Source organism: Vidua chalybeata, chromosome 2 (genome assembly GCF_026979565.1).
Source record: "Vidua chalybeata isolate OUT-0048 chromosome 2, bVidCha1 merged haplotype, whole genome shotgun sequence".
Classification (NCBI taxonomy): Eukaryota; Metazoa; Chordata; class Aves; order Passeriformes; family Viduidae; genus Vidua; species Vidua chalybeata.
The window spans coordinates 3,441,846-3,582,344 of record NC_071531.1 but is presented as its reverse complement, the minus strand read 5'-3'; the positions used below and the strand labels follow the sequence as shown (position 1 = coordinate 3,582,344).

The following is a 140,499-nucleotide window of genomic DNA, read 5'->3' as shown; positions in this document are numbered from 1 at the left end:
TTAACATCCAGTGGAGATACTCTGATGGCAACCTGGCAGTCTTTGAGTGTATTTACTTTCATCAAACCCTGCTCAGGTAAGGAAATGGTATTTTTACTTTCTTTTATAAGCAAAAAAATGAGATACAGAGACAAAAGGTGGAATTCATCTCACTGTAGCTGCCTCAGAGTTGCTCTTCTCATCTGACCCTGTCCTCTGTGTGCTGTCTGTAGTGAGTGAGAATAGCAGAATTCCTACAGAATGATTCATGCCATCCCTACAGAAGTGATAATTGGGATGGACTATAGCAAGGCAGGCAGATGCCACAGCACTGAAGTGATTTGTCCGGGGTGACACGGGAAGTGGGTGGTGGAACAGGGCAAAAAGTGTTTTCTGTGCTCTCTCCTCTGCCTCTCCTCTCTCTGAAAAACAGCAAAGAAATCTATTTTCCACTTTTAACTTCAATCCTTTCTGTGAGAAGAGGAGCAAGGTGCTGGCTGTATAGGAGTGGTGCTGCATGATGTCAGTGCAAAACTGCTCCTACACAGCTGCCTGACACATTTGCAGACAAATTCCAGCATTCTGCTCTCATCTGAAAAACATTAAAGCAGAATGCCAGCCAGAAGGGCAAGGCACCCAAGCCAGGCAGCAGTTTTGGCTCCTCATATGAGCCAAAAAAAATAAAAAGGAGTTTGATGGCACTCACCTGCCAGATGAAATTCATAGCAACATGAAAAGTGCTTGGATATAATTTTCCTTAAGGAGGAATTCAGTTCCCACTGAGGACTGTCTCTCCTCATCACTGTTTTGAAATTGTGAGTGGGACTTCCCAGTGGCTGAGATGTGCCTGAGGCTGTGTAAAAGGGGCTTTTCCAGCCCAACAGTGACCAGATCAGTCACTATTAAAAGGGCAGTGGGGAAAGGCCTACAGAGAGGTGTTTCCCCTGGAGAAACATTGCAGCTAGACAAAAAAAAAAACCAAAAAAAAACACCCAAACTCCATTTGTTCTGATCCTTGATGTAAGAGATGATGCATTTGAGCCAGATATTCCCCTGGGACCATCTGATCTCCAAAACCAGAAGAACCTGACAAGCAGGCCTGACTCCCTGGGAAGAGTCAGCATCCAAATAAACCCATCCTTAAAGGACAACCTGAGCTGCAGTTTGAGATCTGTAGTACCAGAGCAGGAGCAGACAGGAAGGAAAACATTGGCCTCCCTTTCTGCACTGCCCAGGGGATTCTGCAAGGCCTGGAGAACTCAAATCTGTCAGATCTGCAGCAAACATTTACAGGCAGATTTATGAGCACTGCACAGGCTGGCCATTGAGAGCAGAAATTTGTTTTTTCACCCAGGCAGGACTCAGATGTCTAGTCCTAAATTACCCTCCATAACTAGACTCTGGTTCCCAATGACCATCAAGATAAAATAAAAAGCTTGGGTAAAAAGGGGCAAAAGGCAGCTGCTGTTATTCAAGAATCAGAACAAAGTTCCCTGGAGTTTTATCCAGGTTTGATATCATCCTGATATCAAAGAAAACCATCCAAAAGACACTCTGCAATCAGTCACTCTGGGGCACACCAGGAGGGCTTGTGGGTTTATGTTCCATGTGCTTAGCACAGGGAAAACCTTCAGATCACAAAGAGAAAGGAACAATTACCTGTTGACCTTCTGGTGGTGTCTGGCCAGACTGAGCCTCTTCAGGAGCCCCTTCATCTGCCTTGTCTTCTGTGTGTGCCTCAGTTTCATTCGTGGCATCAGATTTTTCATCCTTGGAATCAGATTTATCTTCTGCAGCTTCTGGTTTCTCCTCTGTGGCATCAGACTTCTCCTCCGTGGCATCAGACTTCTCCCCTGTGGCATCAGACTTTTCAGTCTCCTGGAAGTAAAAGGGAAGTCATGGTAAGCTTCGGGACACATGATCAACAACTCATTTCTATAAAATTCTTGCATTTCTTATTTTGGGAAAGTGCTTTTCTATTTTTGCTTCAGCTCTCAAATGAAAATACCCCCTTTTAGGGTGTATTTCTCCTGTGAAAAGAGCACTTGCTGGCATGTTGACCAGGTGGGATTTGTGTGGGGAAAACATGAATTCAAGCACTTCTCAGCATAGCAGATTCCCTAACCTTCCTCTGAAAGTTCAGTAGAAACCAAAGTTCACTGTGACGGCACATTTGAGTTTCAGGGGAAAAAAACCAAAAAACCTTTTTCCACCAGCATGAATTCCAATTAAACATCATCCAGAAGCTCCAGGAAAACAGAAATAATAAAGGATTTCACATTTAAACTCTTAACTTTCTTGCTTAAAACCATCAGAAAACTCTTCCCACATCAGTCACTCAAGTCCATTTATTCCAGCACCATAACCAAGCACCTCCTGGGAAGTTCTTTATTTGACAAATATCCTGGTGTCCTTTCAGCCAGGTGGCTCTGAAAGGTCACAGTGGCTCCCACACTGTGTCAGATAAAAGGAGGCTTCGAGTGGCACAGCAGAAATATGATGAAATGCAAGAGCATGAAGTGCAAAGTCACCTTATTTGGGACAAGCAGTTCTGGGTCAGACATTAAAAGTGATTTTTCTATTGCACTTTAGGAGCTTGTTAGTTAATGATCATGAAGGAAGAAAAAGATGGATGTATTTAAATTAGCATGGGGTAACTGAGCCATGAGGGTGATGTGAGAGTGAAAGAGGTAAAAAATGTGATCCTCGGATGCATGAGGTGAGGCAAAGCCTCCTGTGGATTGCTCTGTGCCATCCCAGTCACTCAGGCTCAAGGAGGAGAAACTCAGACTGGAGCAGGTGCAGAGAGGGCTCCAGGAACATCTGAGGGAGTGGAGAGCCTGTCTTATGAAAGGGGGACAAAAAAAGCTTCATTGCTTTAATCTACTGAAAGTGATGCTGAGAGGGGATATGATGGCACTCCCAAAATAGATCAGAGTAAACATCAGACAGGGATAGGACAAGGAGGAGTGCTGAGGGAGATGCAAGATGAGTACAAATTGGCTGTGAAGAAAAATTCTAATCATCATCAGTGGGAGATTTCGGAAGTGATCTGTAGTAGAGAAGTTGAGGTAAAGGACCTTATTCATTAAAAGGAAATTTGACCACCTCTGAGAGGTGTTATGTGGGGTGGGTTCCTCTGGCACTCAGGGGAGGTCCTGTCCTGTGTCATCCTGAGCCCCACACGCTTTGGGAAGAGCAGCACATCCCTGAGAGGAGACAAACTGCTTCCCCATCCCTGGGACCAAGCCCTTACAACTCAGCCACCTGGTTGCTTTGGGGTTTGCTGCTTTTCCATCATTTCATTTGTCTCTACAGTTAAACAGAAGCCCTCAGTCATGTTCCCCTGTCCTTTTAACTTGACAAGTCCTCCTCCAGTGTCCCCATGATGATTTCCTCAGCCAGTGCTCTTATTCTGCAGAACAGGGCATGTCTGGCTGGCTTTTATCCCCAGAGCTGACTGGCTGAGTGCTGGCTTAGGGATCTTTGTCCCAGGATGTGCTGTGGGACATAAGAGATGTCCTCCTGCTGACAAGCTCTGCTGGATGGGGACAGAAATGATAGAAAGGAGCTTAGGAATGTTAGGAAGCAGATATCACAGCAGTTTGATGTTTTTGCTGAAACTTGACTGCCTGTGAGGCTTGGTGCTCTTTTGGCAATTTTCTTCTGAGTTGTACAAAGTCAGTTTTACATCCAAGTTACTTGCAGTGAAAAGAGAGTGGGCACAAAGGTCCCCAGGTTCTCCTTCCTCTGGAAGGCGAGCAGGAGCCGATCAAGATGAAAGCTTTAAAAAGCAAAACGTTCCCACCTCACAGCACTTTCACACTCTGTCACACAGCTGCACAAGTGTTTGTGCCAGCACGTGGGGGATGCTCAGGGAGAGGAATGAGCAGCTGGGAGGGAGCAGAAGGAGCCAGAGGAAAGAGGAGGGAGAAAAGACAATTTCTTTTTCTGGCAATATCATCTCATTTCAAGTGCACATAAAACTGTGGGCTCACTGCACTCTGATGCTGGTGGCATTGTTATTAAAAACAGATCTACAGAGACATTTCTTTGGCTTGGTTTATGGTTTACTTTTCTCCCAGAAGCCAAAAAATATTTAAAGATTGAAATATGTAGTAACACAAACATACACTGAAATTCTCTTGTGCAACATTGTGTTAATACATTATTTTCTTAAGGAAATGGCAACTTCTTACAGACACTTTCTTTGCAGAAGTTCCTCAAATGAAAAGGACAGTGTTAATGAAAATTAAATTAATAGAATCACTGACCATGATTTGGGTTGGAAGGGACCTTAAAAATTATCTCATTCCAACATCCTTGCCATGGGCAGGGACACCCTCCAATAGACCTGGTTGCTCAGAGCCCCATCCAACCTGGTCTTGAAATTGGTTAAATATTTGTTTTCAGCACAAATATTAACATTTCATTAAAATCCATACACTCAGTATTTTTGGCTGGGACATAAAATGCATAAGAACCACAGAGAGCATCTTAAATAAAACGACCCAACTGTGTGAATCCATCTCAGATGAATCACATACTTAGATCATAAGGCACAAAAAAGAGTTGTAGCTGAAAGAACTAAACTCTAGAAGCAGCATATCAGCCAGAAAACACACACACACTCACAGAGTTCTTGTTAATTATATGGAGAACTCTGACATTCAGAATATCATTGCCACACTGGCTCTCCATAGAAACACAGAATTCAATTTTCAACGAATTCAAAATGAAGTACCATTTCTAAAGATTGGCTGACAGGTCATTTTCTCTTTAAATAAAGTGCACATAGCACAAATTTGTAATTCAAAGCAGATTTAGGAGAAGCCTTCTTCCACTAATTTAAGCTTGAGTATCTACAGATTTGGGGATATCAAGATTCTGGATATTATGATCAAGAATAGTGGGATCAAGGCTTCAAGTATGCACAATATTTGAAAACAGACCCTCAAATCACATACATCACTGAGTTCACTGAGTCAGACTAAGCATAAAAGTGGTGCCAGCTTTAAAAAAATGTACCCAACTTTTGAGGCTGAGACTGACACACCTGACCCCAAACGTATTATACACCAATTATAGCTCAGATCTACACATGTATCCTATTGGGACATCACCACTCAGGCCACTAATCCAAGATTAAACAGGACCTCTCAGAAATCTGTCACAAATTTGAGTGATCTTTGGTCAGGCACAGCTGTGCTTAAATCCCAGCCTGCCCTGAACAGTGTTTGGGACTAATCTAGACCAGGTATTCCTTCAGGTAAGGAGGAATTTGGTATTAATAGATTAAATTACTTATTTAATTTCTCTCAGGCACAGAAAACTGTTCTGCTCAGCCCTGATAAATGATGCTTTAGAAACCACAAAAACCATTGTGGTCAGGAGGGAATGGGAGAGAGGATGATGGGAGCTAACAGACCCTTGCTGAAGCACCACAAATATAGATTTGTTTCCTGTAAAGTCACTGAATTTTATGGGTATGTTGCACCCTTTAAGGCAATAGATGTATTTAGTATGATAAAATCACAGAATCAGAGAATCATTTAATTATTTGGGTTGAAAGGGACCATAAAGATCATTATGTTCCAGCATGGGCAGGAACACCTTCCACTACTCCAGGTGGTCAGAGATCCATCCAACCTGACCATGGACATTTCCAGGGATCCAGGGGCAGCCACAGAATCTCTGGGAGACCTTTTCTAGTGCATCACTACCCTCACAGGAAGGAATTCCTTCCTAATATCTAATCTAATCTTCCTCTCTTCAGTTTGAAGCCATTCCTGTGTCCTGTCCCTGCATCCCCTGGAAATTGTCTCTCTCCAGCTTTCCTGGGGCTCCTCCAGGCCCTGCAAGGCCACCCTGAGCTCAGCCCAAAGCTTCTCCTGTGCAGGTGAACAATCCCAGCTGTGCCAGCCTTTCCTCCCAGCAGAGCTGCTCCAGCCCTCTGCTCATCCTGGAGCCTCCTCTGGGCTCTCTGCAGCAGCTCCAGCTCCTCCCTGGGCTGGGACAGGGCTGGGTGAAGCACTCTAATATACAGAATATACTGATATATAGAAACAAGAGAATCTGGAGAACTGAATGTGCATTTTGCACATAGCAATGAATTGGCAATAAATTTAACTACAAGTATTTTGTTGGGAAGTTATAATTTGTTGAGGGAGCCCCAAAAGGTTCATCTGCTTCTTCAGATGGAAGGAAATAAGCTCAAAACAGTCCTGGTCAGGATGCTGTGAAACAGGATCATGGCCAGTAAAGAACTTCTCTAGTCTTGGTGCAGTATGAAACAAAAGATGGATGGAAAAAGAAATAAAATGTTTTAAGACAAGAGTATCAAACAGGTATCAGCTTCATATTAATCTTTGTCATGTCTCAGCATGGTAAAAATCTCTAGAAAGAAAATACTTGCTGCCTTGTGGTGATTCCATGCTTTATCGTTTGCTTCTTCATTCCAGGAAAGAAAAGACTCAAAACCCACACAATTTTTTAAGAAGGGATTAATAGGAAACCTTGTCATATGTGTCACCATCACCATCTCTTCCACACCTGACTTAGAATTCCAGATTTATGCTGCTGGGAATCAGCATCACGAGCATCCATTGTGCTCATCTAAGGAGGAGTTGGCAGAGAATGAGGGGGAAGCAGAGGCAGAGCAGGAGAGTTCTTTGCTTGACAAAGCACAGGCAGTGAAGATGCTGAGAAACACCTCTGCAAGAAGTGTGTCTGTCTCTCACAAACAGGAATAGACTCTGAAAGGGAGACTGTCAGAATTCCACATTTAACAGGGACTTTACAAGCACTCTCACTTATTTGCACTCTCTGGCCTGAAGCCACTACCAAGGCAGCAGTTAATCACTGTAAACAAGATTTGCCTGCTACCAATGGCACTGACAAACAAATCTGCCCAGCAGAATTTACCAAACATATTATTTTCAACATTTCCAAGGTTGTCATGAAGCAGAAAGTGTAATAGCCTCTGCTGACAGCTGGGAACGAATGAATTCTAAAAAATTGTTACTTTGCTTCACAGATATGGAATCTACCAGGACCTTGCATGAAGAAGCAGATAATCTGTGGAGTGGGAAGGTGAAAAAATGCAATTTTCTTTCTCTCACTGATTCTCCACATATCTTTTATAATGACTATAATATGTAATACCTGCAGTCCTTTAAGCCTTTCATGGCTTTGTGGATGTTAATTAAATGAATTCTCACAAGACCCTTGTGAGGTAGGCAAGTCATTTTTATTTCCCTGGGTGGGAGATGGCACAGCTAAAGCAGAAAGTTTAAATCACTCTCCTTATCATGCAGGGACTCAGTGGCAAAGGCATTTTTAACAACTGGGACATTTAAAACACACCCCTGAGTGTGTTTTCAGCTGTGGCTCTCAAAGCACTTAGCAAAGGCTCCTTTTTTTCCCCCTCTGCTTTTACAGAAGAGGATAAAGAAATATTTCCAATAGTGTTTCACTCGAAGCTGCTGCAGAGATGGACCAAAAGCAGATCTCCTGCTCCAAGGCACTTCCTCAGCCAGGTCACCACAATGCAGCAGAGCTCTCCTGTCGCTCTGGCTCATCACTCTCTTGATTAATTTCTTTTGTTGGCTCACCCACGTTAAAGATGGCAGCATTTTATGAGCTCAGGATAGCAGAGCTGTAGCAGTCTCAGTTAGAAAACTTCTAATTAGAAGAAGATTCTAATAAAGAAAAACCACACTGGTTTCTGTAAAAACAACACGAGGTAAAAACGGGGGGGAAAACCCAAAATAAAGTGTTTTTCTTTTGCCAGAAATTTATTAGAGCATTGTCAAAATATGATGGAGAACCACAGGCAGGCTTGCCAAAGGGACTTGGTGAAGGGCTGGGTGAGCCTTTTTCTCCTCCAGGCAGAGGGAGAGTGTTCCATGGTGCCAGTGAAGGATGGGTGTGATCCCAGCCCCGTGCTGGAGGCCAGGACTAGCCCTGTCCAATGTGGTCAGGAGCAAGAGAAGGCTTCTTGTGACCAACACCACCCAGAAACTGTGCGAGGGAGTCTGCATGGTTTAAAAGCTGAACATAATAAAACACTGCTTTGTGTCAACAACAACAAACCCATCAGCTGGAGCCATGGTAACAAGCCTGCAGTAAAAGAAGGCAAGAAAGAAATGTTTTCTAGTATTTATTGAACCAGACACTTTTCTCCTACCTAAGAACACTTTGCTGCTCCAACATCTAACATACTGCTTGCCACTGCCTCTTATGTGATATGCTGAGTCACTGCCTATGTTCATCTTTCATGAAAATCAAATAAATGATCCCCATGGAAGGACAGAAGTGCATACCTTTGTGCCTGGAGGAGGAGCAAGGCCCAGGAACGAATAAATAATATTTTCTTCCTTAGCAGAGAAAAAGGATTCAAAATCCTAAGAAAGGAACAAACAAACAACAGAGAATTGGTAACAAAAATCAAACAAAAAACACAGGAGGAAGAAATCAGCCCGAGCAAATCCTACATAGGTGAGAATGACTATGCATTTGCACAATTGTCTGCATTATCTGAGCCCCAGGAAGAAAACACAGATAAAGGGAGTTTCACACAGGGTGGCAAAATGACTAAATGAGCAAATCTCTCCAGAGACTTACATTTTAATTATATCCCATCCATGGCAGAATCAGATAAAATTGTCTCATTTTAACATGCCTCAGCTGTACACTCCGAGGCAAAGCTATTCCCTTTAAATGTTAAAATAAAACTTGCTGTGAGTAAGGGCACAAAATAGACCCTCAAAAACCTGGAACTTCTTTATGGTAAATAAAAGACAACAGTCAATATGATAGCTCGAGTGAAATGGTAACAAGGAAACTTCATTTTAGAGAAAGGCAGTCTGGTTAGAAAATGATGTTTTTTTCAGACTAACTTAGGAAAGGGTTGTGCTGTTCTGTCTGATATCCATGTACCAGCCAAAGTGTCTTGTGCACTGCTGAAATGAAATTATAAATCATTCCACTAAATGCCTGTTTTCAGTGGAAATGGACCTGAGAAGACCAGGAATGCCTCCTATCCTGCCAGCTACAGCTTACATGCCCTTTACTGCTTTCACCTGTACCACACTCCTATCAACTAAGGAAGTTTTGCAATCACTATTGTTGTCACTGGGAACTTCACAGCACAGGTAAAAAGCAACAAATATTTAAGTTCCAGCAGAATCTCCAGTCAGAAGTGACTGGCCCAGAATCACAGCCAGCTCTGCGACAGGGGACTGAACATGTCCTGCTGAGTCCTACACTACTGCCTTGATCATGTTATCATCCTTCCTCTAATCCCAAATAACTCCAGGAATAGAAGCCTGTAAATAATAAGGTGCTGAATCATCCTTGAGGCTTGTTTGTAGAGCTGGGTTAGGACCTGAGTTGTTTTATTGAACTGTTTTAGTATTTCCAGAGCACAAATTATCAGAAAGGCTGGAGTGGATGGTTTTGAAGTCACCTTAATGACAACAAGAGTGGAATTGATGACATTTCAGTGGAGTTTGGAAGAACTTTAGAGACAGGACAAATGACAGCCCATTTCTCTGATTTATCTGAGGGACAGATTGGCTTTCACACAGTCACACCCTGTGGGAACTGCTCTGTCTGAGAGAAGCCCTGGAGCACATTTTGCTGCTGCTCCAGGCCATTTCTCAGACCATCATCACATCCAAGCCAGGCAGTGTCTGCATCTGGCTCATGGATTTAGGATTTAGGATTTTAAGATGATGGATTTTTTTTTCAGCAAACTAGAAAATGAGGATTTTCTGCAATTGGAAGGGCTGGAATTTGACATGGCAATGCAAACACGGGAAACTTGTGCCCTCCTGCACACCACATACTCAAAGCAGCCTGAGCAAACCATGGCATGACATGGCAAGAGCTGGGGAACAAAGAGAAGACAACAACAAGGAAAGGCCATGAAGTGGACTTGGTATTTGATATGTCTTTTTGAGGAAAAATAGCCCATGGCAAGTGCACTAAAATTCTCCAGAAACGCAAAGCCTTGTAGGTAACCAGACCTGAGGACACAAATAAAATGTGTGAATGACCAGACAACTCTTATCAGAAGTGGGTATAATCTTCTATGATATCAGGGGCTCCTTGGCAGCAGAGAGTGTGCAATCCTACAGTAAATGGAAGGTCTCTTATTTCTTCACACTGAGGGGGAAGCTATCATGTATTAAATAAATAAAGGAATGCCTACAGTGATCATGGAATAGTTTTTTAAGGTGTATTTGTACCCATGCTTTACTAACGGTGACTTGTTCACATCTTCATTTGCTGAATGATTAAAGATAACTGTTCCCAGGGCAGGCAGTAAGAAAAATAAGCAGGAACAATTTACTTCAGGTAAGCAATCATATTTTATCTGTATGAAAAGACATAAATGGTCTAAGTGGTGCAATTTGTCAACTGGACATCAGCAGAAAATTCTTCCCCCAGTGCTAGGTACAGCACCAGGTCAGAGCACATAGAGAGAGCATGGAAACACCATCCTTGGAGTCTTTTGGAATTCAGATGGTCAAAGCCCCAGGCAGCATAAGCTAACTTTAAAGCTACCCTGCTCTGAGTAGCAGGCTGGACTACAAACCTCCAGAGAGCCCTATATGTCCATAAATTTGACTTTAGCTGTTACATAAATTATTGAATCATAAAATGGCCTGAGTTGGAACAGGATCATAAAGATAATCTCATTCCAGCCTGGGCAGGGACACCTTCCACTGTCCCACGTTTCTCCAAGCCCCAGTGTCCAACCTGGCCTTGGATACTTCCAGGGATGGGGCACCCAAAACTTCTCTGGACAACCTCTGCCAGGGTGTCAGCATCCTCACAGGGAAGAATTTCTTCCTAATATCTAATCTAACCATACTCTCTGGCAGTTGGAAGCCATTCCCTGTGTCCTGTCCCTGCATCCCCTGGAAATTGTCTCTCTCCAGCTTTCCTGGGGCTCCTTCAGGCCCTGCAAGGCCACCCTGAGCTCAGCCCAAAGCTTCTCCTGTGCAGGTGAACAATGCCAGCTGTGCCAGCCTTTCCTCCCAGCAGAGCTGCTCCAGCCCTCTGCTCATCCTGGAGCCTCCTCTGGGCTCTCTGCAGCAGCTCCAGCTCCTCCCTGGGCTGGGACAGGGCTGGGGCAGCTCTGCAGGTGGGCTCTCACCTTATACAAGGACAAAATCTCTCACCTCTGCCCACGCTGCTTTGGATGCAGATCAGGACACAGTTGGTTTCTGGGCTGCAAACACACATTCCAGCATCAAACAAAAGTCTTACCTAATAATTCAGAGACTTTTTTAAAGTACATACAAGGGTACTTTATTCTACGGATTTCAGTTTACAGAAGAAAGCAGAGATTTCCGCTTGCGAAGAAAAACAGAAGTTTAGATTTCCTTTCTTTCCTAGTTTTCTAAGGGTTTTCGTCAAGCAAAAGAAAAGACAAGAGCAACAGAGTGCTCAATATATTTAGCAAGTGACACAGATGCAGACGTCGGTCTAGACATGAACAAAGAAGCAGCTTAAGCAAAAGATCAAATAAGGACGTAATTGCCAGCACTGATGGATTAGAATGGATACTTAAAATTGGTGCTGTAGCCAGGCATACAAAATGAATCAATTTCTAATCTATTTCTTCAAGTGGCAATACCAAAAATCTGGGAGAAAAATAAGATCTGAGCTGTTTTATCAGCTATTTTGTAGTTTTAAGCTTCTCTGACCTCGTGGAAGCGCTGCTCCCAGGCAGTGTATCTTTATAAAAATCCATCTATAAGAAACCTCCACTTTACAGTACAAGCTGTGGAGTAGAGCAGCTCTTCATGGTCACCCAGAAAATGAGAATACAAAAATGTATCAGCAGAAAAGCAGATGTGCAGAGGGACTGGCTTAGCTTTTTTATTATGTCATTCTATTCTAGCACAAACAGAAGACTCCTCACCTGTCCCCCTTTCCACCACTCCAGAAATTTCACTGAACTGCAGAAGAGGACACTGGACAAGGTCCCAAAGGACCATTCCTCCAAGGCAGGAATCATTGCATCACTGTGATCCAGTGGTTCTGACCCACCTTTAGTGAGATAATGAGGTGAGCTCCTGAAAACTACGTATTTTCTCATGGCTGACTTGAACTTTCTTTGCTGCATTTTCTTCTCATACAGCTCATCCCACCTCCAGTGGATGTAGAGCAGAACCTATTTTACAAAATCCTAGATAATTCAGGTGGGAAGAATCCTCAGGAGAGGTTTCTTCACAGGAAGACCAACCTCCAGCTCAAAGCAGGGTCAGTACTGAATTCAGACCTATAATTCACTTTTTGCCACAGCCCTTAAAATAGTTGAAGGTTGTCATGTCTCTCTCCAAACCCCTCTTTCTCAGATTAAAAAAGGAAATATTTAATCTTGATTTAATATTTATCTCCCAAGGCCAGATCTCCCAGGCCATCATGATGTAATGTGTACACACGTGCACATGTGTGAATTATGGGAACCAAACATTGATAAAAACAAGTGATAAGACCATTGATAAAAAGGGAAATGTGGCAAAAGAGTGATCCCAGAAAGAAGAATGGGGGAAAATGAAATGTAACAGATTTGATATTAAAAAAAAATAAAAATTACTAATTGTGAACGAAGAAAATAAAAATTAGCAGGAAGGAGAAAGGGAAAATATCTTACAAAAAAATGAAAGAGGTGTAAAGAGCTTGACTTGTTTAGGTCAGCAAAATGAAGATTAATAGAGGAGACAATTCCTATTTATAAATATACTGGGTTGGGTCTGTTGAAGCTAAAGGGTGATTTGGGCATAGCAGGAAATGGGTATGAACTGCCTGCATTTAGCCAGGCTACAAATTCAAAGATTTTTAGGTGCCACATGAGCGAGGCCCTTAAAAACTGATGAGAGGAAAATATTTTAAAAGGACTTTCATGAATTCAGGATACTGCACTGGAGTCACACAGGCCCTTGCAATCCTCAGGGATATTTTTAATAAAATGGCTGAGGCCAAAGGAGTGGGACACAGGGGAAGATGTATCAGATAAACATTTACCAGCCTAAAACAAGTCTGGATTTCAAAGCAATGGCTATGCAGAGAAGCAGAATGCAAATCCCCAGGGTTTTATTGTAGAATATGTCACTTGGGAGCATTTTGCAGCAGTCTGGCAGCCCCTGGCCATGTTCTCAGCCCACATCACACTCCCTGTGCAGCTCCCTGGAGGCACCTTCCCCTGGGGAGAAGGGTAAGGCTCATGCACTGATATGAATCTCATTACCTTATTTATTTGGAAATAATGATGCCATAAATTAGTCTTTGTTATGCACCTACTGGGATCATTAGCTCTGAGCTTTGAGAGCTGGGTACATTAGAATTCTGGAGACTTTTAGACTAATTGTAAATTTGATTCAGTTTTTAAATCAGTAGCTGCAACTCCTTTCCCCATGGAGGTGTTTTTGGAAAGGACTACTTCTTCACTTGAATTTATGTCAAGATGTAGATTATTTGGCTTCCTGGAATAGCTTCAGACATGCAGTAATAACTGTGTATTTATCACTTACTGTCAAGACTGACCAGTTGCAACACTTTATAAGGCAATTATTCTTTAATTCCTTATATAACTTCTCCAAGGAACATTAGAAATATTTATTGCAGCACTGGCTGCCACAAACCCAGAGTAAGATATATCAAATTATGTTTTTTATTGGTGCAGATTGGATGCTGAAATGCACATGAACTCCAACACACCAACTTCTCTTTTAGGAATTCTATGAGAAAATGAGGAAACAGCTGCACTCCAATATTCACATTATGAACTTTTGCTCTGAGAGCACTGAAGTTAATTCTGAAAACTCAGTGGCATGAAAAATATCTGTTCCCCCAGTACAGCCTTGCAGGTGTTCACACTGGATTTGTGCAGTAACTCCAAACCAGGCTCACTGTGTGCCCTGTGTTCCAGAGCACTTTGCAGGTTCATTCCAGCCATCAGATCCCAGCACTTTCCAGACTGGGCATTTCCACCCAGACTATGAGAAAATAAAAGGTCTCAGATTATCTTTTTTGATTCACAGTCCTAATATTCGTGCTGGCACGTTATTATCTTTCTCTGCTTTGAACAAACTATCTCAAGAGAAAGAACCTGTTATAAGCACATATGAAAATATAAAAGCATCTGATGAATGCTACAGTTGCTGTTATGAAGAGTTGGATATTTATTGAATAAGGAATATAAAGCCAATAATTCAAACCACATTCTAGAACTATTCCAGTAAACAAACATTCCTATTTATTTGTATAATATAATGGAAAAAGAAGATTCCTATTCCCAGCCTCTGGTACCTCAGATATCTACTTGATGTCCTTGAAGCCCAGATAAGTCCAAACAAACAAAATATCAACACTCTCCATCAAAATTAACTGAAACTTCAAGAACTTTCTCTAGCCAGTTTTCCCTCCATGCTTATCTTGCTCTCAAAAAGAAATAAACTTCTTTTTCGTTGCTTTTCTGTGCTTCAAAACTGTTTCCTGAGAATTGTTCTTTCACAGTGAATCTCAAATGGTTTTAAGGAGTTCGTTTGATGCTTCCTATTAATGGAAAAGAGTCCCTTTCTGTGAGAAACCACTCCCTGAAGATATTTAAATCTCCAAACAGCTTCTTACCCCGCAGTACCGCTCCTCGTTGAAGATCTGTGGAGGGAGGGGAATTCCATTCTGAGGTTTTTTTTCACCTGGGACATTCTCTCTCATCCATTTCCTGTTGTCCTCATCTCCTGCTATGTCCATCTGCTGGAAGTCAATCTTGTTGGCCTCTAAAAAGCCCACGACTTCTTGCTGTTTCTTTTTTATCTGGGTAGGAAAGAGGGAGAACAACATTCCTTCTTTGAAATGGAAATGGTTTTCTAAAAGCAACTGCTATTACAAGAGCTCAGGCAAGTTTGTCAAGTTTACAGAATCTTTTAGGTTGAAAAGGACTCCAAGATCATCGAGTCTAACCTTAGGCCAATCCCCACCTTATCACCCAGCCCAGAGCGCTGAGTGCCAGTTATTCCTTGGACACCTCCAGGGATGGAGACTCCAAACCTCCCTGGCAGCCTGTTCCAATTCTTTTTCCATGAAAAAATTCTTCCTGAAAGTTGGAAGTTCCTTGTGAAAAATGCATATTTTATGATTGGCTTTTCGCAAATGTTACAATGAATATTATATGTGTAATGTTGGAAAGTTATGCTGTATTAACATTTTAATAATAGAGTAAATGTAGTTTTGTAATTAAAATTAAGTTTTAGTAGTTAAAATAGAAACTATGTGTGTGAGATAAGATAATCAAGAAATTTTTCGCACAGTGATAACAATTACAGAAACCCCTAAATTTTCCAGAGGAGAGGAATTTATGGCTTTCCCTGTCAACAGAAACGAACTTCCTCAAGCCTGACTTAGACTCGAAGGCGCCTGGGGATTAACAGAAACTTTTTGACAAGTACCAGACAAATTTCTTGTTTTAAATAAAATATATGTGTAATCATGAAGTGTTTTGTATATGCAACAGGTTACTCCTCTTAAGGGGTAAATTCTCTTTTAATGGGGTCCTTTTTCCTGGCCCATTTTGTCCAGAAAGAGGTACCCAGCCCGGACTGTAACTCTTTGCTGTTATTGTCTCATTAATTGTCCTGACTCTAATTGTCTAACCTTTATTACTATACTTGTATTACTATTTTTATAACCATTTTATTTTTATTAAACTTTTATAAATTTTTAAAACAAGTGATTGGCGTTTTTCACATTCCTGAAGTGGGATTCACTTCTCCAGTAGCCCTCAAACTTTTTGAAGGTGAGATTCAACACTTTCTGTCAGCACCCAGAGTGCTGCCACTACATCCTTCCCACCACACACCCACCCCCAGCTTCTTTCTTTCCTCCCTGGATGCAGTGACAACTCCAGCTAAGAAATGAGGCTCAGCAGGAAGCCTCCTCCTGTGTTCCCAGATCTGGGAATGTGGTGTACAGATACCTATGGTGATCCTGCCTGAAGTGAGTAAAGGTCAGAAAATGTACAAATTTTCCTCAGCATGTTACAGCCTCCTTCTTCCTCCCGATCACAAGTGGCAATTCAGCTTTCTGTGAGTCACGTTTCTCTTGTCTCTGTTCTTTAATGTTAGGCATAAATAAATTTCACAGAATCAGAATTACACAGTAGTTGGGATTGGAAGGGATCTTCCAGTCCAGTCTCCCTAGTAAGGCAGGGTCACCTGCAGCAGGTGACACAGGAAAGTGTCCAGGTGGGTTTGGAATGTCTCCAGAGAAGGAGACTCCACAGCTGTTCCAGGGCTCTGCCACCCTCAGTGTAAAAAAGTTCTTCCTTTCATGTGGAAGTGGAACTTCTTGTGTTTTAATTTATGGCCACTGCTCCCTGAGATATAATATATAAATATGAGTTAAGGCTCAAGAAAATCCAGCACAGCTGAGCTCCTGTACTTAAATAAATCCCCAATTACAGAATGACATTCCAGCTAGACTATGAAGAACATGTTATGTACCAATAAAGCTTGTTGCACACAGCTTCTGTGACACCTAAAATTCACTCATGGCCCTTTTATTCCCTATTATGCTGGTTCTGTGCAGGCATTGAGCTTATAACCCATCCCTTTATTCTGAAAATGTAACACTCACTGTATTTCCCTGCTAAAGGAATGCTGCTCCTGAGCAGCTTTTAAAGAACTTGCCACCAGACATAGCTGGAATGAGGCATCAAGGTAATTTTTATATCTTGTGATTTGAAACCATGTACTCCATTTGTAAGACATCTGAACACCTGAAATTAAAGTGACACCACGCTAGTGTCACAAATCAGAGGGACAGGCAATGAGATGAGAAGTAAATCAGGGATGATGTATTTCCATAATCTAATAAAACAGAAGAGCTGAAGTAGAGTGATAGCCTATTATCCTGGAAATATGAGTTCTCTTGAGCAGGGATAAAATTTCTTTTCCTTGTACAAACAAAGAAGCATCTATCTACACATATGCTTGCTTATAAAAAATAGCAAACATAAAATTCTGTACATTTTTGTGACAAAAACAGAGGTATGCAGTGAGCTAAAGAAAGTGCATCACTTCGAATGAAAACACTAATCCAAAGTGGTCAAGAGCCATGCAGTTGACAGAGTTCAAAGCTGCTTATTTCTATTCATATTTTCTCGTTTTAAACAGAAATAATCTCATTATTGCCTATTTAGCTGCAGAGTTATTTGCACGACACATTCAGGCAGCAGAAAGGAATGCTCAAGGGACATTTCACTGAAGAAAGTGGCAGGATAATGTTTGTATAAATGGTTAATAAAATCTGCACGAGCCAGCAGCAGGAGTAACATCACATGCTCTGAGAGGCAGGGCACTCAAGTGCTGTCAGCTGCAATTCCAGGGTCAGCCTGTCCCTTTGGACACAGGCACTGCAGGAGATAGGGCTCCAGGAATAACTGCTGCTCCAGACAGACACTGCCTCTGAGGAGATAATGGAAATGGAGCCAGAGATTCTGTGCTCTCCTGCTTATGAAAGTTGTCACTTTTAAACCTGCATTAATAATTCTTCTTCAGCTTGAGGTTCATAATGCACAGGAGGCTCCGGCAGCACCAGGCCCAAAAGCAAAAATTGTGTGAAAAAATTAGTGCTGATGTAAAGCAGTAAAGTTTCATGGAATTGTGCTGCTTAAGGAAAAGGCAAGGAGCTTCTGACTATGACAATGGGATAAACAGAGCAGAAGATGTGCTGTGTCTTATGATGTAAAGCAGTAAAGTTTCATGGAATTATGCTGCTTAAGGAAAAGGCAAGGAGCTTCTGACTATGGCAATGAGATAAACAGAGCAGAAGATGTGCTGTGTCTTAGGGTTCACCATTACTGGGGTTTAGGCAGAGCAAAAGACTTGGGACACAACCAAGTGTGAAACCACAAAGCAAACCTTTGCTGTGGGTGGCACTAAGTGGGCAAGCAAAAAAATCTCTCCAGGAAACAGCACTCACAGAGGGAAATTTAGGGTGTAACAACAGAGAGAACATGCAAAGGCTTTCTCAGAGTGTATAAGACTGCAAGAGTTTGTGCCCTCCATTGTCTGGTGGCATGGGATGAATTCAAATTGCTTGGGCATAGATTAATTGGAAAGTGGTGATGAGCAGGATATTATTTCAGCAATGCCAGTTTTTCTTTCAGAAAAGCTTGAGTTGCACCATCCCTAGCTACTAATTCCTTAAAATGATAATAAAAAAAAAAATGTTTTAAATAAATGCTATCTAGCTAGTGCGTAAGAATTGCCAGAGAGGTTGTGGACTTCACATCCCTGGAAGTGTTCAGGGCCAGGCTGGATGATAGAATCACAGACTGGTTTGGGTTGGAAGGGTCCTTAAAGATCACCTCACTGCAATGCCCTGCATGGGCAGGCACACCTTCCACTATCCCAGGCTGCTCCAAGCCCCATCCAGCCTTCCACTTCTAGGGATCCAGGGGCAGCCACAGATTCCCTGGGAAACCTGTGCCAGGGCCTTATCAGACTCAAAAGGAAGAACTTCATCTTAATATCTAATCTAACCCTTTATTCCTTCATTTTAAAGCCATTCCCTCTTGTCCTGTCCCTGCATCCCCTGGAAATTGTCTCTCTCCAGCTTTCCTGGGGCTCCTCCAGGCCCTGCAAGGCCACCCTGAGCTCAGCCCAAAGCTTCTCCTGTGCAGGTGAACAATCCCAGCTGTGCCAGCCTTTCCTCCCAGCAGAGCTGCTCCAGCCCTCTGCTCATCCTGGAGCCTCCTCTGGGCTCTCTGCAGCAGCTCCAGCTCCTCCCTGTGCTGGGACAGGGCTGGGGCAGCTCTGCAGGTGGGCTCTCACCTGAGCAGGGCACAGGGGCAGAATCACCTCTCTTGCCCTGCTGCTTTTGATGCCGATTTGAAGGGGGGCAAGTTCATAAAATGTCACCAAAACCACAGGAAATAGAAGTATTTTAGAGGTGTCATAACCATAAGCAGCAGTCCTCTGTGAGACATGAATCCTCTTTCTCCCACAATTTAGAATCTTGCAGGATATTATCAAATTCTAAAAAAACCTGTGACTAGCAACAGCATTATTTTATTTTTTTTATTGTTTGCTCCAAGCAAGCATTTAGTGCTTTTTAGTGCTATAAATAAGTGTCTCCACTTCTGCCTGCCTTAATGAACAGTTCAATATCAGCGATGTCTGGAGCAGAAAGATAATAAAGCTGGAGATATTTAAAATAAATTTCTGAAGCATCGAGAGGAAAAATATTTCGAGGGGACTGCAGATTTGCTCTAGAGCCACAGTGAATTATAACATTCCAGCATCTGATCTAGAGCACCAGAATGTCACTGGGTTCACTGGATTCACTTGCAAAGTATTTATTAACATGAAAACCACTTGCAGTGACAAGGGTGACCATGTAGTATATAAAATAGAGACTTTTTCTTTCTTTGCCAATGATCCTCTACTGATTTATGCCAGAGGCTGGCCCCATCTTATACTAAATTCAAAATCAACACCCAGTATTTGATGGGACCAGCCACCAAATTTGAAGAGCTCACCAGTGCTAACAGGACAATTTAAACTTGCAATTTAAAGTGTCTAGGGATTAAATTAATTCCTCTCAGGAAAAGCTGTGCATGCTTGATACAAAATTTCTGTTTAATAGGATTTTAGTGACATATTGAGTTTTGTGCTAACTCCCTGCATGAGTGAATTTTATTTTCTATATAGCAGAACTCATTAAAGGTTCATTGAAAGGATACCTTCCATCCATGTTCATCAGAAAATGTGGAAAACTACTCCAGGTGTACTTGGCATTGCAATTCAGAATCAGGGATCTGAAGACATGCTGAGATTGCTACAGATATACACACACCCAGCATGCCAGAAAGGAGCAAATACAGAGGAATACTGCCCTGTGAAGATTCCAGAATTTTCTTTTGGAGTCTCCAGATCAAAACAGGTCAAACAGGAGCAAGAAGAGTGCACATGGCAATTTATAAAGCTACTTGAGCAGTGAATGTTTTATTACAAATTGCGAACTACCAAACCTGAAGTTCCCAACTTCCTCTTCTTTTTTTCCCCCTTATATCTCAGGTTTACTATTATATTTAAAAAAAAAAAAAAAGCTAAATATCAATAACCATTTTAGAATGTAAGGCTTAGGAGGAGGCTGGTGAGAGAACTGCAAACTTCCTCAGCAGCATTCCAACTGGAACTTTAGTGAAGGACCCTTGGCTCATTTCCCACAGATGATGGTCCCATAAATAGGGGGTGTTTTTTGGAGCTTTTCCACTCTGGAATCTTCTTAAAGAAATGCAGCTGCTGTCAGGGAGATAGAGATGTAGTTAGAGCTCTGTGCAAGCACCAGCCAGTTTGTTTAGCCGTGCCACTGAGAGGGAGGGAGTGCCAAAGGAAAACTGCAATCTGAGATCATCTGGGAACTGGATATAAAAGGAAACAGTCCTTTCCCGGTTCCCACCTCCCACGGACTTCCAACCTCCCTACTATTCACATGCCCTTCCCTTCAGCTGATACTCTCTGCTGACAGCTACAGCAGTAGATCTCAATGCTAAAAATCATCAGTGTAGCATTTCAACAGACACACACACCAAAAAAAAAAAAAAAAAAAAAGCCAACAAAAAACCCAACCAAACACCAACAAACAAACAAACCCCAAAACCCCAAACAAACAAAACAAAACAAAAAAAAACCAAACCAAAAAGAAAATACCAAATAAACAAAAAACCTCCCAAAACCCAGGAAAATGAAGGGGCTTGGGAAAGAAGATTTTCTGTCTAACTTTATCCAGCCCCAGGTGCTTTCTTAGACAGAGTTCCCCCTTTGCAGGAGCAGTGTCCTAAAGTCTCTTTTAAAAATAAACACTTTATTTTCTCCTGTAAATAGTCCAGCATCGCTTTTGCACAAATACAATACCCACTGTTTCCTTCTTCAGTGAATATATATATTGGAAATACTTTCCCAAACAGCAGTAAATCTATGCAATGACAGGTCATTTAGATGTAAATGTAACTGTGGTAAAAGCTTGCAGGCAAGCCAGCCTTCACTGACAGGAATTCTCTACAACTTGAGCAACTTTCAAGAATAAGGTGGTCAGGTCAGAATAAAACTAAGTGTTTTTCCTACTAAGAATTCCAGTGGGTTTTTTGTACATGCAAGCTCTTTCCTGGCATCTCCTGGGCTAATTCCCCACCCTGACCCCAGCGGTAAGAGGAGGATGTTAAAGGAGTCACCTACCGCTGTAGACCCCGAAGATGTGGCGACAAAGACTTTGATCACCATGCTGGAAGTGAATCAGCAGAGCAGCCCTGCTATCCACGAGCCACCACGATCCCCGGAGGAATCCAAATGTTCCGCAGCTCCTGGGCTAAGCTGGGTGCTAAATGGATGCCCCCTCCCCCCCGCAATCCGGCAGCTTTGCCCTCTCTCCCTCTCCCGGGGTCCCGGGTTTTCCCACTCCATTGGCTCTTGGGTATTTTGGGACGAGGATTGGTCAGTAAGAGGAGCCAGAGCAAGGGGTTTGCACCTGCCCCTGGCCTTATTGCATTAGATTGACAGGGTGGCAGCCCAAAAAAGGCAAGGGAGACTAGTGCACCAATGAGACAGGGCTGGAGAAATATTTGGGAGAGGGGGAAGGGACGACTGAGAAGGGAGAAGGGACGGGGAGCTGGCAGCTTCGAGCTGGGGGCAATCCCAAAGCTGTCGGGTTGCATGGGAAAGAGCTTCCCCGGACCGGTACGAGGCTCTGGAGTTGTAGCTGGAGATTTGAGGGGAAGGGGAAAGCAAGGGGAGCAAAGGTGCAGCAGTAATTATAGAAGAGATCATATTGAAATAAGCCTTGGTTACAAACGCTCTCAGCTTTAAAGAATTCAGATCATCATCTACACTGCAGGGCTCAGGGACTTTCCTGACATAAATGTGTGTCTGGTACAGCCTGATACTGATTTGCCTGACTCGATATACCCAGAACCAATTTCTCCTCCTTTTTGCATCAAAAAAAGATGTAAAAAGAGGTCCAGAATACTCAGAAAAAATATTCCTGTTCTCCTATATTATCCAGGATGCTCTTTATTTTCCATCTGGTTGTCACCTTCTACCCCAGAAATGACCACAATTCAGTGCTTGCCTGCACATCCTTGCTAAAGGAGGTCTCTGGGCATGAGCGGTATTTGAAGAATGTTAAATGGTCACAGATTATTTTCAAATTTTAAGGGCCAAGTCTGTTTGTGCTGTGAGCAACATGAGCTTAGTAAAGCTGACCCTGTGCCAGAGGTGAAACTGGACTAGGATTTAGAAAAACATGTTTCACGTGTTAAGATTGAATATAGTAATGTCTGATCCTGAAAACACTTAAAATGGATGATAATACTTTATTTCCAGAATTTATTAGACAGGACTTAATACACTGTTACACAGCTATAAAGAGTAAAAATGCTGTTGAGTTTTTAAAAGAGTAAAAATTTTACTCTTTATAGTTATAAAGAGTAAAAATGCTGTTGAAAATAAGTTTTTTGTCTGTTAACCAGTATGCAAAGCTGGAAATGCAGTACTCCATGTATGGAACCAGAATCCTGAAAAACTGCACTGAAAACTAAAAATAACAGTATGGGTAGTTTACTGTGGCTCACCATCTGTCATTTCTTTTTACTTTTGAGGGGTAACAGGAGGTCCAGCAACAAGCCTATTAGAAGTAGGTATTTTCAGAGTATTTTCCTGAAAAAGAACAACAACCATGAGAAAAAAAGCCCAGTGAGAAAACACTAATTGTTGCCTCAAGTTATTACACAAGCTTGTTTCCCAGGAGATTTTACATGTGAGTATAGGCTGGAAATGACTGGCCATTTGGAATAGAATGTTTCCAAATTATTTGGTTTTCTGTGCCCTGAAGAAGTACAACCAAAGGATGAAATGGCCCTGGGCTTCACAGCATACCGATCAGCCTTGTGATAATGATGTTAATAATTTATCAGAAAATCACGGAATAAGCTGAGTTGGAAGGGATCTACAAGGATCTTCAAGTCCAACTGCTGGCCCTGCACAGCACCATCTACAAGAGTCACAAAAGTCAAAGTCAAAGCAGTAAATCTTTGTACCACCAAACATCCACGGTCAAATCTGGGACAGAATTGCCAATGAACTCTCATTCCTGCTTGGCTTCATACCCGAAACCCTCACTGAGCTGCACATGGAAATGCCATTCCCGAAGGCTTTGGGTCATGATTCCCATTGTGTGCAGCCTCCAAGGAAAACATTACTTCATTCTGAAGGGATTTTTCCCCTTTTTCAACTTAAGAATGTTGAGTTTAACCCTGAATTTGGAGCCCACTGGGTCCGGCCTGTGCGCTCTGAGGGCGCGTCCAGGCCCTGAGGCACCTCCATGGCCAGGGCACAGCAGGACCCACATTGCCAAATTCCCATTAAAACCCTGGAATGGTACTGAAATAGGAGGGTGGAAATACACACACGGGCTCCTCTGCCAGGTCTGGAGTGAGGGAAGAGGGAGGAAAAGGGTGAGACCCCGCTGCCAGGGTGCTGCCGCCATTTCCCACAGCAACAGGGATGGAGGCTGGTGACGGCGGCTGGTGAGGCCCTGAGGGGACAGCACACACCGGGGTGGAAGCAGGGACAGATCCCCAGGGAGGACACGGGACAAGGTGGGATCCTTCACCTGTGGGTGCCTGGGGGACAGGGAGAACAGAGAGGAGTGGGGGGAGGACATGGGGCTGGGTGTGGGATTGTGTATCCAGGTGGGACATTGGAGGGGTGCCAGGACAAGGGGTTGGATGTGGGGTTTTGGGACACTGAGGGGACTGCCAGGACATGGAGCTCAGTGTGGGATTTTGGGACACTGAGGGGACTGCCAGGACATGGTGCTGGGTGTGGGATTGAGTGTCCAGGTGGACACTGAGGGGATTGCCAGGACATGGCGCTGGGTGTGGGATTTTGGGACACTGAGGGGACTGCCAGGACTTGGGGCTGGGTGTGGGGTTTTGGGACACTGAGGAGACTGCCAGGACATGGAGCTCAGTGTGGGATTTTGGGACACTGAGGGGACTGCCAGGACATGGAGCTCAGTGTGGGATTTTGGGACACTGAGGGGACTGCCAGGACATGGAGCTCAGTGTGGGATTTTGGGACACTGAGGGCACTGCCAGGACATGGCACTGGGTATGGGGTTTTGGGACACTGAGGGGATTGCCAGGACATGGCACTGGGTTTAGGGTTGTGTGCCTAGGTGGGACATTGAAGGGGTGCCAGCACATGGGGCTGGGTGTGAAGTTTTGGGACACTGAGGGGACTGCCAGGACATGGAGCTCAGTGTGGGGTTGTGGGACACTGAGGGGATCGCCAGGACATGGCACTGGGTTTGGGGTTGTGTGTCCAGGTGGTACACTGAGGGAGCTGCCAGGACATGGGGTTGGATGTGGGATTTTGGGACATTGAGGGGGTGCCAGGACATGGAGCTCAGTGTGGGATTTTGGGACACTGAGGGGGTGCCAGGACATGGAGCTCAGTGTGGGATTTTGGGACACTGAGGGGACTGCCAGGACATGGAGCTCAGTGTGGGGTTTTGGGACACTGAGGGGACTGCCAGGACATGGAGCTCAGTGTGGGGTTGTGTGTCCAGGTGGGACATTGAGGGGGCTGCCAGGACATGGGGTTGGATGTGGGATTTTGGGACACTGAGGGGACTGCCAGGACATGGAGCTCAGTGTGGGGTTTTGGGACACTGAGGGGACTGCCAGGACATGGCACTGGGTTTGGGGTTGTGTGTCCAGGTGGGACATTGAGGGAGCTGCCAGGACATGGCGCTGGGTTTGTGGCTGCGTGTCCAGGTGGACACTGACAGGGTGCCAGGACATTTTCATCTTCAACACAGGAATTTGGCCCTAATTATTTTACTCCTGTACTTTTTCAACATAAATTCTCCTGGAGTTTGTCCATTCCAGCCCCTGCCTCTTTAATTCTATTGCAGTATCTTTCATTTCATATCTCTGTTTCTTCTTCACCTTTGGTTTTCCTGTCTTCTCCTTTTCTATTTTATTTACTTCTCAACAGCTGCTCTGGATGAGCAGGTTCAGGCCACACTTCTCATCAAAAAAAAAATTAAAGCAGTAGTTTTAAGTTTCATTTTAGGTAATTTGCTTTAAAGACAATTTGCCTAGAAAGTGTTGGCAGTGCCAAATCAAATTTTAACACAAATACAGATCTGTGGATCTACCTGGGCTTTGCCTAATGCTCAAAATATGATTTCTCATCTCTTGTGGGTTATTGCACTGCCTCAGATTTAGCAGGACTGTGGCATTCCTCAGTATTCCACAAGGAAAAACTGTTCATGCAAAGGAATTAAGAGTAATGAAACTGTTTTGATTCAGCCTAAAATGGTCTGTGCAATCCTGAATTACGTTCTTTAATTTTCTTTGGGAGCTATGCGATTCCCCTCTCCCATTTAAGAAATTTAATTTAAAATGGAATGCCAGCACGAAGCAAAAAAGCCAACAAAGGAGTTAGAAGGTTCTAAGAAAATAGTTTCATATTTTGTTAGTGAAGGGGACGTGTTAAAACCCATATGAACTAAAACATCATTTTAACCCCCCTCAAATTCCTTTCCACAGTTGCCATGCTCCTTTTAGGCCCCAAAGTGCACAACTTACCCTTCTACTGTGTAAGATTCTTTGTTTATAAATGAATTTCAAGGGAGCAAAGATAATTTCTTTGTGGCCCTGTTGTTGCTATGAGATGAATGTGACATTGCCACTCTCAAGACCTCCTATTAACAAATATTTTCCTACTTTTCTATTTTTCTTCCTCTTTTATGCAAAATATAAAATTTGAATTATCACTTTGGGTCCCAACATTTAACCTCTTTTGTGTTTTAATCTCACTTTCAGGTATGTCTAGAATCTAATGCCTTTCCACAATTGTGGCTCAAGGTAAAACTTGCCTCTCCTCACCTGAAGTGAATTGGAACATGATAATAAGAAAATGGAATGGGTATCAAGCCATATCCCAAGAAATAATTTTTTACCACAACTACAGTGTTTAAATCATTCTGTCAGGAGAATAAACTGAATAAAATGATCTGTTCTTGCACTTCCCAGTAGTCTTGGCAAGGAAAAAAAAAAAAGAAAAAAATGGGGAGGAAAAGGAAAAAATAAAAAAAGCATAACAGTTGTTCAGAAGTACCTAGAAAATTACTTAGAATTATTTATTTAATGCACATACATGCTTTTTAAAAACATATTAAAATAGTTTTAGGTTCTTCTCTGTCCTCTGCTTAGAGTGTTCATCTGGCAGCTAAGGTGATTTTTATGCTGTTTTAAGGGATTAGTTAATTTTGTGATCTGATTTGCTGTCCAATTCTTGAACAATGTGGTTAATTATATTTTTATGACATGAAATACTATTGAAATCCCAGGTGAGGTGGAGGAGACACAAGTGAACATTCTCCCGGTGATGATTCCAAGAGCTTTCTCAGTGACTGACTCTGAAAGAGTCAGAGGAGGCAAACCTTTAGAAACAGCAGGAACTGAAAAGAAGGAAACACAGAAAAAGGCCAAGACAAGGAAGGAAAGAAAGAAATGTGGACAGTGTCTCTATACCCAGGGTGATAAAAAAGGTAAATTTGTTCTCTGGTAGTATGAGGTATTTCTGGTAGCATGAGACTCTCTTAAGAAATATCATTGTTCCCTTTCTTTGGCTTTTTTTTTGATAATTAGCAAGAGAAGGACAACAGTTTCTCAGTGAATGGAGGATTGGTATAATATAATATAATGGAATAGAATATATATTATATATTATTAATTATTATTATATTATATTTATATTATTTTACTATATATTATATTTTTATTATTTATTAATATAATATAATATATATATAATATAATATAATATAATATAATATAATATATTATATATCGTCTGTAATAAATATATATGTTACATTAGGTATAATATTATTTATAATATTATATAAAATATAGAATACATAATACATTTTAATATATATATATTAATATATATATATTATAATATACAATAATAATATATATTATAAATTCTATTTCAAACACGAGTAAGGGGAGGGAAGACAAAGAGAGAGAGATTCCCTGCTCTGTTATCCCACAAAGCTCAGTGATCCAAAGGGAGAATCACCTGGGGTGTGGGAGCCCCTTGGCAATCCTCATTCCTCAGCTTTAACCCAAGGACCTGAAAACGGCTCTGCCACATCTTGGTGTCTGACCATGCATCACCTGGCAAGTCTGAAAAAGCCTTTCTTAAGGAAAATGGGTAAAAATCATGCACAAAAGTGTCTGTTTTGACCAGAAAATTACCATTTTGTGGCCAGTTGGGTCATGGTGTATCCCGTGGAATGAATTTGTGCCTCAGTGGAATGAGCATAGAGAAGGAAGATGTAAATGTACATGGAATTTATGCCACTGTTAACAGTGAGGAATCTCTCCATGTCTGCATCTTTTCCCATCTAGACCCATTCCTTTCTTAAATCCTTAAATCCTACCAGGCCACATCACAAAAATGCGTGGAAAACCAGCAAGCCTTTTCCTGCTGAGCTTCAAAATTTCATCTTGATTTACCAAAGCTACAAAATGGAAATCAATCAAAAAAACCCAAACAAACAAACAAACAAACAAACAAAAAACAAACAGAAGACCACTAATTGTCTCTGTTATAATCTATGTTATTATTTGCTGCTGTCAAGAAGTTATACTGACATAAAAGTAGCAGGCCAGAAAAAGTAATGACTTTTTTATATCTAGTTAGCAAAAAATCATTATTGACCTCTACCTGTGGTGGATGATTTATTGTATATATTTGTAGATGTTATATGTCATTTGGATAAAGTGTTTATTTTTGCTTGTCCATGACTACTGGAAATGGAATACATTTTACAGAAATTCTGACAGCTTTTTGCCCCTTTTTTCCATCCTCTCAGTCCTTTCTGGCAAAATAAAATAGTAAAATAATGTAATTTTGCAAATACTTGTGTGACAATATTTGTGGCCTTATTGTAGTTTTCCTGCAGTGGAATTGTGCTGCAGAAAATATTGGATTCAACAGAAATTCTTGTAAAGATCTGTCCTTTTATTCTGGTGTTTTTTTAAGTCAGGACCTTGCCTGTTTTACCCATAAAATATGAGGTGACCTATAAATTCTAATAAACTTTTTAGCAAAATACTTCTTGAAATGTCATGAGAGCTGTAGTAAAAATGAATATGTGCCTGAAAAAAAGGGGAACACACTCAGATTTATAGTCTTTAATAGTTTTAAATTCTAATCCTGCTTCAGGAAAAGCAAATGAGAGTAATTCAGCCCTGGCCATAAGGAGAGGCAAATAGCAGCAACACACTGAGAAGTTGCCCATTCATTTATTTTTAATTGCTGTTTAGAAACCACATAGACAACTGCACACCTGTTGTAGGCAATGAGCATTTAAGGTTTATTTAACAATGTAAATTAATTCAAATCTGACTGGAAAACTGTAGAAAACTGGTTAGAAATCCCAGCTGCAGGGATTTTGACCATGTGCTGTTGGGAGCATGTTGGCTTTTTGAGTCCTTGCAGACCTGTAAATTACTCTACTGTTTTTTGTTGGTTTTTGGTTTTGTTTTTTTTTTTTTTTTTTTAATCATGCACCTATTCAAGGTGTAGATTCTGATGGGTTGAATTGGGTTCATCAGATTGTGGTTATGTTAGTGAAGTGCATGATTTACAGGAAGAAAACTGATTTCCACAGATTGAAAATTGATTTCCATTGATATTTTTCCATTTATTTCCATTGGCTGCTAGCTGTGGTCTGCTGCAGCCACAGAAAGACACAGAGATAAAAAAATATTTAATGCATTTATCTGTGAATCATTTGAATCATACAATCCTAGAATGGATTGGGTTGGAAGGACCTTAAAGATCATCTTGTCCTACCCCCTGCCATGGGCAGGGAACCTTCCCCTAGACCAGGCTGCTTAATGAACTTCAGAGTTTTGGGGCATTTTGTGAAGAAACCACAGTTCTGTAGTTGGATGAGCAGTTTAGGAGTAGTAATTAATTAGTAGTAGGACTTTATGTGAGCAGAAAAAGCACACAGTGTTTGATTTGTCTCAAATAATTTCTGTCTCTGAATGCCAACTCACTCTGCTCTCAATGCAGGAGGGAAGAAATGGCCAGCTGCAAAAACCTCCAATCTGAACAACTCCTTTTTGACCCTGCAGAGCGGGGTGGTTTACCAGGACAAAAACGCCACGGCCCAGCGAATATCCTCAGCCAGGATCCACAAAATCAAAGAGCTGAAGAACGAAATATTCGACCTGCAAAGGAAAATCGAGACCTCGAGCTTCGAGAACCTGGCTTTGAAAGAGCTGAACCGGCGGCACGCCAGGGCCATCAACAGGTACAGCAACGCAGAGAGCCACCTGCAGGAGCTGCTGGCAGGGCATCGGAACGAGCTGACAGACCTCAGGAACCTCCTGAAAACGTCCCAGGAGGCCGAGAAAAACACAGCCCGGGAGCTGAAAAAAGTTGAAGCGGAGCTGAGGAGAACTAAAGGTGATCTGAAGACTTTGCTCGCGCTGTCAGAAGACAAAGCTCTGGCAGAGAGGGAGGAACTTAATCGCAGGTTGTCAGTCCTCAACAAAACATTGGAAGCAAAGGATGAGAGGATACAGGTAATGCCTGCAAATTATTGTATTTGTGGAATGTAGGGTCATAGAATATCCTAAGTTGGGAAGGAATCACAAGGATTGTCCAGCAGGAGAGATTTCAGTGCAGGAATAGTGGAAAATTTTAGGCTGCTTCTTATCAGATGAATGATTCTGATATAATCCTGTAACACTGGATGCTGCTTAATGCAGTGCCCTCCTGAGTCTAAGGAAGTTCAAGAGGAGATAATTCATCTCCTTTTAATACCTCATGTTTCTTTACTCTCACTGACCCCAGCACAAAAAAAGATAGGAACACAATTTTTACTACAAAAACTGGAAGAGTGAAATTTCCATGGTCCTCCAGGAATTCATTTCTATTTCCTATGGGGTTTATTATGCATAGAATTAAATAAAGAACCAGGAAATCTTAAGAGAAACTGTAAATATAAACAGCTGAATTCAGAGTCTCTTTTAAAAACTTTCTGTTTCCAGGAGTGAGGAGCTATAAAATCACACAGGTTTTGGTGTCCACCCAATACTTTTAGGAACTGGAATTTCAGTGCATGGCCCTGGGTTCTGAAGATAAAAACCCAATAAATCACCCAATTTTCATTTACATTAAGCCTCCTTATTCTGCTACAGTTCATAGGTCTCTGTGAATAGAAAGCCTTAATATTTCTCAAAGCTGGTTGTATTAATTAATCCATCAGAAAGGTAATGTACAGCCTTATTTTTATGATTGAATGCCAAAACCTTTTCTTTTGTTCAGTGGAAATAGGTTTAAAATATTTTTTTTCTTACTTTGAAATTATTTTTTACAATTCTTCAGTATAGTTTCATGTATTGTTTACAATATACTTTATAATACTATTTATATTACTACAATTAGAAGATAATAACTATAATTAGAATATGATAATAATTATTATATATAATTATGAGCTTATATTTCCTTATATTAGCACACTTATATTTTCAATCAGTCAAGAACTGAAGTTTTCCAACTGTCACACTGAGAATGGTAAAATCTGTCACTTTTTTAAGAGTCTGGAAATGCAGCTGAAGCTGAACAGCAGCACCTTTAGTCGTCAGCTGGCAAGTGAGAGTAAAAAACTCCTGGAAGCTACAATGACCACAAAGAACTTGCTAATGGAAATTAACATCATTCACCAAAAAATTAAGGTATTTCAGATTTTATCCAGGTTTCTATCTCTACAGGAAAATTCAAGTATTTAATGCTACCTACTCCTTTTGCTTCTTTTATAGTATTTACTAACGGAATTTGGATTCCTTCTTGTGTCTATAATCTACTACAAAAGCCAGAAATGTCAAATTCTGGCATTATTGGGGAGTTTATTTTTCAGAAGCAGTCCTGTAATGAATTGAAACAGAGATTAATGCATCAGAAATTTAAAAATCCACCCCAGTGTGTTACCATTTTGCCAGATTGGGAACAGATATATTCATCTACTCACTTCAAATGAACTCCCTCACAGAAACAAGTAAAAATGAGCCAAATATCACAACCTGCAAAACTAGAGTTTAAGAAAAAAACCTGTGGAAATGTTCCAAGAGTTTGCTTAAATTCCAGTTTCATTTTTAGACAAATGGTTTGGGGATAAATAGGTCCAGTTCAGCACTTTTTGTAATGCTTGTAAATCAAACATACAGGAAAACGAAATGGATTTAAAGCTGAAACTGCCAGCAATGGGATGCCATATGAGTTGTAATGAAGAAAACCTTTACACATTCCAGAAAACCTGGAATCCCTTGTGGCTTTTTCATAACTCTGTTTGTAACACAGTTAAAATACTCTTATTTCTATATTTCTGTGTCAAGGTGATCCCACTGGGGAGCTTTCTCTTCCTAAATGGAACCAAATATCTGTGGAAGATGTTGTTAAGGGGAGTTTTCCCAGACATTGTGAAAGGCAGGACAGGCATTTCCTGAGGGTTCCTGGAGGTTGGGATTTCTGCACAGGGGTGTTGTTTATCCCTCTTCCCTGTGTAGCAGGTGCAGAAGTTTCCTCCTGGTACTTGGCAGAGTTTTTTTCCCTGTCAGAGTTTGATCTCCTCCTGGACATGCAGATCTGGGAGATAGGAACAATTATAATCTCAGGAAGACTAATGTAAAACTGTCCCAAAATGCAAATTATTTCAAATTATTCTCACCTTAACTCTTCTCTAAAATAGTTCTGTTTCATTTCTTTTCCACACAGTTTTTTGTGTGTTCAGGTCTCTGAATTTTCTATTTAGATCCACAAAATCTTCTATTGATTTACCACAAAGAAGACCAGACATACTTATCAACCTTATTTCTGTGCCAGAACAGAGTTTATCCTTACAAATTCATCGTTTTAGGCACCTGCCTTATTTCAGGCCATTCTACTTCCAGGATAACTTGTAATTTTCCCAAATAAATGAAGCTCCTGGTTTTTTTCCCCACTGTAAGCTGGAGTGGTGAGAGTGTAGCTGAGATCTGTCCTCTGTGTTTAAGAAAGATTTCTTTAAAGAAAGAGGAATCTTGCTAAATAAATGTCAAAATGCACCTCTGATTTTCATGTCACCACCAGAGCAACAGGTTGTGAACCAACTGAGCATATGACAAAGGCACTTGAGTAAATGATTTTTTAAAAAAATCAACAAAAAAGAGGAAGCAAAGGCCAAAAAATATTTATTCTGGAAAAATATAAATGACAAAGACCATGTGGGTCTGGCAAAAGGTGAAATCCTTGATGGATTTCAACCAGCATGGGAAAATTAAGCAGGTAAAAAGTAATTTTTGATGTATATTAGAAGCTTAACAGTGTTTATTTCTTCTTAGGAAAAGGATCGACAACTTTACGTACAGAATATTTATGCAAATCGGATGCCAAAAGCCCTGAGGGACAGAAGTGATTGGGATCCTCATGACCAAAGTATGTCTGTAACCATCTTCTTCTCTTGTTTAGTTAAGTGACACTTCCACTGTTTTAGAACTGGGAGGTTTATTCCAAATTAAATGCCAAAGTAGTGCTTTTGTGTGGGCTGAAAAGGTGAAAAGGTTCAGGGATAGGCTTGAATGGTAGAAAAGAACAACATAAATTAAGTTCTACCCAGGAAGAAAGAGCTTTTTAGTAAAGAATATTTCTCTCACATGGATGCTCATAGATACTGGGGAGAAATATCTGTTCCATGCAGTCTTGGCTATGCAACATTCCAAGGGCAGCTGCCTGGAGTGGGATTCAGCTGATTAAAATGAAGCAGCACTGTTTGAGATGCCCCAGTTTGCCTCCACTACACCCAGAATTTGGGATGGAATGATCTAAACATGGACTTCCCTGCCTGAGGCACCTCTTGAAAACACTGATCAGATATTGCTGCTCCTAAAGTGAAGCAGCAATCAGGACCTTCTTCATGTGGGTACCAAAGAGTCCTTAGCAAACCTGTCTGCTGCAAATGCTTCCCGCAGAATTCCTGAAATCATGGCAGCAATACAAAATCTTACCACATTCAGTTGCTTATTTCTTTCCTCTTCATTGCCTTTGTAAACCCATTAACTCTGCCCAAATCCCCAGTGAACTACAGGGAAAAGATTGGTAATTCAAGGTGTAAAGTTAAGAAATACACATATTCCTGGTTCTCATCCCAAGTCAGACACATTTTTTATGAAACTCTGAATTCCTGTTTAACTTACACCACAGAACTACCATTCTTTAGAATTTTTTCTCACATATGGTCTTATATTCAATAGAATATTGAATATTGCTATTAAATTATGGCACTTGAAACACTGTTATTATTTAAATTCTTCTTTCCTTTAAGTGAGATAAGGGAGCTTAGTTGGAGAGAGACATGATATTTTGTAATGAAAAGCTTCCAAGCAAAGTTGCCCGATCCTCTGGAATTTTTAGAAAAATGTTTCATTCTCTGCCAGTTAATGGATTTGGAAACCCAGAGCTGGAATTGCTGACAATTTGTTTTCCTTTTCATTACTGACTTGAATTTTCCTATAGCAGATTTTCGAAGAGTTGCCTCTTCAGGTCATTATTTTCTAGTGGACGTTCACAAAATATTTTTTTAGCCAGCAGGAAATTTGGAGCTGGGTTTTTTAGCGATGCTGATAAAAGGCTGGAGGGAGGCTTCCTTAGGTGTCCCGAAAGCTCTGTGCACGTAACTGGAATGGATTTTTTGGCTGGAGCCGTGGATTGCACAGCTCCACGTGGCCGGGAGCGGAGCGCGGGCAGGTGGCAGCGGCTCACCTGGGGCGGCAGCGCCCCCTAGTCCCGGTCCCGGGGAACGCCCCGCTGAGCCCGGCTGGAAAAGCTCCCGGAGCCATGGGAACACAATTCCTCCCGCATCTCCAAAGTCATTCCAGGCCGGTCACCAGCATCCCTTTCACCGCCCAGCTGCCAACACCCCGAGGGCACCATTTTTGTGCGTTTTATCCTTTTATTTCTGAGCCCAAAACTGGGGAAAATGGTGAATGTGCACGTGGGTAAGATCCCGGGTTTGCTGCTCTGGTGGTAGCAGCTTTCTAAGCTGCTGTACTTGTGTCAAAATTATTCCAAAAATATACTCATCTTCTCCATCTCATATCCAGATTTCTCTTAACATCTCATTCAGTCACTCCCTTGGAATCTCTTCCAAAGACCACTGATATTTCAAACAGTGTTAAACATTTTCCATGAACTGGGTTCCACAAAGATCCAAATTTAGGAAACTGAACTCTGAGGTTTCATAGCAGATCTCTCAAATTTACACTAGAATGGAACCAAGAATTAAGCCCATGTGGGATCTGGGGCATGGACACACTTGTCTGATTTTACATGTTCTATCTGAAAAAATACTTAGTAGTTTACTTTATATAGATATTTATGTATATACTTATGTTTGGGATGCACTGATGTACAGATAAAAAGGCTCAGAAATCCAGGTTTGTGTCCAGTTTCAGCATTTATGGATTCAGCAGAACAAATTACTTCTTTTTTAAAGGGCATTAAGATATGCATTAAAAAAAGAAAAGTTAAAATTCTTGGTCACATACCAGTATTGTCAGTTGTCAGAGATATCTTTTATTTATATCAACAACCTAATTCCAGAAATTACTGTATTGCTAATGCTTGTCCTATTCAACAGGTCTGAGAGTAGACAGATCAGTACAAGTAGATAAAGAGAGTTTCAGAGAACTGCTGCTGTCCCAGCACCAGGAAACAATAAAAAACCCAATCCAGCTAAAAAAGGTGGGAAAGATCTGGATCCAAATCCAGTTCCCTCTTTAAACTCTCAGCTAAGGTGTGTCTTATTCCCTAAGTTGCAGAAATATGCCTGGATAGCCTGATCCATCATCTAGGATGTGGATTTTGCATGAGTGTGATTACAGTACAGAAATAATGCTGTGATGCAAAATGTAATGTAACAGCAATAGAAATTACTAATGTTTTTTTAAGTATTGCACTGATTGTGTTATTTTAAAAGTCACTAAACAAACATTCCCTCATTATTTTTACCTTTAATTGCCAATTGTAGGAGAAAAGAAGAGATAAGGATGGAGAAGGTAAAGCAAAGGAAGTGTGCTCAGATGGCCAGGGTAGAAAAGAAAAGCAAGCAACCAAGAAAGTGCCAGAAACTTCAAACAGGACACACAGAGGTAGGTTTAATGTTTCTCTCAGAAATTCACCTGATATTTGCAAATTACCAGAAAATTTTTGTGGTTGTGACAGCCCTTCACTGGCACCTGGCTGACAGGAATAAGTTCCAAATGATGAATGAGGTGTCACTGAAATCACAGAATCACAGAAAGGGTTGGAAAATGCAGCTGCTGGTGGTGCTGCACCGAGAGCAGAGCTGTTCTGCAGGATGTGGCATCTCCACCCTGATGTTCTTTCCCAAAGCTCAGGGTGGTAAAAATTCAGTGTTCTGTCTGTAACAGGTTAATTAACAGTTGTTAGTCCACACTAATCAAACACTGATCTCAAAGTGGTAGCTGGGAATCTTCATCACTGATGTGAACATATTTCCATGGCTGGAAAAGGACTGTGAGGGCTGGGGGCAGTTCCTCATTAGTGATCCCTGGAAAGAGATTTTATGGAAATCTCAGCCACTGCGTTCTCATGGAAAAGTTACATGCAAGGGACTCATCTGTAATCATCTTTATTCTGAACCAGTTCCATAGAACAGAGGAAAGAAAAAGCTACTGCTGTTCCTTCATTCACGTTTTTCTTTCTAGAAACATTCCTCTTATTTCCTTTAAGGCTTTTAGGAGAAGAAAATGTCTAAGTGCCACCATTCTAGACATGTCACAAAATGTAGGAGACCTCCAGGTCACACATTTGCCCAGGTGGAACAGGTGATGCCAGGTCACATCCCTGTAACCTGGCATGTGTTAACTCCTGAGGTTTGTACTCTGCCTTTTCAGTCTTCCAGAGCCCCCCAGACAACCAAAGTCAGCATTTGTCTTTAAAATGCCCTTTTAAAACTGATTGAAAACACAGGTCTTACAATGCTCCCTGTGAAAAATCTGCGAAATCTGAGTTTCTCTCACTGATAGCAGACTTTTATTGAAGACTTACACGGCTTTTTTAGTTCCTGCAACTTCTTATTTCTCCTTTAAGCTTGGATTATGCCTCATTTTGGGGGTACTCTGTGAGTCTCTGCAGAGCACAGGACCCATTAGAAGTTGTCCTCTGCACAGATCAGTGGCATTTCTGCACACATGTTCCTTTTCCTGCTGAAAAGTGGATCCCCCTCATTCCCAGATGAGAGAGTTGCTGTATATTCTGCTAGACACAAACAACTCTGTTGTGAATTTAGAGAAAGAAAATCCAATTAAGAATTCAGATCTCACCTGGTATCTCTGTAGCATTGTAGATGACTTTTCTGGCACTCTATTTAGCCATTGCTGTACATAATGGCTGCTAAATCCATTTAACTAAATTCAACGCCATGAAAAAAAAGTAAAAATAAAGATATGAACCTGGATTCAGTGGCAGAATTATGTTGTTTAAATCTTGCCCCATGCTGTGGTATTTATTAGAGATGGTATTTGAAATACCATCAATAATAAGAACTGAAGCAGTGAAATGAGGATGTGATACTTGCTCTTTTTAAAGCTTCATAACTCTTCATGTTCTTAAACCTTACAATATTTCAGAGGGCAAACTACTGATGGAAGAACGCAAATTTTCAGAATTTATTAAAGAAATGGAAAAAGAGACAGAAGTTCTTAAAAATGAGTTGAAAACTCTGATGAAATCTGAAAAAAATCCTCAAAGAGTAAAAGAGAACAATCACGAGGGAGAGGCAGTGGAAGAAGTTGAAAAAGAAGAGAAAAACCACTATGAGCAGCAAAAAAAGAAAGCCAGGAGTGAAAGTGCAAGTCCAAGCAAAGACCCCACCAGGCTGAAAAAAAAATACATCTTCTCAGAAGCTGTTGAGAATCTGCATCAGGGCCTCCACACTTCAGGTGCCAAATGCAAAGCAGGCAGCCAGAGACAGAGCTGCAGTGACACTGCTGTGCCCAGGGGGAAAATCTCCTTTGGGGCTTATGAACCCTCTTTTGGGCAAACCCCCCTGGGCTGGCAGGACAGCCCCTCTGGAGTGGAAGAAACACCTGATGAAGGAGCTCTCTGGGGAGGAATGTTTGCAAGGAGACAACTCCTGCAGTGCCAGCAGCACAAGGGTGAAGGCAGACAAGTGAGGGGGGCAAGGCAAATCCCAAACTCCATGCCAGGGTCCAACTCTCCTCGTTAAAACCAGCTCCTGAGGATACACAATTGTTCCTGATAGCTTAGTACATCAGCTTACCTTTGGAAAGTTCAAACATTCAGATTGTTACAAACCAAATGTTTTACTTTCATTAAATGTTTATTAAATCTTACAAGCACTTGGCAATTGCTTTCCTTGATTTTTTTCCACAACAATCCAATCGGTTGTCACAAAAACCCCATTCTGTGCTTGGTGTGTTTCCACAAAAATGTGTTGTATTAAGAATTCCTTATCATTTTTACCTGTTACCAGGCAAAAGTTAGTCCTTGCTTAGGAACTTCCAGGTTTTTTGCATTCCCAAGGAGCTGGAATTTGGAAGTTGGGTGGTTGCCAGCTTGCTGAGATGAGCACCCAGCTTTCATAAGGTTCACTGCTGGGTGAGGACCAACAATGCAATAAAAGAAAACACTTTTTTAGTTCCTTCACTCCCCAAACAGCTTCCAGAATTCACAGATAATAAAAATAATTTGCTCCTACATTGTTTTCACGAGCATTAGAAACCTCTAAAGCCTCATTCTTTCCCACTGTTAGAACTTATCAAAGCAGTTTGCCTGGTAACTTCCCCAGCTGACATCCAGAGATGAATGTGCAAGAGGAAAGCATTGTTTTGGACAAGTCAGGCATAGCCAGTCCCCAAAAAGCCTCTAAAAATCCTTGTTTAAGGTTATGTAAGCAAGAGGAGGAGGACTGGGCTTTGTTCCTCACACTAATTTATTAAATACTTGTTAAATTCATGTGAAGTTTGGAAAAATTAAGGGCATTCTGTTAATTTTTAAAGGCAACAGCACTTTAAAAAATGTCCAAAATAACACTACAAAAGTTTTTAAAGATGACAAAGACAGTCAGAGCTGAACCTGTTGCAGCAACATTTCAAAGGTTTAGAAAAAAAATTTTAAACATAAATTAGTTGAGTTGATTCAAACAGCACTTTAAAAAATGTCCAAAATAACACTACAAAAGTTTTTAAAGATGACAAAGACAGTCAGAGCTGAACCTGTTGCAGCAACATTTCAAAAGTTTAGAAAAAAAAATTTAAACATAAATTAGTTGAGTTGATTCAAACAGCATTTCCTTATGCACAAACATGGGGGTGAGGGTGTTGTTTTGGTGAGTTTGGGTTTGTTTGTTTGGGGTTTTTGTGGGTTGTTTAGGAAAACTGCAGTTAACATCAAAAAAGAGATGAAAAAACCTAAGATGGGTTGAAAAGCTTTATTTCCTTAATAAAATCACAATTACACATAACATTCAATCACAGTATTTTTTCCTTGATATTTATTTTCACGTTGGCTAAATGCAATTCCTAATATAAAATCCCAATTTTTAAATTAACAATAAAAAAAAAACCACAAAAATATTTAATCCATATATATACACACAACATAACCTGCCTTTTAGAATTGTTTTTTAAAGGCAGTGCCAATTTTGGAGGGGTCCTGGCCCCAACCTTCCTGCAGGGAGGAAAAGGCCCTGGAATAGCAGAAGAATCATTCCTCTGGGAATTCCAGAGTGGGAAGCTAAATCAGCATCCCCTCTGCAGCAACAGCAATGTCTTCTGCTTCATTGACAGCAGCCTGTGCTTGGCAGCTGAAGAAACCTCCTAAGAGAGAAAATCTTCATTAAACTCACCTATTTTTTTTAGGAGAGCTCAAGAATATTCTAATTTTAGGGTAAAAAACCACAAGGAAACTTTCTTTTGCCCCAAGCCAAGCAAACAACCTCCCTCTGCCCTCTGCACCACTCAAAATGGTCCCACCTCAGGGTGAAGCTACCACATTTTGCAGCAAAAAACCAGCCAAGCTCCCAAATGAATTCCTAAAGCCAGCACATTTCCAATTTAAAACCACAAATCCAGCACTTTCAGATGTTGGTGACAACAGGCCATGACAAAGCCTTATGGTTCTGCCATGACTAAACCCAAATTGAGGTTTTACAACCAGCAATGCTGTTCTTTCCAAAATGAAAGACAAACTCTGGGAAGCAAAATCAAAAGGACTGACAGATATCCAAATGGAACAACAGGGATTGTCTCAGACCTTGTCTCATGGAAGAGAACTGTCCCTTTTTTTAATTTTAATTAATTTAAAACAGTGATTATGTAAATGCAGCTGGGGAGTCCATGGATTGCTTAGATTCCTTCAGCTGAAGGGGTGCAGCATGATGGCTACAACTTTATTGCAGACCACGAGCCAGCAGGTAATTCCCACACCTCCTGGAAAAGAGGGAGAAACCACGATTGAAGTTGTTGGATCAATAACCCTGAGGAACCTGTGCAGCTGCAAACAAGCTTGGAAGTGTAAAAAATGAAACTCAGAACTCATGAGGCCAACAGGAACTAAACTCTTTCTATACAAAAGGGAGATACAAGAGATGGGAGATAAATCAGTGCTGGTCCCCAAAAAAATCTGGATTGTCTTGGGAAAAGAGCACCAAATACACAAATATGAGCTAAAGTGTGGTGAGTGCATCCCAGAGTTAAAACCATCTGCTACAGACCCAAGAGAAAATATCTAAGTTTAAGGCCTGGCAGAATGCTTTGCTTGAAATTAAACTCAGGATTTGAGAGATGTAAAAAGTACATTTCCTTTGAAGTTGAAATCAGTTGTTTTGTAAGTACATAGCTATTCACAGCACACCTGTGAAGAAAACTCCCTTTTGGGTGATTTTCTAATTTAAATCTTCCCCAGGGTCTATTCAATACAGAGAAGGGCAATGCTCTGTTTGGGTGGAAATAAAAATGACAAAATTCCGTGATCGCTTCAAGAAACCAGAACTGAGCACACACGGAAGAGCTGCTCAAACACCTGAACCCTGTGCTCTGGGAGTCAGAGAAGCAGCTGCTGATAATCCCTGGATGCTCTGGGGCTTGGGAATGTCCTTTTCCTCACCTGCCACTCCTGTAGGGAAGGCCACCAGGCGCTCCAGGGGAGCCAACCATTTGCTTGGAAGCACGGTGACAGGCTCAGAGTAGTACTTCCAGATCAGAGAGATCATCAGGGCAGCCTGGAATGGGGATTTTTATTAGTTTGGATAATAACACACATCAAAGTACATTCCCAGTGCTATCTGGAAACAGCAAATAGTAAATGCTAATGGAAGGGAATTGTTTCTTTGTTATTTTATCTTCTTCAAAATACTTTTAGATTTGGTATGAGCTTAAATTTATACCAAATATTACAAGGGTTGCAGGGAGAACTTGTTTTCTTTCACGACCTTCTTTCCAATCCAGCAGAGTCAAAGAAACTCACAGCATTTGTTAAAATTCTGATGACCCTTTTTAGCCTGAATTTTTGCCTACAAGACATCCAACTCACTTTAACAGGCCCCTAAGGAAATCTTCAGGCTGACCACTGCCATCCTCGTTAGCAAATTCTCGTTAGCAAATTCTTTGGCATCACGTCAGAACTACTCAGACAATCTGATGAGGCACCGTGGGGAAATGTGTGGCAGCTGTAGGTGGAGATTTGCATCCTCAGCAGAAGTGTATTTTGGTTTCAAAGCCAGAATTTGATTTACATGTAGCAGAACTTTCCTGGATTTGGGGTCATATATAAAAAAACCTCAGTGATTAAAGGGCTAAGACAAACTCCAAACTCTTGTCCCCCCAAAAAAAGAAACACAGAGTGGAGATGAAAGTTAAACACCTTCCATCCTCAACTACCAGATTTTATCAGCAGCATTTCCCTTCCGGTTCCAGAAACTCTTTCTGTTTGACAAAGTCTGTGTCCTTGGAATCCCAGAATGGTTTGGGCTGGAAGGAATTTAAACACCTCCAGTGCCACCCCTGCCATGGCAGGGACACCTTCCACTGTCCCAGGCTGCTCCAGCCCCAGTGTCCAACCTGGCCTTGGGCACTGCCAGGGATCCAGGGGCAGCCCCAGCTGCTCTGGGCACCCTGTGCCAGGGCCTGCCCGCCCTCACAGGGAGGAATTTCTTCCTAATATTTGATCTGAACCTGTATTTTTCAGTTTGAAGCCATTCCCTGGGTCGTGTCCCTGCATCCCCTGGAAATTGTCTCTCTCCAGCTTTCCTGGGGCTCCTCCAGGCCCTGCAAGGCCACCCTGAGCTCAGCCCAAAGCTTCTCCTGTGCAGGTGAACAATGCCAGCTGTGCCAGCCTTTCCTCCCAGCAGAGCTGCTCCAGCCCTCTGCTCATCCTGGAGCCTCCTCTGGGCTCTCTGCAGCAGCTCCAGCTCCTCCCTGGGCTGGGGGAGCCCTGAGTGACCAGCTATGGGCCAATAAACCAGGAGAGAATTGTAACACTACTGAGGATTTGGGTTAAGTTGTATCCATAAAAAAATATTTACTTACCTGCAATATGTAGAATACAATATTTATGACCCACTTTATTTTGGCTAATTGGGCAGTTCGTGCTTTCACTGTTAAAGAAAAAAAAATTAATTTCCATTGCTTATAATAATGAATTATAATTGCATTAAATTAGTAGTTTTTTAATATTTTACTCTTTAAGGCTGAACATTACCCTGTTTAAAAATCTCTTTCTAAAAGATTTATAGCCATATTAAAAACACCCTTCTACAACAAACTGCCAGTTCTGTATCACACTGTAATTTCTGTCTTGACTTACTCAAAACAGGATTCAGTGATGGGCATCACTGAGAAAGAATAAATAATTACACAGAGAAGCCCAGGAAATTGCTGGAAAGACACAAGTAAGCTCTTAAAATAGTTTAAAGAGGAAAAAAAATGAGGAGAGAGAGAGAAGAAGGGGAGAGAGGAAGGAAAGGAAGGAGGGAGGAAGGGAGGGAGGGGAGGGAGGAAGGGAGGGAGGGAAGGGAGGGAAGGGAGGGAAGGGAGGGAAGGGAGGGAAGGGAGGGAGGAAGGGAAGGAAGGAAGGAAGGAAGGAAGGAAGGAAGGAAGGAAGGAAGGAAGGAAGGAAGGAAGGAAGGAAGGAAGGAAGGAAGGAAGGAAGGAAGGAAGGAAGGAAGGAAGGAAGGAAGGAAGGAAGGAAGGAAGGAAGGAAGGAAGGAAGGAAGGAAGGAAGGAAGGAAGGAAGGAAGGAAGGAAGGAAGGAAGGAAGGAAGGAAGGAAGGAAGGAAGGAAGGAAGGAAGGAAGGAAGGAAGGAAGGAAGGAAGGAAGGAAGGAAGGAAGGAAGGAAGGAAGGAAGGAAGGAAGGCACTGAAAATGGGTGAGATGGGAAAGGCAAGTTTGAAGGATAAATACTGAAAACACTCCTGACAGCTTTTCAGAAACAGAAAATGTTTTTCCTTTTGGAACAGGGAGCAGACATGGAACTGTACCGTGGGTTTTGAGCTTGTCAGTCATTTTGTTAATCTTCCTCTCCAGCCGGGCATATCTGGCAAACTCATCCATCATACTGATGGTGGCAAGCTCCTGCTTCATGGTCTGGATCTCAGCTCTCATCTGGGATTCCTGCTCTGCATCCTTCTGTAACAGCCTGGATATCTAAGAAGTGAAGGAAATGATCAATTGCTGATCCAGAATTCCACTGATTTGCTTTAGTGTGTATAAAGCATGATCTAAAAATCCTCCCATAAAAAAAGCCCTTTCACTGAGATGCAGCAAATCCTTGGGTAACAAGAGAACAAGTGACAAGATGAGAGGAAACAGCCTCAAGCTGGACTCGATGATCTTGAAGGTTTTTTCCAATTTAAATTATTCTGTGATCATTCCCATTTCCAGCTCCAGCAGCCAAGTATTCCAACATTTTCTCCCTTCCTTTTACTTTCCTAATTTCTTTTCTTGAGGCACCACCTGCTTGTCGGCTGGTGAACTCTGTTTGCCATAGAAATGCAGGCACAAAGGACACGGAATCTTTTTCTTGCTGTTTCTTAGCAAATCTTTCAGGTTCCCCAAGACACGTGTAATTTATTTCCACATGGATGCTGTTCTCAGGCCTACAGACAGTGAGAGCATTAACACCATCTTCAGCCTCAAACCACAGCAGAAAGCTGAGCAGAGATCTTCAGAGAATCTTAGAATATCCTGAGTGGGAATGGACCCACAAGGAATTGAGTCCCACCCCTGCCCTGCCCAGACCCCCAACAACCGCACCCTGGCATCCCTGGCAGTGTCCAAAGGCTCCTGGAGCTCTGGCAGCCTCGGGGCCGTGCCCATTCCCTGGGGAGCCTGGGCAGTGCCAGCACCCTCTGGGGGAAGGACCTGTAGGAATGTGCCCCCTGTAGAAGGACTAAGCAAGTTACCCTTTGTCTCCTTAAAAAGGACAAAAGCCCCGAAGTTTCTCTCCTCAATTTGGTTAAAAGACACCTCATAGGACCTTGGAGACTTCACCTCAAACTTAAGGATAGCTAATTAGACAAGAGCCAAAAAGTCCCGCCTAAGCAATTCACTAGAAAAAGAAGAGAACAAAAGAAGCAAATCGCTTTTGTGAAGTGTTTTAGCAGGAGCAAGAACCTCTTGCCCTGGCTCGGTTTTAATCTGTAAAGAGCTTTTTACTTTGCCTTTTATTAAAACTTTTTTGATTCCAACGCTGGCACAGGAGCCATCCTGCTACTTTTATGCCACCCGAGGTAGCTGAGCTATCAAGGGTATAATGCTTGTCTCTGAGAGCTTATAAGACCTGGCTCCAAGAGACAAAGCATTAAGAACCTTTCCCTAAAATCCAACCGAAATCCCTCCTGGCCCAGCTGCAGCTGCTCCCTGGGTGCTGTCCCTGTGCCAGAGCAGAGATCAGAGCTGTCCCTCCGGAGGAGCTGCAGATCCCAGTCTCAGCCTCCTCCAGACTGAACGAGCCAAATGCCCTCAGCCTCTCCTCATATGGCTGTTTCATCACTCATCTCTAGCGACAATGAGTTCAGCTTCCCAAATTGCTGAGGGTGATTTAAGGTTTAAAGGATTTTTGTCCATTTTTGAACAGTGTACGCTGATCTCTGTGCCAGTGAAGTTATTTCCGTGGTAGAGCAGAGCGACAGGGATTTCAGCATCTTTGTACACATGTGAGTTTATCTGGCAGCCACAGAGTTTATTTGTCCCCAATTCCATTATCCACGCTTCCACAGGAATGCTTCAGATCAGCACAGGGGCACCCTGATCAGTGGTTAAGATTATTAAGATTTATTCCTACAGTGACTTAACTTCTTAATCTCCATATCCACTGATCTCCCATCTCAACAATGGGCACGTCCATCTGTCGAAAACATGCAAGACTGAGCAAAGCTGTACTCCCCATCCCGAAAACTGGGAAGCTGTGGATGCCCCATTCCTGGAGGAGTCCAAGAGCAGACTGGACGGGGTTCTGAGCAGCCAAGCCCGCTGGAAGGATGCCTGCCCACGGCACGGGGGGTTGGAAGCGGATCATCCTTAAGGTTCCTTCCAGCCCAAACCATTCCATGATTCCGTGATGCATCCCAAGGGCTGGAGGCTCAGGAGCATCACCGAACTCACCGGTAACTCATTCCCCCCGGTGGAACCGGGGCTGCGGGAGCCACCCAGCCACGGGGCTGTGCTCCAGCATCAGCTTCTCCTCTCCAAGGCCAGCAGCAGGACCAGACCCTGCCCGTCCCAGCCGGGGGGGTCACCGGGAGCGCTCCCGCCCCGGCACCGCTCCCCGCGCAGCTCCCTCGTGTGCTGACAGCACGCCCCGCCGGCTTCCTGGGGTCCCCTCCCAGCCATCCCCCGCCTTCCCCCTCCCGCTCCCCCACCAGCGGCACCACTCACGAGGGAGGAGCAGGAGGGCAGGAGGATCTTGAGCGCGTTGCAGAGGAACACGGCGCTGAGCACCAGCAGCCAGGCGCCGCTCTCCGCCATGGGCCCGCGCCGCCACAGCTGCCTGAGGGCGGGCGGGGGCGCGCGCGGCACGTGACGCGGGCGGGCCAATGGGGCGGCGGTGCGCGCGGGGCGGGGCGCGCCCCGATCCGGCTGGATCCTGTTGCGGCGCCGCTGGCGCTGCTGGGATGGGGAGGGGGGCGGCGGCTCCGCTGCGCAGCCGGGCTGGGGCTCGCAGGCGGCCGCAGCAGCGCTCGCAGCAGCCGCGCCACACGGGCAGCCGCAGCCGCGGGGGTCGCGGCCGGGAGCCTCGAGATGCCGAAGAGGAAGGTGAAGGCGGGCGGCAGCGAGCGGAGCCGCCGGGCGGGGACGGGTGGGGGCGTCAGGGGACCGGGTTCGGCGGGAAGCGGCCGCGCCGCGGGCTCCGGTGCGGCGGGCGGTACCGGCGGCCGGCGCCTTCCCCTTGTGCCGGGCGGCTCGGCGGGCTGGGGACGGGGCAGGGGGTGTGGGAGGCTCGGGGGGGGGGGCTCGGCGAGAGCCGCGGTCCGGGAGCGCGGCGGGAAGGGGCGGCCGGAGGCCGGTGCCGCCCCGCCCCGCTGACGCGCCGTGTGTGTTGCAGGTGACGGTGGCGGACGGGGACGCCCCCGAGGAGGTAAGGAGCGGGCAGGGCGGTGGGGCAGGCGGGGCTGCCCCGGCCCGCCCGCCCCTCACGCCCTTCTCTCTCTGTCTCCCTGTGTGTTTCTGTGTGTGTGTGTGTGTGTGTCTCCCCCCCGCAGCCCAAGCGGCGATCGGCGCGGCTCTCCGCGGTAAGTGCCGAGCGGCGGGGCCCTGCCGGGATGGGCGGGAGGCCTTGCCCGGGACGGGTCCCCGAGGGCTGGATCCCCGCCTGACTTGTTCTCTCTCCTCAGAAACCCGCGCCTGCCAAAGCAGAGCCGAAACCCAAAAAGTTACCGGCAAAGGTGAGAGTGAATTGGAAGAGGGAAGGGAGAGGAGGTGGTGCCTGGGGGCATCCCGCGCGGTGCCCTCGGTGCCCCGTGCTGGAATGGTTTTGTTCCTTGTGGGAACACTCACTTGGCTGAAGTGTTGTTTTGATGTGCTTTTGCCAGTATTTACAGGTACATTCCATCACTGTGGCTTTAGATCCTTGTTAAGCTCCAGGCATTGCAAGGAAGCATGGGCACGGATCCATGCGCGTTACACTGTGGTTAGGTACTGGGTGGAACTACCTGACTGTCAAAGCAACTGTGCATTAGGACATCAGGAGGAATTTCTTCACAGAAAGGCTGGTCGGGCATTGGAGAAGCTGCCCAGGGAGGTGGTGCAGTCACCATCCCTGGAGGTGTCCAAGGGTAGGCCGGGATGTTGTTTGCAGTGCTCTGTTAAAGTTGGACTGGAGTATCTTGGAGGACTTTTCCAAAATGAATGATTCTGTGTACAGCGTTGCATTTCACCTGTGTAACAAGAGGGGATAAAATGCACCTACTGATGTTTTAAAGCAGTGTGTTAGGACAGGGGAAAAAATGTATTAGCCACTTAAAAAACACATGAACTTCCATTCATGTGGTCAAACTTTCAGGTGTTTGTGTGTAAGAAAGTGGGTTTGTGTGATCTTTGAATTTTTTAGCACAGCTTTCACAGTGAAAGTAAGTGAGGTGTAAAATTCTTTGTTTTTTGGGAGAATTAAAAATGTCCTTGTGACTGTTGGCTTGCTGCTGTTTGTGTTGTTACGTGTTATTTTGTCACCATAAGCTTTTCTTGGTGATGTACTGGTTAAAAGCTTTGGGGTGACCTCATTGTGACCTTTCAGAACCTGGAGGGAGTTGATAAGAAAGATAAAGAGAGACAATTTCCAAGGGCTGGAGGGACAGGACACAGGGAATGGCTCCCACTGCCAGAGGGCAGGGCTGGATGGGAGATTGGGAGTTAGGAATTGCTCCCTGGCAGGGTGGGCAGGGGCTGGGATGGAATTGCCAGAGCAGCTGGGGCTGCCCCTGGATCCCTGGCAGTGCCCAAGGCCAGGTTGGACACTGGGGCTGGAGCAGCCTGGGATAGTGGGAGGTGTTGGGGGTTGGATGAGATGATCTCTAAGATCCCTCTCAACCCAAACTGTTCTGTGATTCTCTAATTTCAGATAAACTCATAATCTTTGCAGACTTCCTGATGTTTTCATTGCATTAATCCTATTGAGCAGTTGCTGATCAGGAATCCACCTTCATTCTGGTGGTTTGAGTATCAGTGTGTTCCCACTCCCAGGGCTGTAAGCCTAAAGAATTTGGGGAAGCTTTCCAATGCTACTCAGTTTCCCTTTTTTTTTTTTTTTTTTTTTTTGCAAGTGTCTGTGATGCATCTGCACTTACTGCTGCTCGTTGATGTGTGATACAGATTTTCTCCTTAAAATTTCTTCAAGCTATTAATTAACAGTCAAAGATTTTGATTAATCAAAAGAAACCTTTTTTTGCATCAACTTTTATCAGTTTTTAAAACTTTCCTCACAGTATTTTTTGCAGTTGTGAGAAATTTGCTCATTATGGAGTTACTTAGTTGGCTTTTAAAATAAATACTAATGAAGAAAAATATATTATGGCATTCGAAGTACAGAAGTCAGTGTGTTGCAATTATGTAATTCTGAAATATTTTGTAAGTGGGTGATCAGGGGTTGTTGGTAGCTTAGCAAATCCATCTTGGTTTTTTGTATTTATTGTTTTCAAGATTTACCTGGAAGGTCATAACAATTGACTTACTGGAAATACATTTCATTTTAGGATAAATCTGAGGACAAGAAAGCTCCATCAAAGGGGAAGAAGGGGCCTAAAGGAAAACAGACAGAAGAGACAAACCAAGAGCAGACAAAGGACAACCTGCCTGCAGAAAATGGGGAAGCTAAAACTGAGGAGGTGAAGTTTGGAGGGCTGGGTTTGGGTTTTGCTGTTAGTGAGAAGTTGGGTTTTTCCCTACAAAAGTTTCTTAACAAATGAAAATATTCTTTTTCTTGAGTCTGGAAAGAGTCTTGAGTGAAAACCCAGAGCTGATTTGGGCAAAGTTGAGGTGATATTGACAGACCCTGCTGGGAGAAGGGACAGGTTGGTGTAGGGACAAAGTACAACAATTAATGAGTTGTTGCTGCAGAAGTGACTGTGCCAGGTGAGTCTTGGCTGCACCCCAGTGCCAGAGTGGCTGAACTTTTTGGAATCATTGATCAGGTCACTCACAGCATCCTCCACTCTGTATTATATTCCTGGAATGCAGATATAATCAGTTACAAATTTAAACTAAAATCTGCAGGGATGAAACACAAGTGTGGTAACGGGCCTGGAGTTGGTGTCACGTTTCTGTGACAGAAACACTTTCAGGAGTTCAGTGGAATATTTTGGTTTTAGGTAGACGATGGGGTTTGGTGGGCAAGGAAGGTACAGGATGGTACTTCAGTGAGCAGGAGGATTTACTCTGGGTTAACAGTTTGTCATTTGCAAGCTTGCAGTGTGAAAAAGTTGTGCTCTAACTACGAGTTCTTCAGCTGACTCAATTTTTGGCATTATTGCAGTCTTTCAATTTGTGCTTGTAATATTTCAGCAGTGGAACCAAATTTGGCAGCATTCCCATCTGGGGTCCCTTTAGTTCACTGGTGCAGAGATTATGTAAATTTACAAGGAATGGACAATGACTTGGTCACACCACCCAAAATCCAGGTGTAATTTTATACCAAAGTCTGGAAGAGGCAGAGGCAGTCTGGCCTGTTGGATGTTATTGTTTGCCAAGAATTAAAACAGACTTAAGATTAGAAGAATATTTTAAATATGGCACTGAAATTTAAAGGCATGAAGTGTTACCTCATGGATTTTCTAAACACCTCATATGTTACAATATGTAATTGTAGCTGTGTAAAAGTTAAAGTTTCTTCTGTTATAAAGGCAGTGATCCAATTAGAATTAAAATCCCTTGCAGTGTTGTTTAGTAACAAATCAAGATCCTGAAATCCATCCTGGTGGATCCAAGGAGCCTTTTTGTCACAGCTTGGTTTAGCAGGTCATGATCCAAGAGAAATCTGCAAGAACAAGTCAGGGTTATTCTGTGCAGGTTTTAGTGTGCATTAAAACCACTCCAAACTAATCAGAGCCATTAAAAACTTCCTGCACTGAAGTTTTCTGGTTTTTTTTTTTTTTTCTTTTCCAGACCCCAGCACCTGATGCAGCTGCAGAGAAAGAAGTGAAGTCTGAGTGACACCTGCTCCCACATCTGTAACTGGTGGTCCTTAAACCTTACTTCTTGTACAATTCAGAGGAATATTTTTATCAACTATTTTGTAAATGCAAGTTTTTTAGTAGTTCTAGAAAACACATTTTTAAAAAGGAGAGAATCCCGACTCAACCCATTTTTTTACATATTTAGATAAGTGTAAATGCTTTTTTTAAGTGGTAAAATCATGTACTGGTTGTCTGTTTTCTATGAAACCAGAAATTAACAGTGTGTTAATTAAGGAGAGGGCTTTGAGGCCTTGATTAAGCCTCACGTTCCACAGACTCCAAGGGACAGTTTTCTATCCTATAAATGAAGCATAACACAGATCAGACTTTGAAATTCATAATGATGTGTTGAGAATGTCTTAACATTTTAGTTATTTATCTTTCTCTATGGTTGTACCATCAGTAGAATTGCTTATCTAATAAAACTGCTCCCTAGTGGTGGATTTCTTGCTGAGTGATGTATATCAGTGACAAAGTTATTTTTGGTAGTTGCAGCTTTATTTTTTTCCAACAACTTTGTAGCTGTGATGCAAAAGATTGGAAACTTTTATTTTATATCTTTAAATACTGTCTTATGTAAAAGTTTCTGCTTGGCAGATGGAACTTATGTCAATATTTGAGATACTGGAACTTCACATCTAGTTTTCAAAGACAGCTTGTCTACAAAGACTGAGTGAAAAATAATTGAAATAGTGCTAGGAAAAAAAAACAAAATTAGTTTTTAGATTTAAAAAAGCTCTGTGAATAAAAACAATTGTAAAATTGTTGATAGTGTTTGTGATCACCAAACAAAAGCCAAATAAATCTTGATTATGAAAGGATGTTTCCATAGCTCCTGCATTGACTGAGAACTCACAATCTGAGTGCTGTGGTTTGGATTTTTAACTGTGTCCTTCAGAGTGTTAAAACTGTACTTTTGAAGAGATGGGTGGCAGTTCAGGGAGTGGAGAATTGCAGTGTTAGTCTAAACTTGCAGTTTGAAAGCACTTTGTCGCTGCTGTTTGCTTTAAAATAAGTCAATAATTAGTAAGTCTCAGATGCCAGCCAGACAACTGTCACCTTGTCCTGGGAGGAGCCAAGCTCAAACAGTAATGTTTGTTCTTTGTTGGTTTTTTTTTTTTTCCTCTTAACCCAGAACTTGTTTATGCTCTTAAGTAACACCTGCAAGCCCAGTACCTGCTTCCTGTACATTTTTAGTGCCTTTTTCAAATTGTTGCAGTTATTTCTAAAAAAAGCCACTTTAGTTTCATCACTAACTTGCTTTCTTAATCAATACTCTCATTTCAGGAAGCATTTTACCATTTTTACCTCTTCAATACTTTAGCAATCTTTAACTTTTCTATAGGAAGTCTCCCAACCTTAGACCACAACCTGCTCCTGTTCCATTCCATCACAGGTGTGTTCCTCACAGAGCACACCTGGCTTTGGCTTCAAGTTCTTGGATATTTCAAAACTGGAAATTGATGCCACTTTTCTAACTCACATCCCCCAACATCCCCTTCCAGATACCATATTTCTTGGTTTAATTTAATAGTAACACAATCTAGCTCCATTGTATTATTTACTCTCTGGTTTTGGCAAGCTCATCCCACCAGTTAAATAAGTGATAAACTTGCAGGTAAATCCCCCAAAATAACCACTCATCCCTGCTTTAAAGAATGTCTATTTTTCACGTGTTGTGGGTCTCTGGTGCTGTGATCCTGTGGACTTTCAGCATCTCACTCACATCTATTACCCACTGCTTAATTTACTGTAACTTCTCGATATTACTCTGTCCTGTGAGGTACCAGATTTATTTGCTCTTCAGCTAAGGACTGGAGTGAGTCCTCCAGATTGTGATCCAATGGAGCACAATCTGATCCAAAATACAACAGCAGGAGAATGAAACTTGCTTCTTGGAAGATAATCTGTTGTCTTTGTATACTGCTAGTAGTTGTTCAGGTTAAGGGAATGAGACATAAAAGTAATTTACTTCAAGGTTCTAAAAATTCATTTTAAGGTACCAGAGGTGGGGAATGAAATAGGCAAAGACCTTGGATTTAAAATGTAACACAAGTACAGCCATTGCTGTTCTTATCAGCCTTTCATGCTGGACATGGCTGGGAAACAACTGTGGGAAAGAAAAAAGATGAAGAATGGTTTGGGGTGGAAGGGACCTTAAAAATCATCCAATTCCACCCCTGCCATGGAAGGGACACCTCCCACTGCCCCAGGCTGCTCCAAGCCCCAGTGTCCAACCTGGCCTTGGGCACTGCCAGGGATCCAGGGGCAGCCACAGCTGCTCTGGGCACCCTGTGCCAGGGCCTGCCCACCCTGCCAGGGAACAATTCCCAATATCCCATCTAACCCCATTCTCTGAAGCCATTTCCCCTTGTCCTGTCACTCCAGGCCTTTCTTGTCAGCTCCTCCAGGCCCTGCAAGGCCACCCTGAGCTCAGCCCAAAGCTTCTCCTGTGCAGGTGAACAATGCCAGCTGTGCCAGCCTTTCCTCCCAGCAGAGCTGCTCCAGCCCTCTGCTCATCCTGAAGCCTCCTCACAGGTCAACGTTCTAGCTCCCAAAATTCTGTCTCCAGGAGCCAGGCTCGAGGTGGCACAGGCATGGGGGCAGAGCTGCTTTCTTCTGGTTTAGTGATCCAGTGCTGCTGGAGTGGTGTGGGAAATACCCCTCCCCAGGCTGGTGTTTGGGGCAGCCCAGGTGCCCCCGGGCATCCCCCATGGAGCTCTGCTGTCACAGCAGGAGGCTGGGCCATCCCTAAGCTCCAACAGCGTTGATGCTCCCAAATCTCTGCAGGCATGGCACACCCTGGGCACCACGTGGGGCAGTGCACTTTGAATCACAGTATCGCAAAATCATTTAGCTTGGGAAACACCGCTGAGATCATCAAGTCCAACCTTTGATTGATCAACACCTTGTTAACGACCTGAGCACGTCCAGTTGTTCCTTGAACTCCTCCAGGAATGGGAACTTCCAACACCTCCCTGGGCAGCGCATTCCAACGTTTAATCCCCTTTCAGCGAAAAAACTCTCCCGATGTCCCAACTGAGCCTGCCCTGGCCCAGCCTGAGGCCGTTCCCTCTCCTCCTGTCCCTGTTCCCTGGGAGCAGAGCCCGACGCCCCCGGCTGTCCCCTCCTGGCAGGAGCTGTGCAGAGCCACAAGGTCCCCCTGAGCCTCCTTTTCTCCAGGCTCAGCCCCTTCCCAGCTCCCTCAGGAATTCTCCAGCCCCTTCCCCAGTTCCCTTCTCTGGATAAGCTGCAACCCCTCGATATCCTCCTCGGAGAGAGGCCCAGAGCCGGACACGGCATTCGAGGCAAAGGCCCTGGCCCGGCAGCACACGGCGTCCGCTCCATCACCGCATCGCCCCCTGGAACCGGCTCTCGGTGCCTCGCTGCGGGTCCCGAGAGGGCTGTCCCGGGCTGGGAAGGCCGAGGCAGCGGCAGCAGCCCCGCTGCTCCCGGGGCCGCTCGGAGCAGCGCCGCCGCCTCTCCCCCGCCACCCCTCAGCGCTGCCGCCTCGCCGCGCTCAGCCCCGCCCCCGGTGCGCGTCACCGCCGCCTGCCTCGCGCGATCCTTCCGCGCCTCCACCTCCCCTTCTCCTCACCCGGCGCTTTCCCCGCCATCCCCCCCGCCACCCGCCCCGCTGCCCTTCGTGTATATTCCCCGCGGCCACACGCCTTCACCGCTGTTCCCTCGGCGCGCCCAAAGCGCCCGGTGCTGCGGGAACTATTTTACGCCGCCCCCCCGCAGGCGCTCCCGGCGGAGGTGTCGACGGCGGCTCCGTGGCGGGTGGTGCGGAGGCGATGGCGGCGGCGCCGCCGAGGCTGCGCTGAGGGGGGAGAGGAGGGAGGGAGCGCTGAGGGGAGCGGGGGGGCGGCCGTGAGGGGAGGGAGGGAGGAGGGGAGGCGCTGACAGCGCCGTGCCGAGCCGGGCCCGCCGCCCTCAGCCCGCCATGGCCGAGCCTGCGGCCTCTTCCAGCTCCGGCGCGTCGCTGCCGCTCATTGAATCAGGTAACACCGCGGGCCGGGGTGAGGAGGTGCCGCCGGTGCCGCCATCTTCCTGCCCCCCCCTCAGGATGGGTCACGGCCGCCCCCCGGCTCATCCGCCGTGTCTCTTGCCGTGTCTCTTACAGAGCTTTACTTCCTCATCGCCCGGTTCCTGAGCACCGGGCCCTGCAGGAGAGCGCTGAAGGTGAGTCCGGGGCTCACCGGGGCGCGGGCACCCCGCGCCGCCCGCAGAGGGTCGGGGGGAGGTGGCAGCAGCCGCGCCCCCCGCTCTGGAGGAGCCAAATCGTGGCTTATCCCTGACTCTGTGTTTTTCCCCTTCCCTTTGCAGGTGCTGGTGCAGGAGCTGGAGCAGCACCAGGTCTGTGTGGGCTCTGATGAAATCTTGCTGTAGTCAAAAGTTTCCTTTGCAAGTCATTCAAGTTTCTGCCGCTGTCTCAACTTTTCCCCCCCCCTCAGCACACATTGTTATGGATGTGGTCTGTCGTCCCTCCTTTCCCCTTTAACCGCTCACGGTTTTTCTGTTTGTTTTTCCTTTATTCAGTTGCTTCCCAAAAGGTTGGATTGGCAAGGAAATGAGCATTATAGAAGTTATGAAGAATTGGTGAGACTTTTCTCTTTAAAAAAACCCTTTTATTTACGGTGATGACATTGATGTTAGACCCTCTACCTTTAAGAGTAGGCCCAAATCTTCACCTTCCTTTACCGTCCTGGCTCTGAACACTGGAGTTTACTTTAGAAAAGGCCTTTAATTTCTTTACATCAGACTAACAAAAACACAAGCGGTGGTTTAAATTGAGGATATTGTTTACATAGCAGAGGTGGAGCTTGGCGTTGTGCAGTGGTACATGCCACTGCCTACATGCAGGCAGGAGCCAATCTACAGCGAGGTTTCATTTCGGAGTTTCAGGGACCAGGTTGTGAGGCACGTTGTGATTTGTCGGTATTTATTTTCTGGTTGGTTTCTTTCAGCCCCCTCCAACAGATTAGGAAATGAAATCGCTGTTCAGAAACCGAGGGTTGGCACTTGTGGTGACTGTGAATGTGCTCATGTCGCCGGCTCCTCGCTGGTCATGGCTTTGTTTCTAAACTGCTGCAAAGAGAAGGACGATCTCTCCACAAAATGCACTTTCTGCCCTTCCACGGCTGGTGTGGTGTGTTCTGAATTATTTTTACAGAAGGCAGAGCTGTGTTTTGGGGCTTAATTTTGCTGCTTCTTAAATGGCAAAGAGTTTGAATGCCAGTGGGTAATGGCCTGGTGGTGCCTGCCCTGCCCAGTGTGGTTTTTGTCCTGCTTTATTGTATTTGATAGTGTTTCCTTTAAAGAGTTGTTTGTCCTTGCTTTTTCCCACCTAAGGTTCAGGCATTCCGGGTTAATTGACTGATTGTTGCAGTGAACTCCCTCATGTGAAGCACTTAAAGATCTCAGGATCATATTTGCATAGAGAAGGAATGAAATGTTGTTTAAAACACTTTCTTAATTATTTAAGTATTGCTTGAAATAATAAGTGTGATTCCATTTCCTTTATTTGTTGTTGTGGCCAGTTGAGCAAGGAAGGTTTTAGATCAGTTTTTGTAAGTCACTAAGAAGTCTGGCCTTGCTAAACAGGAATATTTTCAAGCTCTGACTTGAATTTAGGCAAGATGAAAGTAGCATTAAGCTTAGAAAGAATTGTTGGGAGGTTTTTTATGTTGCTTCATTGTTGGTTCTTACCCCATTTCTTCTGGCAAAAAGCAGGGTGTTGGGAGATCCCATGTGTGTGTTTTTCTGATTTCAGGACTGCTTTTTAACTGTGATTATTCTGCATTTACAATTGTCAAACTAATTCTTTAACATGTGCTGCTTCTACCTCTTTTTCCTGCACAATTTAAAGGAAATCTCTGCACAGAGTAGTAGTGTTTCAGAATATCTAAATTAATCTTCTCAGGGTTTTAGTTTCTGTTTTTTGAAGGGCTCTGGGAACCTCTTGTCCCACTGGTCTCACTCTGAATTTGCAGAGACCACAGACAATCAGTCATGTACTGTAATTATTTCTATTCCACTTTGCTCAGCATGGAATTGCAAATCTTTAAAATAACTGTTCCTTCAAAAATCTCAGCAAAACTACTTCAAAAAGAAAAGAGTTGCAAGGTTTTGTATGCAAGGGTTGCAATTAGAAAATATATTAGAAAATATAGACATTGCTGATGGCATGCAAACAAAAAGGGTTTTAGTGTTTGGCAGAAAGCAGGCTGACCTTTCTGTCCTGGATGTTGTGGCTGGTACTGCTCTATACCAATTCAAGAGTCAAAATTGATAAAGAAATGATGTCAAACTGCATTTTGTAGTCTTTGGGCTACCAGATATGTTTCTTATAATCAACCTTAAGCATCTGATGGGCTGATTTGCTTGGACAGATTTGCCTGTGGGGTAATGGGAGCTATTCTACTGGTGTTATCACCTCCCACCCTGCCAGGAATACAACCTGTGCCCCACAAGCTTTATATACCTGGATTTTATTATTAAAAACAAGTGCAAGGCTGTGACTTAAATTGTACCTTTTGAATGTTCAGTGTGTATTTGGGCAACTTTCTGGCAGCATGTGGTATTTTTAGTTTTTATTCCCACTGTTGGGATGAGCAGATCAGCCCTGTTGGGACACTTTGCTCATGAGAACTCAGCTGTTCAAGGGAACAGCATCAGCAGCACGAGCTTGTTCTGCCTGTGTTCTCAGCCACCTGGGCAGGAGGCCACATACCTGAGCTGGTGTGGCCCTGAGCCTCTCCTGAATGGATTGGCTGGGAATTCTCTGGCTGCTGCAGGAGCAGTGTGGCTGCTGGGGCTGACTGGGTTGTTTGTGGCCAGGTCACACTGGAGGAAGTGTGGGGCTGTCGATCCCAGCTGCTTCAGACCTCCCCAACAGCTTCAATTTTTAATTCTGATGGTTTGCTCTACTCAAGGCTGCTTAAAATTCCTACTTTGTGTCTTAAACTTCTGCATTATTGTGGTTGTCTTGATAAGAATAAGGATTTTTATACTGAACTCACAGAAAGAGAAGGGACCCGTACACATCTGTTCTTGTCTGAGACATCTGAGTGTGTGTGGGGGTGTATTTTTTTTTAGGTTGTTTGATGCAGATAGTGTGGGATCATTCCTGAATGTAGGGATGAATGGTTTGATCCTGGTTTAAGGAAGTAGGGCAGACTTAGGTTATGTGGCACTGGTTCTTCAAGGAAACTGTTTCCACAGAGATTGTACTCAAACCTGCTGGTTTGCAGTTCACTGAGCAAGTACAGGTAGTAGCTGCATAAATTCTTGTGCTTGATTGCAACCACATTCTCCATGATCTTGAGTTCTGAGGGTTTGTATTTTATTTCTCATTTTTAGTACAAATCATAGGGTGAATTGAGCAAAGACACTCAGTGTAGGGTGTCTCACAAGTGGGTGCCACAGGGGTGATTCCTGCAAACTTCCAGTAATAAAATACTGATCTGCAGGAGTAACTTTACTCCAGTTATTTTTACTACAGTTCTCTCTAGCTTGCAGAGTACCCACTGAATTTACTAGATCAGAGCTTAACAGAATTGATTTTTCTCTCTAAGTTGAACTTAAAAAAAAAATCAAATAACACCTGTGCATATTGATGCTTTTAGATCCATCTGTTCTGGGAGTACCAACCTAATTTTTAAACCTTGAATTTCTGTCAGGTGCTGTCCAACAAACATGTGGCTCCAGATCATTTATTACAAATTTGCAAACGTATTGGCCCTATCCTGGATAAGGAGATCCCACCCAGCATTTCCAGAGTGAATTCCTTACTTGGGGCAGGGAGACAGTCCTTGCTACGGACAGCAAAAGGTAGGATCTGTTCTTTGTTTGGAATGGGGGTGATTCATTGTTGTGTGCACAGAGTTAGGATTTGGGGAATAGTGTGAGAAAGGCAGAACTGACACTTTGGAAGTGACCTCTTGGAATCCCAGAATGCTTTGGGTTGGAAGGGACCTTAAAGCTCATCCCATTCCACCCCCTGCCATGACAGGGACACCTTCTACTGCTGCTCCAAGCCCCAGTGTCCAACCTGGCCTTGGGCACTGCCAGGGATCCAGGGGCAGCCCCAGCTGCTCTGGGCACCTGTGCCAGGGCCTGCCCACCCACACAGGGAAAAAAATTTTCCCAACATCCCATCTAAACCTGTCATCCTTCAGCTTGAGGCAATTCCCCCTTGTCCTTTCACTCCAAGCCTTTGCGAAAAAATCCTCTCCAGCTTTCTTGTAAATCCCCTTTAGTTACTGAAAGGTTCTTGAGATCATCTCATGAAATAACTTAATATTATTAACTACTCATTACATTCCTGTATAAATATTCAGGAAAATGTTAAAAATCAGTTGGAATTTTAGTTTTGTGTCATGTGAACTGCAGGGGTACCATCATTTAGGAGTAATTTCAAAGTTTGCTGGTTGGTTGTGTTGGTTTTTTTCTTCTGTTACTATTAAATGGATTTTTCTCTTTAACTCTTTATTGTTTGTGAGAAGTTTTGGGGCAGTTGGTGCCTGGTTTTTGGTGGGTTTGGTCCTGTGTTTGAGACCAGAATAGATGGGTCTTTGCTGTGTTTTGGAACTGCAGCTCTCTTGGCATTTTTAGAAAGTATTTATGATGAACTTCAACTGTTTTTGCAGATTGCAGGAACACTGTTTGGAAGGGCTCTGCATTTGCTGCTCTGCATCGAGGCAGACCCCCAGAAATGCCTGTGAACTATGGCACCCCACCAAATCTTGGTAAGCTCTTCTCACCTCTCCCCACTGCTGCTGAGTGCTTCTAAAATACTGGTTTTACACACAGAAAAAATTGCAGCTACCACAAAACCTGACTTTATGAAATCTGAAAGTAATTTCTAGTAGCTTTTTAATATTAATGACATTTAATATTAGGTTTTAGAACAGACATGTTTGAAACATGATGTGATTCCTCTGTGTTCTAGTGGAGGTGCATCGAGCAAAGCAATTAACTGGATATGCCAAGTTCAGCACTTCATTCCCAGGAAGTATGTACCAGCATGTCAAGATGCACAGGAGGATCCTTGGCCATCTGTCTTCTGTGTATTGTGTTGCATTTGACAGGACTGGACACAGAATATTTACTGTAAGTTGCTGAAAATACATCCAACTCTGAATATAGTTTTAGATGATGCTTGGAAATGGGTGTTGTGCTAAAACTTCTGGAGATAAATATCAATGCTGGTAAAATGCAACTCCCTTGCTGTGCTTAAGTGGAACAATTTGCTGTAATTAAAGGTCAGAAGCATGTCAGAAGTTGTCCTTAATGAATATTTCTCTTCAGGGCTCAGATGACTGTCTGGTGAAGATCTGGTCCACTCACAATGGCAGATTATTTGCCACCTTACGAGGACATTCAGCAGAGATCTCTGACATGGCTGTGAACTATGAGAACACCATGATTGCAGCTGGGAGCTGTGACAAGATGATCCGAGTGTGGTGTCTGAGGACTTGTGCACCAGTTGCTGTCCTCCATGGGCACACTGGGTCCATTACCTCATTGCAGGTATGGGGCTTTTGAAGTGTTTCTGCATATTGAAAACTGAAATTATTTCTCTGTGCCTGCCTATGGGAGTAGTGAAATCTGAATGTGTAAATATTTATGTCAAAACTAAGTCAAATCACAGGATAAACCTGCTTAAAAACAAGTAAATTCCTTGTCTCTCTGGAATTCCTAAGTATTTAACTGAAGATAATGACAGGAATTCTTTTTCACTTAAAGATCACTGCATATAACACTTGAGTTGTTGGAACAGAAGGGAGTTTCTGGGAAATATCGTGACCTCCATGTCTCCATATCCTGACTATCCATGTCTCTTACTGGGGACATGGTTTGCTATTCTGTGTGAATGTGTTTTGATCCAATATATTATTCCTACAACTTTTGGAATGTGGGTATTTGTTTTAATCTCAAAAACAGGAGTTATTTCAGAAGGACAAAGGTGTAAAGTCTGTATTTAAATTTGGAGGTGGTTTGATACATCATGTGCTCTTGGTGGTCCTTTGGATTCAGTCTGGTTTTGACCTTTAATGTCTTCATTAACACAGAAAGTAGTAGCTCATTATCCAGGTTTGGGGTGTTTTCCAGTGAGACCAACAGCTTGTCTTTAGGGGTGAAGAGTGGTTTGTGGAGTTCAATACAAACAAAAAATTTTGAATTTTTTCTCAAAAATGCTGCCTCAGAGAATAATCTTCATACCTGCACTTTCTGTGGCATTCACTGCCTTTTTTAGTTTGGTTGGCTCTTAGTGTCTAAATACTTCTGGTGCTTCTTTTATTGCAGTGTGTGGATTTTTTTAATTTAAGAGTTCTTAATAATACCATAATTGCACTATGTACAATTTATGTGACTTTCCAGTGTTGGAAATTGATGAACAGTTTAAACAAGCTGTGTCTGTAAAGTTTTCTGAAGGGTAGCTCTGTGCAAAGCAATAAATCCATGTCTTAAAGAACTATTTCTGAGGAATTCCCATACAGTTCCTATAAAATTACGTATGATGCTAAATTACACATTCAAACTATCTCATATCTTGTGCTCTGCTTAATTATTTTTAACCTACACCTGTCTATTCAAACTTCCCCTTTTTCAGTCTGCTGTGCTCATTATTTTATTCATTGACAGGATTTTCAGTGAATGACTGTGGTCAGTGAAAACATCAAGCCCAAACCACTGACGGAATTGGGTTTTTTTAAATGCAGTAATTGAAACACAGACCACAAACTTACCTTAAACTAGGGGAGGTATTACCTTTTAAACACTAAAAATGAGTTACCAACAACTGCTCCAGCAGTTTGAGATGAAAAATCCAAAATAAATCGAGCTTTTACATTAACTTTTTGAGAAGTTCATGAACAATTCTTAAATCTCTGTTCCTGTGTGTGATTTTGCTTTCCTCCCTGCAGTTCAGTCCCATGGTGAAAGGCTCCCTGCGATACATGGTCTCCACTGGGGCAGATGGAACTGTTTGCTTTTGGCAGTGGGATACAGATTCCATGAAATTCAAGTATGTGAATGGTTTGCTGGTTAACATTTATGCCCTTCTGGGCTTGAGTAAAAGAAGTCAGGTGGTTTTCACTCCACTGGGTTTTTGTGGTTATAAAAATACTGTGCAAATAATGTATTCAGTAGTTATTTTAAAGCACCATCACCAGCTGTATCCTTTACAAATTAATGTTCTTAATGTATTGTAATGTCTAAATGTATTCATTTCTTTCTTCACTAAAAGTTCAAATGTAGGACAGCAGGACTGGCTGGAAATGTAAATATGTTAGAAAATATAATAAAACTTGGTGGTGGTGTTGGTTTTCCAACAGTCCTGTATTTTTAGAATGTTTCTTACAGAACTTGCATGCTGGATATGTACGTTCAGGATAGTTTGAAATGTTCAGTATGTGATTACTCTTTGTTTGTACCCAAAAAATTAATTACTACCAAAAAGAGCTCTAGAATGATCAGTGTGTATCTGGTATTGTGCCACATCATGCATGGTAGTTGGTATAAAATGACGCTTGTTTAAAGAAACATCCCTTTATGCTTTGAAATGTTGCTAAAAGCCAAGTTTAGGGTGGTGTGGCCTATTTCAAACATCTTTTCTTTTTAAGCACCAAGCCAGTGAAGTTCACAGAGAAGCCCAGGCCAGGGGTTCAGATGCTTTGTTCTTCCTTCAGTGTGGGTAAGTCAGGTGGAGTTCAGCCTTGTGATTTCTTCTTTCCTCTCTTGTAACACTTGTTTGTGACAGCTTTAAAATGGAGAAAACCTGCAGTTGTGAGTAATTAATTGCACAGATGTGCACTGTTATCTGTGCCATGATTAAATCATGGGGCTTCCCTTAGCTAGCAGTGAAAGACTGTTAAAGACATTGGTGATTGCACAGAGGTAAAAGCCACCTAATGACTGTTTGCTTCTATCCATCTTCTTAATTTTTGTTTAATCCCCTTGTGGGATGTTAGGGGTTGGCAAAATGGGTTCTCTGACATCCCAGAGTCACCAGCAGGGGAAGTGGGTCCTGCCAGCAGGAGCTCCTGACCCAGTGCCAGGGGTGCTCATAAAGATCTTCCTCTTTAGGATCCAGAAATGGATCTTTAGTGTGCTTCACTCCTGCCTTGTTTCCTTTCACTCAGTTCATGTGGATTTCAGAAATAAAAACCAAGTCAAAGTGTAGCTTGTTGACATTGTCAGGATAGGACCCTGGCTTGTATTCAGAGGGTGTTTTTGACATTTTGCTTGTTCAGGTTTTTTGTTTTTTTTTTTTTTTTTTTTTTACAGCACTTAGAGGTAGATCTTGGAATTTCTGCCACCTCAGCTAAATGCTGGTGTGCTTACTCTGGGTACTTCACTTGACTGGTTTACTCATATTTCAGCCTAATTTTGATGCAATTCACTGGCACAAATGAGGCACAGACTACAGTGAGAGTCATCTACATAATTCTGATTATCCAGAGCCATATTTCCCACGAGTGAAGGCTTCTCTGTGCAGTTTAATATTAAAAGTTCCACTATTGCCCTAAAGATATATTTAAAAATCTTTGTAACACCAATTTATTTTTACTATGGCTGAGAACACTTTCTGGGGCAAGAAGGGGATTTCCTTCCACATATGTGTGTCAGTGGAAGAGCATAAAAAATGTGCCATTCTCCAAATAGGTGTGGGGTTTTTTTATTTAAACCAGGCCTCTGAGAAATGGTGGTGACCTGTTTTAATTTCTTCCACAGCAGGTTAATTATTGCTTGATTTTTACAGGTGGGATGTTTTTAGCAACTGGCAGCACTGACCACGTCATCAGGATGTATTTTTTTGGCTCTGAAACACCTGAGAAAATAGGTGAATTGGAAAGTCATGCTGTAAGTAATTAGTTAATTAGTAATTTGAAGCAGCATTGAAGTCACAAGATGATTTTATGAGTGGATTTTTAGCAAGGCTCTTAATTAATTTTCTTTGCATTAATGTTTCCTCTACTACAAAATCTGAGTTTATTTTGGTTGCATTGATAAGGTTTGATCAGCACTTAGTTTTTTAATGTAGAGGAGACTTTTCTGCTCTAAGTGTGGTATCTACTTTTCCTGCAGTTTTGATTGCTATAAAAATGAGTAATTGTTTATTTTTTTAAGTAAAGTGTAAGTAGGAGTAGGAACAACAGATTTCTCGCTACTGTAGTTGACTTATGGTATTGGAAGTATATTTAAATATGACTCATTTGTCCACCAGGTTATTTAATTTGTTAATCCTTCATGTTGAATTCAGGCAATTTTTAAAATACCCATTTTAGATACATTAATGGTTAGTGAATTCTGGGAAGTGTTTGGACTTGGTTTGCCATGCAGTTGAAACTCTTAGAAATTACACAGTATTTTATTTTTTCATTATTTCAGATTTTACTAAATTCAGAATTGTCAAATAATGTATTTCCTGTTTAAAAAATAAAACTTGAACAAACTTTACTTTTTTCTTACAGGATAAAGTTGACAGCATTCAATTTTCTAATGGTGGGGACAGGTATGTTGAAAAATGCTGAAAAATGGCCAAAAAAATACATAATTTTGGAATTAAGAATCCATTCCTGGATGTTCCCAGTAAAGAAAAATCTACTTATTTAGAACTCAGAAGGGAAATTTTGAACTGATGAAGGAGCATAATTAAGCTTCAGCTGTTCCAGGTTCTGTTGATCTGTGTTCCGTGATATTTTTGGCCTGGCTGGGTTTTATTTACCTGGAGGAATTTTACCACTTTTTAATGTGCCCAATGTGTTTGTGGCTTCTTGAATCTCCTTTTCCTCCTCCTTTCCTTTCAATTTCACTGAGTATTGTATAGGAAATAGGAGAAATGCAGTGAAAATGGTCAAAAATAAATTATAACCTTTTCATCTGATTTGTTCTTGCCTCTACTTCAGCATCTGAAACTTTACAATTACTTAAAATACATTGAAATCCTGTACTGAAGATGAGTTAATCGAGTTAATCTTTGGAACTTGCTTCTCTGTTCTTCATATTTTGACAACTTTATTCAGTTTCCCAGTTCAAAAAAACTCTTTCCTTCTTTTCTGCAAAGAAAGTTAATGGCAAGAATTCTCTTGAACGCAAATTAAAGATTTCACTTCTATGAGTCTTCCACTGTAAAATCTATATTGTGGTGGTGTCTAACTCTAAACATACTTTAAAGCAAATTTTTGGGAAAATAAATGAATGAATTTTTAATACTTGCTCAGGTTCATAAGTGGCAGCAGAGATGGAACAGCTCGGATCTGGCGTTTCGAGCAAGCCGAGTGGAGGAACATTTTGTTGGATATGTCTGATCGACTGCTGGGGTAGGTGAAGTGTTCAGTTCATGGTTTCCTTTGTGTGAATTCAGAAAGATTGAAAAACTCAATTACTCAAATGTGAGAGTGAGAGCAGCATTCTGGTCAAGTCCTGTGGTCTTGGGAGGGGGTGAATTGAGTGTTCTGGGGATGCAATAATTGCTGAGTTTGAGTCTCTGCTTAAATACCTAAGTGTTGAGAAAGCCCTCAAATGTGCTCTGTACCAAGTTAATTTTGCTGCCTCTTTTCAGGGAAAAAAGTGAACAGAAGGAATCTACCTTCTTTATCTGGGTTTTAATCTATCACACCTGGTGTGTCATGGGAGAAATATTTTTAGATTAGTAAAAATAAGGTAGGTGGTGACCTGTTTGCAGGAGGGGTTATGACACAGAATAGGTGGCTTTCCTCAAGGACTGATCTTGCTGACTATTCCCATTTTCTGCTTTTAAAAAAGTGACTTAATGAAATGCTGGTGGCAGCCAGTCTGAATAATGTTATTAGAGATAAAAATCAGGATATTACGTGGTGTTGGGTAAACCTGAAGGGGGAGTCACTTACAGGAGTACAGAAGCCCAGAAAGCTCCCACAGACACTGAACAGAAACTCATTTGTAGGTGATTAAATGAGATTTTGGTTAAATGATTTGTAGGTGATTAAATAAAAAGCCAAACCTTGAGTGCACCATTTGATTGGAGGGTGATTTCAAGCTTTTCCTGTGATGAAAAACACCATGAAAGAAACCTGATTTTAGAAAGGAGGAGTTATTAATATTTGAGATTTGACTGTGGCTGTGTAGTTGAGAGTCTTTGTAAGAGAGGCCTCTACTTGAAGTGGAATAAAGATAATCCCACGTGAAGGTGTTTCAAGGAAAACTTACTCCTTGGCTTGTCTGGAAAAAGGCTGAGGGGCAGTGTTACAGTATCCTATAAATGTATTGGGGGAGAGAATAAGGAAATGGATTGAGGTTAAAACAGAATGTTATCTTTACTGTATTTCTGTTGGGACCCATTAAAATATGCTTAGCTAATGTAGAGATTGGCTTGGGAATCAGTTAGTTGGAAAAGCTGACTGTAAAAAGTCCAAAATTTTGCAGGATTTATGTTAGGACTCTAACTGTAGAGGAGCCAAGATTCCATGAAAAAGGAAAGCCTTTTTGCCTTGCATCTCAAATGGGAAAGAGATTATCAAGTCCTTTAAAATTTAAAAATCCAGATTTGCTTTAAATGAAGAATTTTGTGGACAAAAGTTTCAGCCCAAATTTAATTCTTTGCTTCCTGTCTGTTGTCTGATTATTAGCACAGGAAAAGAGATTACTGTGTTTTGATATAGAAATGAGTTAATTAAAATATCAAATACATCTCTGACCTGTTTGACTTTTTTCAAATAGTGACACTTGTGCAGAAGAAGACAAATTCATGAAGCCTAAAGTAACCATGATAGCTTGGAACCAAAATGACAACTATGTTGTTACAGCTGTGAATAATCACCTGCTCAAAGTCTGGAATTCCAGTACAGGGCAGTTGCTCCATGACTTGGTGGTATGGAATTTTCCTTGCTTTTGGAAGATTTTCCTGGAATTGCATTGACCATGTGCATGCTGAATTTACAATTAGAGCTGATTAGTCTTGAAAGCTCTGTATGGATGGTACAGCAAGGGTGGTGTTCCTTGGAATTCTTCTAACCAAAATTTGCTGGTTCCTCCAGCTTTGGACTTTCCCTGTAAATAAAAGAACAAATGTGGAATAAATAAAATTCTTGTGCAGTAATATGCCCATTGAATATTTCACCATCCTTTGGCAAAAGCTTCATATTTCTACAGCTCTTGCTTGAATCTAGAAAACTTTTACCTTTGGAATGTTCAAGTCTTTGGGGCTGCCTGGGGTTTAATTTTCCAGAGAGGACAGCAGAGGCTTTGGGCTCTGGTGTGAATATCCTGCTGATGTGGATTTCCCTGGTTTTCCTGTGATGTGCAATTTTCAATTGCAGGGCCATGCAGATGAAGTGTTTGTCTTGGAGACCCATCCCTTTGATTGCAGGATAATGCTGTCTGCAGGCCACGATGGCAACATCTTCATCTGGGACATCACCAAAGGCACCAAGACAAAGCATTATTTTAACATGGTGAGAGCTTCTTTAAACACCATTTGTTGTCAGCACACAGCAGCGTGTTCACTACCAGCATAAGGAATTGCCACCAACACTCACACCCTTGCACCTTTAGGGAAAAAAAAAAACCAACCAAACAGGAAAACCTTAACCAGCAAAATTTATTAATCTTATTTCCTTAGAGCTTTTTACCGTAGAATTTGCTGATTATTGCAGATTTTGCACTCTTTTTTACTAAAGATCATTGTGCACTTCATTCATATTAATTGTTTTCCTCAGCTGAGGGGAGGTGCCATCTAAAAGGCTCTGTTCTATGCCATTGTTTCAAGATACTTGTGGACAGATACTTGTATTTTCCACAGGCTTACAAATGATATTCTTAATATTGATTGCCACAGTGCTTGAGGGCTCCATTTGACAGCTCATTGTTAGTACTTTAAATTAGGTTATTTTCTCTGACTTAGGTTCTGATCTAATGTACATATACATTTTTCATCCTTTTTCCCTGGTCAGTCAACAGCAAAGAGCTTTTTAAGTTCTTAAATTCTCTGGGTTTTTCTAGAAAGTTGTTTAACAAAAGCAATCTATATTAGGTCCAATTTATTTCAAGCAGTGTGCTGACAGCTAAAAAGCCTCAGAAAAACATGTTTATTTGTTTATTTTATTCACTGAACAGTAACTTTTTATACCTTCTAGTGCATCTTTTAGAATTGGTTCAGGACTTAAATTCAAGTGTAAAAGAAATATACTGAAGTAACAAAATTATTTGTGCCTTAATGGAGGTATTTAGGGAAATGCATGATGGTTTTTGATAGAGTAATTAATTTTGGATGCTTATGGTTTGCTCTCAAAAAATGGTGAAATGACCTTGAAATTTTTTTCCTTCAATCCAGATTGAAGGCCAGGGACATGGAGCTGTTTTTGACTGTAAATTTTCACCAGATGGGCAGCATTTTGCATGCACAGATTCTCATGGACATCTGCTGATATTTGGCTTTGGCTGTAGCAGGCCTTATGAAAAGGTAAGTTCAGCTTTTTATCAGACCTCTGTATGGAGTTTCTAACTAAAATTGCATTATTACATTATTTTTACATATGAACTTCTAAATTAATTAATTTGTGTGGTTAGAAGATCTAAATATAATGGATTCCTTGATGTCTGTAAATTGTCTTGCTTAAATGATCCTGGCAGAAAAAAAAATAATGTCATAACATTCCCATGAATGTTCCTGGAATACATTTTCATCTTTGAGACAGCTAATTCACCTTCATTGTTCAACCTCAAAAATGCTTCTGTTTGTAATTTCTGCTGGTTTTTCTTGCAGTTCTTTAGGCCTTTCCTCACTCAAGCCCAAAATCACTGCAGTTGATTAAATTAAGCAAAATTGAATTATTGATTCAACGATTTATCCTATCCTAAATTTTTGAATTTATCAGCCTGATTCCTTTTTGTTTGGATAAATACACATTTCTTCTTTTCTTCACTTCCCCTCCATTTTTTTCAGGTTGCATTGTTGCTAGTTCCAAAAAATTAAAGAATTTTTTTCTCCTTGCTCTACATTCTCAGCTGAAATTGAAACTTGTTCCCTTTGTCTTTGCCATCACTACTGGAAGCAAACATTCTGACTGTGATCTAATAGTTATGTAATCATTTTCCTTCAGCCACATGGACTTTCAGTTGTAGAAAAAAAAATCAGGTGGATATAGATTAAGAAAGAAAACATGATTAAGAAAACTGTACTTGGAGCTGATGTCCAGCTTTAGCCAAAGATTTCCTTGCAAGGAAACTTCGGGGCCACTCACTCATGAGCTGGACTTGGTGACCCTTGTGGGTTCCTTCCAGCTCTGAATATTCTGTGATTCTGATAATTTTAGGGGGAAAATGCAGAATGAGAGACAAATATTTTTAAGTGTAAAACAGTACTTTTGCATGAGGTTAGCTCAGCTTTTTGTTTTCTGAAAGAATTCTGTTGCCTGCAAAAGCACTATTGAAAGTTGCATTACTGCAAAACCCATCCAGGTTACCTGAAGTTACACATAAATCTTTCCAACTGGGAACTTGCCCTTTCTTTTACCTTTAAGTAGATTCTAGGGACTTTAGTGCTTGTTCTTTGTTATTTAGCATATTCTTTCTTCTAAATTGCTAACATAAAAATAAAATTTCCATTTAGATTCCTGATCAGATGTTCTTCCACACTGACTATCGGCCGCTGATCCGAGACTCCAACAACTACGTGCTGGATGAGCAGACTCAGCAGGCCCCTCACCTCATGCCCCCTCCCTTCTTAGTGGACGTGGATGGAAACCCTCATCCAACAAAATATCAAAGACTGGTGCCAGGAAGAGAAAATTGTGCAGATGAACATTTGATTCCTCAGCTTGGATATGTAGCAACAAGTAAGAATATCACTAAAGCTCTACATTCAGAAGTAGGTTATTCACTAGTTCCTAAGGGGATATGAGTTATTGAGAAATACCTTTTCTTTTTTTCACTTGATTGTTTGTTTTTATGTTCACTAAAGATGCTGGAAGCTCCTACAGTGAATACAATTTAAGCAAGCAAAAAAAAAAAAAGAATCAGTTTTTCAAATGGATGTTGCAGTTCTTTCTGTGGGCAGTGATGTTCACAAACAGTTTGATTGTACATTCCATAAATGTCTCACTTGGAATAAATAATTGGAGTAACTTCATTCATTTGCTCTGTTTTACACTTGCAAGGTGATGGAGAAGTTGTTGAGCAGGTGATTGGCCAGCAGACGGTTGACCAGGATGAGCCAGGCTTGGAGCCCAGCATTCTGGATGGGATGATCAGACAGCTACAGCTGGAACAGGATCAGAGAACTGGAGCTGATCAAGAATCTGCTCCAAGTGGCCCCCAAAATGGAGAGGGAACACCCAGGAGAGGTTAGGACTGCTGATAAATTCTTCACTAATTGTTCTGTCTCCATTTTTCTTGTGCTGTGGGAAATACTGAAACAGGTTTTAACTTCAGTGTAATTTGGGGGACTGAGATTGCTTTAACATTGTGATACCTGGTTATTTTTATTCATTAAAACACTGCTGCTCCTGTGATTAAATTACAGAGCCTTTCACTTTAAAAGGAAAAGGTCATTAATTAAGAATTTTTTGCAAATGTTTGCCAATATAAGTTATTTTTGCATTCCTTTTTGCAAAGTATTGTGCCATTATTCAAACTGGTTTCCCTGTCCTTTCTTTACAGATTTAAACAAGACACTTTCCTAAGCTGTGTCTTTGTAGTTTTAATTATGTAGCTGTATAATATAGATGAAAAAATATTTATTTTCTTACATAATTATGTATTTAATTACATGCACTTAGCTCTATGAAAAGTGCTTTTTAGAGCCTCAGTTGCCTCAGAGCTGTCTGAAATAGTTCAGAAGAGCCCTTCTGTCACACCACAATTCCTTTCACTGGGAAGTGTTTAGAAAATCACTGGAATGTGGCACTCAGTGCTCTGGTCTGGTTGACAAGGTCACTGGTCAAATGCTTGGAGGTCTTTGGATCTTGGAGGTCTTTTTCAGCCTAAGTGACTCTGTGATTCTGGTTCTGTGAAAACAGTAGCAGAAATAACCATTTTAAAAGTCCTTTGTATAATCTCTCTGTGTTTTCTACAAGGCACATAATCCTCCAGAACTGGTGCCTTGTGAAGGCTGCCCTAAGGCAGAGGCTGGGCAGAGCTAAAGAATAAAGCAGGGATTTGTGAAAAGGATCTCCTGCATGGATCCACCTTGGGCAGCACCAGAGCCCAGCCAGGGCTGCAGCCAAGAGGAACCAAAATGGTCCCAAAATGCACGAGCGCTCCCGGGGGCTCTCACTGGGATCAGCTCTGCTCCATTTGCACCTTGCAGTTCATTGTCCCATTCCAGCTTTAGCCCAGGCACTCCCATCCTGCTTGTTTTTCTCTCTCCAGCCCACGCTGTTTGTGCTCCTGGGCCCGAGCTTTGGATCATTTGTCCTTGGTGCCCAGCTGGAGAAGGAATTGTTTTGTCTCCCTGCTCTGTGAAGAGAGCTTACCAATTCTAATATGAAGCTCAGACCCACACACTAAAGCAGCGCAGAACGTGAAACATAGAAAAGCTCAAACTTAAGGCACCACTGAAGGCTCCAAGTGACATACTTAGAGATAAAAATACAGCCATTTTTTTTTTTAATCTTTTAGCAAGAATCTTCCAGTTCCCTGCAGCACAGCAAAACCATTTTGATTTGTGTGTTTCAGCTTTCAGAAGGCCGAGTTTGGACATCCAGTCCCCGCCCAACATCGGGCTGCGGCGCAGCGGGCAGGTGGAGGGCGTGCGGCAGATGCACCAGAACGCCCCGCGCAGCCAGATGGCCACCGAGAGGGACCTGCAGGCCTGGAGGCGCAGGGTGGTGGTGCCAGAGATCCCCCCCAGCTTGCTCAGGTCTGTCTGCAGCCTGCAGGATATGGCTGGAGAGGCTGCCTAGAGCAGAGGCTAGGCAGAGTGCAAGAGCCTGGCTGAGGCTGCGTCCACGATGGGCGATGGTCACGAGTTTTTTTGGGCACATATAAGTTTGGTCTATGTGCATATCAGAGGTTAATTGTCTAATTACGGCTTCAGGAAGTCGTATACCCCTGCACAATCATTTGTGTTTATACTTTTGTTCCACCCCCAACTGCTCTTGGGCAGTGCAAGAGCCTGGCAGAGGCTACATCCACCGATGGTCACAAGGTTTTTTGGGCAGATATAAGTTTGGTCTATGTGCATATCAGAGGTTAATTGTCCAATTACAGCTTCAGGTAATTAAGTCATATCCCCCTGGTTTGCTTCTCCCCCCAGTTCACTTGTGTTTATACTTTCCAGGGCCTGAGGCAGCTGGTGTGACCTTGGTTTCCAGGCCCAGAAGGATTGTTTAGTCTGACCAAAATGTGAAGAGAAATAACTAGCATTCTGCATAGAGTTCAGAGTTGTGCACTAATGCAGTATACAATCTGAAAAATATAAAAGCTACAACTTAAGGCAGCACTAGGGACAGCACAGCAGCTTGGTTTGTCTAAATTAAGTGCTGTTACACCAAATGTAGAATGGATGCTGTTGGAATACTTCAGCGTTGTGGGCAGATGTGCTAAAAACTGATAAGGTCCATTCAATGAGAAGAAAAAGTTGTCCAGTTGAATGATTCTCCTCTATTTCAATATTTTAAGTCATCTCCAAGATAGCTAGGTCACCTAGATTCTTGCTTTCTCCAAAATAAAAAATACAGATTGAATTCATTTCCATGGAAGAACTGGATGAGATTGTGCTCTCTGTGAGACTTTTGGAGGTGATGAATTATAACCCCTTGAAATGCTAAACCAGTTGTTTTCAAAAGTACTGCCAGTACTGATCTGTGAAAAGGAGAATTAGTAGCTAAACATCTCTGTTTAAAGCCACAACCATAGGTGCTACCATATCTCTGAGGGTTTTAAGAAGCATTCCCAGTGTTGGGAGGTAGAGTGATTGCAAATGGAAAAATGTGAATTAAAAATGAGGTTGAAAACGTAGATTATATTTTGATGCTTGGAAGGAAGACTTTCTTAGCATCCATATTTTTTATTCTTACCTGGAAATGATAGGATTGTTTAGAGTTAATTGAGCAACAATTACATCTAAAATTAAAAATGGAATGGAGTTGGATGTGAGAGAGATCCCTTAAAGAGACCAGCATTGTCAAAACAGGTGTGAAATTAGATTTTCATGGCTTTCTTGTAGGAAACAGGAAGAATATCGGATTGCAAAAGGGGAAGAAGAGAGACATCTTTATGCAACAGAGAATAAAAAGTCATTTGAGTCACTGGAAAAGGTACGTGGCAGCTTCTGGAAAAGTGAGCAGTCTGTGCCCAAGGACAAGTGGTGGTGTAGAAAATGAAAGCAGAGTTTTCTAATGTGATCTTCCAAGGACCCTGATGATTCAGCTCCCAATTACTGCAGGACAAGGCTTGATTTATTTTTATGGATACCTGGAATTCTTTTTGCTTTCAGACTTGCCTGCTTCTCTGTGAGGTATTTGGGAGTAATTTTTAAAGGCAGGATGGCTTTCAGGCCATTCTGGTTTGACTGCAGTTACGCAGTTATTGCAAGTCCTGAGAGCATTCAAGGTCCTGTACTTGAGGAATCACAGGTTATGTTGCTGTTCCTTGTCATTTTACTTTAGATAACAGTGTTTTGTGTGTGGGGAAACTTCTTCAGACTTCCCTCCTTTCGAGTGCTTTTTTCATCACCTGTTTTGTGGGAGAGACTGGCAAGAAGGAAACATTGGTTATTGTGCTGTTTTTATAAGCTTGTTGTCTGATTTGCTTTGTCTCAGAGTACAAAATAATTTGACACAAGAATTCTACTGCACAATCCCCTTTACTGAGAGGAGTTGGGGGTTGAAACAAGGTGATCTTTAAGGTCCCTTCCAACCAAAAACATTCTTTGACTCTATGATTTAACACTGTAGGCAGTTAGTGTCTTGATTCTGTAAATACATTTATCAGGTGATGTGAATGGAGCTGTCACAGCAGTTTATAAAGAACAATTTCTTAGAACCACTAATAAATCTTAAATTTGGAAATTTTAAACTTTGGGCTTACATGAAAATTATTTCTTGTGAAAGGGAGTTTTAACTTAATCATCCTGTTTCAGTTTTTGCGTTCAGCAGTGCTTTTAGCCACCCTTTCTCCCTCATAAAAAATTGCCAGATAATAATTTTATTTAACTCGTGTTCTTTCCCTTCTTTATAAATTAGAGTGACTCTGAATCTTCATTAATCCAATCGAAGCGTCGACTGCACAGACGGAAATATTCCAACTACAGAACACGGAATAACATTGAGCAGCTGGAGTCTTCTGAGGAGGAGAGGGACAACAGCTTTGGCTTGATAGAGCAGGTGAGTTCTCCTCTGAGTTTGGATTTTGAACTTGAGCTGCTCAATAAATGAAATTTCATGTAGATGTGCCTTTTCTCTATTAAGCAAGCAAACAAAAAACCCCACCCCTTCTCTTTCCAGGGAAAGTATTTCTGTAAGCATCGTCGTTGTTGGCACTTGTCAAACCTGTTGTGTTGCTTTAGTAAGGACAATATTTCCTGTCAGGTTATAAATGGCTCAACTGGTTTTGCTGAGAATCTTCTAAAGCAAATCCACAGCCCATGTCAAAAATCTGACGGACAATTGGTTGGCTTCAGGTGACATTTGGAGTTTAGATGTGTTTTAATGTTTTTCTATGGAAATTTTGAAGGTTCTTGCTAATCCACAGGGTCTGTTCCTCTGGCCTGGGGTGACACAGGACTTCGGGGGAGCAGGAGCTTTTTGTTTGTTCCTGGTGTATTATCAGACCTTAAATGGGTGATAGGACTGCCATTGTCTTGTCTTGCCTTGCCACAAGGAAGTAGTTTTAAACTGGGAAAAGGAGAAGTGGAAGGAGCAGAGAAGCTCAGACTTGCTGGAGCAGTCATTTTGTTAAGGAAGAAGAGTGAACAAAAGGGAGCATGTTCAGGAGATTAGGAAATCTTGCAAGTAAGATGAGGACTGATACTTGGAAATGGACTCTGCTTTCCTTGCCTCTTAATAAAGAATTTCAGTGTATAAAAACAGTAAATCATTTAAATTGAATGTAAAGTTCAGTGAGAACTGAACTTTGATATTGTATTGTATCATCTACACAGTGTATGAGCAGGTTTTAGTGAGAGGACTCTCAGCTTTGTTACTCTGAAATGACAGTCAGTTGGACTAATTCAAACATTTGAAGCTACAATTGAAATCTCATGGGATTTTCTCCTGTTTTTAATTCTTTTGCTTGACAAAATACAGCTTCACACATGAGCCATGCATTGTACTGACTCAGTTATGAAAAAGACATTTAAAACATTACATTAATGCAAATAGTTGATGAGCAACAATCAGGAAATCAGTAAAGTCATAATGTAATTTGATGTATCTCTACTGTTTAGTGTTGCATTTAAATACATGCATGAGTTCTCTAATTAGTACTTGGTCAATCATTTGATACTAAAAGGAGGGGGGCAAAAAAAAAACCCTCAACTTGCATAACTAATGAAAAAAAATCATAGCAATGACAGAACATTCCCTTGTTGTGTTGGGAGAGAGAATGTGATTGTTTTTCTTGATCTGTTCCTTTTGTAATGTAAATTCTTCCCAGTCAGATTTTATTATATACTTTACATGGCCTGATTACTTTTATTTCCATTTTAACAACTTTTTACCAAACTTTTTAAAATTTGATAATCTGGACAACATGTTTTTAAGTTTCAGACCCTTAAAACATGGGTTTGGCTTGAGTTTGTATTTCTAAATTTAGGAAGCTGAAGAAAGTGAGGGCTCTGGTTCATCTGATGAAGAGGAAGAGTGGAGAAGTGACAAGAAAAGCAACAGTAATAGTTCTAGGTAAAGTGAAGAAAAACATCCCATAATGAGTTTTACTTGAATTTTGACAAATTAAGAGTTGTATGAAAGCTCTGTTGTGCTTCAGATGTGATCATATAACAATAATAATAATGTAAATAATCATATAAGGTATAATCCATATACTCCACTGACACATTGTATTGTTATTTACTGTTCCATTTCACCAAAACATTTATATTTTTTAATGTAACTCTGAGTCCCTTTGCTTTTTTTGTCAGATGGCAAAGAGATGAAAGTCTGGAATATTTCTATAGTATGTTTTGGTCTGGTTTTGGAGGGATGAAAGATTTAGTTTGGGAAATTTTTTTCCCACTTTCATTTGGGGAATTTTTTTTCCCTTGTTCTTAAAAAAAATTTTGAAAAATCTGATTTTTTAGAAGTTTCTGGTTTTATGTAGAACTGTTACATATATAAGTTTTTAATCACTTCCTTGTGGTTATTTTAGATACTCTCTTAGAATTCTTTAGTACTAGAGATAAAAAAATACTCAGAGAATGATGGTACTCAGAGATCCACTCAGAGTGAATGTGTAGCTGAGATTTGGATAAGTGTAAAGAATTTAAGCAGCAGTGTGTTCCTTAGGGAGGTCTCCTAATAAGTCCAGAATTCCATTGCACAAATTTCTTGAATAAAATTACTGATTTTAGAATTCACCAGACTTTATTTGTTTAAAGAAATGTGCTTGGAAATACTGGATTCTCCCAAAAATTCACGTTAAGCTCCGAGTGAAGTAATGGTTACAAGAGGGCAAAGTTACTTTCAACAGCACTTGCTATGTGGTATTTTTCTGAGGGAGTTGAGTGTTCCGAAGCAGTGAGAGCTGGGTTGTGTTTGTGTTCCCCTGCCCTGTGTGGACAGTGACTCCTCGAGCAGATATTCCGACTGGATCGCGGACGCCGGGATCAACCTGCAGCCGCCGGTGCGCACCTCGCGCAGGAAAGCGCTGCGCTACTGCAGCACCTCCGAGGACGAGGTGTCAGCTGAGAAATCCTCTCCTCCCAGGAGGAGGAGGAGGAAGAGGAGGAAAAAACCCAAACCAAAAAAGCAGGAGGAGGTACCATTTTCTTTTTTTTTTCTACACAATCTTCAATTAATTTCTCTCTTAGGGTCTTCATTAGAAACTACTAAAATAATTGTTACTGCCATCAGCCAAGGATCTTTCTGTCAGCACACACAGGGAACATGGGATTGATTTGAGATCATTCCCAGTGTGAGGGATCTGCAGATTTGTAGGGAAGAATCTGCATTCCAGGTGAAGGTGCTTTCATTTTCCAAGTGAAAAGGGTTCTCAAGGTTGATGGTGTTAAAGGGGAAATGTGTTCAATAAATATCAGTACAGAATATCAGCCTTTTCCCAAGGGATAGAACAAGGGGGAAGGCTTTAAACTGAAGGAGGGCAGGATTAGATTAAGTTAGATTAGGGAGGAATTCTTGACTCTTGAGGATGGTGAGGCATTGGGACATGTTGTCCACAGAAACTGTGGCTGCCCTATCCCTGGAAATGTCCAAGGGCAGCTTGGACAGGGCTTGGAGGAGCCTGGGATAATGGAAGGTGTCCATGCTTGTGGCAGGGCATGGAACAAGATGATCTTTGAGGTCTCTTCCAATCCAAACCATTCTGTGACTCTGTAACTTAGCTGTCTAGTTTTTTTGGCTTCTTTAATGCATAGGGGACACAGTCACTGCATTGCTGGTAGCAGTTTATACTTAGGTTAAATATTTAATTTTTTTGTAAGTTAAAATAATTCCTCTATTTTAAGTTACTGATTTTTTTAAGTTAATTTAAATAATTACCTTAAGTTACAATAACTACTGTTAGTTGTTTTCTCTCATAAAGGAACAAACAAATTCTCTTTTTTAAGCCTGGGATAATTTTGATAAGCTTGGTCTGTTTTTCTTGCTATCCTTTCACTTCCTTCTGAGTAGAATCAGTTTCTTGCAGCTTGAATAATTTTTAATTGGGTACTGAGACTGTCATCTAAATTGTAAAACATTCTGCTAAGGCCTGCATAATACTGACATGCTTACTCAAATCTCCAGATAGGAAAGGAATGTTTAGTATTAGAATTACAAATACAGTTACAACTCAAGCAAGGCCTTGGAGGAATTCTGCTGATACTGTTTGGAAACGCTGTGGATTAGTCCTTTATAAGATAAGGTGTTGTCTGCCAAACCAAAATGGAATGATTTGTTTAGAATTCATGTCCATTATGTCTGTTTTTTGTGAAGGCTGATGCTGCAGCACAACCACTGAACTTGGAGCTGTCCTATGACTGGCACCCTCCAGTTTGGATCACAGACACGGCTCTCCGAAGGTCCCCGTTTGTCCCTCAGATGGGGGATGAGGTAGGAACAAGGCTTAAAACCTTCCAATGCTTGTGATTATTGTAATTGCTAAATACAGGAAAACATTCACTGTTTGGGCTTGCTGGGGTGTTTTTTAGGTGATATATTTCCGACAAGGGCACGAAGCTTACATTGAAGCAGTGAGAAGAAATAACATTTATGAACTGAATCCACACAAGGAGCCTTGGAGAAAAGTGGTGCTTAGGGTAGGTCTGCACTGAAGCTTCTGTGGGTTTCTAACAGAGTGTGTGACTGAAGAGTTTTATTATTCTGTTTGCAAAACATGGATTTGTGAGGTTACTAATGTTTCCCTATGGAGAAAGCATGTGCAATTATCAGATTGTCTTCAGAATTTTCTGTGGGAAGCCAAATGACAGACCTGTGTTAAAATCCTAAGGCTGAGAGACTGCTTTCCATTGAAATCTCAAATCTTATTTCAGTATTTTGCATGTGGGTACAGTTGGTTAATTCATGTTAAACTAGCAGTTCTGTGCATGGTCCCTAAGACAAAACTTGCTGAAGCTGTTTGTTGTTACCTGTAGGATCAGGAATTGGTAAAAATTGTTGGAATTAGATACGAAGTTGGCCCTCCCACGTTGTGTTGCCTCAAACTTGCCTTTATAGATCACGCCACTGGGAAACACACAGACAAATCATTTTCCATCAGGTATGTGCAGTTTTAGTTTCCTGAAAAGCGTTTAAGAATATGTTTCTCTTCTTCCTAAAGCCCTGAGGCACTCATGGGTGATGATTTTTTTTATCCAGATACCACGACATGCCAGATGTTATCGACTTCCTTATCTTACGTCAGTTCTACGACGAAGCCCGGCAGAGGAACTGGCAGGCCTGTAAGTGTTTGCTGAGTGTTGGACTGACAGTTTTGAAATCACAAAAGTGTCCTTGGCTAATTGCTGCATGTGCTGTTTGTAGGGTCAGAGGGTTCTCTGGTAGGCAAGAGTCAGAAATTTTGAACCTTGGGAGGGACTGCAGTAGATGTAAATACAGTCACCAAAACACATATCCAGACTCTTCTGTTCCCTTTTTTATTTTAAAGCTTAATAACAGACTTACATGCCAGTGAGTCTAGAACTTTAATTATGGGGAGAAATCAAGCAGTATAGTTATCAAAAATTCTTCTGATTGCCTGTGGCAGCCACAGAGTTAAATCCTTCTCTCAGCAGAATGTCTGTGTTTGCTGCAGCCGACAGGTTCCGCTCCATTATTGACGATGCCTGGTGGTTTGGGACAGTGCTGGGTCAGGAGCCTTATCAGCCTCAGTATCCAGACAGTCACTTCCAGTGTTACAGTGTCAAGTGAGTACACAAAGATTTGATTTCCAATGTTATTAGAGTGCCCTTGCTCTCACACAACTGCCTCATTGCTATGAGAATGTATAAATTGTTCACTTAAATTATTTTACTCCTGGTATTGTCACTTAATGGTTTTAAATCGTTGCTGTAGCACAGAGTGGATATGTAATAAGTTGTGGCAACTTGTTAATGAGTAGTAATATGGTAAAAGCAGTTGTTGACCTCTTCACATTTCCTGTACTGAGTAATTCTGGGTCCCATCCACAAAGCAAGCAATGCAGTTTTCTGTGAACATTAATTATTGGTCTGCACTGACAGTTGGTTTGGGAGTCCTGAATCTCCTCTGTGATTCCTGACATCAAGGTCCTTATGCCTCTAGTCCTCACACTTTGTCTTTCACATTGTACACCCTTTTTCATATCAGCAAACAGACCTTCACACAAAGGAGGGGAATGGTAAATAAAGATATCTCTGGACTTCAGTGTTCAGACTCAGGTTATTGACCTTATCCTGCCCTGTCCAAGCTGTCTGGAATAGAATGACAGCATGGTTTGGGTTGGAAGGGACCTTAAAGATTGTTTTGTTCCATCCCCTTGCCATGAGCAGGGACACCTTCTGCTATCCCAGGTTGCTCAGAGCTCCAGACAGCCTGGCCTTGGACACTTCCAGGGATGAGGTAGCCACAACTTCTTTGGGCAACTTGTGTCAGGGCCTCACCACCCTCAGAGTCAAGAATTCCTTACTAGTATCTAATCTAACCCTTCCCTCCTACAGCTTAAGGCCATTCTCCCTTGTCCTTCATTCCATGCCCTTGTGAAGGTCCCTCTCCAGCCTTCTTGTCACCTCCTTTAGGCACTGAATGGATAATTCTGGGAGATTGCTTGGTTTCGTTTCCCCCAGCAAGGGAGGACTGTAAGGAGAATAAACAGTGAATATTCAATATTCCTATTTCCATCAAGCCCAGAGATACTTCCCATGTCTTGTACAGTACATTTAATAGTCACAGTTTCATTGTTGGAGGACTTCTTAATTGCTTTTTCACTCAATGGCTTTTGAACCTGTTGTTGAGCAGAAAGAATGGAAATTTTATAGCTAATAGACAATCCAGTGAGACTGCCAAGGCTCTGTTACATGTTTTGGTTCCTTCTCTCATCTACTTGTCTTCTCTCTCAATGATTTTCCTTGGAGGGAAGGTGGAAGTAACTCCCAGACTGAAATTTTTGCCTGTTACCTTCCCTTCCATATTCCATCCATTCCATGTGTTTTGTTGTGTACCACAGATGTTCCTTAGGAGCAAGTTCAGGTGGGCTTTGGATTTTTCTTGGCCAGTTCCAAATCAAGTTTCCAATTATGAACAAAAGCCTGGTGCCAATTTCCTGGGCTCCTTTCTCCTGTGAGACCTGAAGGATATTTCAGTATTTTAATGCATCAGCCTTTAACAAAAAGTCTAGAGCTGCTTTGAAGGAAGGAATGCTTTGTTCCTTAAAATCCTTTTCCAAAAGTACTTTATTCTTCCTGGCCTCACAAACAGCTTTTCTAGAGCAGAATCCTAAGAAAGGTGTATGAAAATACCTGGAGTGTTTGGCAGCTCTGTTTAGGTTTTGTGACTTAGCTGGGTCTGTTGCTCTTTTTGTCACACTTACTTCAGTTTATCACTGTTACTATTGTATGGAAAATAAATGAATTTAAGATAATTTTCAAATTTTTTGTTATTTTATTGTCAAGACAATAATAGGTGTTTGTGTAGAAGCAACTTGATTTAATATGAAGTTGCATTACCTTGGATGAGTGAACTTAAGCAGAACTAAGTGGGGCTTAAGCTGTACTAAACTCTTGATAAAGAGCTGACATGCAAAATTATGAATTAATATATCCATTTGTGAATATAATTTGTGAAGTATTGTACAATAACCGGAGAGGATAACTGAACAGATCAACCTTTAGGACTCTCAGTTCATAAAAATCAAACAGACTGAGTGATCCAAGTTTTTCCAAGGCATTGGGGAATCCAAAACAGTGGAGAGCTGCTCTTGCCAGAGCACAGGTTCAGTTATAAAATACTCTGAGCATGATCATTGCAGTTTCCAGTTGGTTTGAAATAAATGCACAGGAGGCATTAGACCAAATATCTGAGTTTATTAAGGCATCAGAAGTAGACCTAGGAATTTGGAGAACTCTGACAGGAAACTGCTGGCAAAGCTCTGGAGGGAAATGGGTGAACTGCAGTCTGATCTATTGGTTTCTGGTATGTGCTTATAATAAAAGATAAAAATGGGGGCATAAGGATTAACCCAGCTGTAGGAAAGATCCAGCACTCCTGCATCAGTGAGGTGTGAAGCTGATCCAGTCAGACATTCCTTACCTTGGAAATAGCAAAATTCATTGGTATTTTATGTATTTTTAAAAACATGTAAAGATCTGCCCAAATGTGGTGGGATTTGGAGAGATCTCAGAATGATGTTCACACTTCATAGTTCAGTATCAGAGTGAATATCCAGATCTATCAAGAGTACTTGTGTTGCTTTTGCTTTGTCTTGGACCTTAATTAACTTCAGTTCTTCATTTTATATTTATTCTCTTCTTTCTCTTAATGCCCTCTGCTTCATAAATGGAAGTGCTAATGTATGAAATGTCTCACTTCCTGTCCTTCCTTAATCCACGGAATTGCACAACTTCTGTTGTGATCAGCAAAAAAAAAAAAATCTCCTGTGTTTTTTCTCAAATTTTCCGCTTGATGTTATCTCACTTTTCCAAACGTTCAGCTTATTTTTCTTCATCTTCTTGATACAGGCTTTGTAAATTGATTTATGTATTGGGTAAGTTGCATGCAGCCAAAATCAGGAGCACAATTTTAATCTGAAATTGATCAGGAAGAATGTTTCCTGTTTGCTGATTGCCTTTGTTGCTGTACATGTTTATACAGTGTATTTTGTCAATACCTACAAATAGCTGTCATTTAAATGTCCTTATAGCTGAGATTTAAATATGCTTGGAGTGAACACTTCTGAGTCAAGGTAACTTTAAATTTATTTTTTTTTTTAACTTGGTGAATCAGATGGGACAATGGTGAAATTGAAAAGCTGAGCCCATGGGACATGGAACCAGTCCCTGATAATGGTAGGTAGAAACCCTTTAATAAAACAGCTTGATGTGCTTCTCCCCCTTTCCAGTGCCTTTGTTTCATGCAGGAAACATGTGGACCTGAGGTGATTCCTGTCTTAAAGACAGTCTTGATTCAGATTTAGTGAAGTAATTTGAATATACCTTTTTTTTTTTTCCTTTTGCATCTTCCAGAGCAATTTTGAAAAAAAATACTTCAAATGTGTAGCTCTGACTTATAGAATAAAACCTACTACTTCCAAATAGCAGGTTTCAAAAAACATCTCAGGTTTCAAACTATGAATTTGTTGTAGTATACTGTAATACAAGGGGGTGTAAGAAGAATATAAAAAAAAAAAAATCCAGTCAGCAAACTCATACTGCACATAGTTTAGAACCAACAATTTATAAAGTTTGCTGGTCAAATCTAGATTATCTGTAAATAAAAGAGTGGAATTTGTGGTTTGTCTTAATATTTCACTTTTCCAGTACTTGTCAGTACGAACTGGGAGGGGGGAGGAAAGTTTGGGAGATACTGAGGAAGTAGTTACTGAATAAGCTGTCAGAAAGGTAATAAATTTAATTCAAAACTGCAGAAAAACAGAATTTTAAACATTTTTTTGTTAGTATCCATTTTGTATAATTTTTTTCCCCACAGCCTTAGCATTAAACTCTATTTCAAGGCAAGAATTTTTTTGTCAGTTGCAAGCATACAATTATTTAATAACTGTGAGTGCTCAACAATTTATCTTGTTCTCACTCCTTGCCCAATTTGCTCTCTGTAGTTGATCAGCCTGAAGAATTAGGAGCAAGTGTCTCTGTGACTCTGGAAGAGGTGGAGAAGCTGCTGTACAAACCCCAGGAGGGGGAGTGGGGGATGAAGTCCCGTGATGAGGCCTGTGAACGGATTATCCGTGGGATTGATCAGCTCATGACTCTTGGTGAGTGTGAGCTGAGCTTCAGGTGCTTTTCTCCTGATGGTACATTTAGAAACAGCCTGGAATATCCATGGCATCCTTGAAAAATTCCCTGTGATAAAGTACTTTAGTGAGCAAATGTTTTTCTGTGCAGTTCTTTGTGTTTGTACTGAGACCTCTATGATTTTATACACCATTGGTTTTATAACACCCAGCTCAGTTGTCATGGACCTGCAGGCTTTGAAATAGAATCCCAGAATGGTTTGAGTTGGGAGGGACCTGGAAACCAGTCCAGTTCTGTCATGGGCAGGGGCACCTTCCACTGTCCCAGGCTGCTCCATGCTCCTGGCCTTGGGCACTGCCAGGGATCCAGGGGCAGCCACAGCTGCTCTGGGCACCCCCAGCCCCTGCCCACCCTGCCAGGGAACAATTCCTAATTCCCAATCTCCCATCCAGCCCTGCCCTCTGGCAGTGGGAGCTATTCCCTGGGTCCTGTCCCTCCTGCCCTTGGAAATCGTCTCTGCCTTTCCTGTCACCTCCTTCAGGCACTGGAAGGCCAAAAATGAGGTGAAACAGTTAAATGTTGCTGTTCTTGCTGTTTTTAACCAGACATCTCAGCAGCTTTTGCTGGCCCAGTGGACCTGTGCACGTACCCCAAGTACTGCACGGTGATCGCGTACCCCACGGACCTCAACACCATCCGCACCCGCCTGGCCAACAGGTTCTACAGGTCAGTGCTGCAGGGAGACTCACCTGGGGACTCTCTTCAGAGTTAAAATAAACCCTGACATCCTTTCTTTGAGAAATTCACTGTTTGAAATCACCAAATACTATAAAACTCTCCTTGAAGTTGCTTCAGTGCTGATGACAATTCAGATTTTTAAGTGCTGTCCTTGAGTTAACTTTGACCTTCAAGAAAGTTAAGCTCTTGCTATTTTCAGAAATGAGCTTAAATACAAGAGGTGAAATGTTAAATATAAACAGCAGCATTTTAAATGATAAAAACTTAAAGAAGAGATAGAGGGAAAAGTGTAATGATGACAGAGCTCTGGTTTGCTGGATGTGCTGGTCAGCCATAGCTTGAAAATAAATTTTAACTGTATTCTTCATCTGAAGCTGCATTCAGTGTGTCTGCAAATACAGTGAAGAGACATGAACATTGATTTTCCTTCTGTATGAGATGGAAAAATTGTTTTGGGAAATAATTGGAAGTTCTGTAGGTGAAGAACTGCAGACTTGGGGTATCTCTGCTTCACAGGTATAAGGAATTGGAAAAATGAGTTGTAAAAATGAGTTGAAATTACAGAGTTGTGGCAGCTTATTTCTATCAAGTTATAATTTCAATTTGTAGCAATTTCTCAAATCTGTCATTTTACAGGGGGCACTGTTTTCAGTGGTCAGTAGACCTCAAAGCAAGGTCTTTAAGGGAGAACAGAAAGGGACATCATAGCTGGGATTCTTTAAAAATTTAATTGAACAAAGGTCTTGTCACTCCTTTTTAACTGCTTCTGCTTTGTATTTATTAATTAAAAGTTCCTCAGATATGACTCAACCTGTGCTCCATTTCTCAGGGCTTTGTAACAAGCAGCTTCTGATATTTCCAGAAGAAATGTGATAATTTAGAGTAGTGATTAAATTATATTCTTTCCCCTCCTTTTGAATAAGTCAAATGTAAGCTTTTTAAAAATGCTTGTGTTTTTAAAGATTCCAGGAAATCCCCAGTCCTTGAGATGATTTCAGTGATGTTTTATGATTTAGGGATAACAAATGCTAGTGCTTACTTGGCCAGCTGAATTAACTGAGTTTATATCACAAACTGTCTCAGGATGAATTGGCAATAATGAGTTAGGAAATGAGTGGTGAAAGATAGACATTGTTGGTTTTGCTTTCTTGGGTTGTCTCTGTGAAGGAAAAGTTTGAGACTGCCCTAAAGAGACATAGAACAGGACATCTAAATCTAGTATAGAGAGAAAATTACAGGGATATAATTTTTGCTGGGTTTAAGCTTTTCTTTGGTATTAAAGGTGCAATATTTTCTAATTTGAAGGAGAATTTCAGCATTAGTTTGGGAAGTCAGATACATTGAAAGCAATGCCAGAACCTTCAATGAGCCTGGGAGTGCAATTGCCAGAGCTGCAAAAAAAATCACCACCCAGCTCTTAAAGTTCATCAAGTAAGTGGCATTTTAATCTAAATAATGCTTGAATCCTGGTGCTTTTGAACAGTGGAATGTAAAAACAGCTCAGTATCCCTTTGTGGTGAGCCCTGCTTTGACTCTTCCAGTGCACTGGAAGGCCAGCTGTCTAATTCTGAGTGTTACCTTGAATACTGAAATGTTTAGCTTAGAGGCATTTTACCTTTTCCCCTGGTGTTACAGTCCCAGAATGTCACTTGAGATTGAGTATGTTAAGTAGCTCAGCCTGTAAAATGTGACTTCTCTGCTGTCCTGTGTAGAAGTTCCTGTTGTAGCTTGTCTGACTTAATTGAAAGGTTAAAATAAACTGAGAGGTTTATTTTGAAATGAGTGTGGGCAGCCTTCCTGTGGCTGGGCAGGCCCCTTCAAATCCCTAATCCTGATTTTTATATTCCATTTAATACTCAGTTACTGTCTTCCCTTTTATATGGAGCTCTTGGTTGTGGCTGAGTTTAATTTAGGAAGCAACAACAGCTCTGCTTTTGATATTCCAATAACAGAGATTTCATTGCATTGCAGTGACCAGGACTGTACAAATATTTTTGAATTATGTAGCACAACAGATGATGAACAAGATTGTCATGACGCTGATCTGGTAAGTTGGGTTTTTTGTGGAAAATTCCAGTAATCTATGGTGGTAAGAAAATACCAGCAACCACCAAGTATTGTTGGTAAAATTACTGAGTTATGTACATAGGTAATATGAACATGGTATATATTAGGAATTTTTATTAATGTTTTATGTCATTTATTATCAGTGAATTGCATTACTGGTATTATTTAGTCACTGAAGTTCAAAGCTGTTGAGTAACTTCTAATTGCAATTTCTGATGGTGGTTTTTCCTTTTCTCAAACCACTGAAGATTCCAGACTCCAGCTCTTGTCCTTATCTAGGATATTGCTTTCCAAGTCTCACAGATGCTGTGTTGTATTTTTTATGCTCATCTTCTGTTTTACTGAAAGAATTAAGAAAGAAAACTTAATTTTACCACAGTCTCAAATCTAATGACACTTTCAGCCTCCATCACCTATTTTTTCCCTACATCACTTTTAAGATAATTGATTTTATTTTGTGCAGGATGATGAAAAATGTGTTCCAAGAACATCATACAGAAGAAGAAAAGTGAGTTGGCCAATCTTTACCTTATAACCCAAATCAGGTTGAGTTTTTTTTTTTTGCTGTATTCCAGTAATGCTTTTCCTTTTTTTATTTTTTTTTTTCCTTCAAGGGACGGGGCTTAAAAAAAGGGAGAAACCTGAAAAGTAGCTATGATGAAAACTGTTGGAAGAAGCAGTGCATGGAACTGGTGAATTTAATTTTCCAGTGTGAGGATTCTGAACCTTTCAGGCAGCCAGTTGATTTGGATCAATATCCTGTAAGTTGTACTTGATAACCTTAATTGATTCTTTTTTTCTTGCTGTCTTACTGTTCCTTATCTTGTAAGGAAATTATTTTAGAAAAATCTGTATTTTCTTAATTAAAACGAGTTTCTTGAAGGTCTAAAATGTGTTTACTGAGCCTGAGGTATGAATTTGATTTTTTCCCCTCTCTTTTAGCTGTTCATGGTAATCTTACTACCCTCATAGTCTCTTTTGTTCTCTAAAAACCCAATAAACTTAATTTAATTTAAATTTAATTTAAATTTGAACTTAATTTTAAAAAAACTTCTTTACAGCACATAACTTCTCCTGGTGACTCCACATTTTGAGTTTGAGTCTCACTTTAGGGTTTAAAAACATCTTGAGATTCTCTAAAAAAAAAAAAAAAAAAAAAACAAAAACGGGAGAGAAAGGAAGATTGAGGTGTTTAGATGGGGTTTGATTTGGGGTTTTTTGTGTGGTTGTTGTGTTATGGAGCTTTTTTTGGCTGTTTTTTTATACCAGATCTGTTGTTTCTCACAGTAAAATTCATGGGATAATGAAAAAGGAGATTTCACATCAAACTGTCTCAGCAAAAGTGTTGCTTTCTGCTGTGGTGCTTCTCTTTCCACTGCTGCTGAAGATAATTTGTGTAATTTTAGCTACTTCTAAATGAGAAATAAAATTGAAAAGTGGTTTTTTTCCCTTACACTTTCACAGAAATCTTCGTTTCCTATGTTTTTTTATAGGATTACAGACATATTATAGACACTCCTATGGATTTTGGTACAGTGAAGGAAACTCTGGAAGCTGGGAATTATGACACTCCAATGGAACTTTGCAAAGATATCAGACTGATATTCAGTAATGCAAAATCTTATACTCCAAACAAAAAGTCAAAGGTAGCTGTTACTTTCTGGGGGTTTGTGAATGTCTTAATTAAATAAATCCTTATTTTGCAGTTTGTTTATCAGTACTTTTGATAAAGTTGCTGGTTGGGTAGATAGTGGGGAGAAATAAGACAAAACTATTTAATATGTTCATTTCCTGTTTATTTGGTGTTACACAGGAGTGCCTGTGCTTTTCTATTGCTTTTCTGTGCAGTTTTTGATATTACAAATACTAGTTTTGGAACAAAGGCTCTGTTTTTAATAGAAACCACTCCCTTACCCAGATTTACAGTATGACCTTGAGATTGTCAGCACTGTTTGAAGAGAAAATCCGAAGAATTGTTTCAGATTTCAAAAATGGGCAGAAACAGAATGAGAAGCTACGGAGAAACCAGAGGTACACGAGAAGGTTTAATAATCAAAGCTCAGTGCAGCAGCCCACCAAAATGCTCAGGTAATCAAATTATGGAGGTATAAAGATCTGTCTCAGCTGACTGACACTCATATTCACTCTCACATTTAGTCTGTGAAGAGGGGAACAACTGGTTTTTAAATGATTTGTAACCCCAGTGAGCTTTTTAATAATTTTCATGCAGTAGGAAAAATATGTTAAAAAACAGGGGCTTTTTTATAGTATAAAACTGAGAAATACAAGGAGACAAAAGAGTAAAAAAGGTTGGGTTTTTCTTTAATATTTGAATCAGAAAATCAATGTTTAACTAAAATTATGAGGAATGAAACAAAGATTTACTTGCTGGATATTTTGCAAAGATGAAAATCTGCATAAATTATGTATTTTGTTACATACAGAATACAGTCAGTCCTATGGAATTTCTAGAAATTGTCACTTGCTGTAGCATTCAGTTGGGAGGCAGATTTGCCTTTTCTCTTTTGAAGGCAGACAGGTTTTTAACACAATTGCTATTTGGCATAATTAACTCCTGTTCTTAATTTGCATGTGGGACAAAATACAAAAGCTAAATGTGGTAAATCTCTGAAACTGAGCTTTTCCCTTCTGCTGCTGTCCAGTCTTCATTCTCTGGCAGGAAAAGGGTAGGAGTAAGAGTTTTAATTAAAAAAAAAAAAATCTAATTTCTAATTTTATACTTTAAAATAACCACCCACCAGGATAGGCAGAAATTCTTTTGAATCTCATTTGTGCTCAAATCTGGAGAATTGTGTGTGACTGTTCAGAGAGGCACAGCGGAAGTGAGGTTTGGGATAACAGAAATTACACACTTTGTGCACCTGGATGAATGTCTGAAAACCTGCACTGTAAGAAAAAACTGACAAAACAGTTCTGTAAGTGAAAATAATGGACTGAGCAGGATGGCAGGTAGCACTCAGGCATGTGGAGTTAAGGAAGGATCAAATTAGTGAAGTTTTCTTTATTTTAAACAGTAAGGTTCCATCTTCTGTGTGTTGGGAACTCAGTTTATTGTGGAATAATGTTTGCCTGGATAGCATTTAGTTGGAGGCTCATGTGCAACCAGCCTGGTTGAGGCTGGGAATCCAACAGGAATTGAGGCTGCTGCTGCAGTGAAAATAAGAGAACATGAATTTTCTGGAGGACATCCACCATTAAATTCTGTTTCTCAGGGCAGAGTAAGATTCTCTCCTCTTGTATGACTGCCCTAGGAGTGCAGACTGTTATTTAAGTGAAAGTTTATTGTTGCCAAGTTAAAATTGTCCCACACCACATTAGTTCATAAAACCCTCCCAGGAATACAAAATCATATTAAATGTTGTTAAAATACATCCTTGCCTTCTCTCTCCTAGTTTTACAACCTCTGTTGCTTTTACTACTTTCACTCTCACTAGAAATCTGAAGCAGAAACCACTGAAGTCTCAGGCCAAACTCGAATCTGAGCAGGAAGATGCTTTTCCTCAGCCTACCTCAAGCAGAGCCGCCTGTGTCACAAGCCATAAACCCAGCACTGGCTCCTACAACCAGAGTTCCTCGGGAGAATCATCAGATTTTGCCTGCCTGGCATCCTTTGAGAGGAATGGGAAGGCCAGATCCACACCCCTGACTAATTGTTCTGCTTTATCATCAGGTCAGAATTTAGAATTGCTGCAGTTTGCACTCACAGTTGTTAAACAAGCTTTGTGTTTTTAGCACTGATTTTTTTTTTTTTTTACATAATGTTTAGGGGTTTTTTGTGATGGACAGTTTTATGTTTTACTAGATTTTGGACACTTACATTATTTACAGTGAATGTTATAAAAAGATTTGTGTACTGTATATAATTTTTGGCTTTGAAATACAGTAAATTTACTTTCATAAATGAAGAAATCTGTCAACAGGAAAGCACAAAATATTTGATAATTGATACTATATAAAATACAGGTTGTATGCCCTTATATGTGTGTATATATAGATGTTATATAAAAGTTCTTATCCACAATTAGCAAATGACAGAAGATCCCTGGGACTTTAAAGCTTTCCTGTCTTCTCCCCCTACACCTCACCTTGACAAAAATTCAGCTTATTTCAAAGAATAAGAATGCAAATTCTGGTAAAATCTGTTTGAAAATATTCTGTGTTTTAGGGTTTTTTTTAAACATGCTTTTCACTTAAATCTGGTGTTTGAAAAGAGCTGTTTTATTTTAATTGAAACTTAAGTACAGGTTAAAGAAGCTTCCTGTCACTGAACACTATGAATATGGATTTTGTTGAGGTATCAGTTTGATTCCTGTAAGACGTTCAGGCACGAGAATGCATTTTAAGATAATGTGAGAAAATTCTGAAGATTCCAGGATCAGCAAAATGTAACTCTTAACTGGAAGCTGTTTAGAATTCTAACTGCCAATTGCTTATTTTTTTTTTTAACAGAGAGTGAAATAGAAGGTTCTGGGGTTTCTTCATCTACTTCCTCTTCATCTTCACCCTCCTCAAGCAGCTCAGAAGACAGCAAAGGCTGTTCTGGGGCTCCTGTGTCCTCCCCTCCCCTGCACAACGGGGTGTGCAGGAGGAACAGCAGTCGCAGGCTGACTCGGAACCGAGCTGCTCAGAGGAAACAGACAGGTGGGGTGCCAGGAGTCTCTTGTGAACAGCAAAAGTCCAAATTGTTATATTTATATTTATAAAAATTTTTATAAATATTTATAAAAATACTATTTATATTTATAAAAATAACTTGAGTGGAGTTAGTATTTTTTTTAATCGTTGTATGTGTAAGATACTAATTTTTTTATTGGTGCTAATTTTGAAGCTCTCAGATACTACATTTAACTTTTTAAAATATTTTTTCACAACTAGAGGAAGAGGGCAGAAACCAAGAGCTTGGTGAGAGGGAATGACTTTGCAACATATCTTAAGAAAAAAGCAGCAGTCTATATGAACACAGAATTAATCTGAAATTTATGACAGCAAAAGCACCTGACTCTCACTAGGAATATATTTCATGCATGTCTGTGGGTTGAACCTGTCCCAGTTTTGACAAGACTTCACAGCTGCTATTTCATATTTAAGATACTAATCCCTGCTTTCCTTTACAGGAACACTTCTTCAGGAGAACGGCAATACAAGGAAAACAGTCAGGAAGAAGTTATATGGAAGTGACTCTGAAAATACTTCAGCAGTGACATCCGAGTCCCTCAGCAACAGCAAGGGCAGGCACAGGAAAACCCCACGCAGGAGTGCTGCTGTGGCTGCCAACAAGCTGAGGCTGATGAGTGACGTGGAGGAAGAGGTGTCGAGCTCGGAAAGCATCGGGATCTGCAGGAACAGGAAGCTGCCGCACCGGAACGCCTCGGCCGCCGCCAGGAGAATGCTGCTGGAGGGGTCCGAGGATGAGGCAGGCCTGAAGTCTGAGAGTGACAAAGAAATAGAAGAGCAGCTCACCAAGAGGAAAACTCTTTCTCAGACTGCCTGCTCTGCTCCACGAAGGAAATTTGTCAGTGAATCTGAGAATGGAAGCTCGGATTCCGAGCCCGACACGCAGAGCAAGCAGAAGAGCTGGCAGAGCAACGGGCACAAACAGCTCCGGGGCCCTGTCTGCTCTGTGTCTCCCAAAGTGAAAAGTCCCGCCTTAGACTTTTCAGAGGAGGACTCCAAAAGCCATAATTCCGAGGATGGGAGCAGCCAAAAGGTTTCTGACCAGTCAATACCTGCACATCACAAGCCTGCAGTGAGCAATTCTGAGGATGAGGCGGACTCTGAGTCGGACAGGTGGAATGGCAGGAAAGTCTCTGGGCTGCAGCTGTCTCCTCCTTTAAAAAAAGCAAAAGTCTTGAGTGATTTAGAGGACACAGCAGAATCTGAAGCAGAAGCCAGAGAGGAGGAGAAGAGTTTTGTGTGGGAGAGCTTGGTGCCCACTAGGATTGTGAGGAATTCCAAATCCAGAGCTGCTTCCAGCTTCCGTCGCTCTTCTGATTCAGACTCGGAGAGTGATTCCAACAACAGCAATTACTGTGAAACTTCTGCAAAAGCAAAGATGAGGAAGAGGAAAGGAAAAACAAAAATAGTTAGAAAAGGTAACATTTTTCAAGTTAATTTCTCTATTTCTCATTACTGAATAGATGACAGAGGAAATCTCCAAGAGAGCAGAGTGTTCTCTCTTTGTCCAGCTCCTTGTTTTGAGGGTTTCTGTAACCCAAACCCTCTGGTTTGCAGTTCCGTTACTTTGCCTTAATTTACTGTTAGGATTTTCTGTGCTACAGCAGATTTACAGCTGTTAGTTTCAGTTTGAAGTAACTTTATTGATAGTTTTCCAAAATGAATTTGATGGAAGGGTGTTTAAATTATTCTCACATCCATGGTGTGCAACAGAACCTGAAACTTGCGTTGATGTTGAGATTTTATTTTGTCAATGATGTGTAGAATCCTTAACACAGACAGGCACTTGGCAGAACTAAGATTTATATTCCACTTGTTTCAGAAAGTGAACCTCTTTCATTTTTAGGTTTTATTCTGTAATTTTATCATCACTCAGATCTTTGTGTGGTGGCTGATTATGATTTAGGGAGGTGGTTTGGTTTGGGGTTTTTTTTTTTTTAAGCTTATGAGAGTGATGATGATGTTTATTAAACCAAGTCATGTACATTGTGCCTTCATATAATCAGGGAATTGACCTTGATTTGGAATGTAAAGACTGTTCAGATGGTGTTTGGTGCAATCCTTCCAAACCTGTCAATATGCTTTAAGAATCTTAAGGAAATGATTGTTTTTTTAAATAATTACTGTTAAGATGACTCTGTCTTGACAGTTTTCCACAAGGAATAGTTACTTGATTTGTCCCAAGATCTTATATTTAATACATATATAGGGGCATACTTGTAGAGTTCCTATTTTTCAAATAAATATGTATTTTTTATATATATATAACTGTAACTATATATATGTATGTACACTTAACCAGCTAAGCAACTTATGTGGAAGCTTTGCTTTGGTTATTTTTCGTATATATATAATATAAATATCACATAATCTATTTTGATACGTAAAACAGTCTGTATGTAGTTCTGTAATGTATATTATGTTATATATAATATATATTATAGGTATGTAGTGTTCAGCATGGGATTTTATATATCAGAAAAGACTGAAAGCAAAGTTTTCAGATAAATTGTGCCAATACCTTGTGGGCTGTAGTGCCCCCTGCAGCTGAGCTGGTTGGAGCTAAGGCTGGATTTTCCTGCCCAGTATCCCAGGTTTGGAGTTTGGCCTGAACTCCAGGACACCCTGATGAACCAGACCTTCACATCTTTGTGGTTTTTAAAAGCTCTTCCAGTTTCTGAGGGAATTTATTGTAATGCTCCCTCTTTTTGCCTTTGCCACCTGGTTGTAGCTTTGCAGCTTTTATCTCTGGATGTTCAGTGGGGAATTTCAATACATTTTATTATAGATTTGTTCCAAATTTAAGGTCTTATATACAAAGTATAATTTTAATCTTCTGGCAGTGTTGCAGGAAGGCTGGACTTCTTCATTCTTTAGTCCTGTATTCCAGCTACTTGGAGGACAGTAATATTTGTATACAACAATTGTATAATATCTTATACAATAATATTGTATAAGATAAGATCTAACTCTTCTTTTGTTTAGTCTGTGGATTAATTCACCTTTCATACAGCATTTTGCAGTGTGCAGCAGAAATATGTTGTGCTTTGGCCATAAAAATCACACAGTACAACTACTACAAGTAGTAATATGATAAAATGATGCATAATATTCATGTGTCATTTCTGGAAGCTCATAACAAAGAAAGGAAATTAATTTTCCTTTGAAAACTTAAAAATTGGAATATACTGGAGTAGTACATAAAAATATCTACATTTAAATAAGGACCAGATTTTGTATGTGAAGAAATTGTTAATATTGGTACTCAAGTTGGACATTTGAATTTATGCTTCATAATTTTCCCCTCTGTTTGTATTTTTAAATTTACTTCAAGAACTTTTGATTTTTTTTATTCATATGTATGGATTGTCTTATTTAGAATGGAAACACTGATCTTCATAGTATATGATTCACACATGGAATATTTGTTTTAAAACACAGCATAAGAAAGTTCTGTATTAATTTTAAAAACACTGAATGGAAGATTCACTGTTAGCAGCAATGTGAGTGTTAAAGTCACTAAGGAGCTGAAGGGTTTCAGTGTTCTCCACCTGAAACCATCTGAAATTGAAATTTGAAATCCACATGAAATTTGCGTCCACATGAAATATTATAGTTACTTTTTTAGGATAAAAGGTCTAAAATGTGTAATTAACATTGCAAGTTTTATTCTAGTAAGAAAAATACCACTTATAATGATACAAGTGTTACTAATATAACAGCATTTGTTTGGTAAGTGAGGGAATTTGTAATTTCTCAGCTAAATAACAGAGTGATGCTAAAGAAGGCTCTCCTGAGACTGTCAAAAGGTTTCAAAGTGACCATCTCATGAGTTAAAAGTATCCCTGGGATACTGCTGATATTTTTAGTAAAGACTTGAGATAAATTGCACTTAACAGTTGAAATCAAAATATAATTCAATATTTGTGTATTTCATTAAAGGTGGCAGCGTTTGGGCATAATAAACTAATAACTTCAGGAATGTAAGACATTCAAAAGAACTTTTTCATCTTCCTTTTGTAGAGCAAACGTCAGAGGAGGCTGGCCAGAGTGGCAAAGTGCTGCGGAGCAGGACGTGCATCATCAACTACAAGAAACACATCAGGGTGTCCACTGTGGGGGAGAAGAAGAACCCCCGCAGGTGTGCCACGCTGGCAGCCAGCAAGATCAAGATAATGAGCGATGCCAAGGAGGAATTATCCAGCTCAGAAAGTGTTTACCCAGTCAGGAAGAACCGCAAGCAGCTCCAGGGCAGCGTGTCCTCAGCCTGCAGGAAGAAGCTGTTCAACAGCTTGGAGGTGGAGGCTTGTTCCAAGTCTGAAAATGAGAGTGAGCAGGTTTCTGGCAGGAAAAAACCTTCCTGCCCTGAGTCTTCTGTTTCTAAAAGGAAATACATTATTGAGTCTGAGAATGAGAGGACTGACTCGGAGACAGAGACTCAGAAGCAGAGTGATAACCACACGCAGCCACACAAACCCCTCTGTGCTGCAGCTTTGAGTAATTTTGACTACGACTCCTCAGAGGAGAACTCCACAAACCACAGGGTAAAAAATGGGGGAAACTGGGGAATTTCTAGGCAGGCAGCTGCAGCCCACAACCATTGTACGAGTAACTCTGAAGAGGAAGTTGATTCTGACTTAGCTAAACTTGAAACTAAAAATACCAGAGTAGCAGCAAATAAAAAACCCAGAGCTTCTTTCAAGAGATTAAAACGGGTGGATGACTTCAAGGAAACAACAAAATCTGAAATGGGGGGGAAACAAGAGGAGAAAAGCTCTGTCTCCAAGGATGTGGAAGCACCCAGGACTGCAGGAAGCTCCAAAGCCAACTTGACCTGTTTCTCCTCGGACTCTGGAACCGACAGCACCATCTGCAGCGACGCCACGGAAACCAGGAAGCGCAAGAGGAAATCAAAACCCGGCAGGAAAGAAACCTTCACCCAGGACTCCCTGAAGCCTTTCAGGAGGCCGCAGCGCAGGAAAAGGCGGAAAGGCAGCCAGGAGCAGGACTCGGAGGAGGTGGAGTTCGGCGAGTGCCGGCGGGCGCAGCGGCGCTCCAAGATCCGCACGCGCAACGGCGGCCGGCGCACCGTGCGCTACGACGACGGCGGCGACGACGACGACGACAGAGCCCTCGAGGACGCCGGCTGCGAAACGTAACCTTAATGAAAGGATAGCCAGCCCATCTCTTTTATTTTTTTTTTTCTTTTTTTCTTTTTTTTCTTTTTTTTTTTTTAATGGTAATAGCACTAGAACTCCTGATGGGTGCTGGCTGTTCTTTGTCCTACATTTCAGGGAATATATTTATATTTTTCTATGAAAAAGTTATGAATGTGATTAGATGATGACTTTCTCCTTTTTCATATTTTGACTTGCACTTGCCTGCCCATGTAGCAGCATTTAGCACAGATGCCAAAATGTGCCTCATTATAGGGGCAATTTTTTGTCTTTACTGGTATTTTATTACATATAAACAAGAGTTAAGAAATGTTAAAACACTGCAAACAGGTTAATAGCAGTATGTTGAGTATTATTGTTATGGGTGCTGCAATGAAATACTACCTAGGTCATGCAACATTCAAGAACAGATTTCAAACATCTCTAATGCTGTATGAAATCATCTACAATAGTAACAGGCTTCTAAATAATAGTACACACTCGAAAAACCTGGTGGATGCAAGCATTGCTTCCAGAGAGGAATGGAAAGGCTGATAACTTCACAGCTTGATTCAGTGCAGGTGTTCAGTGTTCTGAGCTTGCATTGCTGAGAAGCAGTGACCAGTGAAGAAGTTGATTTGCCAGTTCCAGAGGCTTTGGTGAACAGAGGGTTCTGCTGACAGGTAGTACATCATTAATGTGACTTCTATACTGTAAACTTTTAAGATTATGAAATGCAGGTGAACTCTTGGGCCTAAAGGGTTTTTGTGTGTTTTCTTTATAAAATAGAAAAACAAAAAAAAAAAAACCCACTTGTTCTGTTTTCTTTATGCGTGGAAAGCTTGAGGTGCAGGATTCCGACATTCCAGACCTATTTTGCTACGTTTCTGTCGTCTCTCCATATTTAAAGTGTTTGAATGTTGGATTTCCCATTGATTAAACCTTACCAGTTTCTGAGCATTGCAGTATATCTCCTGTTTTCACAATGTTTGAGGTGGCTCTCGTTGACAAAAAAGAAAATTTCTCCAGGAAAATACGTGGAAGTCCCTGGTTGAAGACGTATCAACAACAAAAACACACAGCAGCTCTGAATTCTGAGTTTTCCCTGGAACTGTGCTGGTGGGAGCCCCACGATGGCTGCCCCCAGCCCAACACCAGGGAATCTCTGCTCCTTCCCCACTCCAGCATTCCTCCTCTTCTCTGCAGCTTCCCTTTCTCACACTATGGAAAACTTGGTCCTCCCCGATGTCATCATTCAATAGAAGATGTGACAGAGTAGCAGAGTTATCCAAACCTAGCTCATGTGAAGTGAAATAGTAAGTTTGGGAATTGAGTTGGATTGGTAGTGGGATCCAGAAGGGTTTGGGAGGTAAAAAAATTAGTGCAGCTGCACAGTCGTGGTGAATAATGACAGAACTCCTTGTACAAATGGAAATGCATCATGGAAAAGGGAGCTGGCATCAGTGAGAGCAACTTCTCCAACACCCTCACTGACACTGTCTGCTTTTACCATCACTTTTGCTATCCCAGATGTTACCTCAGCAAAGAGAAATACTTTTTTTTTTTTTTTTTTTTTTTTCCCTTCCTTAAAACTTCCATGTAAAGTCCAAAAATAATTTAAATGGTTCTTGCCCCAGGAAGTTTTATTTAGAGCATAGTCTTCAATAGGATGCAGCAGAATTTTGTAAATTCAAGATAAATGTTTATCTGGATTATTTGGTTTCTAAAATACAAACACAGTTGTGTTTAGTGATAAAACTTGATGGTGGTTTTGTGTTTTCTTTGAAGAGCAAACTTTGTTCTAAGGTAGTAAGTCCACTATTTTTTTCTATTTTCTATTTTTAAACTTTATTGTTTAGCAGCTGTTTCTTCTCAGTGTTCTCTGGAGTACAACTACTCAAATTTGGGAATAACCGAACTGAACATCAGAGTTTTTATTAATTTTCAGTTTGAACAGCTAAAATTGGGCTGGTAGGTTTGAATTTCTAATCTAGGTTTAGATTTACAAAGCTGGTTTTCTTTCAGGGGCTGTATTCTGTCACTGCACACACAGGTTCATGATCCCTGAAAGCTGGGGGAGGTTCTGGCCTTTGGAGCTGCAGATCCCAGAGGGAGTCACTGCCTTAGGGATCCTGACACTTTTATTTTCTAGGCAAAGCATTTGCTGGTCTGTATTTCCTAATTTTATACACATCGTGGGAAGAGAAATTATTAAACTGGAAAGGTATTTTGAGTCTTCCACCCTTTAAGAGTTTATTTATTTTTAATTTATTAAAGGAGCATGGTGGCTCTTGTAGAACTGGCAGTCCTTTCACCTTCTTTAAGTGAGCATTTTAGGTTTGGTCTAGCTGTACTCAGGGACGTGAATTAGTAGACCTTTAAAAGTAGGATCTTTATTTAATGTGACTTTTGGGAGTTGTTTGGTTTGTTTCAGAGCAGGACCTGAGTCTGTGATGGTGATCAGGCAGCAGGAGCAGAGGGAAACGTTAAAGTGCAGGACAGAATCGTAAAGGAATCAAATTCTTTCATGTTATAGGCTTTGATGATGTACATGTGTTAGTGGACCAAAGTAAAGCTGTACATACACCTGGAATGTCAGCGTGCTCTTCTTTGGTTCAACCAGGCCAAGGGACAACCCCGTGGGGCTGGAAAGCTGGGAAAGGCCCTGGGGGTGCTGGTGCCAGGGGCTGGACACGAGCCCAGGGGTGCCCAGGGGGGCAAGAGGCCACTGGCAGCAGGGCTGGGTGAGGAATTGTGTGTCCAGCAGGAGCAGGGCAGGGATTGTCCCTCTGGGCTGGCTCTGAGAGGCCCCTCGAGGGCTGTGTCCAGTTCTGGTCCTGCAGGAGAGACCTGGAGGGGCTGGAGCGTGTCCAGGGCAGGGAAGGGAGCTGGGAAGGGGCTGGAGAATTCCTGAGGGAGCTGGGAAGGGGCTGAGCCTGGAGCAAAGGAGGCTCAGGGGGGACCTTGTGGCTCTGCACAGCTCCTGCCAGGAGGGGACAGCCGGGAAGTCGGGCTCTGCTCCCAGGGAACAGGGACAGGACGAAACGGCGTCGAGGTCAGGCAGGGGAGGTTTAAATGGGATATCTGGACGATTTTCTTCACTGAAAGGATGGTTAATCCTTGGAAGAGGTTGCCCAGGGACGTGGTGGAGTCACCATCTCTGCGAGCGCGGCTCCGGAGCGCTCGGCGGTGCTGAGGGCTCCCGGGGGGTGCTGAGGGCTCACAGGGGGTGCTGAGGGCTCTTAGCGGTGCTGAGGGCTCCCGGGGGATGCTGAGGGCTCACAGGGGGTGCTGAGGGCTCTTAGCGGTGCTGAGGGCTCCCGGGGGATGCTGAGGGCTCACAGGGGGTGCTGAGGGCTCTTAGCGGTGCTGAGGGCTCCCGGGGGATGCTGAGGGCTCACAGGGGGTGCTGAGGGCTCTTAGCGGTGCTGAGGGCTCCCGGGGGGTGCTGAGGGCTCACGGCGCTGCCGCCGCCTCTCCCCGCCCGGAGTCTCCCGCCCCTGTTGCGGCGCTGAGGGCGGGGCCGCGCAGGCGCGCTGGGCGGCCATGGCGACCTTCTTCGGGGAGGTGGTGGTGGCACCGTCCCGGGCCGGCCTGGACGAGGAGGAGGAGGCGCGGGAGGAGACGCCCGAGGACCGGGAGATACGCAGGGAGATCGAGAAGAAAAGGTACCGGCGGCGCAGGCTGGAGCTCAGGGAAAGGTTCTTCCCTCAGAGGGTGCTGGGCACTGCCCAGGCTCCCCAGGGAATGGGCACGGCCCCGAGGCTGCCAGAGCTCCAGGAGCCTTTGGACAGCGCTGCCCAGGGTGGGATTGCTGAGGGGTCTGTACAGGGCCAGGAGCTGGGTTTGGATGGTCCTTGTGGGTCCCTCCCAGCTCGGGCTGTTCTGTGGTTCTCTTCCCAGGGAGATCCAAGTCCTGTGGACCTGTGCCGAGCAGCCCTTGGTGTGCTCCAAGTTCGTCGTGGCCATCGGCAGGAACGCTGCGGGTGCGTGCAGAGCCAGAACTGCTGGGGTTTTTTTGGGAATAAATTTGAGGAGGCAGAAGGTGGGAGGGAGGTGTAAATGTGCCAGGACATTCCCTGCTCCAAGCCCCAGTGTCCAACCTGGCCTTGGGCACTGCCAGGGATCCAGGGGCAGCCACAGCTGCTCTGGGCACCCTGTGCCAGGGCCTGCCCACCCTCACAGGGAACAATCCCTCCCAAAATCCCATTTAACCCTCCCCTCTTTGAGTTGAGCTCATTCTCCCTTGTCCTGTCATCCCATTAGATTTTGAAAAATCTCTCTCTAGCTTTTATTAAGCCCCTCTATTTACTGAATGTGCAGCTCCTCATTTAGCAGCAGAGGTTAAACCTGGAGGCAGCTGAGTTGTCCAGAGAAAGCTGAAGTTGCTCTGTACACATAGAACACAGTTGTTGTTACAGCTGTTTACTTCTCGTGAAAATTAATGTATTTTCAGTTGAACAGGAAAAGCGAAGTGTGTTTTAGTTTGGGGTTTTAGTTAGGACAATCCCTCTTTTCCTTCACCTGGCTTTTGTTTGGTAAACTCTCTGTGACTGTTTATTAATTGGGAGAAGTTTTGATCTAATAGTACACAGAAGTCTTGCTTGCATTTAAGTGACGTTTACATGACACTTAGATTTTATCAAAGTTAACTTTACTAATTTGTTGGGTTTTGTTCAGGTTTTTCCTTGAAAAATACTAATAGATATTTTGTACCTGTCTTCTGTAGCTTTTGACAAGAATCTGATTTATGAACGTTTTTGCCACACTCTTGCCTCTGTTTTCTAGAATCAGTGTAACAGTTCTGCCTTGCTGCTTCAGTGATTTTTGGTTTTAATCTGCTGTATCTGCTATGTCAGAAAGTATCAGAGACTTAATATTTCACATCCCTAATTAATACTACAGAAATTGAAGTTGATTGTAATGCTGTAATTCCTAAGAACAAGTGATTTTTATGTTAGGGATCTGTATATGTTGAACAGCTCTTCATCTTTTTAAATTTGAGTATAGTGGGGCTGATCACATTGCTGATGTTTCTTAGATTTGGTCAGTAAATGTAAGTTGATAAAAATGAGTTATTCTTCCTTCAGGTTGCAAAGGAATAATCTAATTTAGTCCACCTATTTATTTGTAAAACAGAGGTTTTATTCTTTCTAAATTAACAGTATATTTTATGGGTTCTGCAGCTTTCCTGTCATCTTTTATCCTGGATTCTGTGTGCTGGGAAGTGGTTGGAGCTGTGAAGCTGTGGAATGAGTGGTGCAGAACATCCAGCACCACAAATGTCCTCCCCACAGACTCTTTCTGTTTGTTCTACAGATTGATTTCAGATCCTACAGTAAGTGACTTGAGCATTAATTCCTCTGTGGTTTGGCTTTCTGAATAAGAGAGCTTTCATCCAGCCCCAAACTAGGCACTGCAGGATCATGGATTGGCCTCATAAATGATCTGAAGGGTTAATTCTCACTAGAGCTGTGTGAAGTTCTGTGTGGAGCTCAGCACAGAGATGTCACAGCCTCCTGGCTTCACTGCATTTGTGAGCAAAAAATCCTCATTGAAACAGAGTTAAAGAAACCCAAAATAACTGAATAAGTTATTCTCTGCAGCCACATCATCCTTGCAGGTGATGATGAGCTGCTGATGTGCCTTTTAAACCACTTGCTTACACAAGTTTTTACTTTTTTTTTAGGTTTTATTGTGCCAGTGTAGTTGCTACGTGGCTGAGGATCAACAGTTCCAGTGGCTTGAGAAGGTAAACCTGGCAAGAAAATAAATGGAGTAATAAGATCCTAAGGGTGGGGATCTTCCTCTCTGATACTTTAAACAATGACAGTGTTAAATAAGTTTCCCCTGTGGTTTTCTTTTATTAAATATTCAAAAATAGATAAATTTACTCTCTGCAGGATCTGTGAAATCCCTTTCTAGATGCTGCCAGCTGTATCTGCTGTAACCTCCCAGCTGAGTGCAGTCACTCCTTTTGGACACTTTCAGTTTTGTTGGCCCTTAACCACTTCCCAAACCTTTTTCCTCCTTGCTTTTTATTTCCCATGGTTTATTTCAGCTGCATTTCACCTCTGGGAGAATTTTTCCTTGAAAAAACCAACAGCAATTTGTACAGCTGCCAAAGGATCACCAGTTGTGGAGCTCCTGGTGGATGGTGTCAGCTGCTGGGTGCGTTCTGTGCCTTTCCCAAGGGGGAGCTGGAGGGGAAGGTGCCTCCAAAGCAGCATTTGTCCCATTTGTTCCCAGATTTTTAACATTCCCAGGGCCTCACCCCAGCATCACCCACGTACAGGAGCACTGCTGGCTCACTGAAGTCTCTCCAAATATCATCATTTTGATTTTAATAAGATAAAGCCAGGGGCGAATGTTCCTTCTCTTGATTTTCCTGATGGATTTGGGTCACTGCTTTGCCTGGAGGAAGTGTGGCTTATCATTTTGTCTTGCTGTCTGTCTGCTCCCTCCCTGCCTGCCTTTAAATCTCTGCTGAGCTGATGGACCAGCAGGGATTCTAAAGCTGGGCTTAGAGATAAGTACAGCTTTGCTGGGGGCTCACGGCTCATTTGGAAATTTAAAAACCCTGAGACCTCAAATGTTTTGCTTTTGCTGTATTCCACATGTTCCTGCACTTCATTTAAAGTGGGATTGCAGAAGTAGGATGGCTGGGGGGTTGTTGTCTTCCCCAGTTGTTTGTGGAGATGTGTGATTTCCAGTGTGGGTGTTCCTGAACAGGAGGAGTGTGGTTGTACCAAGTCAGTGTTCCTGAGTATTTTTAGATTTTGTGGTTATTGGTATTTTTAAATGTGCAGCAGAAACAATGTGCTGGCAACCTTTTTGCTTTTAATGTGAGTTGCAGCCCTGTTCTGTGGCAATCTTTTTGCTTTTAATGTGAGTTACAGCCCTGTTCTGTGGCAATCTTTTTGCTTTTAATGTGAGTTACAGCCCTGTTCTGTGGCAATCTTTTTGCTTTTAATGTGAGTTACAGCCCTGTTCTGTGTGTAAATCCTGATTTACTGAGCATCTGCCATCTCCACAAGTCAGATCTTTTACATCTGGGTGTGTTCTCTGTGTAAGGGATCACTGACAAACCAGAACACACAGGTTGGAGTTTTGCAGACATTAATTCCAGCCAGTGTTCCCAACAAAGCAAGTAGAAAATATGTGAGCTTCTGAATATTTCAGTCAGATTTCTGTCACAGTGGTGACACAGTGATGGCACAGGCAGCGTCCCTCCTGGGATTGGTACACAATTGGTTTTGTACTTTGAAACTCTGTTCTTTGAATCTGAGAAAGAGAACCCTAAATTTTCTTTCTTCAATTCAACTTGAATAGAATTAAATAAAATCTCTGCATTTAAAATAACATCTCTTACAATATTGTGGGACATCCAGGGAGCACAATTTTCATTTCAAATATTAGGCAGCTCAGTGAACTGCTTGTTTTTATTTGGAATCCTTCTTCTTTCTACAATCACCATTAATTAAAGCAGTAAATCTTAGTATATTGAATAGAAAGTGCTGAAAACTTCTCCAGAAGATCACTAGGCTTGGTAAATATGTCAGCTGTTATTTTGGGTTTTTTTATCTCCATCTGAGGAGCAATGCCTGACAAATTTCTATCTGAAGGCTGTGATTCAGACTGGTTTTGGTCCTGCAAACCTGAGTTCAAGTGCCCTTTGCACTGAAATTGAAGTGAATCCTTGACGTTCCTCTGCTTTTATTGTGAGAAGATAACTTTTGCTGATGGATTTTTTTTTTTAATTTCAGGTTTTTGGCTCCATGCAGAAGAAAGACTTGCAAGTAACCATCCTTTCCACATGTCCTGTAGCTGATTATAAAACTCAGGAATCCACTCTGACACTTGTATCTCCATTCCTGAAAGCCTTGAAGACCAAAGAATTCCAGGAGCAGGTCTGCTGCTCGCTGCTGGAGCAGCCCAACATTGTGAGGGACCTTCCTGCTGCTGGTACTTTGCAATTTCAATTTTTTACAGGGCTGCTGGTGGCAACACAAAATTCCCCCTGAGGAGCATCCCACTGCAATTAGAATTTTTGTCTAATTGTGGGAATTGGCTGACAAGTCAGCTTTTTAAAAATTAATTACTGACAGATTCACATTGCTCTGGAAAATAGGGACAATTTTCCAAACCAGCCACAAATCATTTTAACAGTTACGTGTGGGACAGAAGTACTGGAAAATTCTTCAGTATAGCCTTACAAAGCATATTGTACAGTGGGATTTTTATGGGAATTTTACTTAGTAATTAAATAAGTTTTATTAGGAATTATTTTTATTTGAGCATCCAAAGTAAAAGCTCATAAAGTCCTTCCTGTATGTAACAGGTGAGGAAGCTTGCACAGCTCTACTGATCAGCCTCATGGAAAAGTTAGGTTCAGTTTTATGATGTAATTTAATAAAAACCTTGAGTTTTTCATTCTAGAATCCCTAATGGTAGCAGCATGACAAAAAGCTTATCTGGCAGGAGCTAAAAGTGGATGGTTTTCTCTTGTTCACATTCCTTTTTATTGTTTTTTTTGGTGGGTTTTTTTGAGGGGGGGAAGTTGTGTGGGTTTTTTGCTGATGTTGCTATTATTTTTATTTATTTTGTTATTTTTTAATTATTTATTATTTTTAATTTTTAAAATTTTTATTTATTTTTATGTATAGTTTCCAGGTAAGGTATGTGCCAGGAAGAAACACCTGCATTTAACTAATTTTTAGTTTTAACTAATTTTCCTTGTGTAGCTGGGGGATAAGGAATGGCTGCTCCAGCAGTCAGGATCCTGAACTGGTAATTAAACTCCCATGGGTTTAAAATTCTGATTTTCATAGACAGAACAGAGATTTTTTTTTTCTGCTGAGCTTTTCTTTTGACCTGTGTTCAGTTCTGAGTTACTGCCAGGTGTGGCAGATCCCTGCAGTGCTGTACCAGTGTTACACTGATGTCATCAAGCTGGACACCGTTACCATTGAAGCCTTCAAGCCTCTGCTCTCTTCTAAACTCCTGAAGAGTTTAGCCAAGGTATTCCATATTTATGGAAACTCCATATTTAAATTCCATATTTAAAATTTAATCTCGTGCATTCTGCAGGTTTTGTTCCCCTGTGAGGATTTCAACTGAAAATGCAGAAAAATACAGATTTTAATGACAGTGCTTTGAAACCTGCTCTGACATCTGTGTGGCTTAGAAAGAATGAATCTACAGCTTCCTTCAAAACTTCATTTTTAATTTTCAGGCTCTTATAATGGTGTGAATATATCAGGGATGGATTTCTTGTGCTTGCATAAGCTGCAGTTTCCTTTGGAGCTGCCTCATTTAAAACTTCTAAGCTTTTTGTTGTGTGTGGTTTTTTTTCTTTTTACATTTTATATTCGTATACCAGATGGCTCTGTTGAAGCTCTGTATCTGCCTCTCTTCTGGCATACAGGAAAGCTTCTTAAAATACCAATTTTGACCTATAACTTTTTTTTGGAGTTAAAAGACCACATTTCTGAAGAAATTTTTGCACTAATCCAGCCTGGCCTTGAACACTTCAGGGATGGGGCAGCCACAATTTCTCTGTGCCAGGGCCTCACCACCCTCACAGTAAATCCCATTGCTCCCATAAATTCCTAATGCAGCTCCTAAAATGAACGTTTTACTGTTTCTGAAATGTTTTGAATTGAATTTTAGTTGGTTGAAAACACTTTGAACCCAGATTTAAATGCTAAAGAGGTCTGTGTGTACTGTGGTGTTTATTTCACTTCTAAAATCAATTTTCAGTGCAGCTCATTCTGTTCTGCTGAGTAAGTCTGAGTAAGACATAAATATTTAAACTCTGAAGGAGTACAATGACAAATACAGAGACTCTTCCCCTCATATCCAAGCAAGGAGGAATGCAAGATCATAAATCCCATGTTCTTGCTGCAGTGCAGATTCCTGTGGATAACTTCATTCAGAAGACCTGAGTTTTGCTCCCAGTTAATATTTTAATAAAAGTGATGCTCAGAGTAATGAAAATGGGACCAGAGGCCAGTGGGGCTCTTGCTTTGTTCCCAGCACTGTGGGTGATGCTGATCTCTCTTCCTTTCCCCAGGATGCCTCTGAAAGCACAAAGATTTTGAAGAAGTTCCTGACAACCAGTGAAACTCACAATAATATCTACATCTGACAAGGACAGTTATGCTGCACTTTTGTAAACTCCACTTTCTTCTCTAGTGGACTTCTGGGATTTTTTTTTTCCTCTTAAAAGTAGAATAAATTCCAGTAAATTTTTACTTTCCCACTCATTTTTGTTGTTTTTAACTTCATCACTGCAAACACTCTTCTGCATGGCTTGGAAGATTTTCTTCTGGAGTGATTTTAGGAAAGATATCTTGGATATGAAAAGCAACTCCTTTTTCTCCTCCTGAAGGGATTGTCTTACCTAAAAGTATTCCTTTTATATTTCAAAGAGGAAAATGCAGATAAGGAATTCTGTCTGTACCTAACGAGACCTCTCCCTTTTTTACTTTATTTTGAGATCTGAAGGTTTTTCTAATATTTTATGTTCTTCAAAGATTTGTCTGTAGTCAGATGCGCTCTCTGTCCTTTTCCATCCACAGAGAATTTTGCTTATGTTTATTTATGGCTCCACATGCCCTTTTTAAGGTATATATTGATACAAAATGCAGTAATTAAAGTATGGTAAATGCCTTTGAAACTTGCTAGTGAAAAATAACCTCTCCTGCTCAAAGGGGCTGGCAGGACCACAGGCTGCTTCACCTGGATTTGCCAGGGCAGACTGATTTAATTCACTTTAAAACACCAAAATTTGGGCAGTGGTAGGAGTAATTAAAGATCTCTTAGAAGCAGAGCATGTGATTTTTAGAGGAAAGTAAAAGGTTTTAAAGTGTTTCAGAAAATTCTGTGGAAGTTGGTAACAATTTCAGCTGTTTATTTCAAGTATTAACTTGGATTGAGGTGCAGTTCTGAGTTGTAGTCTGTTTAATTTAATATTTTGTTTAAGAAAATGGTGTTAAAAGTATTCATTTGCTCCCAGGTAATTCTGTTCTCTGCTGGGTGCAACTTTGACTTACACTGGATGCTCAGTGGATATTTTTGAACAGTGTTTTCCTTCACAGAACTGTCACTGATTTAAATTTTCACTTCACATAATTACAGATGAGCAGATCTTGCCTAAAGTGGTGCTGGATTTTGAAACTGGATTTTGGAACAAATTCTGAAGCTTTGTTGGGGTTTTTCCCCCCATTCATGTCCATCTCTTTAATTCATAAATTGGTTTTATGTGTGATCTGAGCTGAGAATTCTGTTGTTTTGCAAGTTGGCAGCACCATTTTCTTACTTTTACGTGTTTGGTTCATAAATAAAGCAGATAACAAGAAATATCTTTAATAGTAAATTATGCAGACCCTTAGAGGAATTGTGAATGTATTTCTGGTATTGGTGTGGTCACCCAAGGCAGTTTGCAATGTTTCAAAACACTTACTATATTATATTTAAATCAGTTTTTACTACGTGGCTTTATGCTGAGGTGTGAGAATGCTCCTAAACACCTTTAATAAAAGTGGCAAACAAATCCATGGCAGCTTGGGAGATGAAATCAGACTGAAACCTGGTGTTCTGGCAGAATTCCTCAAGAATTCACTATTCTTGATTGAAAGTTCTTCATAGCAGGAAATGTTTAGGTAGGATGTAGTTGGGAAGTACTGTAGGGCAGTGAAATAAGAGATTTTAGTTTCAAATTCTGCCTTTTCCCATAATTTGATGTAGGAAGCAGCTCATATTCACCCCTTAAATATTTGGAAGCCTCAGAACTAATGATGAACTGTGTCTGTCATAAGATGTGAGTGTTGACTGAAGATGTTTTTCCATATTTGAATGTTTCTGCCTTTTTTATTTTCCCTTCTGTGCTCTCTCTCCAAGAGCCTGCAGTGAGGCTTTCTTGTTTCCTAACAGCTGCTGGGTTTAATCCTTGTAGGAGTTCACAAACTTCAGACTTGTCAAATGTGGCAGATGGCTCCAAAGCTTTGGGGGGAGAAGTTTGAAATGAGATTGTGTAAGACTTGGTTTCCTGAGGTATTTGCTAAATGCAAATTGTGAAACCAGAGTAAACTGTGAGACTAGAAGAGGGTGGTTTTTTTTTTTTTTCCCCACTTTTTAAAGACATTTAAGCCATTTGTTACCTTTGTTTTTTTAGATAAGACTAATCTGTCTTCTGCTGAATGTCTTCCAAACCAAGGGCTCTTCTCAAGTCCACTCTGCTTTGTCACACTGCAGAATTTATTTGGTGGGCAGAGGTGTTTTCCCATTCCTGAAGGCTCTGACTCCCAAGGTGCTGTGCTGACCTAAAAGTCCTGGATTCAAGATGCATTTTATGGAGGCTCCTTTGCTTTTGCCTTGGGAGCTGTTGGAGTCTGTGCAGGGCAGGCCACAGGTGTGAGAGCAGGGCTGTACAAAGGTAAAGTCCAAGCCAGATTTGGGCTGGAAAGGACCTTAAAAATCATTAATTCCACCCCCTGCCATGGCAGGGACACCTTCCACTGTGCCAGGCTGCTCCATCTCCAGTGTCCAACCTGGCCTTGGGCACTGCCAGGGATCCAGGGGCAGCCACAGCTGCTCTGGGAGACCTTTTCCACTGCATCACTGCCCTCACAGGAAGGAATTCCTTCCTAATATCTAATCTAATCTAATCTAATCTTCCTCTCTTTGAAGCCATTCCTGTGTCCTGTCCCTGCATCCCCTGGAAATTGTCTCTCTCCAGCTTTCCTGGGGCTCCTCCAGGCCCTGCAAGGCCACCCTGAGCTCAGCCCAAAGCTTCTCCTGTGCAGGTGAACAATGCCAGCTGTGCCAGCCTTTCCTCCCAGCAGAGCTGCTCCAGCCCTCTGCTCATCCTGGAGCCTCCTCTGGGCTCTCTGCAGCAGCTCCAGCTCCTCCCTGGGCTGGGACAGGGCTGGGGCAGCTCTGCAGGTGGGCTCTCACCTGTGGGGGCACAGGGGCACAATCCCCATCCCTTCCTGATGCCCACTCTGCTGTGGATGCAGACAGGATTCACATCATTCCCATTCCTGGGTGAGGTCTCATCTCACTGCACAGCTCCAGGAAACAATTTAATTCTTCCTAGATTCCATGCTCACGTTGGCTCTACCCTGCAAATTGCTTTGTTGCCAAAGCTGCAGAGGAAGAACATCACTTCTGACATGTATTTCTACAGTTTTTGTGCCAAAAAAATGAAAAAGGCAAGCATTTTGTTCTACCTCATTCTTTCTGATTTGTTTAACATTCTGGTTTGTGTCTAAAACATTGACAGATCTAAATGAGCTAAAAATAACATGAAAGTCAAAGAGATTAATGATTTTACTTTTATTTGGTGCCATCAGATCTGCACTTTTTTTTTTTCCCTTTAAATATTTTGGACTGAAAGTTTTGACAGCTGCTGCACATAGCAGCAACTGCACCTCCAGGCACCTCCTTGAGCCAAGTGAGATCACAGCTCTGAGGTCAGGCTTTTTTACTTCAGAGCAAACACTGAGATCCTGTTGAGAGCTCTCCCAGAACAGCTGATGGGCACAGGTACCTGAGAATTCCATGCAGTAAATACTGCAGGAAACCCCTAACTCACAGGGATAAAAATGCAAAGCACTCCTTCCACTTTGGTATCAAGGCATCCTGAGGTGAGGGAGGGCCACAGACCCCAAACTGTGTGTGTGGAAGAAGGTTAAACTCAAGGTTTTGGGTTTTTTTTCCTGTCAAACAATTGTATAACTAAATGTTTAAAAGTTACTTTGGATGGGAAATTTGGGCCATTGAAAAAAGTAGGAAATATTTCATGAGAATAGTGATGCACCTTCAAAGGACAATTTGCATAAAGCATTTATTGAGAAGAGCACAGGTTCTTCCCCTGTGTTTGAATCAAAGAAGTCCAACATGCTTTCATACACTGAAAACTCCATATTTCATGTTCAGCATTAATATTTTAATTCTTCTTTTAGGTTTGACTTGGATCCCTTTTCATGAAATAAAAGCAGCCTTTTTTCTGTCAGTTCCAGAGACTTTAAAGCTGCTTCATGGGGAATTAACAAAAGGGAAGATGAAAAATAATAATAAAAATAATAGAGTCACAATCACATTTAGAGAAAACCCAAAGCAAACCTGTGGGAGGAAAGGTTGGATGAGGGCAGCCACTGTGGAAAGGTGAGAGCACAGCAGAGAAAACCTCAGCATCCATCATCCTGTAAAATTAGGGTTTGAAAGGGTTGTGGTGGAGCCAAAGCAGGTTGTGAGGTGGGTTTGCTGTTCCCTTTGTGCTGCCCCACTGAACTCGCTTCCAAAGTGGGATTATAAAGATATTTTTGTGCAGAATAAGCACAGTGAGAAGTACAGAATGCTGTGCCTGGCTTATTTCCACCCTTAAACCCTGGAGGACACTTGCAAGAACCTCTGTCAGAAACAAGCCAGTCTTTTGTTCATTCCTTTGAAGGTGCTGGTGCAGAACTGTTCAGCCTGAACCTGGAATGAAAACAGCCCAATGCAGCTCCATCAGGTTGCTGTGGGCTTTTTCCAAGTGGCAGGAAATAATTTGGGGTAACCTGGTAATGCCATGTGTGAGGAAATGCTCTGCAACAGTGGGTTCAGAATTTCCACTTTTTTATGGTCTTCCCCTTCCCTATCCTATCAGAGTGTGTGTATAGAGGAATATTTACTTTTAACAACTAATAAAATCTAGTAGTTTTTTGGGTTTTTTTAGCAAAAAACAGTCTGTGAGGGTTCTATAAATAACCTTATTCCCAGGTATTGTGAGAGGCACATTTTCTATCTTTATGGGCAGGAACTTCATCTCCTGTAAGATCTTATGGTTTAAACCCAAATAAGAATCCCCACAGTCCCCAGCTGCCACCCTGTCTGGCAAGGAAAGGAATTCTGGAGGTGCAGGCTTGTCTGGGCATAAAATTCAGTGAAGATTTTGTTGGTTCTAGCAATTCTTTCAAGAGTTTCTTCACAGAAAAGGTTGTTAAATATTGGCAGGGGCTGCCCAGGGAGGTTTGGAGTCCTTATCCCTGGAAGCATCCAAGGAAGGCCTGGAGGTGGCACTCAGAGCTCTGGGCTGGGTGACAAGGTGGGGATCAGGCACAGCTGGGACTCGATGGTCTTGGAGGTCTTTTCCAACCCAAATCATTCTGTGAATGCTCTGTGTCCTACTGGACAGTAATCCTATTATTTCCTTTCCTGAACATCCCAGTATGGAGCTGACTGAGGTCAGGCACTCGAAGCTGCAGGTTGGTTTGCCCTGTGGTACCCATTTGTGGCCATGTGGCTTTCCAAGGCTCATGTGAATTTTGTTTTTTTCACTAACTTTTTCAGTTTAATAATTGTCTGAGAAAAATCTGGGCAAAAATATTTCTTCCAGTCAGTGCTGGAGGTCAAATTTAGTATCAGCTCAGTTTTGAGATGGTTTTTCAATCTATTCTGGTTCAGGCTCAGCTGTTTCTGGATGTTACTCAAATTAAAGCAGCAAATCTTGTACTTCATAGAATCACAGAATAGTTTGGGGTGGAAGGGACCTTAAGGCTCATCCCATTCCACCCCTGCCATGGCAGGAACACCTCCCACTGTCCCAGGCTGCTCCAGCCCCAGTGTCCAACCTGGCCTTGGGCACTGCCAGGGATCCAGGGGCAGCCACAGCTGCTCTGGCAATTCCATCCCAGCCCCTGCCCACCCTGCCAGGGAAAAATTCCCAATTCCCAATCTCCCATCCAGCCCTGCCCTCTGGCAGTGGGAGCCATTCCCTGTGTGCTGTCCCTGCATCCCCTGGAAATTGTCTCTCTCCAGCTTTCCTGGGGCTCCTCCAGGCCCTGCAAGGCCACCCTGAGCTCAGCCCAAAGCTTCTCCTGTGCAGGTGAACAATGCCAGCTGTGCCAGCCTTTCCTCCCAGCAGAGCTGCTCCAGCCCTCTGCTCATCCTGGAGCCTCCTCAGACCTGAGGAGCTCAGGTGGTGCTTTAGGTGCTTCTTGAAGTGGTGGCATCCCCCTCAACTCCATGCGACAGAGGGAATTGCTACGGGAACTTCTCCCTTGCAGCAACCAGCAAGTGCTTCCCTTAAATAAGAGTTTCTGCACTAAATCCCCCTTTCTGTGCTCTCCAGAGCAGCCCAGCAGAACCACAGCTTGCAAAAATGGGTTTTCATGCTGCCTGTCCATGTCCTTCCTTCCAGCTGGGACCCAAATTCCCAGAGCTCTGCACCACTGAGCACTGCAGGCAAGGGGCTCCCCTGCATTCCTGACAAAGCACCTCAAAACAGGAATAAGTACTGTGTGTTACCAGGGAAGAGCAAGCAGGGCTTTGTAATATCATTTTTATTTCGTTTTCCCCCATTTTATTTTCACTCTTTGGACAAAGACAGCGCCAGCTGTTTGGCTCTGTGTGCCTCTGCCTTCACTCTGCACTGCAGTGTGTGCTCCGAGTCAGATGTTAAAATTCAGCTCACTTGGAGGAGGTCTTGACTTAATCAGCGTGGGGTAGAGAAAGTAATGCTGTAATGCTGATAGAAAAGGTCACTTGTCTGAGAGGAGAGCAGCCTGCCCTGGTTTTCCATCCCCTCCACCCCGGGGGTGCTGTGGCTGCAGCTGGCTGGGCTGTAATGTTTGGGAAGTGGCTTTGATTTTGGGACTTCCAGGGAGCCAGCCTGGAGCTCTCTGGTGCTGACATGTGGCTTCCAGACCCTCAGATCCAATGCACGTTATGAAAATGCGTAAGTGTTGGATTTAAACCATATTTTAATAATTTGGCCACCTGTACAATATCCTCATAACCTTAGGAGAACTTGAGATACTCTGTAAAATTATTCATAGCAGATGTTAAATCTTTGGTGTATTCTACACATTTACACACGGGGGGACAGACACTAAACATTGCCCTTAGCAAAATAACCCAAAACATATTTATTTCAAAGAATTAGAGGGGGTCATAGCAGGAAGTGGATGCAGGAAGCTCCATCCATTGTTGTGGTTTGTTTTAAAGGTGTGCTCCAAGTGAGAGGATTAAAAAAAGTTTTGGTCTTTACTACAGTTGGACAAAAATTATTTGAGTGTTTAAAAGATAAAAAGCCTTTTATTATATGCATTTTGTTCCAGTAAGTTTCTCAGCTGTTATTTTCTGGCCCAACTTTCTTATTATATATATTTTTTTTAGTACACTGTAACTCTCCAGCTTTAAAGATGTCATTACAGGGCACTAAATCTTAAGTGCCAAACCTGTTCTCTAATGATTGAAAAATTACCCTTTTGGTCAGAACTTGAGAGCCAGAAATGCCAAACCTGCTGGAAAGAGGCAAAAGTCCTCCTCGGATGTGACTGGGCAACAAATCTCTTTAAGCAGCCAAGTGAATTAACTTTTAAAGAGCTTTTAAAGATGAAAACATTGCTGGCAAGCAAATGCATATATATATATATGTTTGTATAGATATAAAAATATAGTCTTCATTGGTGTAGGTAGCTGTGAGTTGATTTTAGAATCAATTTTTAAAAACTGACTATGATTTGGGGTGTTTTTAATTGCCTCCTGAGGTTTTTATTTACCCTGTAGCTATGAGGGCTGGATTTTCTTTGTGATGAAAAGTTCTGGCAAAGTCAGAGAGTCACAGTCACAGAATGGTTTGGGTTGGAAGAGATCTTTAAGATCATCTATTCCCATTCCCTGCCATGGCAGGGACACCTTCCACTGTCCCAGGCTGCCCCGAGCCCCAGTGTCCAACCTGGCCTTGGGCACTGCCTGGGACGGTGGAAGGTGTCCCTGCCCATGGGTGGAGCTGGGTTATCTTTAAAATCCCTTCCAATCCAAACCATTCCATGACTCCAAAGACCATTCCATGACCCAAGAGCCCCTTGGCTTCTGCCAGCATTCAGGAGTTACTCTGATGGGTGTGTGGCTAGTTTGGGTTTCTCTGCCCACCTCTCTTCTCCTCTGTTTTCCCTTAAATATTCTGGATTTGGTGCTCAAACTCTCCAAGCAGGGCACTCACAGACACTTGTGTCCAGACAATCATGGGTCCAAAAGGACAGACCATGAAACTCTCCAAGAGTCAGCTCTGGGTGAGGGTGGTGTTTTTAGGAACTTTGTATTTCTAGGAGCACCAGCCCCAGGAGTAGGACCAGGAAGGACGTAGGGTAGGAGCACCCTGGAGTCTTCCAGGGAGTCTGATCCACATCTCAGTTTGGGGCTGCTCAAAGCTGTCATTAAATATATTCCTGTCCCAAGAGGGTTTTCCTCAGAGTCTCTGTAAACGCTGTTGGTTTCTGTGGGACGGCCCCTATCGTGCATCAATCATGGATTTAATAAACACAAAATCACTGCTTTGGTCTCACGAGGACTGAGGACATGCAGTGAACAGGGAGAACTGCAATGAACCGATGAAACATTTCCCGCACTGTCGCCCACAAATGGGAAAGATGTAAATCCTGAGCAGTTTATGTGGAAAAGCTGATGCCTTTTCCATGGACAACAGCTTAAAAACCCCTGTTCCCTGTTTCTTTCGAGTCATAAAATCAAGAAATGAAAAGTTAGTAGCTCCTGAGGTGAGAAAACAGACTGTAGCAGCATAACCTTTGTTTAGTCATGGGCTCTGACTATCTGGATGCTGCTTTTCCACAAAATGCTCCTGTCCTGGAAGCATTTCATCAGCTAATGAGCAGTGGGGAACGTGGCTGTGGTCACTGTCAGGTTGCTGGATGGACCATGCTTTGACATGGTCAATTATTTCCTTCTTTTTCTGCCCTTGGAGTTGAAACAGTGTGGATAGTTCTTATTTTCCCCTTCACTGGCTAAAGCAAAGCAGCCTCAGAAAAATGGCTATTCTGGGTCTGGGAAAACATGACCAAAAATCTCAACAAAATAAAAAGGAAAAATGGAACTTTAAGGGTTTGTGTTGTTTTTTTTTTTTTTTTAATTGACTGAGAAGTTTAATTTGTATTCAGACTAAGAGTTCATTTTCAAAATTGGTTGAGTTTGGTTTTTCTTTTGATTTCATTTTTTAAATCCAGACAAACTTATCCTTATTTTTTGTATGCCGTCATCAAAACACTGCTGTTTAAAAAAATATAAAGGTGTGAGAGAGCATTCCAGTCTAAAACATCCAAAAAGTGGGAGGAGAAGGTTGGCATCTCCTTGTTCTTCCATCAAGACGATGGATAAATTTGTGCTAAATCTGGGAATTCAGGGAATTCTGTTGACTTCATTCCCGTACTATTATGCGCCACATCCTCCCCTGGCTGGTGTGGCTTGTGGGTGGGGCTGGGTGGGCGGAGCTCTGAGAGGCGTGGCACTGGGGGATTTGTTTTCCTTTTCCTAGGGTTTTATTGTCCCTCAGATCCATAGGATCATCTGCCAGGCTGAGCTGGGAGAGCTCTGCCCGTGACAATGGTGACAATGATGACAATGGTGACAATGATGACAATGATAACAATGATGACCATCACTTCCCTGTCTCCAGGGCTGTTTTCCCTCCCCGCCTCCCACATCATCCCCACCCCTCTGGAATGTTCTCCGTGGCAGTCGTTTATCAGCAGTTTGCCGTTGTGCTTGGCACAGGTTCCACGGGGCTCTGCTTTCCCCGCGGCCGCGATAACGCCGCTCGTGCCGCGCTCCCGGATCCCGCCCGGTCCCGCCATCTGGTTTCCATATGGGAACATGCTGCTCTCGTTAGCCACCTTCGGAGCCGCCCGGCAGCCAGGTCCCTGCTCAGAAACAAATAAATTGTCTGGTGTCTACTGTATTTCCTTTCAGGCCGCACTCCCCACTTTAAACTTGGCAGCGTTTCAGAGCAATCAAAATCCAATCAGCGGCCGTGCTAACTCCATATGTTTTATTTCCAGCGGGGCGGAGGAAGCTGGGACTATTTTGGGCATGTGGCGATGCTGAGGGGGACACGCCACAGACCTTGTGCACGTTTCCCTCTGCCTGGTACCCAGAGCTGCTCGAGTTTCCTGCAGAAAATCCCGGCTGCCCAAGCGCTGTGGATCCAATTAGCTCTCCTGGAAAGTGGAGCAGCCCTAATGGAGAGTGAAGCAAATGTAAACTACAATTAGTCCGATGTGTTGGAAATTCGCCGGAGTCCTCCGGGGCTGAGCCTCAAAATATAAGCAAACTTGACAGGTTGCCTTTCTTTAAATGGTGTTTGGGACGTGGTGATTGCCCCTGTCAGGGGGCTGCTGGTGTGTTGTGCAGGGCTGTGTGCTGGAGTCCGTCAGTCAGGCTCCTTGTGCCTCTGAGAATGCTGCAGCCTGTGTCTGAATGTAAAACACGAGTCAGGAGGAATGTGTGTGAAGGAGTTTCTCCAGCAGAGCTGCCTGGCATCCTCTGGGATCAGGTTTCTCCCCTTTCATACAATCATAGAACCACACAATTGTTTGGGTTGGAAAGGACCTTAAAGATCATCTCATTCCACCCCCTGCTTTAGGCAAGGAACCTTCCAGATTCCCAGGTTGCTCAGAGCTCCATCCAACCTGTCCTTGAACACCCCCAGGGAAGGAGCAGCCCCTTTGAGCTGGGTCTATTTATTTTGCCCCGATCTGGGCTAACAGTTGGCAGGTGACAACTGCAGAGCCTGAGGTGTCTGGGCAGGATTGTCACGTTCATGGCATTTGCCATGATCTTGGAGGTCTTTGTGCCCTGCAGAGGTGAAGCTGTAACAGGGTCCTGTTGGTGCCCGTGGTCTTGCAGCTCCCCTCCCCAGAGATGGTCCTACACGAGGCCCCTGACCCTGCAAGGAGGGATGCAGAGCTGAGGAAATTCCTTGATGAAAAGCTGGCAGGAGGTGCAAGGCTGTGTTAGGACTTGTGCTTGAATCTCTGGAGCACAGAGACCTCTCAGAGGAAATTATTCCTGCTCAGAGAAGCATTCATGTAATGGGAGAAAAGGTCAAGTAAACCCTGTAAGGTAAGGCAAAATCATCTTGCACACAGGAAAACCAGTCCTGACCCCAAAGGGATCACAGCTCTCACTTAGGGGAGTGCAGGGAGGAGAGGAAACCAAAACTCATGAGAGTAGGATTGGGTTGGTAGCAAGCAACGTGAGCACATGTTTTTCCCGGGGCCAGCCATGCAAATCAAGAGTTACAAACTAATTTCACAGAGGTTGAAAAGCAGCAGCAGCCTCATCTCCCGTCCTGTGATCCTGTTGTGCTGCTCCATTTCCCTCTGGCTGCGTGCTGAGAGTAGAACAAAGGCCTCCATTTTCAGATTTTTTAGTGAGAGTTGTAGCCCATTCCATGAGCATTCATGGTGGGGAGAGCTCTCTGCCAAAGTGCAGGAAGCACCAGCAGAGCTGCTGAAGGTTAATCCAATATTTAACGTTCAGTGGGTCGCCAGGAGTTATAAAACCCTTCATATGATTTGATGGCTGTGTACAGCTTTCCATGGTTACTTTACATCTGCCTTGGAGGGTGATGGATTTGAAAGCACCACTAGGATGTCTTGGGGAACACTGTGAGGCCTTAGGATGGGCAATAAACTGAGATTTGTCATTGTCAGGGAGCTGGCTTGAAGGATGCTTTGAAAAAAGCTCTCTGCGTGACCTCGGAGTGCAGAACAAAGCCAAGCTCCAGGGCATCAAAGCAATGCCACATGTCAGGAAAAGCCAACAGGTATGGGAAGCCTGGAAGGTGACAGCCAGCCTGGGGCAAATGTGCAGATCAGTGCTGGTGAAGTGAGCAGGAATGTGTTGGTAGTTTTTCACAAACAGGACGGGACCACTGGGATACCTTCCTTGAGCTTTATTGCAGCATCGGCCTCATCGATGGTTGAGGCAATTGGAAGAAGGCAACAGCTCGTGTCTTGCCAGCAGCAGCCAAAGATTTCTTTGTTGCAGAGCATTTTAAAAACTTTCTAGCCAATAGCACATTGCTAGAGCTCACAGACAATTGTTCTAGCCAATCACTAAAAGCACACGTACACCTGCTTCACACAATGCTTGTCTGCTTTCTATTAACAATACACAATACTTCATTATTCAGCTTAAAACCTTCTACTGTCTTGCTAAGCATATTTTTCTGCAGTCTTAAAATCTATCTTAGTCAAGCCTAAAACTCAAGCTATTGTTTCATGTCCTTGCTTGCTGTACCATTGTAACTTTTCTACTTTCAGACTTTGCAGCTGCAGCTAGCTCTAAGTTTGCTGTTCTTTCTGTTTCTAAGGCCTGCTTTTACAGCTTTCTGGAAGTCTTCTTACCTTTACTATTTCCCACACAGGAATATTCCAGTGAAAAGAGATGTGGGACCGTTCCGCTGTGGAGTTGACGCAAAACTCAGCGAGTGTGGGGCAAGCACCACACCAGCAAAACTGCCAGATCTCCCAGACCCTGCTCCTCTTCCTGGTGCCTCTGGAAGGGAAACACGGTGCTGCACACACAGCTTTCCTGCTGGGAGATGGGAGATGGACAGGGGGTGGTGCTGGAGCTGTCGGCAGTGACACACCTGGAAGGTGTGCGAGGAGGAGCCCATGGGATCTGTGTTGATTCCTGAGTGTGTTCTCCACCAAAAAAAAAAAAAAAAAAAAAGCTTTGGGTCAGATCAGAGGTGAGGGAGAGTGAAGGAGATATAAGGTAGAGTTGGCAGTTTGGGGATCCACAAATTTGTAATGATTTGGGTTCAAATCAGAAAGCCAAAAGGGCTCCAGCAGGGCTAGTGCCTATAGCTGCTTTTTCTATTTACTTTTCTTCCTTTGGGAGAGGAAACTTCCTTCCTAAGGGATCAGCACACAGCCAGTTTTTACCAGGGAAACCTTCACCTTTGAAGTGTGAAGGTGTATGGGACCACTTTCAAAGGAGGACAGAAGGGAAATTTGGAACACACGAGCACCTGGGACTTGGGTTTGTCAACAGCAGTACCCAGAGCCTGATTTATGGGAACTTGGAAACAAAGGGATTTATTTCCTTGTAAACCTTTTTTTTTCCCTGATTTTGTTACTCAGTCTTTTTCACCTCTGAGTTCAATAAGCCTTTTCAAGCTTTTTTTTTTTTTTTTTTTCACCTGCACCTTTTGAGTCTTTCCAATGTTTTCTAAATCCTGACCCACATCCTCTCTTTGTGGAGATTTTTTCTGTCCCTTCCTCATGACTGCTGTTGTTTGTTTTTCACAATTGCCTTGCAAGCTGCTCCTTCCTTCCCTCCAGCTTTCCTGGTTTATTTACACATCTCAGATTGTTTTTCTTTCTGGAAGGAGAAAACCACAGAGGCTCAAGTGAAGTGTTACACAGCACAAAGGGCTTCCATCATCATCTTACTTTGCAACATCATAAATCACAGAATCACGGAATGGTTTGGGTTGGAAGGGACCTTAAAGATCATCTCATTCCACTCCCAGCCATGGGCAGGGACACATTCCATTAGACCAGGTAAATCAGTAATTAACTTCTTCATCAGATGCTTAAATTAACCCTCTGAGTCATCCTGTGCTCAGGCTGCACCTGGACTGTGCAGGGAGCAAGAGGTGTCCTCTCTTCCTCACTTTCCTCAGTAGCTTTGGACAAGTATTTAAATAGGAGCAGGTAGGAACAGGTCACATGGATTAATATTTTAATTTAATTCTGATTTATTTTTTAATTTACATTATTTTAATTTAGATTTTAGTCTGGCCAGGGTTAGAGTATTGCATCTTTCCCTCCCTGCCATTCCCAAAAACAGAATGCAGCAACAACAAGATTAGTCTAATCCAACAATCCATTTCCCCTATTTTTTTTAATATTTTCCATTATGTTTCACCTAATGAAAAGAACAGCTAGAAAGCACTTTTATTTGTGGGGGAGGAGAGGTGTCAATCTCTTCTGCTGTGTCTCGAGTGAAAGCATGAGAGGAAATGGCCTCAAATTGCACCAGAAAAGGTCCAGATTGGATATTGGAAAAAAAAAAAAAAAAAAAAAAATCCCTGGCAGAGTGGTCAGGCCTTGGGCAGAGCTGCCCAGGGAGGTTTGGAGTCACTGCCTGTGGGAGTGTTCAGGAGGAGTCTGGATGTGGCCTTGGGGACAGGGTTTGGGGTGATGGCATTGGATGATCCTGGAGGGCTCTTCCACCTTGATTATTCTGTGCTCCTGTGCTTAATTAGAACTATTTATTATTTTATTTTTAGTCACTTTTCGTCGTTAATTCACTTATAAAGTGCTAAGCTCAGTTATAAAGCCTGAAGCTGAACCCAGAAATCAAACAGTGGATTTTGAGGGGACTTTTACAGCTGCTGTGTTTTCCCCCTGAGAAAACCACAAAATTAAGGGTTTGAGCTTTTATCACCCTCTTTTCCCTGAGGAGCTGTGTCTTTACAGCCTGCACCAGTTGATCTGAGTAGATTGGAGGAAACACAGAGCAAACCCCTGACACTTTTGTGGTGGGGAAAGCTGCTGGGACATCTCTCATCTCTGTGATGAACAGAGCAGAGGGCAGGGATCTCTCGGAAGCAGGAGGGCAGTGTTGCCACGCTGAACGAGTTTCAGAGCTCTGGATTGTAGTTTCAGAGCTCTGGATTGGAGTTTCAGTGCTCTGGATTGGAGTTTCAGAGCTCTGGTTTGCTGCTCCACTTTAAACCCCTCGGAGCCCTGCGATGGGGAAACCACGGAGCAAAGCCCCAGTGCTCCCAGTTCAGCCTCGGATCCCTGCTGGGATCTTTGTGAAATAAAATCGTGGTTTATAACTCACATCCACAATTCAAAGCTTTTCTTTCTGGCAGCATTTGAAAACGGAGCCGTATTTTGGTTTTGTCTCTAGTACAAAATGACATTTTTTAACCAAGAATTTTGTTCACATTGTATTCTTCGTTTTACAAATTATGCTTTTGAGCAACACTGTTGTTACCATGAGTGTGCTCTTTCCTATTGGTCCCAAAATGAATTCCATGGAGTCCCAGAATGGTTTAGGTTGGAATAAAACTTAAAAATCATCTCATTCCAACCCCCTGCCATGGACAGGGACACCTTCCACTAGACCATGTTGCTCCAAGCCCCATCCAACCTGGCCTTGGACAGTTCCAGGGATGATTTCATGCAGAAAATACATGTGAAATAGAATAGGATCTACTTCGTTTATATGCTGTTGCCAGAGGTTTCATTTGGGGAGAAAAAATAAATAACCTGCTGTTCAGTGACAGCATTTTAGCTCACTTTAAAAATAATATATGAATTCAACTAGCAGACCTCCAGCCTATGTGCAGACACATACCTAAGCACATACCTGCTATGCCAAGGCACATTAAGCTGATTTATTGAATTATTTTGTTACTTTTTTGCTGGCTGCAAAGTGTCAATTTTAAAATGATTCACTTCCTAGAGAAATAGAGAGTCGATATTTGAAATTTTTGTTGCTGCCTTCCTGCTTCAATTCCCCTCAGTGCTGGTGAAATCAGGAAGAATTTATGTTTGCCCAAACGATCTGGGGTTGGGCACTCAGAGACCCCATGGACCTGGCTATAATTTCCTCACACCACACAGGCAGACCAGTCCTGCACCTGGTGAGTGAGTTTTGTGGTGGGCATGAGGAATGAACTCCGAGTTGAAGTGGCAAAAGGTAATTTTCAGCACCAGGTTTTGTCCTTCTGGGCTTGGACGGGGTGTTGGCACCTCCAGACTCTGCCTGAGTTCAGGACTTCTGGTTGTTGTTGCTTTTGCAGGTGTGGTGAGAAGTTTGGAGTGATGGCCTGGCAGCCAGGGGCTGTGAGCAGAGACCACTGGAGGCTGTGGCAGAATAAAACTCTCTGAGGGATTGGGAAATTTATACACAGGACAGAGAGAGAGACCAGAAGTCCATTAAAATCCCAGGGTGCAGACAGAGCAGGGGAGAGAGGGGGAGAGGCAGCACAGCAGATTTCACAGAATCACAGAATCACAAGGTTGGGGGAGACCTTTGGGAAGGAGATTTTTCTGGGCAGGATATTTCAAGCCAGAAGAGGGTCCTGTGGGAAGGGCAGGGGTGCTGGAGCGTGTCCAGAGAAGGGAATGGAGCTGGGGAAGGGTCTGGAATATGTGAGTTATGAGGAGAGGCTGATGGAGCTGGGAAGGGGCTGAGCCTGGAGAAAAGGAGGCTCAGAGGGGACCTTGTGGCTCTGCACAGCTCCTGCCAGGAGGGGCAGTGAGGGGATCAGGCTCTGCTGCCACGTCCCAAGGGAAAGGAGGAGAGGAAATGGCCTCAAATGGCACCAGGGGAGGCTCAGGTTGGAGACCGGGAAAGAAAATTTCCCTGGCAGAGTGGTCAGGCCTTGGGATGAGCTGCCCAGGGAGGTTTGGAGTCACTGGAATTGTCCCAGAGGAGTCTGGATGTGGCCCTGGGGACAGGGTTTGGGGTGATGCTGGTGGGGCTGGGGTGGGACTGGATGAGCTTGAAGATCTTTTCCAACCTAGGTGGTTCTTGGTTCTGTAATTCACTGTTTGTGCTGTCGGCACTGCCTTTCCCCACAGGCCCTCAGACAAGATTGTTCATTCTGCTCTGCTTGTGTCCCACAGATTTTAAGGTCACAGTGTCTGTGGTAACCCCACCATTCCTTCCCCCTTGGCTTCTGTTTGACGTAAGCACAGTGTGAACACTTCCCTGAGCTGGGACCTTGCCGTGCTGCAGATGATGGGTGGCTCCAGTGAGTGTCCCTGCATGGCTGAGAAAATTCCATCATCCCATGGGGAGATGCTCCACCCAGGGGAGGAGCCAAGCATTCCTACCTGGATACAATCTGACCTGGGGAACACCACAGCAGCCTTTGCCCACTGCATTCCCAGAGGAGCAGCTTTCTGCCCCACTGCATTCCCAGAGGAGCAGCTTTCTGCCCCACTGCATTCCCAGAGGAAGCCCAGGCCCATCTCCAGCAGCCCTGGAGCTCCAGAGGGAAACTCCAGCCTTGTCCAGGATCCTGCTCCAGCAGAAGCACAGCTGGCACTGCAGGAGGGCTGAGCCCCCATGGAATGGCACTGCTGCCACCACCCTGACCCACAGCCTGCCAGGGCCTGCTCTGAATCTGGCAGGGTTGTTCTGTATTACTGCAATTTTTAAATTTTTTTTCCCCTAATAAATTACTGTTATTCCCATTCCCGTATCTTTGCCTGAGAGTCCCTTAATTTCAAATTTATAATAATTTGGAGGGAGGGGGTTTACATTTTCCATTTCAAGGGAGGCTCCTGCCTTCCTTAGCAGACACCTGGCTTTTCAAACCAAGACAGCAGCCCTTTCTTAGCCTGCACTCTGGAGTAAAACACAAATTCTGTGTCTCCTTCCCATGAGGACCATGCCAAGAATTAATGCCCAGAGCAGCTGTGGCTGCCCCTGGATCCCTGGCAGTGCCCAAGGCCAGGTTGGACACTGGGGCTGGAGCAGCCTGGGACAGTGGGAGGTGTCCCTGCCATGGCAGGGGTTGGCTCCTCTGCAGGGCCACTGGAGCTCACAGCCTCTCTGATGGCTTTGCTGTATTTTTGTGTGTGTTCTTTTTGGTGTCACCAGCACTGGGCCCACAGGCTGTAAAAAAACATAACAGAAATAATGTGTTCCACGCTGCTGGATATTATTTTTTAACATCCACTGCTTTGAATAGCAGCGGTAATTTTGAAAGTGTGTGCAAAGTAGGGTGGGGAGAAACCTCGTTTTAGTGCTGTAAATTTGACTTTTTATACAGAAAGAAGAACAAACAGTTCCACCTTGCAGCTGTGGAGGATGGAGGAGGATGGGAGATGCTTTGCAGTGAGATTTGGAATGATGGGATGTGGATGGACAGGAGGGCACAAAGAAGGCAGCTGGGAGAGTTTGTGAGTGCTGCTGCTGGCTGAAACCCAATTTGAGGACCCTGCCCAGTGTTTTGCTGCCTCAGTGCTCCCAGTGAGGGTGGTGGGACTGCTCATGCAGATCACTACTCATCTGTGATCACATTTCTGAGCTTTTTGGTACTTTCCCAAAAAAACCTGTGAATGCCCCATCCCTGAAAGTGTCCAAGGCCAGGCTCTGAGGAGGCTCTGAGCAGCCTGGGATAGTGGAAGATGTCCCTGCCTGTGGGAGGGGATTGGAATTTTAAGATGCCTTCCAACCCAAACCATTTTGGGATTCTGGGAAACGGACAAGATGTCCAAAGGGCTTCATCACCCAGAAATAGGAAAAAACACACCATAAGAAAGTGAAAGAGTAAAATAATGTGTTAATTTGTTTAATTACTATAAAATATTATCTCTAAAATCATAGAATCACAGAATGGAGGCTGATGAATGATTTTTAAATGCAGATTCATGATCCTAAAATTCAACATGGGCTTTCAAGGCAAAGTTTTATATTTTACTGAAAGATCTTGTCAGGCAAGGGTTGCAAAGGCCCTACACCGAATCCAGGTGAGGGATTGAGTTATTTCTTTTCACAGTTGCCACTTTTCTCAGCTATGTAGTATTTCACTGGGCTTTGTGAAAACTCCAGTTCTAATTTTCAATTCTTCTGAGGCCTGACCTTATCTTGTGCTTCTGCAGAGTCATAGAAACAGCAGAAAATTCACAAAATCACAGAATCATTTAGGTTGGAAATGTCCTCCCAGCCCATGGAGTCCAAGCTGTGCTTGTCCCCAGCCCAGAGCTCTGAGTGCCACCTCCAGGTGCCACCTCCAAGGACGGCCACTCCAAAGCTCCCTGGGCAGCTCCTGCCAATGCTTGCCCACCCTAAAATGGTTCCCAATTCTGTCAAAATCAGTCTCCAAAAGGGAGAGGTTGTGCCACCAATCCTCCTGCCTTTTAATTGTTAACAAATTACTTCTTGAATGTTATTTTAGGAGACCCAGTATTTGGGTACACGATGGAAGGACAGAATTTGCCGTGCAGGCACAAACGCTGAGGGAGAGAGAAAATAACATGCTGCAGGCTGGCTGATTATTTGTCACACAGGCAAATCTGTATTTAGAGAGCTCCATAAAAAAAAAAATATAGTTTCCATAGTGAAAAGTGAGAACACCCACCAGCGTTAGGCAGTTGGGAACAACCATTTTATGTGCAAGGAGGAGAAACATAAAGAATACCCTTCAGTTTTCCTAACCACTGTTTTCCTTGGACCACGAGGCACGCTGAGCGTTCCTGGGAAAACTGGAAACCTTCTCCAGTGTGCTGGAGAACTCAGATCCACGTCTTTCATTGTCACTGGCTGAGTGCACGTATTTACTCGCAGGGCACTTTTATACAGTGTGATGGAGACATCAAGCTGGAGCCTGGGCCAGTATTCTCGAAATAACTCACCATTTGGGAGGAGAATAAAGGGTGTTAATCTCAGCTCCTTGGCTGGAGCTCCCAGTAAAGTTTTTACTTCTCCGCTGCCCCAAGAATAGGCTCAGTGTTCCACGAGAAATAATTCATATTCAGAGTGTTACTCCATATATAAAATTTCAGTGCACCAGCACACAACTAATCCTTAGAAGGGGAAAGTTGCCCTCAAAAATCCAGCCAGCTCCACGGTGCTTAATGTACATGGACTTGAATGATAGGCAAAATGTTGAAAGAATTAAGTTAAATGTATTTTGGAGGGAGGGGGGAAACATTAGGAAAACTCTTGGGCAAATCTTTTGCAGATGGCAGACAGCTTAATTGCTGTGGTAAACTTGTCTGAGATTTCTGGAAAAATGTGGGTGCTGCAGTAATCCATGGAACCCAACAGACCCAGGTTCCAGCAGCTCAAAGCAAAGACATGCACGTCTTCACCTTGCTTAAATTTCACCCAGGGTTTTGAGGGTGGGTCTTTCCTGCCTTTTTTTTTTTTTTTTTTTTTTTTTCCCATTTAACTCCTTTTAACCAATTAAAAAGTTGTGCATGTATTATTTGGGCAGGGAAGAAACAGGAACCTTGAACGAAGCAGATGAGGTTACGGGATTCCTCTCTCCCAAATGTCTCCCTGGAAAGCTTTGTGCTGTGCACAGCTGGACAAAAACAGGGAAAAAATGTTTGGTTTTTATTGTGCAGGACACAACACCTGCCAGAGAAGCACACTGGGGGAAGTGAAAGGGATCTTCTTAGTCCACACTCACCAGTTTGGAGACCAAATTGGCATCAGATGCCATTCATGTCATTCCCATAATCTCACTACAGGGAAAGGGTTACACCCCCAAGGCTGCCAGAGTTCAAGAACAGTTTAGACAATGCTGTCAGGCACAGAATGGGATTTTGGGTCTGTCCTTTGCAGGGCAGGAGTTGGACTTGATGATCCTTGTGCTCTCAAAAAAAAAGAAACAGCTCTTATTTTTTGTTTCTCTCAGATAATGTGTGGCTTTTAAAAGCTGAGAAGGTGGTGGGGATGATGTTCTTTTACAGAGGGGTCCTGATCTGGTCTCTCTCACTGCTCATTCTTCTCCTTTAAGGACAATCTTCCTGGAAGTGAGCAATTCCCTAAAGGATAATATGATGTCAAGACAAAAATAAACTATTTAGGGGGCTGGGACAGGGTTATAGAGCAGTGCTACTCTTCAAAGTATTAAAAAAAAACCCAATCCTTGAATATTTCATGAACTATCCAGGTAGACCCCCTAGGAGGTGGCATTTTTAGGGTTTTCCCCTGCATGATGAGCATCTGGCACTGCTTGTTTGCAGGTCAGTGCCTCCGCAGGCCATCAAACCACAGGAGTTTTCAGCATCCAAGGTGGATGCTGCATCCCAGAGAAGGGGGATCGATGCTAGGGCATCCCAGGAAAGGGTCTGTGCTGCTTTATGATTTCCTTAATGAAGTTTTTCAGGAGTCCCAGTGGGGCCAGGCATGGTGAGGGGGCTGTGTAGGGTCACTGGGGAGGAGATGGTGGGGAAGGGGCAGCAGAGCTGGCCAGAGATGTGCCAGGGAAAACCCATTATCCTGGGGGCAAGGCAGTGGGAAATCCCACTGGGAGGTGGGTTCAGGAGCTTTGGGAGTTCAGGCTGAGGAGGAAAAAGGGCTCCCCAGGGGGACCCTGCTCTGTGTCAGCATGGACACAGTTTCTGTGTCACCTTCCCCGTGTGCACCACATCGAGTGAGGGACTAAAGTGACAGAGAGGGGTGAGCTGGGTGATGGTTCCCCCAACACCAGCACTGGGAAGGGTCATTTTCCCACCAGAATCCATGATCATCCCAAGGAAATCCCTCTGAGGTGCCACTGCTTTGGCTGTGGTGGAGCCTGAGCTCTGCTGATGTACCTGCAGCATCTGTCTTTAAAAAGCCCAGCAAATAAACAAACAAACAAACAAACAATGGTTCAAGACAGGTGCTGCCACCTGTTGCTTTCTGGCTGAACTGGGAGCAGAATATGAGAAGTTTTTGCTGTTTCCCCTCTCTTTCCCTGCCTCTGCACTCCCACTCTGCTGCCAAAGGCACTGGTTTGGGCTTCCCTGCACTCTGAACCTGGTTTTCCCCACAGAGTACACCTGGAGGAGGCAGAGGATTGCATTGCCAAGTTCACTGCAGCTCGTGGGCTTCTGGAGTGAAGTTACTTTTCTCTTTATGAACAATCTCAAATAACCAGCACCTTTCTGGGTGTGTTTTTTAACCACCTTAGCAGCCTGCTCATACATCTGCTAATCTGGTTCCAAATGCTCTTTTGCCAGGCTGTCCCTGCTAATGAGCTGCAGCTCCAGTGAGAAGAACAGCCCTGGAGATTTTTGTGGTTGTGTGGGAAACAGGTGTTTCTGTTTGAAAATGTCCTTTCTTTGTTGTTGTTGTTGTTTGCATTTTATATCCCTGAACACAAAGCACAGCCTTCTGCAGAGCAGCTGACAGGGCCATGTGAGCCCAGGCACCTGGAATATCTGCTCCTGCTGGAATTCTCCCGCTGCCAGAGGGAGGTGTGTCTCTCCAGAAGAAATTCGGATCCCTGCATGCTGCTTCTTTGCTTCTTTTTTGCCAGGGTCAGAATTAAATGTGTGAGAGGGTATTTTTTGTTGGGACTCAAATGTTTATCAGTTCTCATCTCTGTCACAGTCTCACAAACCCTGAGTTCTACAGCACTTCAACGAACTAAAAATGGAGCCCCATCTTTCTCTACAAGGCCTTTTAAGGATAAACTGTCCAATTAAGAAATGACACCTCAATTATTTTCACTTTTAACCCAATACCCAACCACCCGTGCCAGCAATGGGGACTTTTTGATCCAATTGCACAAAACCACCCAAACCCATGGAGAAGTTGAAGAAGAAGGAGCAGCCTCCACCCTAAAACCTCCATCTTGCTTTCTATCTGTTCCTGCATTCCAAACCCTTAAACTCTGAGTTTCCCACCCTGTGCTATCACACACTTCTATTCTAACTCCACCCCCACAATCCCAGTTCTGTCATTCCATTTTGGAAGCTTCTCCAGGGCCTCAGGTCAATGCAGTGTTCTCCTGGGGGTCAGTGCCTGGCAGCACAGAAAATCCCAAATTCTCAGCAGCCAGAGCTCCAACACCTGCACAGTTGTTGTGATTAGCTACAGCCCTGTCTGCCTGAAAAAGGCAGCAAGTCCAAGCTGTGTGAACGTGCATTTCTCCTTCTCCTCTGGTTTTTCTTCCCTCAGGATCTCATCCCAGTGATGGAGGAGCTCTTTTGGTTGGCATTTCTGTCTCCTCCCTGCATGCCAAAAGCCAGCTGAGCTCACGGGTGGTGTAAGCACCACACAGCCTGCCCTGAGAGGAAGTTCTGGGGAGAGTGGAGTGGGAAGTGCAGATTATACCCAAAAAAGGATGAGGAAAGTGCCTCTCTGACCATCAGGAACTGCTTGATGAGCAACTCTGACTCAGCTGGAGCCCCACAGGAGATCCTGAAGAAACCACCCATCCAACCCTTATCTTGGACTGCTTGTGGCATAAACCCACATTTTCCATAGCAACACTGGGGGAAGCCCTCTCTGATCACCACATTAAGCAGGATTTTTGGTAATGTCTGCAATGGGACTGTGCTGTCACAGCAAAAGGCTGCTGTTCACCATGATGCCTCACATGAAACCGCCTCTCTACTCAATGGAGAGAGGCAGAAACTTCCAGAGAGTGGTTCCCAGCCCGTGGTAGGGGGGTTGGAACTAGATTTTTTTCAGGTCCTTCCAACCCAGCCCATTTTATTATTCTGAATTCCTAACAGCAAGGAAGCCATGGCATTAATTGTGCTGAAACCTAAAACGACTTACCCACGTTTAAGGCCTTGTGCGAGAGAAATCATTCTTTACTTTTGTGTGTCTGAGATGAACTTGATTTAATAGTGAGCAGGTTATGGACAGGTGGAAACCAGCACATGATCTATTGTAATACCCCAGTAAAAATACAAATATTGTGTTCTTCATTTATCAGGGAGGGTCAAAATAGCACATCTCTGGATGTATTTCTGTTCCGGGACCTCTTAAAGGAAGAAACAATTGATGGGAAACCAGACCTGAAACTTCACAGATGCAGAAATACTTTGGGAATTCCAGGGCATTTGGGGTCACCGTTGCTGCTGCAGCCGAGGTCTGCTGGGGCTGGGGTTGCCAGGAAGCCAATTAGGAAGCATTTTTGTCTGGTTGCAGCAGCCTGGGGATTGCTTTAACCTGAGCTCAGCTGGCTCTGCTTCCCCAGGGAGAGCATTCCCGCTCTGGATAATGCCAGCACACGTGTGCTGCCCATCCTCCTCCTCACCTGGCTGTTCACCGCTGGCTGCAGGGGCTTGAAGAGGCTCACGGAGGGAGAGGGAATGGGTTTGCTAGAACAAGGAATTTTCTGGCTCTTTTTGCCACAGAGAATCAGACTGATCTCTGATGTGTATCCTGGTTTTACCAAATCCTCCAAAATTGTTGGCATAAACCCTCCAAAATCATCTATTTAGTGTCAATGAGTCTGTCCTGACTTTATTCTTGGCCAGGGTTTGGGTCTGGCCTCCACAAAACATTTAAATGTATCCATTTATAGCAAACAAGGAAATGAGTGCTCCTGCTTCTAAAGAACTGTTTTGGTTTTGCAGGGCCTGGTTTTTGATAGTGGGGGCCCCGCAGAGGAGGCTGCTGTGAGAAGCTGCTGGAAGCTTCTACCATAGCCAGCAGAGCCAATCCCTGGTGGCTCTGAAGATGGACAAGGTGCTGGCCAAGGCTGGGCCATTGGGAGTGGTGGGGAACTCCTCTGTTATAAGGTATTGAAGAAGAAAATCAAAACAAAGTGGGGCACGCACAGTTTTTTCCTGGCCAGAGAAGAGGAGGAGGTGAGAACATGTGAGGGAAAGAACGTGGAGACACCAGGGTCAGTGGAGAAGGAGGGGCAGGAGGTGCTCCAGGTGCTGGAGCTGAGATTCCTCTACAGGCTGGGGTGAGACCATGGTGAAGCAGCTGAGCCCCTGCAGCTTTGCATCTCATCCTCCTATGACCTGAAGACTCAAGGCGTGGGGAACAACCTATCCTACATGGACTGACAACAACACAAATAAAAGCAACATCTTGGATTGTCCTCAGCTACCATGAATTTAATACCATGTCTCATAATCTCTTGGTTTATCACTGATCATTTTTTATTACCATTTTTTACTATTTTTATTATCTTTTTTTTTTAATTTTCTTTTTTTTTATTTATGTATGTGTTACATAAGCTGAAACAACAGCAGGTGCTTCTTCTCAATTTCAGTAATAGATACAATACCTGTTGAATAAATAGCACACTTTAGGAAAACAATGTGTGTCAAAGCATGTCCATGACCTCCTCTGGGATTGCTCCAGCAGCTCCACATCCTGACATTGATCCAGGTGCTGGATGCAGCTCTGCAGGTGGGGGCTGATGAAATCATGGAATCATTTAGGCTGGAAAAACCCTTGGAGATCCATCCCAACTACTCCTGGCACTGCCAGGGCCACCCCTGATCCAGGTCCCCCCAAATCCACATGGATTTGAAATCCCTCCAGGAATGGGGACTCCACCCTGCCCTGGGCTGGCCTTTCCAGGCATGGATTGTTCCCAGTTCCTTTGCCTGGCACAGCTAGAGGCCTTTCCCTCTCATGCCATCCCTCATTCCCTGGGAGCAGAGCCCAATCCCAGCTGGCTCCAACCTTTCTTGGTTCCAGCCAGGAACTCTCCCACAGGTGCTGGGGCTGAGCAGTTGCTGCTCCCAGGGCACTCCCTGGGACAGAAGTGGAAAATCCATCAATGGCTCGGAGAGAGGATAAAGGAAATCTGGAGACTCTGCTCTTGTGCATCACAAATTTCATTGGAAAATATAAATTATTTGCTCATTTCACTTATTTACTAGATTTTATCTTCACTGATGGAATTCTAAATCATTCTTCTTATTCTCCTTATTCTCACTATTCTGCTTCTTCTTTTCTTCTTCTATATATTTTCACATTCTACTTATCATTATTCCTCTTCTCCTATGGATTATAAAATTCTTATTCCTATTACTCTTCTTCCATGGATTCTAAAATTATTATTCTTATTACTATTCTTCTCCTATAGCTTTTTAAATTCTTATTCCTCTTTTTCTTTGGATTTTATAATTCTTATTACTATTCCTCTTATTTCTCTAAGTAATGCTAAATTCTTATTCCTATCACTACTCTTATTCTTCTATGTGCCTTTAAGTTATTCTTCCTTTTCATTGTCTTTGTCACCATCTTCACTTCTTCTTCTACACCTTCTTCATTGTTTTTATTGACTTCTTTGTCTTCATCATCTTCATCTTCGTCTTTGCCTTCATCATCTTTGTTTTCTTCATCTTCATCATCCCTCTGTCAGGGGGGCAGGTGAGGCACAGAGCATCTCTGTGCGTGCATTAGAAAAGACAGCAAAGGTCTGTGATTTCAGTGGTCTGGTTTCAGTGGGGCAGATATGAAATGACATTTTGAGTCGGTTTCTTGGGACTGGAAGCCTTGTGGTCGTGGCTGCTTTCAGCACATCGTGCTCACCCAGAGGATGGCACCATCACCTCGTATTTCAGGGACCTGAAGGGAATTAGTCTGGTGCCAGGCAGGGCAAGGTGAAGAGGCAGGACCAACTTCATGTATGAAATGATTTGGTTTCACCTGGGATTGGATTAGCCATGTCTCCAGGTCATAAATATGTAAAGACGATTAGTAATGAAGTAGCAAAATACTCAGAATACAGTCCAAAGAAACGGGTGCTGAATTTGCACACTTGCCCCCTCAGCAAGTTGAATCTTTCAGGGTTCTGAGGGCTGGTGAAGGTGTAGAAACAGTGTTTTCTCATTCATGTCCCAGTGGATTATTTCCATGTTCTAGAAGTGAACCAATGATTTGTTATCACACCTGGCATGCTTAGGGCATTAAAGTATTCCAAATGATGGAGGCAAACGTGGACACTCAGTTACAGCTCTTGTCAAACCATGGAGATGACACAGTGCTCTGCTGGTTTATATTAGAACCTGATGAAAATACAGCCTGATGGTCAGAATTTCTCTTATTTTAGGAATCTAAGCTTAAAAATGACTGTGTTTCTGGATGGTAACAATGCTATTGCCAAAAATAATCCAGGTTTGTGACTGAATGCTGACTTGGCGTGGTGGCTGCCTTTTCCTACAAGGAACTCGGGCTCCTGGGTTGGATTAGGTCTGAAAGAGCAATGAGTTTTGCAGTCTCATCTGCAGGTCTCTCAGCTGCAGGTGAGGATAGGAGCCTCCAGACAGAGCTGAGGGGCCGGTGCAGGCAAAAAGGGATTTCAGGGATTTCAGGTGCCCAAAGGGAGAACCAGACGTGAGACCAGACCAGGACCTGCTGGGTCTGTGCTTCGTGGACTGACTCTCCCTGGCTCATGGGTTCACAAATATCACAGAGAGAGGGTGACCAGCCACTGCAAGAGGGATCTGTGGTAGGAATCAGCCAGGCTTGGACACTCCTGAGCTGGTTTTGGGTGCTGGCAGTAAAACAAAGGGTAAGTCTTGCTTTCCCCAACTGTACAAGGAGAGAAACTTGTCACAGCTTTTTCTCTGACCTGCCACATCACAGACTGTTAAATACCACCCAGCTGAGGGCTGGAGACTGTAAATATTTTCCCCAAATATGATGTTTTTTTCTCTACTTCTTCCTGCCTGCCTGACTGAGCAACCTGCCACAGTTCATCAGCACTGTGGAAAAGAAGGCAACGCACCACCGAGGTCAAGAAGATTTCTTTATTAAACATTTTATCACACAGCCCTGCTCTCCCTTGGGTGCTGACACGAGAGGAGGGCATGGCCATAGAGCTGAAATCAAGCCAGAGCCATGGCAGGGGGGTCAGGTGGCTGCCCCATCATTTTTTGCTCCATCAGAGGCATCGAAGCACTGGCTCTTTGTGAGTGAACTTTGGGAACATGCAATAGTAGGTACTGTATGCTAACTAAAAACCTCATGTGTTATTCCTGGCTTTTACACACCTGGTTGCCCACGGATAAAGCTATAGGATATTTATTACAGCAGGGCAAGACTGCTTTGTAATCTGAATATGCTGCATTCACACCAGTGACTTGAACAAAGTGTTTCTTCATTTCTCCGGCCATTAATGGTTTTCTCATAAGAAACCATGAAGTCAGTTTTGTTGTGTTTGTCAGCTGGGTTTTTGACTGCGTGTATTTTGTTCCACAAAGGGGTTATTCAAAACCTCCCCTCCAGTTTTAATTAATTGCAGACCCGGTGGAAGGCGAGCCCAGTGGGGCTGGAGAGGTTCCCGTCTGGTTTCCATTTCGCCCGCGGGCTGTGTGTGGAATCACGGCTGGCTCCTGGCGCTGGGACCTGGGCTGCTCAGCCCTCAGTGCTGGGATCGACAGGCACTGCTCGTTTATTTATTTGTTTGTTTGTTTGTTTGCTTTGATCAGCCTCCAGCCTGCACCCACGGTGCTCACTGGGGGCAGAAAGTAGCTTTGTGCTGGCAAAGGAGGATGAAGATCCCAAACATCCTCTCTGCTTCCACGCTATCTCCTCTGGATAAAGCCTTTGTGCCTCTTTTGGAGACAAACTCACTATTCATAGCACTTAAATCCTGTGCTTTTTAGCTGTGCCTGCTTTCAGCTCTTGGTCTGTTCCAGGATTTTGCCTCTGCCAAGGTCTCCTAACAGGGAACCACTCAAAGCGAGGGGATTCACGGCGGTGCCGCCGCTTTCAAAATGCCACCGTGTGTTTTACTACAGCTGTGAAAGTCAGACGTGGAACAGTAACATTCCCTGTGAAAAAAAAACCCAAACCCCATCCTTAATAAATGTGCATAGTGTCTGAGTACCCTGGCTGCCTTCAACTCCTCAGAGCCCCTACCTACCCTTTTAATTTATGCATTTCATCTGCCTGCTGTAAATATACCCAAAGCCTGGAGAATGCTTCTGTTTGCCCAGGGGAATATTTTTCTATTGAGCTTGGCTGTGCCGAGCTCTCTTTGGCAGATGAGTTATGAAGAGCAGACTCATAAAAGCAGGAGGCTCTTCCAAGCATTGCACAAGGGTCGGGATGAAAGGTGGGCCCGCGGTCACGCGGCCCTCACGAAAAACACACCTCACTGCAAAGCAGGATTGAAAAAAATCCTGCTGAAATTCGTCCAAAGAAGACTTCTATGGAAATGCCATCTCCCCTGCTGGGTTGTACTTGTGATACCTTTTTGGGCTGCCTAAAAACAGATAAAATTAAGGGAATAAAAAGTGGTTCTATTTATTGAAGGGCCTTCAGGTACATTTAGGGCAGATGAAGCCCCCCCCCCCCTCAGGGGCTACACCCAAAAATGGATGATGGGTCATGGGTTTTCACACTTTTATAAGTTTGGTCCATTTGAATACTGGGGATTAATCTTCCAATTCCAGCTTCAGGTAATGAAGTAATTTACCCCAAGTTTGCTCCCCCCCAAACTCACTTTTGTTTACATCTCTCAGGGCCTGAGGCAGTGAGGTGTCCTTGATCCCCAGGCCTGGAGAGGAATTGTGTTGTCTGACCAAACTGGGAAAGCAGCAGCTCACACTCTGTATGGAGTTTAGAGTTATACACTGAAGAACTGCAGGATTACAAATAGATGAAAAATAGAAAAGTTAAAATCCTAAGGCATCGCTTGTGGGGAGAGCGAGGTATGGAGATCCACACTCTGCAAAACCAGGTGGGAAATCCAGCTCCCACCACACCCAGCCTCTCGTGGATAAGAAGGCCTCGTGCTCTGCTGGGTTCCAGGCTAAGAAACAAGGGAAATCATGCTTTCTGCTTCCAGCAGCTTTCAGTGTAGTAAATTAAAAGTCAGACATAAAAAAAATGCCTCAGGAAATGCCAGGGATGGTCCTGGCATGGCACAGCACAACAGTTTGTTATTTGGCATTTTGGTGCCTCCTGCACAGACAGACAGGAGGATTTCTGAGCATTGCTGTAAGAAATGCTGCAGCACTTCTGATGCTTTTAAAAGGATGAAATGACAAAAAGGACTAGACATTATCCCAGCAGGTGAGGGGACAGCAGAGACACAGCACAGAGCTGTGCTGGATTTACCAAGTGCTAAATTCAATGATGATGTTGTGACATGACACTCCAGGTTGAAACACTTATTCCAGCACTTTCTTCTCCTTATATAGGGGAGAAGGACATGGGAAAATTTACACAGGATATGGGAAAATCACCCATGCTGGGTTGGCTTCACAGGCTCCCATCTCACCCAGTGGGCAGAGGGCTCTGGCACCAGTTACCCCAAGCCAGTGAAAACTGTAAAAAAGCTGTATCACACTGCAAAGGACCTAAAAGGATCAGCTCCTTTTGTGGGATGACAAGCAGGAGATTGTTCCTGCCACGTGGCTGAGGGAAGCTGAGAGGCTTTTGGAGAGCTGTGCCTGCACAATCCTGCTGAGCATGAATGGAACAGAGCAAAAGGAGCTGAGGAAAGGATGTTCAGCAATGCACTGGTGTGTCAGGTGGAGTTCAGCAAGCTGAGCATAAAAGTGATGCTGCAAAAAAAACTGTGCTGATGCCATGTGTAAAAAAAAAAAAACATTTCTGTGACCAGGACCTGCAAGACAGCTCAGTCTGCTTGGGCTTGGTCTAAGAGTATTTTTATGCACATCTCTCACTGGCATCCTGACTGCTCTGGGTGAAATTTCAGTGTTGTCACTCATGGAAAACCTCTTTGTGTCAATGTCTGGGCTCTAACAATAGTCCCTGCTGTTTGCTGGTGTTGGCATGTGTGGTTCTGGAAGGAATGGTTCTCAGAGGGGATGGTTATTTCACCCTCTGTAGCTCCTTCTTCTCCTCTTTTTGCTCCATTAGCACTCAAGATAAGGAAATGACAATTTCCTCCTTCAGCAGTTCAGAGCTCTCTTGGTTTGGTTGCTGTGTCTCAGTGATATTTTTTCTCTTGTACCCCAAGCGTGCTGCTGAAGGAATTTGGGTCCCATCATGATGATGCTGCACAAAAAGCTGCTCCCTGATTTGGCTTTTTAGGTGAAAGGGGTTTCCAAGATAAATGGGCTTTCCATATATTATCTGCTTAAATTACTAAGCAGCTCTAATTAACTATTAAGCAAGCAACTACACAAACACCTATTATCATAACATGGTGAAAAATAAAAAAATCTTTCAACTAAAATTCCTCTAAAAAGATAAGGGAGAAAGTCCTGCAGTACAAAAGGAAAGTGAGGTCCTAGGAAACCATGGCATAAACAAAAGATAGCAAAAAAATTGAAAAAAAACAAGCAGGAAGATTGACAGTCTTCAGCTGAGGAGTGCAGTTTGCCTTCTGTACATGCTGCAGAAAAATATTGAATATCCAAAGGAAGTTACTAAGTCCAGAGGGGAAAAGAACCTCCAGTCTGCTCCTGTTTTCCAGGAGTTCAGGGTTCAAGCATGTGAGATCTGCTGACTCCACCAAATGATTTTGGGATCTCAGGGGTTTGGGGATCACTTAGAAGTAAAAATTGTGCCTTGGTCAGCCCTGTGGGTGTGCAGACATGGTGACCAGTACAGGATGCACAAAAGTAAATCCTCTGTGTGCTTGAACAGTTGGTTCTATATTAAGGCTTCTGCTGTCATAAAAATGTTGTAACAACAACAGCAACAAAATCCCATCAGCTATAGCTGACCACAATTATTAGGCAAAAGATTTATGTGGCCATCCAGTTTTAAAAACCCCTCATATCTCACAGCCTCAGCATCAATTTTTGGGATGTGCTTGTGAAAGAGTTGTGGCAGGTGAGTTGCAAGTCAGAGCAGCTCAGGGGTTTGATGTGAGAGACATGAAAAGGGAGAAGAAAGGATGGAATGATGCTTTTTAGTGAAATAAAAGATACCTTTACCATTCCAAGTCTTTAGAAACCTTTCCTCCTATTTTTAGGAGCTTATTGTTGGAGCCCTGGCTGCTGAGAATTTGGGACTTTCTGTGCTGCCAGGCACTGACCCCCAGGAGAACACTGCATTGACCTGAGGCCATGGAGAAGCTTCCAAAATGGAATGACAGAACTGGGATTGTGGGGGTGGAGTTAGAATAGAAGTGTGTGATAGCACAGGGTGGGAAACTCAGAGTTGAAGGGTTTGGAATGCAGCAATAGATAGAAAGCAAGGTGGAGGTTTTAGGGTGGAGGCTGCTCCTTCTTCTTCACCTCCTTCTCCATGGCTTTGGGTGGTTTTGTGCAATTGGATCAAAAAGTCCCCATTGTGGGCATTGTGGGTGGTTGGGTATTGGGTTAAAAGTGAAAATAATTGAGGTGTCATTTCTTAATTGCACAGTTTATCCTTAAAAGGCCTTGGAGAGAGAGAGATACAGCTCCTTCTTTTACTTCGTTAGAGTGAAGTGCTGTGGAACTCACAGTTTGTGGGACTGTAATATAGATAAAAACTAATAAACATCTGAGTCCCAACAAAAAATATCATCTTGTACATTTAATCCTGACCCTAACAAAAAGAAGTTAAAACTCCACAGCTGATTCCATTTGTTATTGGGTGTATCTTGTACTGAATTAGAAGGACACAGGCATGGGAGGGCCTCTCTCCACCTCTCACTCAGCTGGGCTGGAGTTGTTGGGGCATAATTAACACTGAAACCACACTTCTCATCAGTTTCCCCCCTTATTGGTAACAGCCTTGAACAGTTATTGCCACACTTCCACAGAAAAAGAAATATTTTGCGAGGCATTTAATCAGGCTTGGGGCACTGCTCTCATCAGGGCTGTTTGGTCTCTGCAGCTTATAAATTCTTGTAAAAATCAGGTGAAGTTTCTCCCAAGAAGGGCAAAGAAGTGGCTCCAGCCTCAAAGAGATTGCCTGAGGAGAAGAAAATAACTCCAGAATACACCTGAAAACACTTTAAAGTAGATGTTGAAGTGATAATATTTCAAAATGGATTAAAAAGCCTATGTCCTGTTAACTTCCAGTAGCTATGGGCTAAGCTTTTACTGCAAACCACAACACCCAGCACACAGCTACAAGGAATTCTTACAAAACAGACAGAGAGTGGTGAATTTCAGTTCCACAGAAGAAAAAAGCCCAGCTAGAAAACAGATAAAGCAGAATAGTCACATGTAAATAGGACACCCCAGGGTATCAAAACCAACCCAGACTTCTGTGATTATGACTGGTGGACATTTGTTCAAGGTGGTAAAAGAGAGAACAGAATCATGCCTTCAGGTGTGTGTTTTAGACCACAGAGCCACTGAGTGTCCAGCTGGAGGAAGGAAAAAAAAAAAAAAAGATGGAGCTGAGATGCAGTGGAAAAAATCCAGCCTCATCCATCTATTCCTGTGATCAGTGCAGGATTTGGCCTCCTCTATTGCCTGAGAGGTGTCAGCACAAGCTGAACCTGAAGCCTGAGTGATGTTTTCCTTGACAAGCTGTGTTAACATCTCCTCCCTTCAGACAGATTTAGTCATGTTCCCAGGAACTGAGCACTGAAAGCCTGCAGGAGGTTTCTGTACCTGCCCTACCCTTGAACTGGAGCTGCTTTGTGGAAAGGCACCAGGACTTTCTCAGAAGCTGATGGGACATGGAGAACACTCAGCTGCTCACCCAGAGATTTTCATAAAGACAGAGCAGTCACAGAGTTCCCTTTGTGGCTGTCCTGGTCATTGCTGGGGTTTTTTTTTGTTTTGTTTTTTTTTTTTTTTTTTGCAGGAGTATTTGTGTGTAAACTCTCAGTTTGTCATGCCAGACCTGTCCCCATACCAGCAGCTTTTGTGGTGGTGCCACCTCCTAAATTGTGCAGCATACCTGGTAGAATCCAGCAGAGGGATAAATCTGGTTAAGAAAATAGGGAAATTTTGTTTGCAAACAAGTCCCTTGGAAAGAAGAAATGATGGATGGGGAAAAAGCCTCAAACCACCAGCAGGACTTTAGGAAAACACATATTTCACAGTTTGCCAGAGTGTGGCAGTGGTCCTTTAGCAAAGGGAAACACAGTTAAGTTTCAGGCTTCACTGAGGAGTTCAGCTTGGAGGAGGACCCAGACAGCACCTCACAGGGCACACTCAGGATTCAAAACAATCTTTGAGACAGCAATTAAATAAAAACATCTTAAAACCTAAAAAAGCGCTGCAAGATCTACAGTAGCTTGACCCGAGGTGTGACAGAAATTAATTGCTAATAAAACCTTCCAAGGAGGAGCAGTTTAAAGGATGCCTTTGACACTTTTCACAATAAAACAGTTTTCCTAAACACCTCATATATCTCCCAGGCTGCTTTGGATGTGCTGCTGCTGAGTGATTCTGCAGTCATTAATGGATTGCAAACCCTCCCTGCCCACTGCAACCACTGTGAAATAATTAACAACTCAGTACCTTCCCAGGACAATCCCCTCCTTTGAAAGATGCCCTGGAATGCACCAAGGTTGGGTAATGGAAGCCCCCGAGGGTTGGGTACCTCACTGACTTTGGGAGCTGGGGGAATTCCCGTGGAAAATCTGCCTTGTTTTCACCTCCAGCTCAGCTGCAGGGGCACTGCTTTGGCAGGAGCCCTAAAACTGAGAGACAAACACGAGGACAAGATCCATGCAAGGGCTCAGTTTGAAGCTGCAGCCTTGGAAATGTCTGTTCAGCCTCTGCCTCAGCCTGGAGGCCCCTGGTGTGCTCCACTCACGTGGGAATGGGACAGTGGGACAGTGGGACAGTGGGACAGTGGGACAGTGGGACAGGAGCCACTGCTGTTGCTGCTTGCCCCTGGCCTAGGGATCTCTGTGCTGACCCAAGTGATTCCTCTGGATTTCACCCAGAGGTTGCTGCAAGTAAAAAGGAGAGATGCTGAGCTCTGGGAGCAGGGGCTCCTTCCTCTGTGTGATTCTCCTAACCCTTGGGACATGGAGAAGGGAGGAGAAGAAGTGAGATCAAGATGTTTGCCAAAGTGGCTGGAAATCAAGACAAAGAGCAAAAAAGGGGAGCAAAAAGCTCTTCCTGGAGCAGGAGAGTGATGGCTGAGTGGTTCAGTTGCTGCTCCTCCAGGAGGAGCCTGTGTTGAATTCCAGCTGTGAAAAGGCTCCACTGTAACAGTGAGCACCCAGTTTGGGTTATCCCATTTCTGCTTTTTGTCTCTGCTCTCAAAAACAAACTGATGGGTAAGTAGGGAGGAGGATGTCCTTCCTTGGTCATACAAAGAGCACCATGTGAGCTCCCAGGAGGTGCTGTCACTGCTCAGGGAGGGTGTGGGGCAAAGGGGAGAGGGCTGAAGGCCCAGGGTCACAGGCAGAGAGAAAGAATCACTGAGTTCAGAGCCAGGTCCACACCCAGCCTGCTCATCTGAAGGTAAAGTGGTTGTTAGTTCCATGAATGGGATTTACAAGCACTTCTGGCTGTGTGCAGAGCCCTGAGACAAGGGGTTACTCTGCTGAGTTTGTTTGCAAGTGGTTACCTTGGCACTGGATGTGCCTGGGAGAGACTCTGTCCACATTTTAAGTGAGGCATTTACAGGTGGCATGACCTGAGCCATCTCTTTTTTCAGGGTGAAAACCCAGTGGAGAGCTTTCCTAAGAAGGAAATATGTGAAATGCCTCTGCTGGAACCCCTTGCCTCCCCAGAGGGGAAGGACAGCACGTACCAGTCAGCACCTGAGCCCCACTGGTGAGATCTGGGAGAGAACTGGAAAAGCAAAAGTAAGAAACTTGTGAGTTGAGATGGAGATAGATTAATAGGTAAAGCAAAAGCCACATTAGCAAGCAAAGCAAATCTTGGAATCCATTTCTCTCCTTCCCCAGGGCAGGCAGGTGTTCAGCCACCCCCCAAAAAGCCAGGATACATCACATTTAACAGTGACTTGGGCAGGCAAATGCCATCACCCCAAACATCTCACCTTCCTTCTTCTTCTCCCATCTTCAGGCTCTGATGCCATATGGTGTGGGACATCCACTGGGTCATTTGGGGTCAGCTGTCCTGGCTGTGTCCCCTCCCAAACCTGTGTGCACCCCCAGCCCACTCATCAGTGCGGCGAGAGGCAGAAAAAGTATAATTTCTTCTCAGCAATAACCAGAACAACCCTGAATTATCAACACTGATTCCAGCACAAATCCAAACCACAGCCCCACAACAGAAAATTAATTGTTTTCTTCATTATTTTTGGCCAAAAGCAGCACAGGCAGAGATTCCTTTATCACAGGCTTTTATTGCAGTGATCCGAGTTCAGCTGTGAGGAAGACAGTAAGGAGGAAGTCTGGACTTCCAAAATAGACACACCTGGCCCTGCAGTGCCTGCCATTTTAGGAAAGAGAACACAAAACCACAGTACTTTAAAAAGCAAGTGGTGAGAAGAGAAGTGGTGTGAGAAAAAAATGCTCTTGGGTGTCTCTTGAGGAATGAGAGGCTGATTCTCCTGCTGGCTACAGTTGTTTATTCTGAGCTTTGCCTCCATGGATCAAGGTGGACTTCTTCCCTCTTGCAGGTGGTCAGACACGAGGCCTCATGGATTTTCCCTGATGTTGGTCGAGGCATTGGAATGGCAATCACAGCATTAATGTGACTTGCAAGCTTGCCAAGCCAAATGTGAGCACAGCTCAAGTGCAAGGAAAGCTGCACCTTGAGGGCTGTGTCCAGTTCTGGTCCTGCAGGAGAGACCTGGAGGGGCTGGAGTGTGTCCAGGGCAGGGAAGGGAGCTGGGAAGGGGCTGGAGAATTCCTGAGGGAGCTGGGAAGGGGCTGAGCCTGGAGAAAAGGAGGCTCAGGGGGGACC

At 42.8% G+C, this 140,499-nt stretch overlaps 6 protein-coding genes across 16 annotated transcripts in view; 4 read left to right on the top strand and 2 right to left on the bottom strand.

Moving 5' to 3' along the window:
- SH3BGR (SH3 domain binding glutamate rich protein) overlaps positions 1–23,717 on the bottom strand; it is a 28,870-nt gene extending 5,153 nt beyond the window's left edge. Inside the window, exons 1-5 of one of the 5 annotated variants that reach the window (XM_053935734.1) lie at positions 23,671–23,717; positions 22,631–22,715; positions 14,629–14,814; positions 8,304–8,384; positions 1,639–1,857 (exon numbers count right to left, since the gene is read on the bottom strand). In XM_053935734.1, coding sequence (XP_053791709.1) covers positions 1,639–1,857; positions 8,304–8,384; positions 14,629–14,814; positions 22,631–22,633 — 489 coding nt within the window. In that variant the 5' untranslated portion in view covers positions 22,634–22,715; positions 23,671–23,717. Of the gene's footprint in view, positions 1–1,638; positions 1,858–8,303; positions 8,385–14,628; positions 14,815–14,978; positions 15,041–21,239; positions 21,327–22,630; positions 22,716–23,465; positions 23,552–23,670 lie in introns of those variants that run through there. The other 4 variants (XM_053935732.1, XM_053935731.1, XM_053935736.1 and 1 more) reach the window with 4 other exon arrangements.
- On the top strand, positions 23,270–37,529 carry LCA5L (lebercilin LCA5 like). 5 transcript variants are annotated; one of them, XM_053935727.1, is made up of 9 exons: positions 23,382–23,435; positions 25,895–25,936; positions 26,422–26,622; positions 29,172–29,686; positions 30,707–30,844; positions 32,486–32,579; positions 34,780–34,883; positions 35,170–35,290; positions 36,794–37,529. In XM_053935727.1, the coding sequence occupies exons 3-9, from the start codon at positions 26,460–26,462 to the stop codon at positions 37,390–37,392; spliced, it is 1,734 nt and encodes a 577-aa protein (XP_053791702.1). In that variant the 5' UTR covers positions 23,382–23,435; positions 25,895–25,936; positions 26,422–26,459; the 3' UTR covers positions 37,393–37,529. The 5 variants fall into 5 exon arrangements, with proteins under 5 accessions (XP_053791701.1, XP_053791702.1, XP_053791703.1 ...); XM_053935729.1 differs by lacking the exon at positions 23,382–23,435 and adding an exon at positions 23,641–23,656; XM_053935726.1 differs by lacking the exon at positions 25,895–25,936 and having other exon boundaries at positions 23,270–23,435.
- A 1,068-nt stretch (positions 37,530–38,597) lies between these two features.
- GET1 (guided entry of tail-anchored proteins factor 1) lies at positions 38,598–45,189 on the bottom strand. Its single transcript, XM_053935737.1, has 5 exons — positions 45,063–45,189; positions 42,665–42,830; positions 41,714–41,781; positions 40,293–40,407; positions 38,598–39,616 (listed from the first exon to the last, which is right to left on the bottom strand). Exons 1-5 carry the CDS (start codon positions 45,150–45,152, stop codon positions 39,543–39,545), a joined length of 513 nt encoding a protein of 170 aa, XP_053791712.1. The 5' UTR covers positions 45,153–45,189; the 3' UTR covers positions 38,598–39,542.
- A 117-nt stretch (positions 45,190–45,306) lies between these two features.
- On the top strand, positions 45,307–50,172 carry HMGN1 (high mobility group nucleosome binding domain 1). The gene is made up of 6 exons (XM_053936120.1): positions 45,307–45,440; positions 45,730–45,762; positions 45,887–45,916; positions 46,019–46,069; positions 47,873–48,004; positions 49,281–50,172. Exons 1-6 carry the CDS (start codon positions 45,426–45,428, stop codon positions 49,326–49,328), a joined length of 309 nt encoding a protein of 102 aa, XP_053792095.1. The 5' UTR covers positions 45,307–45,425; the 3' UTR covers positions 49,329–50,172.
- Positions 50,173–53,275: 3,103 nt separating this feature from the next.
- BRWD1 (bromodomain and WD repeat domain containing 1) lies at positions 53,276–97,123 on the top strand. 3 transcript variants are annotated; one of them, XM_053933183.1, is made up of 41 exons: positions 53,276–53,355; positions 53,478–53,536; positions 53,681–53,710; positions 53,894–53,953; positions 57,037–57,187; positions 58,006–58,104; positions 58,308–58,468; positions 58,667–58,888; positions 60,286–60,386; positions 60,985–61,055; positions 62,124–62,224; positions 62,836–62,876; positions 63,586–63,684; positions 65,063–65,213; positions 65,662–65,796; positions 66,675–66,803; positions 67,953–68,178; positions 68,500–68,685; positions 70,019–70,202; positions 71,511–71,601; positions 72,529–72,669; positions 74,099–74,184; positions 75,064–75,259; positions 76,435–76,551; positions 76,650–76,757; positions 77,094–77,218; positions 77,317–77,399; positions 77,753–77,864; positions 80,917–80,978; positions 81,746–81,901; positions 82,487–82,607; positions 83,925–84,050; positions 84,591–84,666; positions 85,150–85,194; positions 85,301–85,447; positions 86,180–86,332; positions 86,605–86,774; positions 88,142–88,377; positions 89,157–89,348; positions 89,822–90,799; positions 93,405–97,123. In XM_053933183.1, the coding sequence occupies exons 1-41, from the start codon at positions 53,298–53,300 to the stop codon at positions 94,538–94,540; spliced, it is 6,921 nt and encodes a 2,306-aa protein (XP_053789158.1). In that variant the 5' UTR covers positions 53,276–53,297; the 3' UTR covers positions 94,541–97,123. The 3 variants fall into 3 exon arrangements, with proteins under 3 accessions (XP_053789158.1, XP_053789150.1, XP_053789163.1); XM_053933175.1 differs by having other exon boundaries at positions 88,100–88,377; XM_053933188.1 differs by lacking the exons at positions 74,099–74,184; positions 76,435–76,551; positions 76,650–76,757; ... (14 more) ...; positions 89,822–90,799; positions 93,405–97,123 and having other exon boundaries at positions 75,064–75,088.
- A 923-nt stretch (positions 97,124–98,046) lies between these two features.
- Positions 98,047–106,098, top strand: PSMG1 (proteasome assembly chaperone 1). Its single transcript, XM_053933194.1, has 7 exons — positions 98,047–98,205; positions 98,441–98,523; positions 99,724–99,875; positions 100,227–100,289; positions 102,304–102,502; positions 103,422–103,558; positions 104,613–106,098. Exons 1-7 carry the CDS (start codon positions 98,084–98,086, stop codon positions 104,685–104,687), a joined length of 831 nt encoding a protein of 276 aa, XP_053789169.1. The 5' UTR covers positions 98,047–98,083; the 3' UTR covers positions 104,688–106,098.
- Positions 106,099–140,499: the final 34,401 nt, after the last annotated feature.

What these genes read in the sequence shown, in the direction of transcription:
- LCA5L (XM_053935726.1), top strand. Translation starts at nt 23,297, where the DNA reads ATGTTGAGTTTAACCCTGAATTTGGAGCCCACTGGGTCCGGCCTGTGC. An exon ending in CCCATTAAAACCCTGGAATG is followed by an intron (nt 23,436 to 26,421) that starts GTACTGAAATAG and finishes TTGAAATCCCAG; the next exon opens with GTGAGGTGGAGGAGACACAA. An exon ending in TTCAAACAGGACACACAGAG is followed by an intron (nt 35,291 to 36,793) that starts GTAGGTTTAATG and finishes ACAATATTTCAG; the next exon opens with AGGGCAAACTACTGATGGAA.
- GET1 (XM_053935737.1), bottom strand. Translation starts at nt 45,152, where the DNA reads ATGGCGGAGAGCGGCGCCTGGCTGCTGGTGCTCAGCGCCGTGTTCCTC. An exon ending in TGACAAGCTCAAAACCCACG is followed by an intron (nt 41,782 to 42,664) that starts GTACAGTTCCAT and finishes TTTCTTTAACAG; the next exon opens with TGAAAGCACGAACTGCCCAA. An exon ending in CTTCCCTACAGGAGTGGCAG is followed by an intron (nt 39,617 to 40,292) that starts GTGAGGAAAAGG and finishes CCTCTTTTCCAG; the next exon opens with GAGGTGTGGGAATTACCTGC.
- HMGN1 (XM_053936120.1), top strand. An exon ending in CCAAAAAGTTACCGGCAAAG is followed by an intron (nt 46,070 to 47,872) that starts GTGAGAGTGAAT and finishes ATTTCATTTTAG; the next exon opens with GATAAATCTGAGGACAAGAA. An exon ending in GGGAAGCTAAAACTGAGGAG is followed by an intron (nt 48,005 to 49,280) that starts GTGAAGTTTGGA and finishes TTTCTTTTCCAG; the next exon opens with ACCCCAGCACCTGATGCAGC.
- BRWD1 (XM_053933175.1), top strand. Translation starts at nt 53,298, where the DNA reads ATGGCCGAGCCTGCGGCCTCTTCCAGCTCCGGCGCGTCGCTGCCGCTC. An exon ending in AGGAGCTGGAGCAGCACCAG is followed by an intron (nt 53,711 to 53,893) that starts GTCTGTGTGGGC and finishes TCCTTTATTCAG; the next exon opens with TTGCTTCCCAAAAGGTTGGA. An exon ending in AACAAAAATAGTTAGAAAAG is followed by an intron (nt 90,800 to 93,404) that starts GTAACATTTTTC and finishes TTCCTTTTGTAG; the next exon opens with AGCAAACGTCAGAGGAGGCT.
- PSMG1 (XM_053933194.1), top strand. Translation starts at nt 98,084, where the DNA reads ATGGCGACCTTCTTCGGGGAGGTGGTGGTGGCACCGTCCCGGGCCGGC. An exon ending in AGGGAGATCGAGAAGAAAAG is followed by an intron (nt 98,206 to 98,440) that starts GTACCGGCGGCG and finishes TTCTCTTCCCAG; the next exon opens with GGAGATCCAAGTCCTGTGGA. An exon ending in TCCTGAAGAGTTTAGCCAAG is followed by an intron (nt 103,559 to 104,612) that starts GTATTCCATATT and finishes TCCTTTCCCCAG; the next exon opens with GATGCCTCTGAAAGCACAAA.